The sequence below is a fragment of the Centropristis striata genome, chromosome 23 (assembly GCF_030273125.1).
Source record: "Centropristis striata isolate RG_2023a ecotype Rhode Island chromosome 23, C.striata_1.0, whole genome shotgun sequence".
In the NCBI taxonomy this organism is placed as follows: domain Eukaryota; kingdom Metazoa; phylum Chordata; class Actinopteri; order Perciformes; family Serranidae; genus Centropristis; species Centropristis striata.
The window spans coordinates 4196664-4318559 of NC_081539.1; the positions used below are offsets into that span (position 1 = coordinate 4196664).

General features: G+C 37.0%; 6 protein-coding genes across 7 annotated transcripts in view; 4 read left to right on the forward strand and 2 right to left on the reverse strand.

Moving 5' to 3' along the window:
• The window catches only part of plag1 (pleiomorphic adenoma gene 1), a 9751-nt gene extending 9199 nt beyond the window's left edge, over window positions 1–552 (forward strand). The window contains exon 3 of the mRNA XM_059326923.1: window positions 1–552. This exon is cut by the window's left edge and continues 850 nt beyond it. Within this exon, the coding sequence (XP_059182906.1) occupies window positions 1–345 (345 nt within the window). The 3' untranslated portion in view covers window positions 346–552.
• Window positions 553–12897: 12345 nt separating this feature from the next.
• Window positions 12898–14791, forward strand: mos (v-mos Moloney murine sarcoma viral oncogene homolog). The gene has a single exon (XM_059326924.1). The coding sequence runs from the start codon at window positions 13011–13013 to the stop codon at window positions 14031–14033; it is 1023 nt and encodes a 340-aa protein (XP_059182907.1). The 5' UTR covers window positions 12898–13010; the 3' UTR covers window positions 14034–14791.
• A 3551-nt stretch (window positions 14792–18342) lies between these two features.
• Window positions 18343–24813, reverse strand: LOC131961985 (CBY1-interacting BAR domain-containing protein 2-like). Its single transcript, XM_059326925.1, has 9 exons — window positions 24794–24813; window positions 22736–22970; window positions 22578–22646; window positions 22155–22256; window positions 21226–21231; window positions 21006–21110; window positions 20169–20282; window positions 19745–19957; window positions 18343–18549 (listed from the first exon to the last, which is right to left on the reverse strand). The coding sequence occupies exons 1-9, from the start codon at window positions 24811–24813 to the stop codon at window positions 18343–18345; spliced, it is 1071 nt and encodes a 356-aa protein (XP_059182908.1).
• A 4923-nt stretch (window positions 24814–29736) lies between these two features.
• frrs1b (ferric-chelate reductase 1b) lies at window positions 29737–44536 on the forward strand. The gene is made up of 15 exons (XM_059326922.1): window positions 29737–29932; window positions 30020–30177; window positions 31461–31555; window positions 32548–32680; window positions 33756–33944; window positions 35037–35135; window positions 35691–35838; window positions 36016–36129; window positions 38164–38267; window positions 38472–38558; window positions 40672–40769; window positions 40889–40947; window positions 42335–42478; window positions 43710–43774; window positions 44408–44536. The coding sequence occupies exons 1-15, from the start codon at window positions 29740–29742 to the stop codon at window positions 44498–44500; spliced, it is 1779 nt and encodes a 592-aa protein (XP_059182905.1). The 5' UTR covers window positions 29737–29739; the 3' UTR covers window positions 44501–44536.
• Window positions 44537–45017: 481 nt separating this feature from the next.
• palmdb (palmdelphin b) lies at window positions 45018–105362 on the reverse strand. 2 transcript variants are annotated; one of them, XM_059326920.1, is made up of 8 exons: window positions 105213–105362; window positions 92730–92780; window positions 89989–90069; window positions 86494–86624; window positions 83680–83794; window positions 52203–54462; window positions 51255–51346; window positions 45018–50215 (listed from the first exon to the last, which is right to left on the reverse strand). In XM_059326920.1, the coding sequence occupies exons 2-8, from the start codon at window positions 92772–92774 to the stop codon at window positions 50132–50134; spliced, it is 2808 nt and encodes a 935-aa protein (XP_059182903.1). In that variant the 5' UTR covers window positions 92775–92780; window positions 105213–105362; the 3' UTR covers window positions 45018–50131. The 2 variants fall into 2 exon arrangements, with proteins under 2 accessions (XP_059182903.1, XP_059182904.1); XM_059326921.1 differs by lacking the exons at window positions 83680–83794; window positions 86494–86624; window positions 89989–90069; window positions 92730–92780; window positions 105213–105362 and adding an exon at window positions 70774–70793.
• Window positions 105363–106698: 1336 nt separating this feature from the next.
• Window positions 106699–110019, forward strand: LOC131962209 (zinc finger BED domain-containing protein 4-like). Its single transcript, XM_059327175.1, has 3 exons — window positions 106699–107240; window positions 107880–108550; window positions 108740–110019. Exons 1-3 carry the CDS (start codon window positions 106974–106976, stop codon window positions 109824–109826), a joined length of 2025 nt encoding a protein of 674 aa, XP_059183158.1. The 5' UTR covers window positions 106699–106973; the 3' UTR covers window positions 109827–110019.
• Window positions 110020–121896: the final 11877 nt, after the last annotated feature.

The window sequence follows — 121896 nt, forward strand, 5'->3', positions numbered from 1 at the left end:
GAGGAGGCGAGCGAGGGGATGTCCTTGTCCAAAATGTCCACTCCGATGGCGTCAGCGGCAACCACAGCAGGTGACTCTCTGGCCTCGTCCTCCTCACTGATGGACTTCTCGCAACTTTTCAACTTCCTGCCAATCAACGGGCCTTCGTACAACCAGGCGGGGGGCAGCAGGGGGCCGGGCGGCGTCGCCTATCCACCCAACGAAGAGCCCACGCCTCTCGTCCAGCTGCCCCCCCAGCCTCCCGAAGGGGCCGCGGAGAGTCCGCTTCAAAGGCTGCCCCCCTCCTTTATATCCAACCTGAGCACCCCCACCACACTGCCCCGCTTCCACCAAGCTTTTCAGTGACCCAGTATGTACTGAAACACACACATACTCACACACACGTCAACTTCCTTAGTAGACACCTGTAGAACCTGATAATGTAATAAATTCCTGATAATGTAATAACCCCGATAATGTAATAAAAATCTGCACTTGAGTCCATTGAAAATGTAATAAAACCTGATAATGTAATAACTTCCCGATAATGTAATAAAGTGCATTTCCCAATAATGTAATATACTTTTTTACCAATAATGTAATAAAGTATAACATTAATGGAAGGTTTTTGATCAAATCAAAGATAGCGGCAAATCCAATATGGCCGAAAAACCCCATTGAGGATGCATTGAGCTGGGATTGGCCCAAAGGGTTCCAGTGATACCTCGTTGGTGAAAAACGGATGAACGGGTCAAAAGTTACTAAACATTCAACTTTGACCTGTTGGTGGCGCTAGAGCTCTTGAGCTAGAGTTGATACACAGTATCACCACTTGAACCCAAGTAATGGTGGTCTGCTGTTAAATTATTACAATATTGGGGAATTATTACATTATCAGGACTTGAGAAATGAAGGCTAACCTGATAATGTAATAACCTCCATTAATGTTATACTTTATTACATTATTGGTAAAAAGTGTATTACATTATCGGGAAGTTATTACATTATCAGGTTTTATTACATTTTCAATGGTCTCAAGTGCAGATTTTTATTACATTATCGGGAATTTATTACATTATCGGGTTCTACAGCACCTGAAACAAGATGCTAGTAACACACGTTTGGAGATATTAGCACTTCTCTCCGTTTGATATGACGACATGATAAGACAGCATGATGACGAGCACTGAGAGCAGAACATACGCACACGTCTACACAGCATTCGGCTTAATCCGCTTTCTCACTGCGACTGGTGGAAAAAACCTACTTTTCACCTTTTAAGCTTTTTATTGACGAGTTGGCAAATCTCCACCACCACTATTCCCTTAATGACATGTTCACATAATAGCAAAAAAAATATATACCTCTTGTGCTGTGGATATTATATAATGTCAATTCTGAATTTCTTCCTTTTCTCTTCTAACCAGCAAAAATACTTTATACTTACTACAAAATGACCTGCAGGCTACAGTAAATATACAGAAACATGTTCAATTCTAGCACAAGCAGTGCAAAAACACGCAACATACACATTAATGGAGCAAAAACTGTTCTGCCAAAATGGAAACATGGCTTCACGGTGCCAGTGAGAGCTGTGTCAGTTTAATCATGAGTGTCAATTAGTGTTTTGGGAGTAAGAACATTTTCACATAGATGAATGCTAATAGTAGGTTGATTGCAGTGACGTTTTCTTTAATTACTCCCCCAGTGCTTTAGAACCGATTGACCTTAGTAAGGAGATTTTGCGGTTATATATTGTTGTTCGTGCAGCACTTTGAACTCTGATGTCACCTGTCATCACAGTAGACCTTCGTTTTGTAGTCATTCTTATTTGTGGTAGGGACCAAAATATAGTTTTTGGATGTTTCCGCCCCCATTAACATCCATTTAATAAATCATGTACCATAAATGACAGCTCACCATTTTCCAAAGGATCCCAGATTTTGATTTTTTTTTCTATTTTCCAGGCAGTTAAAGTTTCAGTAATTTCTAACAAGTACTTAAATTTAACTTAATTTACTTGAGTCAGATAATCCATCATGTCTTCTTGGAATTTTTTTTCCAAAAACATCACTGTGATGCTTGCACCTAAATTACATAATGCAGTGAAGTTCACCTGCAGCAGTAGACCATTTAATGTTCACTATGCTGGAGGTTCTCATTCCCAGGTCAACTTTTAGTGTCTGTGTAAAACGTATCATGCTTTCAAGTCAATTCAGAAATATGTTATGTTGTTCATTTTAATGCCTGAAAGTACATTTGTTTGGAGAAATATAATGAGAACAACAAAAATAGTTGATAAGAGTTTAATTTAAGAGCTGATATCTAGACATTTTCCATGGTTTTCTTGATAATAACTAAAATCATATCAATAAAACCATGTTAAATGTCTAGATATCAGCCCTTAAATTAAACTTTTATTAGCTATTTTTGTTGTTATCATTATATTTGTCCAAACAAATGTACCTTTAGTTGTACCAGACATTAAAATGAATAAGTAGCGATAGCATTCGCTAACAAGCAAGCATGCTAAGGGTAGCCAGCTAATTGCAACTTAGGTGCTCTGCAGGAATCTGCAGTTGATTGCTTCGCAATTTAAGCTGATAAAGTGATTTGCAAAGAGACAATTCCCCAGCCAGATCAGCCCCAGGAGTCCAAATCCAAAAGGTGTGACATTATCTTAAATGTAAAAACAAAATGAGATAATCTGCTAGTCCTTTGTGACATATTGAAAAACTATACAAATATAATACATTGCGTGATAAAAAACAAAAACAAATCAACTTTTGTTTTTGTACACTGTGTCCTGAATTTGATGCATTCTGTTTTAAATTAAGTTTTACACAGAATTGCAAGTTTTTTTGAATCGGGCTAATGGCTAATGTTCTCCACACAAAACAGGTTTCTGCAATGTTAGCTAGCTAGCAATTTGGCCACATTAGAAAGCAAGCTAGCATTAGCTTAAACCACAATATCACAATATATATTTATTCCCTGTTAAGCATCGTTGAGTGCTTAGAAAAGTGCTATATAAATGCAATGTATTATTATTATATTTCATATCAGTTCATATCAAATGATTTTTTAACACCAGGGGGAGAGTGTTTTGTGGTTTCCATTGCATCCATTTTTGCTGTGGCAGCCCAGAGACGATCCTTCAGTTAGCGGCTGTAGCATCTTGAGTTCAGCCAACACAAGTGGGGATCGGGGGTTTTGATTCTGGACTGCTCTGACTCCAAGTTACTGTACCTATCATGCTAGCGGAGAAGGACCATCAGTTCATGGCTGTGTCAGAGTGGGCTAGTGGCCAGCTAGCTTGGTCTAACCTGTGTAACAGAATAGAAAGGTTGCTAATCCGGCGGGGAGTTGGGGTGGTTGGGGATCAGACTGCTGTGATTGAATGACGTTATAATCTGTTCACCCAAAGGCAATGCAAAGCAATCAATACATATAAAAAAGTTACACTTAAACTTGTATGTAGTTAAGTGACAACGAAGCTTCGTGAACCATTTGCTTTATTTTTTGACCCCACTAGATGGCGGTCTTGGCTTTAAAAAAAAAAGAAAAAGGTTCTAGCAATAGCCGTGTTTCCTTCAGGGGGAAGAGTGGCTGCTGGGAAAGTCTCAGGCCACGCCTTCTCAAAAGTCCGCTCACTCTGCGTTTCTCCATTACAAATTAGCCCCCAGAGGGATTTAGAGACTCTGGAGGTGACGTATGGTTTTCGATTGTCGCGTAATCGCTTAGCAACAGTTTCGACTGTGATCCGTGATCACATACGCGACGGATTAAACGCGAGAGACGCAACTGTGGCCGCCGTCGCTAACTGTGTACAACGTCATCAGCTGATCATAAACAAAGCAGCATGGCTAATTATGCACAGCGTCTCCGCTGATCATAAACATCGTGATCGTGAATTAACCGGCATCACTAACTGTGCACAGAGTTTCCGGTGCTTGTTGTAAACAAACAGAGATCACTAAGTGAACACCTCCTGCAGCAGCAGCACATACACACTGTACTGCTACAGAGCTAACTGTTAGCCTGTTAGCAATTTGCAGACTGGACGCTAAGGGGTTAACATCCCCTCCGGCTCTGTGATTGCAGCTGGGAGAGACTGCTGCAGGAGGACTGTGCCTCTTCCAGCGACAAATCTAGCGACTTTTTCTGGTGTTATTGGAGACTTTTGGAGACTCGTTCTTACTCAAAGAAAGAAAGAAAATTGTTCATGAAGCTTCGTTGTCACTTGACTACTTGTAAGTGTTTTTATGTGGTACCTTGTACCATTTTATTTTATGTATCATAAAAGGTCATTGAAGGTTGATATGCAAATTACAATATGTACCACCAATATCCTAACTTAAAATTCTAAATATTCAAGAGTGAAATTTGGTTTTGCCTTTAATAATGGCAAATATATAAAAGGTGTGTGCTGTTTTCTAAATATACCTGCTACTCTCTCACTCTTTTACCTTTTATTTTTTTCACCTGGGCAATTTTTTCTCATTCTGACCTAACAGTTACCATCAGTGAGATCACAAATACAATACATTTAAAGATGCAACCTGCTGCTGGGAAACAGGTTTGTTTATTTATTTTTTTGCATTATTTTCCATTATGGTTTGTGTAGAGAACTCCGAATCATAATGTAACATACAGGATACTTAGGGTCACAAACTGGTCTCTCTTTTGCTTCGTTGTGAGTTATTTTCCAGTGTTTTTCAGCTGTTACTGGATATTATTATAGGTTCATGGTTGCAGTCATTTTTTCAAACTGTTTTCAATGTAGTGCCAGCAAAGTAGGCCTGGGTATCAAGTGAAATGTTTATGTAGCTCTGAATACCAAAATGCTTTACTGAAAGCTGCCATCATCATTGACCCAGTGATTTAAATACACATTTCGAAGTTCTGAAAACTGAGGGCAGACACAACTATTATAGATACTGGCTTGCAGGCATACAGTACATAAAACATATGTAGGAAAGCAAACTGCCCTCTTCAGCCACTTTTAGTGGTTTACAGCAGCACAATATCTCTTAAGTGGACCCTTTATGGGCTGAAATATGTGCCACCAGAAACTGAATTTGAATGATTTATACTTGAATTTGAATCGCTTAGCTTGAATAATTGCATTAAAAAACTGAATTTCAATCACATAATTTGAATTGGTATTGTTCAATTTGAATCATTGCATTGAAAAACTGAATCTGAATTGTAATTTGAAATATAATTTATTAGTTTGGAACTGAACATTCAGTTCTCACAATTCAAATTCAGTTCGCAAAATTTGTTGCGCTCTGGCAACGTTACAAAAGAAAACGGATGTGCTGATTGGCTGAAGAGGCGCCATGGCAACCGGGTGGCAACAAATGTTACAAAAGAAAACGGAGGTTCTGATTGGCCGAAGAAGCGCTATGGCAACCGGGTGGCAACAAAGAAAACGAAGGTGCTGATTGGCCGAAGAGGCTCTCTGTGTATCTTTGTTGCAGAAAATTGAAATTTAATTTCGCGAACTGAATTTGAATTGTGAGAACTGAATTTTCAATTCCAAACTAATATATAATACATATATATACTCATATATTTGAAATACATTTGAAATTACAATTCAGATCCAGTTTTTCAATGCAATGATTCAAATTGAACAATACAAATTCAAATGATGTGATTCAAATTCAGGTTTTTCATGCAATTATTCAAGTTAAGCAATTAAAATTCAAATATAAATAATTCAAATTCAGTTTCTGGTGGCACATATTTCAGCCCATAACCTTTGGTGAACTGTTTATAAAAAAAAATTTCAATATCAGTATCAAAACTCTTATCTTATTGAAAAATGTCAATGAATATCCAGCCCGACAATAAAACTAAACTAAAGAATGAAAAGTCACTAAGGTGAAGTTAGCCTATGCATATTCATAAAGCAAAAATTACATATTTCATTTGTGGAACAGATATCATTTCAGACACTTGCTCCTTTTTATCCTGTCAAGAGTTATTGGACTGCACATTATATGGCAAAAAATGTGAACTTTGCAGCCTGCACCTTCACCTTTCCCTTCCACCAGAGCAGTTAGCAGATGGTTCATCCATGAAATGTTTGATGCATATATAACCCAATAGTGTTAATTTTTTACCTCACATACTCATATTGTTTTTGTGCTCTGATATTCAAAAATAATGATGAACTAGAAGTGTTAACTTTACCCTTCCTGAATGAGAGGACTGGATGAGACATGAATGGACACAATATTTTTCTGGGTTATGTGAAATGTAGAATTGAATGTGTAATGTTTCAAAGCATTTATGGAAGTTTGCTAGTTATATCTTGTGAAGGTTTGAGTTTTTACAAGAGATGTTAGCAAGCGTTTTTTTTTTGTTTTTTTGTTTTTGTTTTGTTGTAATCATAGCACTTTTTGTAAATTGAATGCCTTTATTTCCTCCAATACCTTTTTTGTTTAAAACCTTTATTACAAATGTATATATGATATATTTAGCTCTTTTAGAGAACAATAACATGTAAATACAACATAAAATGTTTTATTTTTACAGGTACAATTTTGACAGTGTTTATCCCATGAAAAAGTGTCATTTTTGCTCTACTTGCACAAGTGTTCTGTGTATCTCATTGTGGGGTCTTTTATCAAACTTCTTTGACTGTTCAGTCGCAGGTTTAGATGATAGCACAAGCAACAATGAAACTTAAATGGACAGTTTTATTACATTTTAATTAGATTTTATTGGTTGTTTAATTAGTTGTTAGAAAGACAAACAAGAATCAAGAGTTAATTTGCAAAAACAGATAAAAGCTGTTATTGGAGTAGCTTCACACCTCATTTAGAACATTAATATAGCAGTAAAAAACTAAAGATATGGTGCAGTAATGTGTCCTGAACAGAGAAGGAAGTCATGCTTCCCTCTGTGTTTGTTTCAATCTGAACTTCTCTTTTCTTTGTTGACAACAAGCAACAATAATCTGTTGTGGTTCGACCAACGTACCCAATGCGTTCTCATCCAAACTTATTGGCTACCAGTGTTTTATCACAGTGATGCACGGGAAACCCCTTTGCTTTCGGTTTTGTTACAGCAACATGCATGATGGCTTTTCAAAATAAACTTTAGGAAAGGGTTAACTGTACCCAAAACTTGATGTTCCTCACTTACACTACAGGCCAAAAGTGTGGAAGCAACTTAAATTTTCTCTTCACAACTGCTTTCTTAAAAACCAGTATGTATTCTTTTGATTTTTGGATGTGTTTACTGTATGATCAGACTTTACCTTTATTGAATTGAACCATTTTCCTCCATTGACCTTTAGGTAAACATTGATGTAACCAGACCATTGATGAATAAATGTTAGACTACTAAAGCTAAACTAAAGAAAAGAAGGGCTTAGTTTTAGAGTTGAGAAGATTTGGAAGAGTCACAACTTCAGTTCAAAAGTTAAAAAAACAAATCACAGTTTGCATTATTCACTTTAGCTCTTTGGCTTTTGAGAGTTTGGAGACAAAAATCCCAATAAATCTCACCTGTGTTCATATCTCTGACGAACTTCCACAGAAATGGCTCAAATTGAAGCAGCTGAGTAAAGAAACAAGAGTTCAGATTTATACATTAAGGAAATAAGGAAACACAAAGTCTAAGCAATAAAAACCCAAAGACCTGATAATTATAGTAAAAATGTGTTCTAATAAGTGACTCTTTATATAATAATCTTGTTTATTTTGTTGCAAAGTATAGCAATGAAACTATGATCTTTTTTGGTACAAATTTGATCTTGCTTCCAAACTTTTGACCTGTAGTGTAACTACCGGACGCATGGGATCACATTACAGTGAGCCCATGGTTGAAAAATCGCGCTAAAGTGCCTCTAGAGTGGTGAAAACGAGAGGAAGTGCCTTATTGGCTGCCCTTTACATGTGCTAAAATGATTGGGTGCCCTCTAGGGTGCCCCTTCATACAATAAATCATGATGATGTGCCTTCTCGAGCAAAAAAAATTGATAACGTGCCTTAATGAGTGCCCTTCTAGTTCCCGTCTGGTGCCTCCATGGTTGAAAAAGCGCGCTAAAGTGCCTCTAGAGTGGTGGAAACAAGAGGAAGTGCCTCATTGGCTACCCTTTACACGTGCAAAAAATGATTGGGGGCCCTTTCCTTTACTAATGATGATCATGACCGAAAAAACCTGGTTAGCTAAGGAGGTGCAGACGTTCCTCTCTTTGGTAGCCGACGAACGGGGAATGCGAAAGAGGCGTTGGTTTCCTTTTAACGTCGTTATGCTAATATGAGGTGTTTGCTCTCATTTAGCTTTCAAAGTGCACAAGATTGATGGATTTTACTTGAAAATTTACAAATTTTCTCTTGGGGTGCCATGCCCCTGGACCCCCCTACATGGTTCAGTTCGATGGTTTGTCAGTACCATAACATTCATTTTAAATGATTTTTTTTATTTTTAACTTAATGCTAATCATAATCTGAATATTTCATCATAGCTTTTTGCCAAACAGAGATATTGTTTTTGCAAATTAACTCTTCATACAGTATATTTAATAACTCCTTGTTTGACTATCACATCATTCTTAATTCTCAGTGACATTATGAAAAAATATTACTCAAGGTTTGTATTAATGGTTTTTACCTGAAATCTGTTGGATGAAAACAAATTTTCCAATCAACTTGATGTAAACTCATATGGACTGTATGTTAAAATATATGGATTAGATGACAACTGTAAAAAAAAGTAAAGAGAAGAAAAAGAAAACTCTACAGAAAGGAGATCCAGTTCGGGGATCTGGTATCAGATTAAGATCATAATTGTAAAGTAAATCTGAACTGTCCTTAACCCTTTGATGCACAACATGGGTCAAAAATGACCTGCATTCATTTCCTATATTATTTAATGCTTGCTGTGTGTTTCTGTGCTCTATCTTACTTATTTTTTGATTGAATATTCCAAGTATTCTTAAATATCTTGTTTTTGATAACAACAGATCATTATTTCCATTTTGCCTCTCATACTTTATGAAGATGAAAAGTTTTTGTATTATTACATAGCTCACTACTTGGCTAAGTAGCTTGCTAAGCTAACTACTTAGCCAAGAAGTTAGCTAAGTAGCAAGCAGTTTGCTAATTAGTTAGCTTAGCAAGCTACCGAGCCAAGAAGTTAGCTAAGTAGTTAGCTTAGCGAGCTACTTAGCTAAATACTTAGCCAAGAAGTTAGCTAAGTAGTTAGCTTAGCAAACTAATTAGCTAAAAAATGGATATGGGTATTTTTTCACCCATGTTGTGCATTAGAAGAGTAGCGACACAGCCTCTCACACTTTTTGAAGAAAAAAGTTTTTGTATTATTACATAGCTAACTATTTGGCCAAGAAGTTAGCTAAGTAACAAGCAATTTGCTAATTAGTTAGCTTAGCAAGCTACTTAGCTAAATACTTAGCCAAGAAGTTAGCTAAGTAGTTAGCTTAGCGAAGTACTTAGCTAAAAAATGGATATGGGTCATTTTTCACCCATGTTGTGCATTAGAAGAGTTGTGACACAAAAAGGGATTTTATTAAAAAAATGAATAAAGGAAAACATAAAATTAGGATGTATGATGATCAAAAACAAACTAATCGAGGAAAACTTGGAATACTGAATGATGAAAATAATTTATTGCAAAGATATAGAACATAAAACCTCATACATATCGGGTCACTTTAGACCCATGTTGTGCATCAAAGGGTTAAAAAAAACCCACAATTTCTAACCGAGCCGTGTGGCGACCAGGAGACAGAAGATGCTCTTCAGTGAGAAACACAGACCTTTGAGCAATTCATGTCAAATTTCTTCATAAGCTTCAGTGGTACCAGTGAACTTTATTGAATGTGTATGTAAGAAACACTGCAATACTGCAATATATTTTTGGTATTGGATCAAGCTGCTAACATACTTCTAAAGCTCCTTAAGGTGCTACAGACCTCTTTTCTAGTTCTTAAATGTATCGTTTGTAAAAACAAAGTATCCAGTTTAGCTGAACAGTTGGCGTATGTGCCTGGTTGTACTATAGCTACATATATTTTTATTGTACTGTGACTTTTTTTAGTCTTTTTACAGACTTGCCTGTAATATCACATGTGTCCCGCCCCACCCGTTTGTTTTGTAATATTGGGAAATTGAGTCATTGTGGGAGGTTGCTCTGACTGAAGGCAGAGATGAAGACATCAGTGCTGAAGATGAAAACATGGCTCCATGTGGCGCCGTTCAAAAAAGACCTGAGGAAGTTCAGAGACGAACTGCATTCCAGCCATGTTGGTTTTGTTATTTGTTGCACTTCAACAATGCCATCCTGTGACAATGATGGACTCATTGCTAATTCTCAATATGTTTCTTCAAATCTTCTTACAAACTACTGTCGTATTTTTTATAAATATAGGCAAAGTAATTCATATAAACACACACACGAGTAAATATATACTGTATGTATATGTTTACAGGTTGTGTAAAATAAATATTAATGCTGCAGCTTTTATCTGTTGTTTTTTTAAACATTGACATCATCCAAAGAGGCAAATTATTTATTGTCTGGCAGAATAATATGATTTGATTTACATACCTTTGCTGCTATGAGAGAGAAGAGCTGCAGTCGTCAACTCCAGTGTTTTTACACAATGTAAAGAAAGTTTAATAAATGTAAGAGATCTAACTGCAGGTCTGTTTGGTCATTCCTAGAACAAAAAATGTGTCGCTCACTGGGATTTTGTCAGTTTCTGCTTCTGTGTAATGCTAAATATACATCAGAAGACTTTGAAAAGATTCAGAAAAGACTCCTGGAAAAGTATCAGCTCACATCTAAAGACAAATGTTTAGAGTTTTTAATCTCACACTGAGATTTTAGACAGACTGTCAATCTATTTACAAGAAAAGACTTAGCATTTTTTTCATCATGTTCTTAGTAAAAACTGACTAAATGGAGGAGAAGCAGCTTTTGGCTCCAGCTGCTCTAGTGTGTGCAGTGGTTTGTGTTGAAAAAAATTAAGAAAAAGAAACAAAAAGAGAAGAAGACGCCACAAAATGCCCCTCACAAAGCTGAAAAAGGGTTTCTGTTTTTATCACATGAAAAGTTGACTATTTTAGATTAGATATAAGGAAGAATAAAGGAAAGGAACATTTAGAAATTCATTCATGTCCTATCTAATTATCCATCCATCCATTTTCCTCCGCTTATCCGGGGCTGGGTCGCGGGGGCAGCAGGTTAAGCATAATTTCTTTAATTTAATAATTATATTTATCAGCTCTGTCAGCTTTCATTTAGTTAATCAAACATTAATCATCCATTATTTATTACTTATTTATGTATACATTTATTGATACATTTTAACTGGGTCTCCTTACTGTTCTCTTTACTAAGAAACATCTAAATATATGACATCACTATATTTTTATTGAGGCATTATGGTGATGTTCCTTTCTCCTGTGGAAGTGGTTTTACTGGATGGTCTGGAACCAGTCTAGAACCGGTCTGGAACCAGTCTGGAACCAGTCTGGAACCGGTCTGGAACCAGTCTGAACCAGTCTAAACCGGGGACCTTTCCCTGCTCATCTATTGGTTGGTGGTTTTGTTCCGTCACTGAGACTTGAGATAATATCAAACATGTTGATATGATCCAAACCAAGACTAGGAACAGACTGATATGAACCAGAGCAGATTACTACCTTAAACTGAACCATGGAGATGATGGAGTGCCGTGGCTCCAGTAAAACAAAGCCTAACTACAGTAGCAAAAGGTTAAACTGAGAAAAACTGCTTTAAAGTTTTTTTGTGTGTTTTAACTGGCCAGTTAATATTACAAAGTAATGTTATATTTTAGTCTTAATATAATTTTATCTCACTTTTTTACTTAATCTCTAACTAGATAATAATTTCCCTATCAAATAAATTTATAATTTCTATTATTTTTATGTTTAAATTAGTATATATCTCCAAAGCAGACTGTGGTAAGTGCAATTACTGCTTGGTTTTGAGTTGGATTTTGTGGTTTTTATATCATTATTTCTCTGAAATAAAGCAAAATTGAAATCTAAAACTTTGTCACAAGATAAAACAGACATCAAGGAGTTCATTTTTAGTTATAACTACACTACCGGTCAAAAGTTTTAGAACATCCCAATTTTTCCAGTTTTTTATTGAAATTCAAGCAGTTCAAGTCAAATGAACAGCTTGAAAGGGTCCAAAGGTAAGTGGTGAACTGCCAGAGGTAAATAAAAAAAGGTAAGCTTAACCAAAACTGAAAAATAATGAACATTTCAGAATTATACAAGTAGGCCTTTTTCAGGGAACAAGAAATGGGTTAACAACTTAACTCTATGGAGTCTTGGGCTATTTTGTCCATTTTTAAATTATTTTCATGTCTTTTTTGGTCATTTTGTGTCTTTTAAAAGTCATTTTGTGTCTTTTTTTGGTCATTTTGTGTCTTTTAAAAGTCATTTTGTGTCTTTTTTAGTCCTTTAGTCCAACATAAAATGTGATTTTGAATCTTTTTTTTTACTTTCAAAACACTATCATGCTCAATAAAGAATTTTAAATGTTGCAAATGTGCATTCATTTCAGAGTACACTGAGACATTAAACTGCATCATTTTCAATTAAATTCAGGAAAAGTTGGTGTGTTCTAAAACTTTTGACCAGTAGTGTCAATTTAGACCATAAATGTAGCTACTGCAGTTAGACTCTGTAGGGCAGTAACAGTACACAGAAGTGTCAGTCCGTCTAGCTGCTTTATAGCAGCAATAAATGAACGCACACATAAATATTGTGCTTCACTACTACGAAATGCAGCAGTGCCTTCCCCCGCCCCCTGCTGCAGACAGGATAAACTGAGTCGAACCGGCAGGATGAACTCGTTGAACCCAAACACACATGAACTAGCTCCTCCTGCACGCTGGGCGGCGCTGTGGCTGGCTGCTGCAGGCTGTCAGCTGAAAATCTTCCTCCCTGCAGAGCAGCAATCAGTCAGCAGCAGATTTCAGGCTGCGCGCTCAGCCTCCAGCACGCACCATGCCTTCTCCGATCCCTGTTACCCGCCTGCTGCCCAAAGACATCAACCCCTTCCTGGACATCGGGACCTGCAGCAGCCCGCTGGCCAAATACTCCTTCGGCACCAGCCTGCAGGTCCCCGTCCAGCGGTTCCACGGCAAAGTCGCCAGTCGCCTCTGGTCCACTGTGATCCACTGGAAGGAACTGATCTCCGTGCAGCCTGTGGGCTCCGGAGGGTTCGGCTCCGTCTACAAGGCGGAGTATTTCGGGGAGACCGTGGCGCTTAAGAAAGTGAAAAAGTGCACCAAGAACAAGCTGGCGTCCCGGCAGAGCTTCTGGGCCGAGCTGAACGCAGGACACCTGCGCCACAGGAACATCGTGCGCGTAATCGCGGCCACCACATGCGTGCCACCTGGGTTTGGAGACGAAGGCAGCATCGGGACGATCCTGATGGAGTTTGTGGGGGACAGAAACCTGCACCAGATACTTTACGCATGTGTGGAGCCGCTTGGAGAGGACAAATGGCACAAGTACGCAACGGATATTGCGCACGGGTTGCGGTTCATTCACTCCCACAGTGTTGTGCATCTGGATATAAAACCAGCCAACGTGCTGGTGTCCAGAGAAGACGTGTGCAAGATTGCAGATTTCGGCTGCTCTCTGAAACTGGACTATAAGTGTGAATTCAGCGCCATCAGCCCCCATCTGAGCCACGTAGGCGGGACGTACACGCACCGAGCTCCGGAGCTGCTGAAAGGCGAGGAGCTGACTCCCAAAGCGGATATCTTCTCCTTCGGGATCACCTGGTGGCAGCTGATCACCAGGGAGCAGCCCTACACCGGAGACAGGCAGCACGTGCTTTACGCGGTCGTTGCGCACAACCTGCGGCCGTCCGTCCGGGACCAGGACCACCCGGTGTTCGGGTCGGAGCAGGGCCGGCAGGTCAGGACTCTGCTGGGTCGGTGCTGGAGCGGAGAGGGTCTCTGCAGACCCAGCGCCCAGGAGCTGCTGCTGCACCTGGAGCAGCTGCGCCCCCAGACATGACTTTATTCTAGCAGGAGAGCTGTGGGTTCATAAAATGGACATTTTTTTTAGAAACAATTTAGGAGATACACCCACACTGTAAAAAAAAAAAAAAAAATTCCGTTGCTTTTACAGAAAAAAAAAATGTCAGCTGTGGTTACCAGAATAATTCTGCAAAAAATACAGTACAAATGTGAACAACTTGTACATTTTACATCCTAAAACAGTAGTTAATACTTTTTTTTTTTAAGTTGTAGATTATACCATCCTTTACTGCTAATTTAACAGGATAATGCTTTTATAGTAATTATTTATGCAAAATTTACATGCAGATTTTGCTTATTGCACATTGAATACCAGTAAATTAACATTCAGTTATTATTTATTGTACACTGAATACCAGTAAAATGTACAAGTTGATCTGTAAGGTTGTTTACATTTGTACTGTATTTTTTGCAGAATTATTCTGGTAACCACAGCTGACATTTTTTTTCTGTAAAAGGAACAGATTTTTTTTTATAGTGCATGCAATATCAGCATTATTACCCTTATTATTAACTCTTTGATGCACAACATATGGACACCCCTTCTAATGCACAACAAGGGTCAAAAATGTAATTTCTCATGTTATTTCATGCTGGCTGTGTGTTTCTTTGCTCTATCTTTTTAAATCAATTTATTTTATGATTGAATAGTCCAAGTGTTATTTGAATATCTTTTTTTTTAAAATTACAACTGATCATTATATCCATTTTTTTTACTTTCATACTTTATGAAGATTAATAGTTTTTGTGTCATTACATCAAGTTTACACACAAAGTCAAAAATGACTCATTCATCCAAATTTGATTTTAAATTTAAGTGACCTAATTCTATAATAATAATAATAATAATAATAATAATATGAAATATCATTGAAAATGAATACGGGTCATTAACAACAGATCATTATATCCATTTTGCCTTTCACACTTTATGAAGAAAAAACGTTTTTGTATTATTACAAAGCTAACTACTTGGCTAAGTAGCTTGCTAAGCTAACTACTGCTAATAAGTAAATTAATAAAATTAAATAAAATAATTACTTAGCTTAGCAAGCTACTTAGCTAAATACTTGGCCAAGAAGTTAGCTAAGTAGCAAGCAATTTGCTAATTAGTTAGCTTAGCACGCTACTTAGCTAAATACTTAGCCAAGAAGTTAGCTAAGTAGCAAGCAATTTGCTAATTAGTTAGCTTAGCAAGCTACTTAGCTAAATACTTAGCCAAGAAGTTAGCTAAGTAGTTAGCTTAGCAAGCTACTTAGCCAAGAAGTTAGCTAAGTAGTTAGCTTAGCGAGCTACTTAACTAAAAATGCATATGGGTCATTTTTCAACCATGTTGTGCATTAGAAAATATTGACACAAAAAGGGATTTTATTAAAAAATTAAAGGAGAACATAAAATCAGGATGTGTGATGATCAAAAACAAGTTATTTGATTTATTTATTGCAAAGATATAATATAAAAACTCAGTCAGGTCACTTTAGACCCATGTTGTGCATCAAAGGGTTAATGCCGAATCAAGTGTAGGCTACAAACAAAAGGTGCCTTCCTATTTAAAACTATAATGTGCCTAAATAAATTAAAATTGCCAGATTACAGTATGTTTCAGGTCAGTAGGCTCACATATAAAACCAGCTTTGAAACAGGTTCCCATGGCTCTATCAATGTATTGTGTGTTGTACAGAGCATTATTATTATTATTATTATTTATGGCTCCTAATGATTAAGTATTGAGTTGTGCAGTTGTTGAGCAGGTTAAGGCCTAATTTTACTGCTAAGGAAGTCTTTAAAGTGTATGATTGTTTGATGTTTGATGTATAATTTGATGCAAAGTCCTGAAACAAAGTCTCTAAGCTGCTCCAGGTAGGCTAAACATGCTCATTTATACTCACTTTAAGTTATAAAAACAAGCCAGAGTGCACTTTGTTTTCAAATGCAGATGTACCAGTAGTGAAGCTTTTAAAACTCCATTCTAGATGATAGGTTATGGTTTAGCCTGCCCACTATTTAACTGATCATTTTAAAGTTTATTCTGTGTCTTTGGACATCTCAAACAGTTCACACTAGTTGCTGACAGTCCTATTTAGCAATAACTTGTTCAAAAATGGGACCAAAATGTGTTGTGAAGGGACTTTTTTTCTCATAATGATATTGTAATTTATTTTAACAGTGAAAGGTTTTCATTAAAATTGTTTTTATACCAATTGTTTTGCTTCTCAGTTCTTCCTCACATCATGTTTAGGCAGAAAATGTTAAGTGTTGTTAGGGCGGGGTGATATGGACCAAAAGTCATATCCTGATATATTTAGGCTGAATACCGATATATATATATATATATATATATATATATATCTATCCAGATAACATAAACATAAATACTGTATAACAAGAGGAGTAGCCTATGAAATAAAATCTTTTTCTTAAATAAATATGTTTATGAGAAAAGAACAACGAACATTATAAAAGAACTAAATACACTACATGCCAAAAGTTTGGAAGCAAGATCAAATTTGTACAAAAAAAGATCATAGTTTTATCAGGTCTTTGGGTTTTTATTGCTTAGACTTTCCTTCTTTCTTTAATGTATAAATCGGTATGCTTGTTTCTTTACTCAGCTGCTTCATTCTAACCATTTCTGTGGTAGTTTGTCAGAGATATGAACACAGGTGAGATTTATTGGGATTTTTGTCTCCAAACTCTCAAAAGCCAAAGAGCTAAAGTGAATAATACAAACTGATTTATTTTTTTACTTTTGAACTGAAGTTGTGACTCAGGGTTAAAACTCAACCCTAAAACTAAGCCCTTCTTTTATTTTGTTAACATTTATTCATCAATGGTCTGCTAACATCAATGTTTACCTAAAGGTCAATGGAGGAAAATGGTTCAATTCAATAATGGTAAATATAGCAAATATAAACTAGAGAAGCACACGTTAAATAGCACACAGTACAAAGAAAAAAACTTGCATTTGAATGAGTTACAGATACAATTTTTAAGTTTAATTAAGTTAAGACATACCAAAAATAGTCAATGTGTAAAATCAGCAAAATATCCCCTACAAAACAATGCAACATCAATAATGTTGAGCCAAAAAATTATAATAATAATGATAATGATAACAGTAATAATTTGGGAACATAGGTCCACATGGCGGAATAACAATGAATAACAACTTTCAGTATCACATAAGCAGTGGTGGGAAAAGTATTCAGATCCCTTAGCTAAGTAAAAGTACTATTACCACAGTGCAGAATTACTCCACTACTACATGTGAAAGTCTTGCATTTAAAAACTTTTTTTATATATTTAAATGATGCTTGTTTTCAGATGCCACATTTATCAACACCTGATCCTTCTTACGGTCATTTTATGAATCACACGTGAACCCTAAAGTAAGATGATTTGAACAGGAATCCGTGAAATAGCCACGGAATCACTCAAATTTCCGTGAAACTGACACGGATTTCGCTATAATGCAAGTTCTCAACTCAACTTTATTTGTAAAGCACTTTAAAACAACCACAGCTGCAACAAAGTGCTGTACATAAACAGAACAAGAGACAATAAAATAAATAAAACAGGAAATAAACACAAAATAAATAGATTCATTGCTTTTTAAAAGACAATTTAAACAACAATAAATAAAAGCAAACCATAAAACACTAAAAACAAGAGCAGAGTCTCATGCGTGGTTAAAAGCCAAGGAATAAAAATAGGTTTTAAGATGACTTTTAAAAATGTAAAAGTTAATGACAGTCATATCCCGTGGCTATTCCATGGATATTTGTTCCTATTGGTTTGTTCCAAGTCACGTGACTTTCAAGGTCCCGGCGGTCAGAACAAAAAACATGGCGGACAGTTCTCTCATTTTTAGTGAAAAAAAAAATCAATATTTTGACTTAGTTTCTGCATATAAATGGATTTTAATCACATTTCTAGCGAGAAATATATGTTTTATTTTCTAAATATTCACTCAGTGAATGTACATAATCACTTTGTATGTTGGAATAGCCACGGGATATGACTGTCATTAACTTGCATTGTAGCGAAATCCGTGTCAGTTTCACGGAAATTTGAGTGATTCCGTGGCTATTCCACGGATTTTGAGTTAAGCAAATCCGTGGTTATTTCACGGATTGCTGTGAGACCATGTTGGATGATTTATATGATCGGATCTGTGCTGGTTTCTACGTTTGATAAATGAGGGCAAATGTTTAAATCTAAGCAGACACAGCAGCGTGTACATGTAGTTGGATCTGTGTGTGTTTCTGTTTCTGTGCATTGACTTTTTACTTTTGCCATCTGTGCATCTGAGCATATTGAACAGCATAAGACTGCCTGCTGGTGTGCTGATTCCCCTCTATCTCTGAATTATAAACCTCCTCCTCTCCTTCTTCTTCTTCTTCATCCTCTTCTTCCCCTTCCAGCTCTTCCTCCTCCTCCTCCTCCTCCTCCTCCTCCTCCATGCCTCTCTGGCGTTGTAAGATGCTGCGAGACTGCAATTCAGTCAGAGTGATGGCCTGTATTAGTATATATAGACTGTATATCAACCTGGTCTCACAGGAATCTGTGAAATAGCCACGGAATCACTCAAATATCCGTGAAACTGACACGGATTTCGCTACAATGCAAGTTAATGCCAGTCATATCCCGTGGCTATTCCAACATACAAAGTGATTATGTACATTCACTGAGTGAATATTTAGAAAATAAAACATATATTTCTGGCTAGAAATGTGATCAAAATCCATTTTTATGCAGAAACAAAGTCAAAATATTGATTTTTTTTTTTCACTAAAAATGAGAGAACTGTCCGCCATGTTTTTTGTTCTGACCGCCGGGACCTTGAAAGTCACGTGACTTGGAACAAACCAATAGGAACAAATATCCATGGAATAGCCACGGGATATGACTGTCATTAACTTGCATTGTAGCGAAATCCGTGTCAGTTTCACGGAAATTTGAGTGATTCCGTGGCTATTCCACGGATTTTGAGTTAAGCGAATCCGTGGCTATTTCACGGATTCCTGTGAGACCAGGTTCCTATATATATATATTTATATACACTACCGGTCAAAAGTTTTAGAACACCCCAATTTTTCCAGTTTTTTATTGAAATTCAAGCAGTTCAAGTCAAATGAACAGCTTGAAAGGGTCCAAAGGTAAGTGGTGAACTGCCAGAGGTAAATAAAAAAAGGTAAGCTTAACCAAAACCACTGAAATATAATGTACATTTCAGAATTATACAAGTAGGCCTTTTTTCAGGGAACAAGAAGTGGGTTAACAACTTAACTCTATGGAGTCTTGGGCTATTTTGTCCATTTTTTAATTCTTTTCATGTCTTTGTAAGTCTTTTTGTGTCTTTTTTTGGTCATTTTGTGTCTTTTTTTAGTCATTTTGTGTCTTTTTTTGCCATTTTGTATCTTTTTTTAGTCCTATAGTCCAACATAAAATGTGATTTTGTGTCTTTTTTTTACTTTCAAAACACTATCATGCTCTATAAAGAATTTTAAATGTTGCAAATGTGCATTCATTTCAGAGTACACTGAGACATTAAACTGCATCATTTTCAATTAAATTATGGAAAAGTTGGTGTGTTCTAAAACTTTTGACCAGTAGTGTATGTATAGTATATTAGGACAGGAAGTCAACATTGATGAGAACGTTATAACAGGAGAGGTTGAGGCTTACCCTCCTGGTGTCTGGGTGCTGGCTCTGGCTGGGCTGCTGTCTGTGGTTGAGTCCTGTGGTGGAGGCTAGTGTTGATCGGAGGCTCTGGCCCTTTGGGGAGGCCAGAGGAGGGCTGGGGTAGCGGCCCAGGAGAGGAGAAGAGTAACTGGTGGTCAGAGGGGCGTCCAGGAGGCCCGCCAGAGAGTCAGACATCTTGATCCGCCCACTGAACAGCTATGGAGGGATAAAGTGTCATGTTTACCCAAAAGCAGGATCAATTAATCAATCAATCAGACTTTATTTGTACAGCACTTTTCATACAGGAGAAATGTAACACAAGGTGCTTCACATTAAAAAGGAGAAAGTGATAATTGCCTATTTGAAATGCACAATGTTATCAATTCATTTTTGAAGTATTATCAGTTTTCTCATTTGCATAAACTACCTCCAGATCCTTCTGCGTGTCCGTTGCCTCCAGGTTGTGGTATGTGTGTGCGTAGACCTCCAGAGCTTTAGCGTGGAAGAGCATCTCCACCGTGATGAAGTCTGTGAAAATCCTCTAACAAAAACAAAGCAATAGTTGTTGTCAGAGGGACGTTGATGCCTGACCTGCTGGAGGGTTTATACCAGGGCTGTCAAACTCAAATACACAATGGGCCAAAATGTAAAACTTGAATAAAATCGCGGGCCAACATTGAACAAATAAACCTTTTAATATATACCAAACATGTTTTGCTTTAACATTAAATATGGAACCAGCAACGCTTATAAACATACAATATATAACTAAATAGTGCAGACATGCAAAATCAAATTTCAAATAAAAAACACATCAATGTCATTCATTTATTACCGTAAATAAAAATTAAATAAAAATCGTATGCCTCTTTTCTATTCGCATCCTTCTGATTTAAATATCAAAATAAACTTTTTCAACAGGTTAATAAATTCTGCCTTTCTTTTCTCCATTTTTGGGAAGGGGTAGCTGGGAGACAGCTCTAGCTTGAGGTTGCTATGACGACTGTCACAGAGGAGCGTTTCTGGGTCCTGTCCTGATTGACGCGCCAAAACAACAGCAGGGCATTGTGGGATTTGTAGTATTAGCGATAAATGCGCTGTATAATACTGGCGGGTCAGCTTTTATAGTACTATAATAATATAATAATTTGGTATTGCCTCGCGGGCCAAATAAAATTACACTGCGGGCCAAATTTGGCCCGCGGGCCAGAGTTTGACACCCCTGGTTTATACTGAACAGTATGTGTTGAAGTGTGACACTGACTTTGATATCTTCTAGTTTCTGTCTCTGGAACTCTGTGATGGTTTCCTCCAGCTGTCTGATGCTGCGCTGGGCGTTGTTGGAAGCTCTCTGAGCATTTACTTCAGCCTGTCAGTGAACGCACCACACAGTACACAAAGCTTTACCTCACAGTGAGTATGAGCTGCCTGAAGGGTCGGTAATATGAGGATATTCAGAAGATAATCATAAAATCATACCATACCTGAGACTGAAAGGTGTTGTCAAGGAGATAATCTCAACTATAACCATGTTTAAATTGTCTTTATGAAAGTATAACTGAAAATTGCATCAAACACTTATTATATCCACATGGGTTGAATACTGTAGTTGCAATCAATAAAGTATACATGATAAAATATATTGCCATATTTCATGCAACATATTTCAAAATTCACAGTTTGATGCACAACATGGGTCTACAGTGACCTGATATGTATGAGGTTTTATGTTCTATATCTTTGCAATAAATTATTTTCATCATTCAGTATTTCAGGTTTTCCCCAATTAGTTTGTTTTTGATCATCATACATCCTAATTTTATGTTTTCCTTTATACATTTTTTAATAAAATCCCTTTTTGTGTCACTACTCTTCTAATACACAACATGGGTGAAAAATGACCCGTATCCATTTTTTAGCTAGGTAGCTCGCTAAGCTAACTACTTAGCTAACTTCTTGTCTAATTAGCTTGCTAAGCTAACTACTTAGCTAACTTCTTGTCTAATTAGCTCGCTAAGCTAACTACTTAGCTAACTTCTTGTCTAATTAGCTTGCTAAGCTAACTACTTAGCTAACTTCTTGGCTAAGTATTTAGCTAAGTAGCTTGCTAAGCTAACTAGTTAGCAAATTGCTTGCTACTTAGCTAACTTCTTGTCCAAGTAGTTAGCTTAGCAAACTACTTGGACAAGTAGTTAGCTTTGTAATAATACAAAAACTTTTCATCTTCATAAAGTATGAGAGGCTAAATGGAAATAATGATCTGTTGTTATCAAAAACAAGATATTTAAAGAATACTTGGAATATTCAATCATAAAATGAGTAAGATAGAGCACAGAAACACACAGCAGCATTAAATAACATGGGGAATGAATGTGTTGTTGTGAAAAAGGTCAAATGTCTGTATGAAGGATACAATGCTCTGTCTATCTGCTGGGTTCCTCAGTCGGATCTTCTCGAGTTTCTGCAGCTCCTTCAGTTCTCTGTTCAGATCAGTGGTGAACTTCTTCAGATCTGCCTGAATGGTAGATACACTGTCAATTCATACACAGTCCTTTTTCTATCTATCTATCTATCTATCTATCTATCTATCTATCTATCTATCTATCTATCTATCTATCTATCTATCTATCTATCTATCTATCTATCCATCCATCCATCCATCCATCCATCCATCCATCCATCCATCCATCCATCCATCTATCTATCCATCTATGTATTTGTGTAAGTTATCTCATGATCATGGTCGTCTTATATTCAGGTGAAAATGGTTATCAGCTTCTATTATTTTCTTGCAGATATATGAATATAACAGGAACACATCTGTAATCAAACTCACCCTTTTATTTTTAACTATGTCTCCGTACGCTTTGAGAGGAGAAACAACTCTCATCTCCAGTCTCTCCACCTGCACAAATAAAACATTCATCACATCGACACCCGTATCTACAGGAGACTGATGAAGAGAATAGAGAACATTCACCCAGAGTCCCTGACCTGAGCCTGTCTGTAGTCCTGCACCATGGCCAGGTCCTCAGCCAGGTTCTTCAGCCCGACCTGCAGCTCTGGGTCCTCCCTGCTGGAGAAGTCAAAGAGCTGAGCCACCAGCTGGTCGGCCTTGTCTCGGAGCTTGGCGGTCCTCCTGGTGTAGGAGGCCAGCAGGGAGCAGATCTCCCCCAGGTACTTCTCCGCATGCTTCACTGTCTGCTCCATGCTCTTCACCTGCACCTCCCTGCTGCAACACACCAAGAAGAAAATGGCAGTACACTGTAAAAAATGTCTGTAGATTTTGCGGTGAAAAACTGCTAAACCATGAGAGTAAAAGACCGTTAAATGATAAATGGGTTAATTCAGTTTCAGTAACAATGAAACACTGTAAATGTATACACTACTGGTGAAAAGTTTTAGAACACATCAACTTTTCCAGAATTTAATTGAAAATGATGCAGTTTAATGTCTCAGTGTACTCTGAAATTAATGCACATTTGCAACATTTAAAATTCTTGATGGAGCATGATAGTGTTTTGAAAGTAAAAAAAAGATTCAAAATCACATTTTATGTTGGACTAAAGGACTAAAAAAAGACACAAAATGACCAAAAAAAGACATAAAATGACAAAAAAAGACACAAAATGACAAAAAAAGACACCAAAAGACACAAAATGACCAAAAGAAGACACAAAATGACCAAAAAAAAGACACAAAATGACCAAAAAAAAGACACAAAATGACCAAAAAAGACACAAAATGACTAAAAAAAGACACAAAATGACTAAAAAAAAGACACAAAATTACCAAAAAAAGACACAAAATGACTAAAAAAAGACACAAAATGACTTACAAAGACATGAAAAGAATTAAAAAATGGACAAAATAGCCCAAGACTCCATAGAGTTAAGTTGTTAACCCATTTCTTGTTCCCTGAAAAAGGCCTACTTGTATAATTCTGAAATGTACATTATTTTCCAGTTTTGGTTAACCTTACCTTTTTTTATTTACCTCTGGCAGTTCACCACTTACCTTTGGACCCTTTCAAGCTGTTCATTTGACTTGAACTGCTTGAATTTCAATAAAAACTGGAAAAATTGGGGTGTTCTAAAACTTTTGACCAGTAGTGTATATCGGCCAAAACAGTATTTTTTTTTACATTAAAAAAACAAAAAAACATTACTCCACTGTAAAATACACTGGCAAAATATACTGTAATATTTTATGGTAAAATCTTTAATTTATGCACCATTTATATAGTATTATCTTGTCAATTATATGGCAAAACAGCGTTTCTTTTGATGGAAAAACTTGTTATTTTTTACAGTAAAATATGGAATAAAATGGCAATCTTAAATGTGAAATCAACAGTGCTAATATAATTTTACCGTAATATGTAAAAAAAAACAAAACCTGTTGTTTTTACGGTAAAAAAAATGGCAGCTGTGGTTGCCAGAACTTTACCGTAATAAATACGGTGCAACTTTTTCTAACATTACGGTAAAATTATATTAGCACTGCTGATTTCACGTTTAAGATTACCATTTTATTTCATATTTTACCGTAAAAAATAAAAAGTTTTTCCATCAAAAGAAATCCCCCAAGATTTCTGACATGCAGAGGTCAATTTATTGTTAAATTTAGGGACTAAATTATGGATAAATACCTTTTCCCATCTAGCAAAGAACTCCATCTCTATAAAATGTTTCAAAAGATGTCTAAAAGCCCATTTTACTGCTGTTTTAAAATTCTAATTCACACACAAATACACCTTTATATCATGTTCATTTTTGTTTTTTATTTCATTTTGTTATTATAACTTGTTGTTGATGTTATACATATCTTTTTTCTATTATCAGTCCATTACTTTCTTATAACCATGACATTTTAGGTGAAGCCCATCTGGGTTTTCTGCCTCTCCCTGCACTTTACATTATATGTTATCTTTGTCATTTAATGTAATTCTGACTGTGCTAATAAAATAAACCTTGGTAACATTTTGTCCAAAGCTCTCAGCTCTTGTTGTTTCTGTCTCTCTGGATAATGTGAAACATAAAAGTCTCCTACCTGGAGAGAAGGCTGTTCATGTTTGTTGTGTCGTCCTCTCTGTTGTTTGCCTCTGCTGATTCTCACCTGCACCAGGTAACAGAAGCCCGTCACCATGGAAACACCAACAACAGATGGACAGTACCGGCTGTGTTGGATGTAGGTGATGCTGTCTGCCACATGATGGCAGTAGAGGGTTATTATCACCGTTGACTGGAGCTTCAAGTGGTTCTCTTTCTTCCTATAAAGGATGATGGAAGTGTTTTGTATATATACCAGTAGTAATGGGAGCAACTAACATTTACTGTCAGTGTTCTTCCTTTCAAGCAGGAACCAATGGTTAGTGAGTAGTGAGATCCATTTATATATTTATATATGTTTACGTATTATATATCATGCTATGTATGTATGCACACCCTGCACAGGCTGAATATATGACACACTGCTATGTTGTTATTATTATTATTATTATTATTATTATTATTATTATTATTATTATTATTATTATATACATATACTATTGCTGCCATTACTATTTTTACTATATACTGTGATATACTACTATTATTAATATACTGGCCTCATTACTACTACTACTATTATTATTATTACTATTATTATTATATTATATTAATAATGTGTATGTGTGTATGTATATATATATATATATATATATATATATATATATACGTATATTATTACTATATACTGTGATATACTACTATTATTATTAATGTACCTTATAATAATAATAATAATAATAATAATTATTATTATTATTATTATATGAATACTGTGTATGTGTGTATGTATATATATATATATATGTATATTATTACTATATACTGTGATATACTACTATTATTATTATTATACTGGCCTTATTATTATTATTATATTAATAATGTGTATGTATATATATATATATATATATATATATATATATATATATATATATATATATATATATACTGGCCTTATTATTATTATTATTATTATATTAATAATGTGTGTATGTATATATATATGCATATTATTACTAAATACTGTGATATACTACTATTTTTAATATACTGGCCTTATTTTTATTATTATTATTATTATTATTATATATTATATTATATATTATATCCTATATATATACTGTACTATTATTATATACAGTCTAGTCACAATAACATTATTACCATCATATCATCATCATCTTACCTACCAACTGATCTCCTTTTAACTTCTCAAGTGTCCTTGTTCTACTCTGTGTTTTTTTTATTGTTGTTTTTATTTATTCTACCTCAATATTTGATTCTATTGTATTTTATTGTATTTAAACACCGGACTGCTGTTACAACTGAATTTCCCTTCAGGGATGAATAAAGTAATCTATCTATAAGTGATGTCCAGATGAAGCCTTGAAGCTTTTCATCCGAATGGTTAAAAAAATAAAAAAATTCTTGAGGCTTCATGAGCTCACAAACCTCCTGCTGGTCAAAACCTTTACTGTCACTACCAGGAACAGTTTAATTTTACTGTGTGTCATTCATTCATTCATTCATTCATTCATTCATTCATTCATTTAATCTGTTTTTTTATTATTTATGGGTAATGGTAAAAGTCTATTAATGTAAAAAACAACAAAAAAAATCGTGTCAGTATGATTTCAGTCACTGTTTAAATAGATCCAACAGGACATGAGATGAGTCAATATCACCATATAATAACAGGGAGGACATATTGGGCTAATTTTAGCATTTCATTTAGCATGACTGGACCTTCAGTTAGCAACATGACTCAGTTAGCAAGTGGACTGTGTACAGTTTAGCAAAATATTTCAAATTTCAGGAAGGTTTTTATATTATTTAATATTTCCCTATAACAGGGTGAACATGTTAAGCTTGATTAAGCTTAAGACACATGGAAAATGTTTGATATGATTATGAAAATAGAATATATATGATCAAAATGACTTGTTTTTTCAAATAACTTGTTGTGGAAAACAGTGGTGGTTCTACCCAGGGGCCTCCAGGGGCCCCTGCCACTGTGAAGAAGCCTTTGGCCCCTGCTGTGGCCCTGTGTCAAATTAATAATAAAATGATCAATTTATAACGATGAATGACGGAACAATTCTAACCTTTTTTCTGTTCAAACAATATCTCATTGTACACAAAAGGAACCCATAATGTGTACATTGTTTAATAGCTTAATTGTGCAATAAAAGCTTGTGTATATATATATATATAAAAAGATAATTCTCACTGTACTGCACTTTCAAAATAAAACAAAAGTAATTGTGCACAAAAATGAGAAATGTCATTGTCGTACAAAAATAGTTGTTATTATTGGTAAGTCTCATTGTTTCAATCAATGTATTTGTTTCTTCCAAATATACTTAAATTAGATTTTTAAATAACCTAAAATAAAGGGTTTGAATGGTAAATATCATCTTTGGCGTTTTTTAATGTGCCCCTCTGATTAAACACTGGCCCCTGCTTGGCCCCCACAGTAAAACTGGTCTAGAACCGCCTCTGGTGGAAAATATAACCAAGTCATTTTTTCTGAATTAGTATCATTTAACCAATGTGTGGGACATGCTGCCAAAATCATGTACATTCAATGAAAAAAAACAGTATAAAATGAAGGAAAACATATTTTAGGAGACTTTTCATTGTACTGATATGTGTGTAAATGTTTGGCCATTTATAATAAGATCTCAGAGTTTCATTGCAGTATTGCCCACCACTAGTGCTCAGTATTTATCAGAAGAGAGCACAAGTTTTATTCCATGAAAAATGAAGGCAGCAGAAGCCCCGCCCCCTTCAGACCAAACACACTTCCTGCTTTTAGTGGTAAGACAGAGACACAAACAGCACAAGGTGGAGGTAAGACAAACTGGTTCATTTACATGATTTGAACTCAGGGACAAACAATGTTTAGGTGAATAACTCTAGATAATGACTTTAAACCAGGGATTTATGACTCAATATTTCAAGAATGGATGAAAAAAAGGACGGAGTGCATTTTGTATTGTGACTAAAAAGGAAAAAACCTTAAATTTTCAAGACTTGAAAGACACAACTGCAGATATCTTTTAAAAAAATGTCTTGATTCTTGAGAGCAAATAAGAGAATATTACATTAAATAAATAAAAAGGGGGCATTAGAAGGACGAAAGAAAGATTAGTATTAAAGAAATAGATTTTGATGCATTTTTAGTTTTTTGTGTAGTGTCAGATTTAAGATTAATGGATATTTATTATATTTATATGCATGTCCACTTCTTAAAAAACACTACAAAATATTACTGATATATATTTTTTTCAACTTTTTATGGTTAAATCTTTCAATCAACTTCAGTTCTGATCAAAATCATCAGCCAAAAATTATTTATTATATGGAAAATAACTGCATTTTTGTGTTTTCTTTTCCCATTGAAAACATCAGTGACACCATGCAATCAAACTGGCATTTAAAGGGTTAAAATGGCAAAACTGTTTAAACGTTTGGTAGTTTTGAGCAGTTTTTTTTAAGTTGTCCCTAGATGTTTTTATTATTAATCTCCTCCGTTAGCTGTTTTCTTTAACGTACTTTATTACCTGTTTTTTTTTTTTTATCTACTGCTGATTTTAACGTGTCTGATTTTTCTCTTAGTCTTTTGTTTGTTTTGTTTCTGGTTTCTGTAGCACTTTGAGATTTCTTCATGAAAAGTACTTTACAAATACAATTTATTATTACTATTAAGAGAAAAAAGTAGAGAAAAATAATAAAAATCTGTAAAGTTTTTATTGCATTTTTGGGAAGTGATTTAAAAAAAACTGTTTCTCAACTCCAGTACAGGAGTTGTGAGTAAAGCTGCAGGTTACTGGTTACTTCCCAAACTCTCTTCATGAGCGGTTAGTTATCTTTACAGCCTGTTGGACTCTGTCGCTGTGTGATTATGGAGCTGACGCTGTGTCAGACTGTCTCAACACAGATAATATCAGCCAGTGAGTCAGCTGCACCCGGACTCCACATTTATCCTTCCTCTTCCTCTTTCCCTTTACTAGATCTATAATACTATGACTTTATTCCACACATAAGCCATGCTGTATACCATGGGTTTCAAACTAGCGGCCCGCGGGCCAATTGTGGCCCTCGTGATGATATTTTGTGGCCCCCACCTTGATATGAAAGTTTAATGTGAGTTTTATATGAATGGCACTTTACCGTGTTGTGTGTGGAAGGTCCCTTTAATTACTGTTTTTTGGTGATTTTGTGTCTTTTAAAAATTATTTTGTGTCGTTTTTAATAATTTTGTGTCTTTTTTGGGTCATTTTGTTTCTTTTTTTTCAGTAATTTAGTTTTTTTTGTCATTTCGTGTCATTTTGGGGTCATTTTGTGTCTTTTTTTGTGTCATTTTGTATCTTTTTTGGTCATTTTGTGTCTTTTTTTGTCATTTTGTGTCTTTTTTTGTCATTTTGTGTCTTTTTTTGGGTCATTTTGTATCTTTTTTGGTCATTGTGTGTCTTTTTTTCTGGTCATTTTGTGTCTTTTTTGGTCATTTTGTGTCTTTTTTGGGTCATTTTGTGTCTTTTTTGGTCATTTTGTGTCTTTTTTTTGTCATTTTGTGTCTTTTTTTGTCATTTTGTGTCTTTTTTTGGGTCATTTTGTGTATTTTTTGTTCATGTTGTGTCTTTTTTGTGTCATTTTTGTGTCTTGTTTTTGTTTTTGCAGCCAAACTTAGCACCTCCTGCTGGAATTTTAGGTAAATGCAGCTTAAGGCACTTCTTAGTTTGCCTCCCTGCTCAGACATATCATCAAAAAAAATTTGGCATGGAATTTCAAGCCATAACTTTAGAAGGAAGCTGATGGCAAGACTCAACGTTGCTTCATTTTTCATTTTCTTCACGTCATGAAGAAGTCATGTGCAGCTGCTTTCATGGACTCCAGAGGGTTAAATGGATTTCCTCTCTCCTCTTGCTTTAGGTACCAGCAATGTGGGGTTCATACTTCCTGCTGGCGGTGCTGACTGGGAGTGTAGACCTGGTCCTGGGGTTCAGTAATGGGAAGGTGAGTATTGCCTGTGGAGACATGGTGCCTCAGCATGGTCACCAGCCCAGACCTGAGCCTCCTCCATACAGCATCACTGTGGATACGCCCACGTTTAGTCCACATGACAACATCACAGGTAGGCTGCTCAACTGTAGTTTTAGAGTCGATGCATCGTCTCTCCTGTTGGCTGACATCTGACCTTCCTCTCATTCTCCATCCACAGTAACGTTACAAGTGGCCTCGTCCAAACACTCGTTCTTTAAAGGGTTCCTGATAGAAGCTCGGGATGCTGGGAACATGCAGCAGCACTCTGCAGCAGTTGGTGTCTTCATCCTGACGGACCCACAGGAGTCCCAGCTGCTACAGTGTAGCCACACTCAGGTAGAAAGGGCTTCTTAGTGTTTACATCAAATATCTCAACTAGCTTAGTGAGGTAGTAATGTTTTCACACGTCATGCCTCAAACTTCCTCTCTCTTATATGTCTTCTGTCTATGTTGTATAGGATCTATGTTAGAGTCATTGTGGGGGTCAAAAACTCAGTTGTATAGGTCCATGTCGACAACATCTAGTGGGTTTAGTAATGATGTTGGATGCAGAGGAAGAAGTCGTGATGTAAAATACAAAGTGACAGTGTCTGCGTAGAGAGGAGGTCTGGGTCAAACATGCACATGACTCACTATCTCTACTGGCGTCTAATCAGACTTCTGTCCTTGTCCCAGTTTACATGCAACTGATAGAATCAAATAACTGACGAGAACGTGTCCTCCTCCTCAACACTGGGTGGTGATATTCGTTGTTTCAGCAGGTTAATATGGCGCCCTTTCCGGTTGACCTCAGTTTGACACTTTGTGCCGTAGCTACTGACCGGCGATCGGCTAATGCGACCAGCTAATACTGGCTACTGCGATCGGCTAATGCGGGCGTCTAATGCGACCGGCTAAGGCAGTCGTCTAAGGCGACCGTCTAATGTGACCGGCTTATGCAACCGGCTAATTTGACCGGCTACTGCGACCGGCTAATGCGACCGGCTAATTTGACCGGCTACTGCGACCGGCTAATGCGACCGGCTAATTTGACCGGCTACTGCGACCGGCTAATGTGACCGGCTAATTTGACCGGCTACTGCGACCGGCTACTGCGACCGGCTAATTTGACCGGCTAATGCGACCGGCTAATTTGACCGGCTAATGCGACCGGCTAATTTGAACGGCTAATGTGACCGGCTAATTTGAACGGCTAATGTGACCGGCTAATGCGACCGGCTAATTTGACCGGCTAATGCGACCAGCTAATTTGACCGACTAATGCGACCAGCTAATTTGTCCGGCTAATGCTACCATTTAATGTATCCAACAGTTGCTTGTTAATTCATAACATCAACTTTGATTAACAGTTTTAGGCCTTTCATGACTGTGTCGATTGTTATTTTAAGTATAAAGAGGCGGTGAAATTGATCAAACTTTAACATACATACATATATTCATACCTACTTGATATACATGCTAAGTCTGCCAACTATATTGATCACAAACTGACAAACATGCGAGTGGTGCAAATGAGCAAAAAATAAGCTCTGACTGAAAAAATATAATGTTGCTCACTGCGGCTCAGGTTGTTCTTTGTGTCTGTGTCATTGTGAATACTTGTATTTTTTTCTTTAAAGGGATCTGGGGTGAGCCACAGAAGAAGCACAAAAAAGACTCATATTCAGGTTTTATGGCAGTCTCCTGAAAACCCTCCACAAAAAGTCCAGTTTCTGTAAGTATACGTTATACTTCAATTCAATTCCAATTTTGCACTTAAAGGGACAGTAATATTGTGATGTATACTGACCTATAGAGTATAACTGCAGTAACTACACAAAGGGTCAAACTGAGAAAAACTCCTTTAAAGTTTTTTAACTGGCCAGCCAAATGGGTTATAGGTAGGTAAGTGATATGACACTTATTTCTACATGTTTTGATTATATACGTTTTATGCTAAAAATCATGGCAATTTATTGACCTTTGACCCCAAATATGTAGGGTTTTCATTATGTCTTAGCCAGAAACATCAAAATTACAAGAAAAACAGGCCTGAAATATTTCACTCTGCGTGTAATGAATCTATATAATGTATGAGTTTCACTTTCTGAAATGACAAAATGACAAAAAATATTGAATTTTTTCATGATATTCTATTTTTTTTTAGATTTAAAGACACAAAATGACCAAAAATAGATGCAATAATGACCCAAAAAGACAGAAAATGGCCAAAAATGAAACAAAATGACCAAAAATAGATGTAAAAATGACACAAAAAGACACAAAAATGACCAAAAAAAGACATAAAATTACCAAAAGTGACACAACATAACAAAGACAATAGGTAAAATGACCAAAAAGACACATAATGACCAAAAATAGATGCAAAAATGACCAAAATCGAAACAAAAATGACCAAAAAGAGACATAAATTTACCAAAAGAGACACAAAATACCAACTGTGGACTCACATATTCAACTTTTTCCACAATATTCTAATTTTCTGAGACACTGAGTTTTGTGTTTTCATTATCTCTAAGGCAGAATCATCAAAATTACAAGGAAAACAGGCTTGAAATATTTCACTCTACGTGTAATGAATCTATATAATGTATGAGTTTCACTTTCTGAAATGATTGACAAATAATATTGAACTTTTTCATGATATTCTGATGTTTTTAGATGTACCTGTACTTCACTATGTCAATGTGTGATTTGTTGTTGCAGTGTTACAGTGGTGCATGAGTACAAAGTGTACTGGGTGAGGATTGCAGGTCCTGTGGTGTCTCTGAGAGGAGCGACTGCTGTTCCTTCAACTGTTCCTGTTAAAACCACCGAGTCCTCTGCTCTGTCCACACCGGTCAGTCAATAGAAAGACGTGCAGTTTCTCTGAAAACAAAGTTCCTCTGATGACTTATTGACACAGGAAAACACTCAAAAAGTTGACTTTATTCTCATCATTTCATCTTTTTTTCTCCATTTAGCATATTATATCTGAAGTGGAATAATAAATAGTTCAATAGAACAGCAGTTCTCAACCTTTTTGAGTCTCGACCCCCAATTTAACATCATGTTGTCTCACTGAACAGAATCTCACAGTTCAGATCAGACAAACTCAGTTGATACGACGAATTTTGGACAAATAATGAAGCAGACAACAACTAAAACATCTCTCTGACCAAAATGACCAAAAAAATACATAAAATTAAGCAAAAAAGGACTCAAATTGACCACAAAATGACAACAAATGACCACAAAAAGACACAAATTGACCAAAAAAGATACAAAATGACCAAAAAAAGACACAAAATGGCCCTAAAAAGAAACAAAATTACCAAAAAATGACAAAATTACCAAAAAATGACAAAAAAGACATAAAATGACCAAAAAAGGAAACAAAATGACAAAAAAAGACACAAAATTGACCACAAAATTATCAAAAAAGACAAAATGACCAAAAAAAGACACAAAATGACCAAAAAAGACAAAAAATGACCAAAAAAAGACACAATATGACCAAAAAAAGACACAAAATTACCAAAAAAAAGACACAAAATGACCAAAAAAGACACAAAATGACCAGAAAAGACACAAAATGACCAAAAAAAGACACAAAATGTCCAACAAAATGACCAAAAAAGACACAAAATGACCAAAAAACCCCCCCACAATGACCCAAAAAAGTCATTAAATTACCAAAAAGACTAAAACACATTAACACAGTGGAGACAAAGCAGACTTCCAAAATTATTTGGCGACCCCCAGAAATCATCTCAGGACCCCAGTTGGGGTCCAGACCCCAAGGTTGAGAATAGCTGCCATAGAAAACTGTTCTATTTAAGGGCTTTAGATTAATCAAAAATAATCAGATCATTGTCATTCCAAACAACAATTCTGTCTTGTCATGTCTAAAGTGTTTTCTTCTCCCTCCTCAGTTTAGTTCAGTGGGATGTGGCCTCAGTAAGTCCTGCCTCAGAGACCCAGTGGGATGTGATCCAGAGTCAGATCCTCACTGTTTCTTCCTCTCGTTCAGCACTGATGAAGAAGGACAGAGTGTGGTGTTTGAACATAGCGGTCCTGCTGACGGCTACTTGTCCTTTGCCCTTTCTCTGGACAAATGGATGGTGAGTTTTCTGATGAAATCTGTCCACTGTTGACACCACTGTAAACACTTCTCCAAAAGCCAGAAAGAAGTGTTTTACTTTAAAGAATATGTTGTGTTTGCTTGATATAGCAGTACCACATATACCACTGTTTTTACATATTCGAACCATAGACTGAATATAAATAATGGACGTAGTCGATGTGACATCAACCGTTGGTTTGTGGTCAGTTGGAAGCATCAACTTCAGCGTTACACTCGTCGCCATCTTGCGCCGCCATCTTGTTTCCGATACAGGAAGCATGACCATATTTGGACTGTGGAGGAGGAGAGGGATCTGATCACTGACTACAGCCTCTCTACACCTCAACCTGACTGAGAGAAGCTGCTGCTAATTCATGTTAGCATTAACTGGAGCATTAACTGGGATGTTAGTTTTGGCAAAAAAACAAAAACAAAATGTTTGTTACTGACCTCAGAAAACTGAGCAGCGACTCCTTGGAGTGTCTGTTAGTCCAACCAAACGCTGAACAAGATATTTAATGAACAAAACATTCAAATAAACTGTCATTAAGTGAAAATACAGTGAAAGGGTCAAAGTTATGAGACCAAACCGCTAAACGTCCTTTTTTATATCTATATAACGTTATATATAACTTTATTGACACGTTGCCGTGGATACGCATTGTTATGCTTCTCTCCTGATGACGGCTCGCCTTGTTAGTGACTTGTCAATCAAAGGTAGCCCCGCCCCAAATCATACGATTCTTTATCTTCTATTTTCTTCTAAATGGGGCCATAACATCAAAGATCTTCTTGAAGAAGATTTTTTACTAGTAATTGAGACCATAGTGTTGTCCTGAAATTTTTTTTTGAGTTAATAAATCAAGTGAGAAGTTTTCTCATTTTGCATTGAAATGAATGGACATAAATGTTTTTGCAGCCAAACTTAGCACCCCCTGCTGGAATTTTTGGTAGAATGCAGCTTAAGGCACCCCTCAGGAGGTTGCCGCCTGTAAACTACATATGACAGACGGTTAAAAACTGTTTTGGGAGCCAAAAAGAACGAGCTGTAATTATACAGTATGTTATATAAATGTCTGTGTTGTTCTAGGGGAACGATGACGTCTACCTGTGTGTGAATGATGGAGGCAGGGTAACCATCAGTCCTGCATCTGTCTCTGGACGAACACAACCTGAGCTGACAACAGAGGTAAACACACACTGATCAACATCAACACATGGCTGTGTGTTTTAACTGACAGTTGGTGCAAACCAAGGTTATTATAGTTAAAGAAAACTAACAAAGTAACGAAAACTAGAATTGAAAAAACATTTTCGTTTAACTGAAATAAAAATAAAAACGAGAATTAAAAAAAAAGATAACTAACTGAAACTGTGTTTTGTGGTTACAAAACTAACTAAAATTATAGTGAAAATGTCCTTCGTTTTTGTCTTTGTCAAGTTTTTTCATACGTAAACCTTTTTGGTTAATATGAAATCTATTTCATCTATCTGGAAATAAAGGAAACATTTATTGTGACCTTATTGAATCTGGCAACCAACAAATACCCCATTACAAAAAAACTAAAACTTACATTAAAACTAATCAAAACTAAACTAAAATTAAGCATTCCCCCCCCAAAAAAAACTAATTCAAACTAGCAAACTCACTCTAAAAACTCACTAAAACTAAACTTAATTAAAACTAAAACTAATGAAAAATCCAAAACCATTACAACCATGGTGCTGTCCCGTGTGTCTCCAGGAGGATCTGTGGGGTCTGGCGTGGAGGTTGGCTGACGGGGTCATCCAGTGTCGTTTCCATAGAAACATCGTCCTTCCTGAGGCGCAGGGCAGGTTCAACTTAAACCAGAGCTACTTCCTGTTTCTTGCACATGGTAGAGCTGACCAGGGTAAGACAGCAGTCACTGATGATGTATTTGCATGACAGGTTTTTAGGTCTTCTGTTGTCTTTGGCCAAGAAACATATTAATTATTTATAATTTAATAAATTTAATAATAATATAATATAATAATTTATAAATATAATAATTTATTTATTTATTTAGTCAAAGGTTTCTCCTCCACAGGTGTAATCTACAAACACCATCGCCAACCATTGATCTCCACCTATCAGAAGGTAATCACTGGACACCCAGAGGATCTACTCGGCTCCCGCTCCCCCTTGCTGATCAAACTCCATGGTTGGTTCACAAACATTTACTGATATATGGATCTATAGTCTCTGTATTTTAACCTGTTATTGTTCAAAGACCTCTTTGGTGGTTGTGGTCAGTGGATGTTTAGGGGGAGATAGCAGGTCAACAATAAATGTCATAGAAGAGGTTGACATCATCTGAAAGCTGTGAACCTGAAGATTAATTTGAGATGCAGCTCAGCACTGTGTGTCAAGTTGTTCTGGTCAAAAATATCTAATAAAAATGACTTAATGAATTAATTATTTATGTATTGAAGCCTATCATGGTGAATAAAGGGTCATAACATTTGGGGACGCTTTCTAAAGTCCAGTCCAGGTTCAACTGTGTCCCATAAGTTGTTGCAGCAATTTTTGGGTTGATACCATTTGCTACATACATTTGGTGCTCAATAATGCAATTTTATTCATATCGCGAATGGATAAAAATGGTCAGAGAACATGAACATGAAGAAAACTGGGCTCATTGAATCCACAAGAGTCTCAGCTTTCCACTGATACACTGAAACGCCTTCCTTTTACACTGAAACACCTTGTTTTTACACTAAAATATCAACATTTCGGTTGTGTGTATAAAAGCATTTCAGTTGTGTTTGTGAAAGCATTTCACTTGTAAGTGTGTGAGGTTTTTACTCTAGTGTGAATGTGTTTTGTTTTATACGTGTGTGTGTGTGTGTGTGTGTGTGTGTGTGTGTGTATGGTATATCTGAATGATGTCCCTGGTGGCCCCTCATATATCTGGCCTGGGGTTCCTAATTGTGTGAGGGTTGGTCTGGGGGACAGCCTGGTAGAGCAGAGGCTGGTTTCCAAGGAGAGGTGGGACTGAGGCAGACTGAGGCCTCCAGGTGAGCCTGATGGCTCCGTCTGACTGGAAGATCCACTGCAGGGAAAGGAAAGGAAAGTGGTGGGAGCCTGGAGAGCTCAACATGGAGGAAAAAACAGTAAAAAAATTAGGAAACAGAAACTTTCTCACAATTCTCAAACAGTACAAAAATGGGCCAGAGCTGTATCCCAAATGAGGTAATCCAGCAGAGTGTAGGTGGCTTGATTGCTGATGAGCAGCAGGAGTGCAGGTTGAGTGATACTATGTTCACCAAGTATGTGCTGCATTTTAGGCTACGTTTACATGATGACGGTCTGAACAGAAGACGCAAAAGTGGCGTCGCGTCTTCACTTTTTATTCCTCGTTTAGACGAGCGTTTTCAGGAGGAAATCTGCTGCATACGGTGACGCAAAAGTGTGTGAAATTGGATTGTATGCAGCCAGGCGGCATCACTTAAAGCCATAAGAGCATCTTTAGGCATGTGGAAGTTTTCACACCACTTATTTCCATCAGCTACTCCTTCCACAAAGTTCTCCACCATCACTAGATCTCCCAGGTCTCGTCCAAAGCCGTCTGGCTTGCCTCCAACCAATTGGTGCATCCAAAATGTGATAGAGGTAATTCCAGATCCTTCTCTGTTCACTAATACTATCTGTACATATCCTGTACATTTGGTGGAAAGACTCCTGTAAGTTTATTAGAGCTGCCAGAGCAGCTTGAAGATCCGACGCATGGGAATAATCCCACGTTTGTTTATTTTCCTGTACTGGAGCATGTATGTGACGTAAACACATACGTAATGCCAGCAGATCAGATCAGAGTTTTGTGTCTTGTCAGTGTAGACGACACGCTACGGCGGAGCAGATTTAACTTTTCCACTCTGGAGGGTGGTTTCAGATTTTTGCGTTTTTAAGCCCCAAAAACGCCGTCACGGACTAAACGAAAGGCACTTCCGATAAAATATTTTGTTGTTTTTACCCACAATCGTCCTCGTGTAAACAGGGCCTTAGTCTGCTCAAAGCAAAGTCTGGGACTTTACATCTCATTCTAGTAAAGAACTTTGTTCTCTGGTCTTGGTTTGTACTACAGTGTAGTAGTAGTGCTTCTCTGTCTCCACTTAACTCTCTTTATTAAATTAGAAAGATGTTGACCCCAAATATTCACAAACCATTTCACAGTAGCTGTGGTCTGTCCTCTCAGGTGTGTTGATGCTGACTGTGTGGATGTGGATGGTGAGCACAGCCATCTTCATCACTCGCTTCTACAAACAGTCTTTCTTGCTGGGACAAAGGCTGTGGTTTCAGGTGAGAGCACCACTATACGGGGTCTGTCAGAATGGAAATAAATCCTTACAAACATGGGATATGCTATATTAATACAATTCATATTGTCATATGATGTTCACAAAGAAGTTAAATCTGTCTGCTTGTCTTTACCTTTGATGGACCAACAGTGATCCAGTCTTCAAGTGTTTGATGAAGACTTTCTCTATCTTCTTCTCTTTGTAGCTCCATCGGACCATCATGGTCTTGGCTGTGGTCCTAACTGGTGTGGCTTTCAGCCTGCCTTTCATATACAGGAAGGGATGGAGTAAGGTAAGTGTGTGTGTGTGTGTGTGTGTGTGTGTACCACCTCCATGACCTGGCCCTTCATCCGTCTTTCTTTCTTTCTTTCTTTCTTTCCTCTTCTGAACGAGCCGCAGTTAAGAAGTCGGAGCGGCACAGTCCTCCTGCAGCAGTCTCTCCCAGCTGCAGAGCCAGAGGGGATGTTAACCCCTTAGCCTCCAGTCTTCAAATTGCTAATAGGCTAACAGTTAGCTCTGTAGCAGTAAAGTGTGTATGTGCTAACAGGCTAACAGTTAGCTCTGTAGCAGTACAGTGTGTATGTGCTAACAGGCTAACAGTTAGCTCTGTAGCAGTACAGTGTGTATGTGCTGCTGCTGCAGGAGGTGTTCACTTAGCGATCTCTGTTTGTTTACAACAAGCACCAGACACTCTGTGCATAGTAAGAGATGCCGGTTAATTCACGATCACGATGTTTATGATTATTGGAGACGCTGTGCATAATTAGCCATGCAGCTTTGTTTATGATCAGCTGCGGACGTTGCACGGCCACATTTAGGCTGGGATTGGAGAGATACAAACGTTTGATGAATCACACATGAACCCTGTTGTAAGATGATATATACGCTCAGATCTGCGCTGCTTTTTACGTTCGTTTGATAAATGAGGGCCGTAGTTGTGCTGTGCTGTTGTGCGTAGTCATACAATATCACTGTGCTAATTCGAGGCACAGTTACACTACCCAGTCCCAAGGATGGAATGACTTATATGGCAAACAGTGAAGGTAGAACAAAGTTTGTTCCTGGTGCCGTCCTTGCTGTAGTGTGTCCAGATGCAGACTGGGAAAAAAACTAGTCCCTCTTTGCAGCATTAGCAGGTAGTGCTAACTTGCTTCTCCCACTTCTGTTGCTTTTAAGTTGGCTGGCAGACATTGTCTTCTATCCTCTGGTGTCTTTCATAATTGTTGGCAAGCCACACAGCTGAGCTTGCTGCTTGCAGCAGAGCTGTTTCCTACCATGTGGGATATCCAGGAGAAAGGACAGTGGGATGATTTTTTTAACCTGGGCACCCTGCAGTGACAAAGGTTATACTGGTTATTCTAAGTAGTCTGGATAATAGATGTCAAGGAATGTTCCCTTTGTTGGAGAAAAATCTAACAATCTAACAGCTGCTCGCTTCAAACAGCACGCTACTCAACGTTTACACCAATGTGGCAAAATACAAGTGGATTGCACTTAAAACTCAGTCACTCAATTATTATAAACTGTTTTTGGCAGCTTCTGTAGATTACCTTTTGGCCATGAGTGAGAAGCTAATCTTTTCTTCAGTTGATAAAATGTTATTTCTCTTGAGGAACATTTTCCTGTCATTCAGCTTCTTTTGCTGCAAACTAACTTGGCTAACACTATAATGTTAATGTGTGTTTTTCTCAAGCGTCACTGTGTGTGTGTGTGTGTGTGTGTGAGTGACTCAGCTGTGTTAGTCACATGCTGTGCTGTGATTTAATTACAATCCTCAGTCTGACTCACCATAGAGGCCAAACTCTAAGGATCAAACCAACAGCATCTTTCTGCAGGGTTTTCCCCCGGCTGAAATACTTAATAATAAAGGTGACGGGTGTGTGTTAATTATGGAGGTCTATAGATACATCTAAAAAAATTTGAATATTGTGAAATAGTTCAATTTCTTTATGTATTGTCTCAAATATGATTTAGTTATCGTTATATCAACCCTCTGGAGTACATGAAAGCGTGTGTTTTTTTGTAATTTCTTTGTGTTTTTTATCTGTTTTTTGTAATTTCTTTGTGTTTTTTTATGTGTTTTTTGTATTTTTATTGTGTTTGTTATGTACACATAATACATATATTGTATATACATTCATTCTACAGCATATAAATTATAATAACACATATCATTTATCTATAGAAATATACTACATACATATAAATATACCATGTTACTACGGTGATATACAATTTTTAATTTTACGCCCTATTTCCAATGTAATTTGACAGTGTTTTACTGTAATTTCTACAAATGTTTTTTACAGTGCAGCAGCTTGAGTAAATGTGTTTTGCTGTTGAACTATTTAAATCACTGCAGCTCTGCTCCCTCCATATTATCTTTATTATTCCCTTCTTCACAGTGTGCAGGCTCACACCCTTACATAGGCTGCACCGTCATGGCTCTGTCTGTCATTCAGGTAATTATGGGATTTGTCAGACCAGCCCTGGAGTCCCCCAGGTAAGACCTCCAACTAGGTTTTAATAACTCCATGACTAATTCATCACTGTCTCCAATATGTGGATTTTATCATTATTTCGTCCCTTGAGAAACCAGTTCTTCTGTCTCAACGTCTGCAGGAGGATCGTCTTCAGGTGGATGCACCTCAGTACAGGCACTGTTTGCCAGATACTCGCTGGTAAGAAGGATTATCACAGTTTATGTATCACAGTATACTATTATATTTTTTTGGGAGACACTGCTTGTGATTGCTGCAGAGAATGCCCATGGTGTACAACATGGGTCTCAAACTGTATCAGTATCAAAATGACCAAAAAAGACACAAAATTACTAAAAAAAATGACATAAAATTACTAAAAAAAGACACAAAATGAACAAAATAGATACAAAATGACACAAAAAAGACACAAAATAACAGAAAAAAACAAAATTACTTAAAAAAGAAACAAAATAACAAAAAAAGACACAGAATTACCAAAAAAGACACAAAAGTATTAAAAAAGACATAAAATGACCAAAAAAAGACACAAAACGACTGAAAAAACACTAAATTACTTAAAAAAAGAGACTAAATTATTTTTTTTTAAAAGACACAAAACGACTGAAAAAAAACACTAAATTATTTAAAAAAAAAGATACAAAATGACCAAAAAAATACATAAAATTATCAAAAAAAGACACAAAATTACCAAAAATGTACTTAAAGGGACCTTCCACACACGGTAAAGTGCCATTCATTTAAAACTCACATTAAACTTTCATATCAAGGTGGGGGCCACAAAATATCATCACGAGGGCCACAATTGGCCCGCGGGCCGCGAGTTTGAGACCCATGACCTAGATACTTATAACTTGGCACCACCTCTATGTCCACCCCACAGGTATTCACTGGCTTCAAGAGATCATAGATTTCTGCTTGAACCTGCAGAAATCTATGATCATTTCCTTAGTCTTTGAGGTGTTCAGTAGGAGATAGTTCTTGTGACTCCAGTCACTGAAGGCATTTATCAGATCAGCTTTTATTCAGATTCCTGTCCATTCCTGATACACGCCACAATAGCAGTATCATCTGAGTACTTCTGGATGTGGCAGGACTCAGAGTTGTATTTGAAGTCCGCTGTGTACAGTGTGAACAGGAGTGGAGCCAGGACAGTGCCTTGTGGAGCCCCTGTGCTGCTCATTAATGTCCCAGAAACACAGTTCCCCTACTTTTTATTTGTTTTGTCAAAAAAAAAAGGCTGGTGACTTTGAAGAGAGCATAAAGAACTGTATGACAGCAAGGTAGTGCAATAAAAATCTTCTAAATATAGAATGAAATTACACTGCACAATGTATGCAATGAAGCTTCGTGAACCATTTGCTTTATTTTTTGACCCCACTAGATGGCAGTCTTGGCTTTAAAAATAAAAAGGCTCTTGCAATGGCAATTGGGGGTGTTTTCAGACTTTTGTTGAATAAAAAGCGCCATCTAGTGGACTAAGAAAATATAGAAAATGGTTCATGAAGCTTCGTTATCACTTCACTAGTGTATTCCATGATATTAACTGATCCTCTCTCCCTCCCAGTGGCTTGTGTGTTCTTGGGGACGGCCCAGCAGGCGTTGCTGATACCCAGACAACGGTCTGTTGCGTTGCTGACTGGATGGTTGCTGTGGATCGTGCTGGCAAACTTGCTGCTACTTATTCATTCCTCCAGACTTTGGAGTAGAGGTACGACAGCTAATGTTGGTGTATATGTTAGAATCAAAAATCAAGTCCAAATAAAAATGGCTGACTGCATGTATATAACTGCATTTTGGCAAAGTTTATACCATAATTTGAATTTAATTCACTTACTTTTTCCATCATCACTTTGAATATTTAATGGATGTGTTCAATGAAGACATAATATTTCATATTATAATTGTTGTGTCGTATTAGATTAAGCATGTTCTGTTTGTCTATACATGAGACTTAGATGCAAATAAGATTGTGTTTTATGATAAATTAATGCAGAAAACTAGGAAATTTCAAAGGGTTCACATGCTTTTTTCTTGCCACTGTACACTGTAAACAAAACAAACAATAACTACTCAATAAAACTGAGGCAACAGTTTGCACGCAATGTTATTTATTTATTATTATTATTATCTAACTACGTTACAAGTTGAGTTAATAACAACTTAACAGGAAGTGTAAAGTGTCAATTAAAAACGGACTGATTCTATTGTGTTGGATTCATTCAAAATTCTCTTGATTTAGAATTACATACACATAAAGATGATATTTAATGTGATCAAAATAAATAGATTCTATCTCAAACATTTTTATATTAAAGTTACTTAAACAACTGCCTCAAAATAAAGGACGCATTTATATTTAATACATTTTATCAAATATATTAGGTAAAATTAAATGACTACAGAATAATTTATTACAGTGTAGATAGTGCAGCAGTATGATCCCTGCCATGTGTTTGTCAAATACAACCATGTCACCAGCGCCCTCATCAATATACACTTTTAATTTTCTCTCCTGTTCGATGTGGATTAATTCCTGTCTGGAGTAAACCGTTGGTATGACTTGTTTGTTTCAATTAGCAGTGAGTGCTGCTGCCTGAAATGAGAAAATAAATGGTTTTGCTCCCACGCATTATGACTAAAACTAAAAAGTATTCTGTGTGTGTGTGTGTGTGTGTGTGTGTGTGTGTGTGAGTGAATGTGACAGCTAAATGGCTTGGAAATGTCACATCTCTGTACTCTATATTTTAATGATTTTATGAACTCCACCATCATTTAAAAGGGCAGCAGAGGTAAAAATGTGTTTTTTCCACTGTGCCGTGATGTACTAATGCACAGGTTCTCTGCATTACAATGTTCCTGAAATAGATTAATTAATACAAAAAATTTGTGCTGTTTGGTATGTTTGCATATCTGACTAAATATTCCATATGTATCCACAGATAACAGCAACAGTGAAGACAAAGAGAAGATTTTATTTGCCCAGTTAGAGAGAAATCATGGAGAGGTAAGACTTAACCACACTTTCTACTTTTGCTTGCTTTGTTCAATTCATTATTATTATATTATTATTATTGTTATTATATAATTATTATTATTATTATCATCATTATTGTTATTATTCATATATAATTATTATCATTATTATGATCATTATTATTATTATCATCATTATTAATATTATTATCATTATCATCATCATTATTATTATTATTATCACCATTATTATAATTATTAATATTATCATCATTATTATTATCATTATCAATATTATCATCATCATTATTACTATTATCACTATTATTATTATTATCAACATTATTATTATTATTATTATCACTATCATTATTATTAATAATATTATCATTATCATCATTATTATTAAAATTATGTTTATTATCATTATTAAAATTATTTTATTATCATTATTATTAATAATTTTATCATCATCATTGTTATTATTATTATAATGATAATTATTATTATTGTTATTAATTGTATTATTATTATTATTATTACTAACAGTATTATTATTATCATCACTATTATTATTATTATTATTATTATTATTATTAACATTATTATTATTATTATTATTATCTTACATATCTTCTTTTTATTGATTCTTATTTTGTTTCAGAGATCCATTTTCAAGAGGGTTGTGTTCGTGGTGTTCTTCGTGGGGAACACAGGGTTCCTGGCTGCATTTATAAAAGCTATTGCAAGTGTATAATTATCACAAATTATTAAATATGATAATCTCTCCTAATTCTTGTATTTAGTATATATTTCTGTTAAGAGACGTCGAGAATCAAAAATACCTCTTCACTGTTTCTGTGTTACACTAGCAAGAAACATTAGCATTACCTACAAAATACAATCTTGCACTTTACGAATACATAATAATTACATGATGGTTGTTTTTGCATACAAGCAATCTAATCAAAGGCAGAGCACGCCCATGAACACACACAAATCAAGCCAACATTCTTCATTTAGATCTTTTATTGTTGCGCTAATCTCTTCAATGTTTGCACAAGTAAATACAAAGTAAGAAGCCCCTGCATTTCCAGTCATAAAGAGCCAAAGAAGCCCCCAAAGATCCATGTCAGATACTCGTCACAGAATTTTTTACACAGCAAGCAATCTTGAGATTCGTAAGCTATAATTTAACAATGAAGCATACAAACATGACATGTAAAACAAAGCTGTTTAAGGTCAGTTGAGTCAAGAAAGTAACAAGCTCTTAACTTTTTCAGAGTAGCTGGAAATATCAAGGCTTTGTCAATAATGATAAACATCTCTTTATTAAAGTCATCAAATACCAGTGTTTATCTTTAAGAAAATCCCTTTTAAAAATATATTGTATGTGGTCATAAATTCCCAAAAAGGGAGCCAAGAAAAGTGCTTATAAGGAATACTGCCTATGGTTGCCCTGTTACTCCAAATTTGAAAGAAATGCTGAATATTAGAAAATCAAACCAGAATTTGATTTGAAGTTCATATCATAGCTTCATTGTATTTAGATGAGTGTTCATTCATAGGTCTTATGTATAAAGAAGAAAATAAAATACTGTGGAAACCTGGTTTATCATTTAGAAATTCAAAGCACTGAGATTTCACACAATGGATGTTTTACTTTCCACATAGTGTCATTGGAGCTCTAGTTTTGAGCACGGTGACAGCAACATCACAAATATACCTGTACTTATTGGATTGTCCTCTACTGTAGGTTATACAGATTAATTCAGGCTAAACTCAAATGCTTCTGTGGCCTGAAGTATCACTCAGGGAGTGACAAAACCGAAAAGGAAATGCATATTTATATTTATTCTCACTATAATCTTGACCTATGTGTATGGGCTGAAATATGTGCCACCAGAAACTGTATTTGGATTATTTATGTTTGAGTTTGAATTGCTTAACTTGATTAATTGCATGAAAAAACTGAATTTGAATCACATGATTTGAATTTGGATTGTTCAATTTGAACCATTGCATTGAAAATCTGAATCTGAATTATAATTTGAAATTGAATTTATTAATTTGTAACTGAACATTCAGTTCTCACAATTTACAATTCAGTTCAATTAGGCAGAGCAATCGAGCGCAGATACACAGAGCCCCTCTTCGGCCAATCAGCACCTCTGTTTTTTTTTGTAACATTTGTTGCCGCCTGGTTGCCATAGTACCTCTTCGGCCAATCAGCACCTCCAGTTTTTTTTGTAACATTTGTTGCCGCCCGGTTGCCATAGTGCCTCTTCGGCCAATCAGCACATCCGTATTTTTCTTTTTTTAACATTTGTTGCCACCCGGTTGCCATGGTGCCTCTTCGGCCAATCAGCACCTTCGTTTTCTTTTGTAACATTTGTTGCCACCCGGTTGCCATAGCGACTCTTTGGCCAATCAGTACCTCCGTTTTTTTTTTGTAATATTTGTTGCCACCCGGTTGCCATAGTGACTCTTCGGCCAATCAGCACCTCCCTTTTTTCTTGTAACATTTGTTGCCATCCGGTTGCCACAGTGCCTCTTTGGCCAATCAGCACCTCCGTTTTCTGCTCTTGATTGCTCTGCCTCAACTACCCGGATGTTCGTCGCAAAAAATTGAAATTTAATTTTGCGAACTGAATTTGAATTGTGAGAACTGAACGTTCAGTTCCAAACTAATATATTGAATTTTAAATTACAATTTAGATTCAGTTTTTCAATGCAATGATTCAAATAGGAAAATACAAATTCAAATTATGTGATTCAAATTCAGTTATTCAAGTTAAGCAATTCAAATTAAAATATGAATAACTCAAATTAAGTTTCTGGTCGCACATATTTCAGCCATATATGTGAGTTATGTTATGCTGTGTTGTGTTTTTTTCTGTTGTGTCGTGATGTTGGCTGAGTGAACTACATATTTTCCAGTTTGTATATATATTTGTATACTGTCTTGACTTATGCCTGTCAAGCTTACCTCTAAATATTATTTTGCAGCAAAAAAGCATAGTACGAAAATACAATTAATATACATTGAGTAATGTAGCATTTGCTTTATCAAAGACATACAATAACATCAAAATATGTTTTTTTTCAAATCTGATTTACATTTATAATGTCAAGAAAAGTTTAGCAAAGAGTGGACTCAGCGATACATTTGTCTAACATTCAGGCATCTCGGCAAAAAACAACTTTCAGTTTGCTGTCTGATAGTTTTTCATCTTAAAGGGGAAATGTTTACATTTTTTCTTAATATAATAGTCACATATTTATTTGTCCATAGTGGCCTTGAAGCTTGTCTTTATAGCATGAATGCATTGTGAAGGATGGGATTCAAATACCAAAGTCCTTCTCCGTAAAAAGGCATTCAAATGTTCAACTGAAGCTAATATGAGATCTGTGCTTCCTTAATGAATCGCAGCAGAGAAATGCTTCTGAAGTCAACAGTTGCAGGCAGATTAGCTGTTGGTTTTGTATATTAAATAATATTTGTAGTTCCTCTTACCTTAAAGTTGCACTAAAATATATTTTACAATTACCAAAGAACTTTCTATGAAGTGTGTTGTACAGAACATTTTCTTTCAGCTCATTGTTTTACTTTTCCAGCCATTTACTGCTAAATTTCATGGATTACAGCTCAGTTTTTAATACAATCACCCTGAAAATTCTCACCACCTCTCACATGTGCCTGGATTAAAAACTTGCGGACAGACCTCTCCTGCACCTGGCACACTGGCGTCCCACAGGGCTGTGTGCTAAGCCCCCTTTTGTACTGTTTCTACACACACAACTGCAGTCCGGCCCACAAAAACAACCTCACCTAATCTCAAGGGATGATGAGGCAACCTACAGAGGCACCGGATTCACAAAAATGTTCTTAAGATAAAACTTAATTGATACATTCAGGATCCTTTGCCTTCCTGCCCTGTCCACCCCTTTGTCATATTGTATGTATGTTTATGTATATGTTTGGATGGGTTGATGATCATTTTGTTGTCCCCTAAAGTTGAATCTCATCTCATCTCATTCACAAAAAGAAAAAGCTATTCTGACCAACTCCAATGAACAAAATTTGTTAAAACAATGTCTAGGGCTAAAGTAAATATTAAAGATATCAAATAAATGTCATCCAAATATGTTCAAGTAAATACATATCAAGACTTATCTTTTGTTTTCAGACATGAGAAATATGAGAAGAAATCTAAGAACTTTGTTTTCAAGAATCTCATTTGTTCTCAAGTTCTATCTTAGGAAAAAACTTAAGAAGAAAAGATAAGAATTTCTTCTTGAATACCAAATCTTCTTAACTTTTGTCTTAAGATCAAAGTTAAGAAAAAAGTGGCACTTAAAAAGTATTTTTTTTATTAAGAATGCTTTGTGAATCCGGCCCCTGGCGCTGAACACCACGAAAACCAGAAAGCATACTGGACCTCAGGAGGCACAGAACTGAATGTGAGCCAAATACATATTTCTAAAGAAGTGGAGACCAAATTAGAGCCAAAATGGTACCTTTGCTCAGTTTGTGCTGGATGTGTAAATAAAATATTTACTGCTAAAGGTTCATGGTCATGTTTTACTTATAGATTGTGGCGTCTGCTCCCAAGTGACCAAAACTAATAAATTAATGCACCAATAACTAGAAACCTTTTGTGGTATCAAAGCATACAGTAGTAATAACATAAATTAAGATATATCTGAACACTACTTAAAGTTGAAACATACTCTGCTGAAGCCTGATATTAGTTTCAGCTGAACTTTCTGATTGCAGCAACTAATAACTCTTTTGGAGCCATTATGGCATGTGAATACTGTGTTAGGATAACCATATCCTTTAAGACTATACTCCTAAATAAGGCCAATTTTAAAAAACAGATTTTTTTTTCTTCCACTGGCAGTGTTTTAAGATTCTGTGCGTCTGAATTTGACCTTTTAAACAGTTCTTCAATAGGCAAGTGCTAATTCACAGGGAAGCATGCAGTTATTGAGAATTAATGCATGACACATTAACTGATAAACCTGGGTTTGCCTCTCATTAATACCTTAACCACTTGCCACAGTTAAAAAATATAAGCATTGTTTCTTCAGAATTATGTTATTACTGTGTGTTGGCACTGTCCCTGCATATCATAATAAACATTACTTTACATTATTCTGGCAAGTAGTCGAGGTGTAGCTATCAGATCGGCTCGGGGTCTTTCCTCTGTTGATTACGTCACACAATGTGATTGGCTGTACAACGGACAGCAGTGATTGGCTGTACGTCGTGGCAACCGGCTGTAGTCATAGCAACGCTTGCCTGTGGCGAAACCAACGTTCAAGTTTTGTGTTTTTGTGTGCTTAACAGCAATAAACTGCTTTTTATTTTGACTATAAGGGTGTGTGGACTGTAAACTGTAAATGTACATAAAATATGAGAATAATTGTATTTCTGTTGGATATGTGTGTATACACACAAATACACATACAGATAAGTGAAAAATAGCTTAGAAGTAGATACATATACACACACATACATACATAAATAGTTATATTTTCACTTATGTGTGTGTATTTGGACTGGAATCAAACAGTGGCTAAAATCTAATCAACAGTGCACATATGAATAGTTCTTAACTGGTTTACTGCCTGATCATATTGCCTTTGCTCTGTTGACTTTTTATGTTCCTTATTGAAAATTGCTTATACTTCTTTGACTTATTTTTCCAATTGTTCTGTTGCTGTTTTTTTTTCTTCTTATCTTTGTCTCATCCTTCCTTTTTTTCTATTCTTGTTATTTTACCTGCCCTATATTTTAATTGCCCTATTTTTTCAAAAACTGCCTATGGATAAGTGTTGCGAATTAGCACTTGTGCTAAAACACTTAAACAATGCATCCAGTCTGTCCAATGTAATTGCTATGTCCATATCAAATAAACACTAAATAAAATAAATATACACACACACACACACACACACATACCCTATCTGTCTCTCTGTTTGTCTATTTATTTATAAGTCAAACACTACTTAGTTTGTTTGAGTCGCGTTGCTGTAGATTTTGTTTCGTGTGACATAATCAGCAGCAGACGAAGGACCCCGAGCCGTTCTGGTACCTACAGAGGCGATAGCCTGGTAAGAGCTGAAACCAGTAGCTCTCCAGATATTTGTGTTGATTCAAAGTGACGAGGACTATCCATGTAAATGGTTCTTCCAAAGTTATGTGGCCACAAACTTTCTTATTGTCTTGCTGGTTTTGCCCAAAGCATCACAGAAGCAGAGAGAGTTTCGGTTATGTCACAAGATGAAACAAACAATTGCAACACTGCAGATAATTTGAATTAGTATAACACTGACAATCGATGCCTGCATATGGCAAAAACTGCTGACTCGGTCCTCTTCAGTCGTTTTTTGTAAACTCGCCTGCCTCCCAGCGCAGAGCCATGGCACTCTTACGTCTTCCTCCCGCGTAGACGTCTGAAAACTGAGAAAGGCAGCTAATTGTTTACCTGCTTTCAAATCACTTCCTCCACCTCCTCCACTTCCACCTCCTCTCTCAGGTTATATGACTGAAGGTGGGATAAGTAAATCAGTATCAGTGTGATGGTAAGGACATGGTATCAAGAGAAACCTAGCTACGATTTGCAACATTTAGTTAGTTTTTTACTCAATACTGCCCTACAAAATCTAACTGCAGTAACTAAATTTTTGGTCGAAATTGAGTTATAACTAAAAAATGAACCCCTTCATGTCTGTTTTATCTTGTGACAAAGTTTCAGATTTCAGTTTTTACCTTTATTTCAGATAAATAATGATATAAAAATTGCAGTAACTACAAAATCCAGAAAAAAAACATTAGATTAAATTATATTAAGACTAAAATATAACATTACTTTATAATATTAAGTCTGAAATACACAAATCTTTGAATAGAGGTGTAAAACTCTAAAAATGTTTATTTTCTGATAACAAAATATGAAGCCTTAAAGAAGAAAACAACACAGTTACTGCACTCTGTTTGTGCATCACTATGAAAACCTTTTACTAGTGAAGTGACAACGAAGCTTTGTGAACCATTTTCTTTATTTTTTGACCCCACTAGATGGCGTACTTGGCTTAAAAATAAGGCTCTAGCAATGGTAATTGAGGGTGTTTTCAGCCCTTTTTTGAACAAAGATCGCCATCCAGTGGGCTCAGAAAATAAAGAAAATGGTTCAAGAAGCTTCGTTGTCACTTCACTACCTTTTATAGTAATGCAAAACCAGAGTGCAGTCATAAAAATTACGTCATCAATGCATGTAGAAATAAGCGCCATATCGTTGAACTTTAAATCATTTTTTTCTCAGTTTTACTCTTTGCGTAGTCACTGCAGTTAGGCTTTGTAGGGCAGAATCGATGCATATACATTCAAATGATAAATACTTGCAATGCTAATATGTTACATTAAAATAGAACACAAAAGTAAAACATATGTGCCATTTGAATAAGATTTTCAAAAAGGACTGTTTGGGAAAAGAGCTTACTCTGTGATCACAGGATAAAGCGGAGCGGTCCATTCTGTAGGCTGTTTTCATAGGTGACGATGGAGAGGACTTGCACTTCACTGGTACATCAACTAATGACAAAGACCAAAGATCACCATTAGCTTAAAACGGACAATTCCCAGGAAAAAACTGTTTTCTTCCCTGTTACCTGTAGAGCTGTTTTGGTGTGAGTTGGTGTTTGAGGTGTCTGCCCTCTGTTGCATAAAATGGAACTATATGGCACTTCGCTTATGGTAATCAAATTGCCAAATAATAAAAAATTTTAAAAAGTCAATAGCAATGTTGCTTTCCAGAATCATGATCCGGTTCCTCCAGTCCATCTGCAGACATACGATCAGAATGGTTCTTACATGAAACTGCTCACAACAAGACCTGTGGAAATGCTTTTTTTAAAGCTTTGAGCACCACAAATGCCATACAGTTCTATTATATGCAAGAGGAGGCAGACATCTTTACAGCTGATAGCTCTAAAGCAGGGGTCTCAAACTCAAATTACCTGGGGGCCGCTGGAGGCAGTATCAAAATGACAGAAAAAGACCTAAATTATTTTAAAAAGACACAAAACGACCAAAAAAAAGACACAAAATTACTTAAAAAAGACACAAAATGACCAAAAAAGACAAAATTATTTCAAAAAGACACAAATGACCCAAAAAAGTCACAAAATTATTTAAAAAAACAACACGGTAAAGTGCCATTCACATAAAACTCACAATAAACTTTCATATCAAAGTACCCTCTGCTCACGTCCAAATTGATAAATGCCGAGCCTTGTGTAGAAATGATCGTACGCCCACTTTACGCTCACTTTCTGTCCTACGCTTGTTTGATAAATGAGGCCCACAGAGAGGGAAAAAGTAGCAAAAGATATATGTGCAAAGAGTGTAAGTAATGCAATGTTCTAGCGTTCGTGTTTTGCTGGCGTACCTGAATTGCTCATCCCCAAAGTGTCCATGTGATTTGACAACGTCCTGCCATTATCGAACATGTCTTTGCCGTATAGATTCGCCCTCTCTTTCTTCAGCTCGTCTTCCCTCTGCTTCATCATCTTAATCTCTTCGTCCACCAGCGACATCTGGCTTCTTGAACGCAGCTTGAAAAAGGGGTTGTTCAGGAACATCTTTTCCTGGGGCTGTTCACAGGCTTTGTTGAGTGAAAACTCCGAGGCACTGCGTATAATCAGGTTGGACGTCTCCAGGATGATGACGTTGGAGCCGCCGTCCTCGGAGCACCACTTGCTGGACTGAGCTGCCTCGTTGTCTTTGCCATGTCTGGGGCTGGAGGTGAAATCATTGCTGGGGTCTAGAATGATAACGTTGTTTGCCGTAACTTCGTGTTTTAGTGGTTCCTTCGTAGGTGAGGAGGTGATAATGAACGATGGCGTCAGAGGAGTGCTTATGGATCTGGGTAAACCTCTTGATGGAGCACAATCAGTTGACTTGCCCATCCTGGAGAGGCCCCTCTCTTTCCTGAAGTTTTCCTCCCTCTCCATTGATATGCGAATCTCCCTTTCAACTGGGGTCTCCGGGTCATCGTAAGGGGACCTGTAACTGGAGTCATCCAGGCCTGAGTCCTCAGAGCAAGGGCTGAACTGAGTATGAGGATAATCACCAGCCAGATTCAAGCTCTCCAGGTCATGTGCTTTCTTGTGAATTCTTTCTATGTTGCGAACCGGTGTGTACATGAAGCTGTGGCTGCCGTGAAAGCTGGGCATCTTGGTTGTCGGCAAGACGATCTTGTTCATAGTTTGCTCCTCCATTTCCCGCCACTGTTTGCGAGCCAACTGGAAGTCCACATGCTCTGTGCTTACATTCTCACTCTTGGTCTCTTGAATCACACAGAAGTCTTTGGGTAGCATCTTGTTTGAATCGGCATTGATGTGCTTTTGGTTGGTGGCATGGTTATGATTGGCATCCCTGCCGTTTTCACCCTCATCTTCAGAGATTTTGGACAAACCGTGAAGGCCTAAAGGGTTATATTTAACCTCCTGTGGGGGGGCAGGGAAGGGACTTATATCCTCGGGTTGCTCTAGGATGTCTTCCACTACTGGAACCTCAAAACTGACCTCTTCAAAATTGTTGTTGTCTTCTTCCTCAAAGTCGTTCACCTCAACTTTCTGCACAAAGAGCTCCTGGGCACTGAGCTCAAGACTGTCCAAATATGAGTCATCATCTTCTTTATTTATAGAAGAAGAGAATATTGTTCTCCATTTTTCATCCGCCTCACCATCCGAGGAACCTCCAGCAATCTCCACTGCAAGGCACTCGTCGATGTCGTTGGGCTCCAGGTCGTGGCAGGATTCATTGGAAACATCTGACATTGCCTCTTCTCGAATGCATTGCTCTAATATGGACTCCTCCGTAATGGGTGGTTCGAACATGATGTCATGGGTTTCTGGGTCTTCCTCTGTGTCTATTGCCACATTTTTATACCCATCATCCTCAAGGATAAGCTCATTATCCTCGGCCTCAGGCTCCAGCTCAGAGTATGACTCCAACTCAGGGTACTGCTCAGGGTAATGGTCTGGTTCAAGATCTTCTTCTGGATTATTGTAGTGAGCCACCTCAAGGTCTTCCTCTTGCTCAGGGTATTGCATTATTTCAGGCTCTTGCTCTGGCTCTGGCTCAAGGATTTGCTTTGGTTCAGGGTCTTGCTCTGGCTCAGGATACTGCTCTGGCTCGGGGGTATGCTCTTGCTTAGGATCTTGGTCTTGCAAGCCCTGCTTCTTATGAAGGGCATCGTTCTCATAAACACTGTCCGCACTGGAAAGTGTGTCGGACACAGATGAGTTGATCGACTCATTCCTGTTGAGCTCTTCATGTCCCGATTCTAATACCAAAGCTTCCTTTTGATCCTGACAAGGCATTTCAGGGTTTTCAGCGCAGGTCTCAGAGCAGTCAGGCTTGTCAGGATCAATGGTACCGGTGGGCAGGTCAGTTAATAATTTGTCAAGCATCTCTTTTTCCCCCGGGAAATCTAACGCATCTGTAACTAAACAAACTTGCTCGTCATCTGCAGTAAAATCCTTCCCCTGCTCAGGTGAATCAGCCGTCGAAAGCTCCACTTCACAGTCCATTGCCACTTCAGACTGTGTTTCCATGGTGATGGAGGAGTTGTGATTTTCACTTGTGCTGCAACCTTCGTTCAGGTTTTTTCCATCTGCCTCTCTATTCTCCAAGGTTGTTTTCTGAGAAGAGAGAATAAGTAAAATAGATGTTCATTTTCCATGACAGATTATGAGTGAGATGTTATGTGCAGCATCCTAAACAGAAGTGTTACCTCACCCTGCCATTATTATGTACAGGCTCCTGAACCTTGTCTTCCTCTATTGTCACAGTATTTAGGTTTAGGTTTATTTGCACAGCTAGAGTTACATAAAATGACAAAGAAAACAAATAGTGTAAAGTGCAGGGAGAGGCAAAAAAACCCAGATTCGGCTTATTTAAAGCCTCAACCTAGAATTTCATAGTTATAAGAAAGTGATAAACTGATAATAGAAAAAACAACAACAAGTTATAGTGACAATAACAGAAAAAATGTAAAAACAAAATTTCACATTATATAAAGGTGTATTTGTGTGTGAATTAGAATTTTAAAACAGCAGTTAAATCGGCTTTTAGACATCTTTTGAAACATTTTATAGCGATGGAGATCTTTGCTAGATGGGAAAAGTTATTCCATAATTTAGTCCCCCTAAATTGAATTATAAATTTTGATTTTACAATTGACTTTTCCTAATTATTTGGGGAGGCAAATTCTAACAGATTATCGTGTAAGTCTATTATTTTGACCAAATTTTTCCAAAATTGCACATTGGAGCAATCAAGCCACATATATTCATATCTCCATTGTATATACATTTAATATGAAACAAATAGTAGAAATACTATTGTGATACACACAATTAAAAAATCTTGAATTGTCAGACTAAATATTTTATTTGTTGCAATAAGGACTTCTGTCCATACAGAACTCATCACAGTGCCTATCATCCTCATTGTCATCATAAACAACACACTGCAAACACTTTCATTGTTGTTAACCCTCTATAGTTCGGTGTTGCCCCATTTTTGGCCTGTCAAATTTCTACAATGCATGTTTTTGAGTGATGCGATACTTTAAAAAAGAGGGAAGAGTATAAGGAACCAATAGGAATGCTTTAATTTGTCACATGACCTCCAGGAGGCCATATTGAAACCAAGACTTCTCCAAAGGAAACAACAAAACAACAATTGCGCCACAAAAAAAATCACTCAAAATGTCATTTCCTGGCCCTTTCCCATCTGGAAAAATATATATTCCTACTTATAGGTGAGTAAACCTTAAGTTTTGATAGTTTCATACACTTAGACTGTTGAAGACATTAATTTCAATGGGTCGTTGGTTCAATGGTTCAATGTTTCCTACAGGCAACATTCAGACAAGAAACCAGTTAAAAAAGTTCCTTTTATAATGTTTTTAAATTTAAAATGTTATATATTGTACCCTGTTGAAGCTACTGAATCTTTTACACATGTTTATTAAATAAATGATGTTAAAATTAATTTAAAAATCTTTCTTTTTCACTTGTGCAACGTTACAATGTTGCCTACAGGTAACAAACCCGAAAAACAAACAAAAAAAATAATAATTATAACATTTATTCAGATTATGTTTATTTAGTCTATTTTAACCCATTTATACCTAAAACCCCTGGAAAAAATGCCTGTAAAACCTATGGGCGATTGTAAGATAACTCCCTAAAACCTGAAGGTTTTTTTTTAGTAATTTTATGTCCTTTTTTGGTAATTCTGTGTCTTTTTTGGGGTAATTTTGTGCCTTTTTTTGCTAATTTTGTCTTTTTTGGGGTATTTTTTCTTTTATTGGTAATTTTGTGTCTTTTTTAATACTTTTGTGTCTTTTTTAAATAATTTTGTGTCTTTTTTGGTAATTGTGTCTTTTTTTGGAATTTTCTTTTTTTGATATTATTTTCTTTTTTTGGTAATTTTGTGTCTTTTTTTGGTAATTCTGTGTCTTTTTTAATACGGTTGTGTCTTTTTTTGGTAATTCTGTGTCTTTTTTTGGTAATTTTATGTCTTTTTTTAAGACAAAAAACACTCCAAAATGTTTTTTCCTACCTGGCATCATAATGCGTACCATAGAGGGTTAATGTAATCACACCAATGTGACTCCTATTGAACAACTCTTGAAGTGCAATAAGCACAGAAAAGTTGTACATGCGCTCTGTTTCTGTGGCAGTTGTAGAAACATTTTCTCACGTATCTGCAGGGGATGGGAGTGGTGGTTCTGACGGCGATGGGGTGATTGTGTTGTGTGTTTGTGCTGTCCTGTGCTGAGTGACTGTGTCCCTAAGTAGGGTACCGTATGTGCAGAAAGGGAGAAGGCACATCAAAAGCATGCTGGATTAGTATTATATCTGTTCTTATGTAAGACTGCGTGGCTGGGTCTGCCTCCCACACACTGCTGGATGGCCCCCTGCAAGATGATTGGCTGAGTCACACAGTCCCTGTATTCACACTTGCACACACACCTATTCACAGACATTTAATTTACTATTACGTGTCACACTGACAACCATCACTGGGTACTTTCCAAAAGCTCCACTCAGCCTTTACACCTGTGTGTACAATACATCAACAATGAAATATGTTGAAATTTAGGGATTTGCAGGTGCTACTGGGTGCTATGATGAAATCAGAAAATGTGTCCTTAAATAGGGAATCTGTTATTGTTGGTAACATAAAAAAAAAAAAAAAAATCTGTTTGTAGAACACAGGCGGCAACCTCCGGGTCTGAGCAGGGAGGCAAACCAGGAAGTGTCTTAAGCTGCATTCTACCAAAAATTACAGCAGGGGGCGCTAAGTTTGGCTGCAAAAGCATTTTTGTCCATTAATTTCAATGCAAAATGAGAAAACTTCTCACTTGATTTATTACCTCAGAATTTTTCTTAGGACAACACTATGGTCTCAATCACTAGTAAAAAATCTTATTCAAGACAATTTGATGTTAATAGTGTAAATAATGGCCCCATTTAGAAGAAAATAGAAGATAAAGAATCGTATGATTTGGGGCGGGGCTACCTTTGATTGACAGGTCACTAACAAGGCGAGCCGTCATCAGGAGAGAAGCAGAACAATGCGTATCCACGGCAACGTGTCAATAAAGTTATATATAACGTTATATAGATATAAAAAAAGGACGTTTAGCGGTTTGGTCTCATAACTTTGACCCTTTCACTGTATTTTCACTTAATGACAGTTTATTTGAACGTTTTGTTCATTAAATGTCTTGTTCAGTGTTTGGTTGGACTAACAGACACTCCAAGGAGTCGCTGCTCAGTTTTCTGCAGTAAGTAACGCACAAACTTTTTTATTCAGTGTAATTATTTAAATACATTTGTTTGGTGTCACACAACAGCTGAGAATGCCCAGGTTTCAAATACGGGAGAGTTAGATTAGTGAAACTAATTTAGTTTAGACGGGAAGGAGATATCCTGGAGAGAATCAGCTGTAGAGTTAATTGCTGGAGGGGTCAGGTTTTCCTTACACTGGCCCACTGACCAGAGGCTATTTAGGGAGGAAAACAACACTCTCTCTTTTTTGTTGTTGTCTTTTAACCCTTTATAGGGCACTCCTGGGATATGACAAGAGTTTTTGCAAAATGTTTCATTTTTATATTGCAAATCAAGGTCAATTGAGTCATTATTATTATCATTATTATATTTATTCTAGTCTCTTTCCCACAGCAACCCTAAATAGACAATAACACATCATCTGCATCCATCACCACTTTATCTTTTACCTTTAAACAATTTATTATCTTTTTAGACTACTTGTTACATATGTGTGATGTCTGAATGTCTTTTCTAAAGCATCTTATATATGAGAAGCACACTTACATTTAGTTGTATACTTTTTTAATACAATGACAATAAAGGAAAAAGCTTGAATCTTGTATGATTTACTGATTGGTCAGATGCCATAGTGTCACTATCTGTGATGGAGAAATCCATGTGGTTCTATGAGCTCACGGAGAGCGAGGAGAACTGTTATAGATGTCCACTCAAGTTAACAAATATGGTTCTTTGCCTGATAAAGGGTTAAGTTTGTCCTTTTTTTATTCCTTCGTCCTGCATTTTTTTGTACTCAAGCTGCTCTAAGTGCATCGTGCAACCAGTTGGATCCTCTGAGTTCTAAAGGAACCGCTTTAGTCTGGAACTATGACATTCTGTTCTGTTTCTGGGGTCTCTGCCAAAGTTTGAACTGGAGAAAAAAACAGTCCCAGTCCATCCTCGTGTTCTGATTCCTCAAAGTCAGAGTTGAAGACGTAAACCTCAATTACCACACATCTGACTGAGTCACACCGTGGTGGTGAACCAAAGACTTCACCACTGTTGCTGACCAAAGGGAGAACGGCCAAGCTGAGTCACAACACTTTACAAAGAAATGTTGGAACTTGGCCTGCTCCACCAGACCAGATGGTGCCTCCATCCAACAGTGCAGTTAGGCCACCACCACCAGCATGTCACATTTTGCTTTCACTTGTAATCAGGGTTGGATGTTCCAGCAAAATGGTGATTAAGAAAAGTAAAGATATGTAAAGTATTCTTTTCGCTTCAACTAATCTCTTGAGGATTAGGGTTGGGGGTGTATTAACCCTCTATGGTACGGTGTTGCCCCATTTTCAGCCTGTCAAATTTCTACAATGCATGTTTTTGAGAGATGCAGTACTTTAAAAAAGAGGGAAGAGTAAAGGGAACCACTAGCAATGCTTTAATTTGTCACATGACAAATTAAAGCACCCCGTTCAGAGGGTGATTTTTATTTCCAATAGCCAGAGTAGAGTAAATGCATCATAAAAACAAATCAAGCTATTTATGTCAAACTATGGAAGGCTCTAGTACAGGGGTATCAAACTCAAATTACCTGAGGGCCACTGAAGGCAGTATCAAAATGACCAAAAAACGACACAAAATGAAAAAAAGACACAAAATGACTGAAAAAACACTAAATTACTTAAAAAGACACAAAATGACAAAAAACAACACAAAATTATTTTTTTTAAAAAGACACAAAATGACCCCAAAAAGACAAAAAATGACCAAAAAAGACAAAAAAATGACAGAAAATAAATAAATTACTTAAAAAAGAAACAAAATGACCAAAAAAAGACACAGATTCATCAAAAAAGAGACACAAAATTATTTTAAAAAGACAGAAAATGACCAAAAAAATTACACAAAACACACTAAATTATTTTTAAAAATACACAGAATTACCAAAAAAGACACAAAATTATTTTTAAAAAAGACACAAAATTATTAAAAATAGACACAAAATATTTTAAAAAGACACAAAATTATTAAAAAAGACACAAAATTATTAAAAAATGACACAAAATTACCAAAAAAAGTAATTAAAGGGACCTTCCACACCCAACACGGTAAAGTGCCATTCATATAAAACTCACATTAAACTTTCATATCAAGGTGGGGGCCACAAAATATCATCATAGAATTGGAGCCAGAATTGGCCCGCGGGCCGCGAGTTTGAGACCCCTGCTCTGGTAGAATCTAATTCACTTTGCTGCTGAGGTCATGTGCTCCTGCTGCCAAGTGTGGAGGCAGCAGCTCACCAGGCATGAGGCCTCTTTTCACTCCAAAGCTGAGAGTATTTAACAGGATAGCCACGGCTGCTGACTCCAAACATTAAATACTGCCAGCATCCGTCTATTCTCCACCAAGTTTCTAATCCGTTTGCCGTCGTCTTTCTCCAAATCTCTCTTTGGAACAGTCGCAGTAGGCACATTTCATTCATCAAGCCTACTCCTGCACAAAGAGACCAAGCAGAGTCCAATCAGAGTCCACATCAGTGTTAGAGCTGCAGCGGCAGTTGGGATAATGCTCGACTGTCCCACAAATCAATGTAATAATCTTAGTGTTACAATGATGAAACAGTACAATCATGTACCATTCACTCAAGCTGACGTGAAAGATTTACAGCAATATTTTAATGTAAAAAAACACCCATTTCAGCTGTTCATCCATTGGTTTTTGGACATTTGTTTTGAAGCCTCGACTCCTGAGAGTTTATTTTAGTTTGAAAACTAAAAAAGACATTTTTAAGTGACCAAAATGTTACAATGAAGTTTGATGACCTGAACAAATAATAGGGCGGTTCTAACACGCAGTGAACTGTGGTTGTGACCTGCCAATCATAAGGTCTATTTTATTCTAAATGGGATGGTAAATGGACCTGCACTCATATATCGTTTTTCTAGTCTCTTTGCGACCACTCAAAGCGCTTTACACTACAGACTGCGCTCATTCACCCTTTCACACATAACATTCATACTGGTGGCAGAGGCTACCCTAAACGGTGCCACCTGCCACCATTGGGAATTCATTCTCACAATGATGAACGCAGCATCAGGAGCAATTTGGGGTTCAGTATCTTGCTCAAGGATACTTCGACATGTAGGCTGCCATGGTCGGGGATCGAACCACCAACCCTCCGATCGGTGGGCAATTGGTTTTACAAAACACTCAGGACAAATGAATAAAGTCAACCATTTATTGAAAGAATCATAGCCAAATGCAATGCTCAGCGCTGGACTCTGCCAAGTGACCCCAATGGCATCACAGGACAAAGTGATTACAAAAACCCTGATGTTACACATAGCTTCTTGGATTTTGGCGAAATCCCGGACAATGGGTGGGCTCTTTAACGCAATTGGTCAATTTGTAAATGATATGCACTGGTTACCACCCATTAACCAAGCATCTGGGGATTGAACATCTCACTGATCTTTCAAACTTTATGTGTGTGTGTTGTTGTCTGCTGAAGCTTCACATCTTATCCTTTGCTCCCCCATGCATACCTTTCCCTGAACTCTGACCTCTCCTAACCGTAAATGACCAGTCCTGTCAGTGTATGACCCAGTTCAGGTCAGAATTTTAAGTCTCAGGCAACCTGAGTAACCCCGCTCCCACACGCTCTATCAACTGAACCACAGCCGCCCATATCATCATAACTTAACATCATGCTGTACTGAAGACTTGGAATGAGTGATTGAGGTACAAAATCAAGTGAGACGTGATGTCATTTGGCATCTCACTTTGACAGTCTTCTTGTAAATTCTGTGGTGGACTCTGCTAACACATCCATGTGCTCTTATTTTGAAAGGTTTAATTTTGAAGGCGGGTCTTACGCGTTCTTACCATAGTAAATACAAGAACCAGGAAAACAAGTGGAGGCTGACGAAATTGGAGTTATGGTAACAGAGTGTTTCGCTGTTGCGGTTTTTATGAAATTTTGAGTAAACCAACAATTTATTAACTTTATGCAAAAAGCTTTCAAGGTAAGTAACAATAAGCTAACTCAGTGCTCTTTGTGGAACGGATTTCAGGTGCGTATGCATGCATGCACATACGTAAATCGCCTTCAAAATAAAAGCACTACGGTTGTATTGATTTCTAATTTCAACCTAATGCCCAGGTCTGCTACTGAGGGTAATGTTACAACGTATGCTATAAAAGAGCCAAAATATAGTGCATGATTCAATGTCTCAAAGGCCTTTTTTAATATTTATCTTATCTTGAATGTATTCAGGAACAGATTTTGGCTGATAAATGAAAATTATTAAGTGGCCAAGCAAAGACCACAGTTTGACATATTTTATGTTCACTTCAAGAGACCAAGAAACTGTTGTCATCCACAACTGCACAGTTAAACGTCCTTGTTTGTCAAGTTTTCAATACACATACATGCCTACAAGGACACATGCATGCGACAGAATGAGCACCATGGTAACCATCAGCAGGCCTGGCACTTAGTGAAGCTGTCAGCTGTTCCAGCCTCCCCCTCACCCTCCCCCTCACCAGTAGACTGTTACATGTGATGGAAGCAGTGTTGTGTTCATGTTGTGTGGTGAGAGTGGTAAATACAAACAATCAGGGGCGCAAATGGGATTTTTAAACTGGAGGGGAACGAAGCTGTCAGCAAATGATTTCAACTCAATGAGTTATTTTTTCCACTCCATGCCTTAACCAAAATCTGTTTTATTTAAGCATTTTTATATGAACTGTAGTGTAAACAGCAACCAACATATTTACATAAATAAAAAGAAGTTTGTACATGAAATTCCCAGTGCAGCCAAACAAATTTACTGACTTGAAGCTGACTCAATGAAGGACCTAAAAACATCTCTCCTCCTTTCATCACCCTGAACATACTGCTGGGACATTTCTTATCTGTCAGGATTTTCTGAGACTATGATGGGGGACTCAAACAAACTCTGGGTGTCAGACAGAAATTCCAACAAGAAAACTTCCTCAGAAATGTTTTGGTGTCCCGGAGTTTTATAATACATACTTTGCAACAAGTATTCTGACTTGTTACCCCTATAATGCTATTTTGAACTGTGTAATACAGTTTTGCCAACTCCTCAGTAAGGAAAGTGTGACCATGTGCTTGTAATTGTAATGGAGAGAGGAATAACATTGTGAGAAAGACACAAAGAGAGTAAAAAACATACTAGATTTGTTTAGAACTGTATGCACTGTCTTCTGTCACAGTTTTAACCCTCCTCCTTTATCCGGCCTCAGGAGGGCAAAACTAACCCAAAGGAGACACTGACTGTAAACCACCCAGCAGCGACTTTCGTGCATGTGCATTTGCAGACTGGACCTCCTGCACTGTGCCGCTTGTGAGTCCTTTGGGACGAGGGAGTTGCCGCCGGCAGCAACCACAGCTCGTTAAGAAGAGTAAGAACGAGTCTCCAAAAGTCTCCAACAACAAAGTCGCTTTTTGAAAAATAGTCGCCAGGGGGGTCTAAAAAGTCGCTAAATATAGCAACAAAGTCATTAAGTTGGCAACACTTAATACAGTGAGGGAAATGAGTATTTGATCCGCTGCAGATTTTGTAATTTTTGCTAAAAATACACATAAATGAACGGTCTATAATTTCAATGGTAGGTTTATTTAAACAGTGAGAGACAAAATATAAATAAAAAAAATCCAGAAAATCACATTATATAAAAGTTATAAATTTATTTGCATTTGACTGAGGGAAATAAGTATTTGATCCCTACCAACCAGCAAGAATTCTGGTCCCCACAGACCGGTTATGTGCCCATGAGGCCCACAAATTAATCCTCTCACATTAAGAAAGTACTCCAAATCTCAATTTGTTACCTGTATAAAAGACACCTGTCCACAGAATCATTCAAAAGTGGAAGAAAGTGGAAGCTTCGTTGTCACTTCACTACCTCTCAGGCTTTTATTCTACTAAACTACTCTTGCTTCGCAAAAAATACTCATTACTTCAGTACTCGTTGCTTTAACAAGGACAGATCATTGCTAATCCTGACTTTGCTGGTTGCTATGGTGAAGGTGGTAAAGGTAATTTAATGGAGATCGAACCTTTGAAACCCTCTTGTTTCTTTTTAAGATTAAAGTATTTTTTATGGTCCCCAATATAAACAAATATGAATAAATGTAATAAATAAAATAAAATTGAACTCAACAATTCCATAAAGCTTATTTAGGTCAAACAACAAGAACTGAACTATGGAGAAACAACTGGTAGATACAGCTCAATTATCTTAGATGAAATTCCCTCTTAAACTAATGGGGTAAAAGCCAAACTAATGTGGTAGAAATCTGTTGAAAATGTATATGTAGTATAAACAATTAATGCATGATCTGGTATCAGGTAGTATTTCAGTTTTCATGGAAAAGGAAAAAACTCATTAGACAAGTCAGTTTAGCCTATCCGAAGCGGATGCTCTGATTGATACGATACCATTAGAATAGGAATCTGACCTCCCAAGTGTGCTCTTATATCAAAAGTGGAACATAACAGGAAATTACAGGACATTAAACTTTAGTTAACGCACGAACCTGCAAACTAAAAAGACAAGACAAGGCGTTGTCTCCTCAGAGTTGTTCTGATCATTGGAGTTGTCTTTCACCTTTGGCATCTGTATCTGTTTTTGATACCTACAATAAATCGAATCTACCTGGTCGTCAAGTGCTTTTCTTTACAGATTTTCTACGACACTAATCTATCCACTGCTGCTCTACTCAACATAGGTTAACGGTAAGCCATACCTCTGTCAGCACGTAGTAGATCATCCACGCAGAAATCATATCCAGGGAAAAACTTTCAAACAACACAACAAACTCAACACGCTACACAAACACTGCTCCTGTATCCTGCCTAGAAAGTAAAGCTAAGTTGGAGTTGTAATCGAGAGAAACCAACTATTGGTGGCCTCATGTGTGGGTGGTTGTGTTAAACATACACACACACACACACACACACACAGAAGTATTGGTAGAACTGTCATTCAGATTAAGCGGAGAGTGGAGACGAGGCTCCCTGAGGCTGTTTCCTACTGACAGACATGCAAACAATCCCAATAGGTCCCATCTTTGGCTGTTGGGAACAACAGGCAGATTTGGTTGCGTGGGATTTTCTAAATGTCGAATGATACTTAAATAAAATATGAATGTTTTGGTTTTACTCCTGTCAATCTGTTCATGATTTATTTTTCCATTATTTTTTTAAACCACACATGAAATGGAAACTGGTCTATATTTCCCCATTTCTCTTACTACCCTTCTTTTTAGAGACGGAGTACTCAGGCACCTTGCCCTGTTCTATTGACTTATATTTTATCTATCTATAAAAGCAAGAAGTGTCCGTGTGTGTGTGTGTGTGTGTGTGTCTAGTTCATATCTCTCTGTCCGTTAGTCAGACTGTCCTCAGATTTCGTATGTGTCTTGCTCATGGCACGAAGGTGTGCATCCTCGATTTTGAAGATTTTTGAATTCATTTTTCAAATATCATTATTTACGTGGGACGTGTTGCAGCATTGCACTGTTTCCGATCGGACGCCTTTTAGGGGAGCTCCGCCCCCTTTTAGGGGAGCTCCGCCCCCTTTTAGGGGAGCTCCGCCCCATTGTGTGATAGGCCTACACCTGGTCAGTAACACAATTCACTCTGGATTTACACCCTGACTCATCTAATCATTGACCAAAAAAAGACAAAAATTACTTAAAAAAAAGACACAAAATGACCAAAAAAAACCCACAAAATTATCAATAAGACACAAAATGACAGAAAAAAACTAAATTACTTAAAAAATACACAAAATGACCCAAAAAAGACACAAAATGACACAAAAAGACACAAAATGACACAAAAAGACACAAAATTACACAAAAAATACACAAAATTACAAAAAGTCACAAAATGACCAAAAAAAGACACAGAATTACCAAAAAAGACACAAAATTATTTAAGAAAGACATAAAATTACCAAAGAAAAGACAAAATTACCAAAAAAAGACACAATTACCAAAAAAGTAATTAAAGGGACATTCCACACACAACACGGTAAAGTGCCATTCATATAAAACTCACATTAAACTTTCATATCAAGGTCACGAGGGCCGCAATTGGCCCGCGGGCCACGAGTTTGAGACCCATGATGTAGGCTAAGGAGTAACAAACCTACTTATATTCAAGTAATTGTAACATCAACAACAATTGAATATCCAAAGGTAATCTGTTACATTACAGCCAAAAGTAACTGTGTTACTCAGTACCATCATTGGTTATGAAGAAGTATAAGAGGGGTTCAGAGCTTTCACAAAGTTCTCATTTGAATAGTGTTTCTTAACAGTTGAATCTGACACTTCAGTGAAACTGCTCAGCAAGAGTTTTGGAATCTCAGTGATATTTGCTGATCCTTCAGCATTCAGCACATTTTTCTCAAACTTTCCCAAAAGAACTGCTGCTCTTGCTGAAACAGAGACCCAGTGCATCCCAAGGCCTCCAGCTAAACAGAGGAATGAAGCAGAACAGTTATTGCTGTGTGGCTAAGGTTATTATAGTAGAAAAACTAGAATTGTTAACTGAAATAAAAATAAAAACAAGAGTAAAAACCATAACTAACTGAAACTGTATTGTGTGGTTACAAAACAAACTAAAATTAAGAAAAATTATAGTGAAAATGTCCTTTGTTTTCGTCTTTGTCAACTCTTTTCATACATCATCCAGTGTTTCTGTTTCTCCACCGCTGAGTGTGTGTATTCCTGCTTTGTGGGCTTCCAGGAGAAGCGCCAGTGAAATAACCATAATGAACCATTATGGCTGTAAAGAGAAACTTCTCAGCTTTCAGAAAACATTGATATTTTACTGATAGCGTAAACCGTTTAGTTATTATGGTAAAAGTGTCGCTGGTGCAACACTCAGTAAACTTTGGATGTTGTGCTTTCACTCTGTGCAAGTGAAAGTTTTCAATTCAACCATGATGTTACAAATCACATTTTTTTTTGCAGCAGCGCGTAAAAATCCAGCAGCAGAATACATGTAGGACTAACTAACACTTCTTCAGATTATATCACAACACCAAGGACAAGCACTTAAGAGAAACCTTCAACTTCCAAATGAATAAAGACAATTGCAATGAATACAGTACACATGGAATGGTCAGATTTTAACAGTGAGGTCATGGAGATGTTTCAATTCATCTTCAAGAAGTGAAGTTCATCAGTGAGTCAAATTTTCCAGGTAGACTGCTATATTGACATCTATTGGCAACATGCCGGTGACTGCATGCGTTTTGTCTGGTGTTTTTTTTCCTGTATGTTGGTGTTTTTATCAGGCGGCAACCTCCTGGTCTGAGCAGGGAGGAAAACCAGGAAGTGCCTTAAGCTGCATTCGGACGAAAATTCCAGCAGGGTGTGGCTGCAAAAGCATTTTTGTCCATTCATTATAATGCAAAATGAGAAAACTTCTCACTTGATTTATTACCTCAAAAAGAATCAAAATCTTGTCATTGTCTGACATTCAATTTTCCTGCAACATACATATATCATTAACATATATATACATATCTTTCTTTCTTTCTTTCTTTCTTACGTCTATTCTAGTTTAGCAAAAATGTATAAAATGTCGTCAAAATCTTGTCGTTGTCTGATATTCAATTTTCCTGCAACATATATATATCATTAACATATATATAACATATAGCACAAAATTGAAATTTGAAAATTTAAGCAAAACATAAGCAATTAGTGTCCTCAGTTCCTAAACTAAACCAAGTGTTGTTTATAGAAGAGGTGATGTAACACGGGGATAAACATGCTCTGTCCCAGCTTTTTTTGACACGTGTTGCAGACACTAAATACAGATTGAGAGTTTATTTACAATGTGCAAAGCTTCAGTGTGGCAGCAGTTCAGTTGGTTCGGTAAGAGAGATACAAATGTGTCAGAGGAATGCAGATGCTGTGTGTGTGTGTGTGTGTGTGTGTGTGTGTGTGTGTGTGTGTGCCTGCTCCATCCCTCCACACTCCACAATCCACATGCAATAATTGCAGCGCTCTGTGCAAGTCAGCTGCAGGCGAAGATGCAAATATAACACCGTCATCTTCTACTGTCACACCATTAACCCTCTGCAGCCACTCGGGACATTTTCAGCCATATTTGTCATTTTTCACTTTTGTTTTTGCAATAATTTTGGCTGTGATACTGCAAATGGCATGATTTTTGGAAGACGTTTTTTCTTGATATATTTTTAAATTCAAATTTCAATTTTTCTAAAGTGTCTATAATACACTGTGTAAAAATGTACTCCCCTTTCAGACCCTTAAGGCTGAAAATGTCCACTCACAAAAAAAATGCTATAAAACTTTAGAGATTCATATTTTTTTCCACTTTTTTCTGCATAAACTTCTTAAACAACTTCCGCCCTGCTCAAAACTACTAACATTCAAAGATTTTATGGATTTTAACCCTTTAAATGCCAGTTTGATTATATGATGTCACTGTTTTTCCACAGAAAAAACACAAAAATGTAATTATTTTCCATATAATAAATATTTTTGGTTGGGGCTTTTTTTTTTTTTATTATCACAGCCTTGGATATGTCAAAGATTAGCAACAAAATAGATTTTTACCACTTTATGGCCACTTGATGACAGACATGTCCACTTGCAAATAACGCTATAAAAATATTACTGATATATATATTTTTTTCAACTTTTTGGGGTCAAATCTTTCAATCAACTTTAGTCCTGATCAAAACTATCAGCCAAAAGTTATTTATTATATGGAAAACTACATCTTTGTTGTTCTTTTCAGTGACACCATGCAATCAAACTGGAATTTTGAAGGGTTAAAATGCCCAAAATGTTTAAACATTTGGTAGTTTTGAGCAGGGTGGAAGTTGTTTAAGAGGTTCATGCATCTGTAAAGTTTTTATCACGTTTTTTTGGAAGTGGACATTTTCAGCCCGAAGGGTCTGAAAGGGTAAATTAGAGTTGACGTGACTGGTGGCTCCTTTTGAATGAGGATTGGTAGATTGTAATGTCAATCATTACTCTACAAAGTGAGTCACTGGTAGACTAACTTTGGTGCAAAGTGAGCCACTTTGTAGAGTAATGATTGACATTACAATCTACCAATCCTCATCCAATCATCCAAAAGGAGCCACCAGTCAATCAAAGGTCTGGAGAAGGTGGCTATTTGCCGTTTCCATGGTTTCGTTCACCGCTGTGTAGAGACTTATAAAGTCCATACAAAGTAAAGCATATTAAGATCATAACTCATATACAACAACTTCCTTATTTACCACTAATAAGCAATAATTCTGAGGTTACTGAGGGAAAACTCTTAGTTAATGTCTTACTGGTTGTATAATAAGGCCATGCAGAATAAGGCATTAATAACTACTTAATAATGACTAATTAAGAGACAATATGTTACTTATATGCATGCTAATAAGCAACTAAAAAAATATTGTTATGTAGAGGTGTTCAGTGATGGACGCTCATCGTGCATGACAAGTTTGAGGCAGATTGGACAACGCATAGTGAAGAAGCAACTTCCTGTGTCATGGCAAATAATCAATATTCGCCATGGCACCGCAGCAACACGGCTAAACCAAAACTCCCAATCTTCATCAACAAGCATCACCAACATCTTGAGGCCTGTCTGACTGATTATGAGATGGATCTGATCAATCAGCTTAGAGTAGGACATCACAAAGAAAAACTTCTACTTCCTGTTGCCATCGAGGCTTGTTTCTTTAAGGGCGAGTGACGTCATTGAAGACGTTTAAAGCCTCGCTGGTTCAGGGAATGGTTTGAGTGTTGGCCTGATATAGGAACATATATAAAGCTCAATGGATCCCTGCAAAATTGAGTCCAAGCACAGTGGCAAAAATATTGTTTCTTAATAAAAATTAATAAAGTCATCGTCATCATCACCCCAGTATTCATCAGCTCAATCACTGTCTAATCTTTGGAAAACACAGCAACAGTTTTAACATAAACATCTCATGTCCTGTTGGATTTATTCAAACATTGTTTGAAATCATTCAGACACGTTGTATTTTTTACATTGATAGACTTTTACCATTACCCGTAAATTTAAACAAAAAAAGATTATATGAATGAATGAATGAACCAAATAAAATCAAATTAAACTGTTGTTGGCAGTGATTATTCCCATGCTGACACTGTTACAGACAGACACAAGAGACTATCACAAATAGTTTAAATGACAATAAAGATTTTGACCAGTAGGGGGCACATGAAGCCTCGAGAAATTAGCCATTTTTTTTAACCAATTGGATGAAAAGCTTCAAGGCTTCATGGAGCCATCACTACTCATCACACATGAGAAATTTGGGTCAGATTGGACGATGTTTGCTGAAGTTAGAGCAACTTTGTCAGCGAGAACACCATTTTTCGCTGCCATGCCACACCCACATACTTTAATTAAAAATGAAATCCCTAACCAGTTTTGTAATCACAAAGTTCGTAAGATGATACAGACCAAATTTGAAGTCGATCGGGTTAAAGCTGTAGGAGCAGTTTGTCACAGTACGGAGCCTGAAAACGGCCAAAAAACAGGCGATGTCGAGGCTTTGGACGCTAATAGATCAGCACATAAACAACCTCCGGGACTTAAACCCCTAATGACGATAATAATAATCATCATAATAATAATAATTATGAATAAATACATTTGTACTATAATATATCAAAACCTGGAGAAATCCAACAAAATCTGTATGGCTTGATACCACCTCGTAAGATAAAATATTTAAATTTGAATCAACCAAGCTAAGATCAAATCAGCATCTTTGGTCAAAATTGAAAATGTAATCAAAGGATTCATCACCTCCATACAAGGACGTTACAGCCTCACTGCTTGTTTTCACACCGTCTAACATGCACACGGACACACAAACACACAGAGTACTGCAGCTAGTCGATACACAGCATATTATCAAGCCAATAATTCAGCTCTGATGGAAGCTTGCAGCATCTCCCTCCACATCAATACCAAACACATGAAGGGATTTCCATTTTTGCAGCCGCAGCAAATGTGACACGAAGGAAAATCTTTGAAAACTTTTGTATGTGTGCGTGTGTGTGTGTGAGTGTGTGTATGTGTGTGTTTGTGTTAATGGACCTACCTGAAACAGTGTGGCGGGCTAATGCAGAAGGCTCTGCTCTGTTTCTGAGTGCAGCCTCAGACTGGCAGCTCTGCCTGGCTGCTGCTGCCTCTGATTGGTCGGTTGGTAGGAAGGGGGGAGGTCTGCAGGCAGCCAATACCTGAGCTCTCTCTGATAAACCCACACTGAGACACAGAGAGAGGAGCTCATCTTGTGCCCATACACTCACTCTATCCCATAGCGGGTTGATTTGAACCGGCAGCTTATTTTTTTCACTTTTGGTTATACTTAATTTATTTATGGATAAGAGACACCTTTTTAATAGCTTTTATTAAAGAAAATCCCTCTCGTGAAGGAACCTCTAAAAGATTTTATCTATATTATCCCGTTGTGCCCGTTGCGTTTTAACCCGAACCTAACCCTTTTTATCCCCTCACCTAACCCTAACCCTAACATAGATTCCTATGGGGTTTTTTTGCAACGTGCATAAGTGTCCAATTGGTGTCTATAAGTTATTACTTTTGAATGGTACCTCCCACAAACTTATACTTGGTGTCTACGTGTTCCTTATACATGAACGATTATTTTTTGTGCATTCACATAGATTAAGTTTCTGTCTGATGAAAGAAGTTGTATCAAAGCACTTCATTCATGAGATGATCATGATTTAATGCTCCATGCTAAGGTTTTACATTTTGTAGCTTGCTAAGCTAACTACTTAGCCAAGAAGTTGGCTAAGTAGTTAGCTTAGCAAGCTACTTAGCTAAAAAAATGGATATGGGTCATTTTTCACCCAAGTTGTGCATTAGAAGGGTAGTGATACAAAAAGCGATTTTACTAAAAAATGATTTAAGGAAAACATACAATTAGGATGTATGATGATCAAAAACAAACTAATTGAGGAAAACCTGGAATACTGAATGATGAAAATAAATGTATTGCAAAGATATATAACATAAAAACTCATACATATTGGGTCACTTTAGACCCATGTTGTGCATCAAAGGGTTAATAAATATTTTAGGGACCTATAAGTATAAGTTCATTAAATTGTATATTCAGTAGGCTATTTAATGTCATTCTCCTAAAAACCCAGAGTCTCCCCCATACCAGGATGGTTCGACCCAACCTGTCATATGCCACCTGGCATCACCTGTCAATCACCTGAAAACTCAAAGATGGAGTCGTGGTTGAAGCGTAGCAGCAATTCTTTTGAAAACACGGAGGGACAAGTGGCAAAGAAGGCCAAGGGCTTTATCATATTCCAAAACTCACCAAATTTGGGACAAAATTCAATCCCGTCAAAAATTTACAGATTTCATTAGTTTCAGAAATGGGCGTGGCAAAATGACAGACTAGCGCCCCCTAGAATTGAGCTCATGAAACAGGTTTGTCGTAGAGCCCTTAATAGGGCCATTATTTGAACTATTAACATCAGATTGTCTTGAAGAAGATTTTTTACTAGTGATTGAGACCATAGTTTTGTCCTAAAAAAAATTCTGACTTAATAAATCAAGTGAGAAGTTTTCTCATTTTGCATTGAAATGAATGAACACAAATGTTTTTGCAGCCAAACTTAGCGCCCCCTGCTGGAATTTGCGGTAGAATGCAGCTTAAGGCACTTCCTGGTTTGCCTCCCTGCTCAGACCAGGAGGTTGCCGCCTGGTGCTAACACTCTGTACATCTGCAATGTGATACTGACAAATATTCCATAATGGCTAAAATATGACTTGTCTTATCAAGCAAAAAAAAAAAAGATTATTCAGTGAACAAGGCACATGCATTCCTGTTGGAGGAGGAGAGCAGAAAATATTCACACAGTGGTTCAGTTCACTCTTCCTGCAAATAGATAGAGATATACACTCTGAATATTGATTTTCTTTTTCAGTGACAGTGACAATGAATGGCCCCGGCCCTGGGTTTCTTACTTTTCAGGTTTTTGTCTTACATACAAAATTGCTGTTATATAACCGTCTGAGGTGCCACCTCATTTTTTCCACCCTCCTACATGTTTTTCATAATGCCATGGTGAGACACAGTGAGGGAGAGAAAGTAACCAAGGACAAGTGTTTTACATGAGAAGGAGAACAACAACATTCTGTTCACTCAGCTGTCAGTCCTTGTCTCTGTGCAGATGGAATTCAAAGCAATTTTCTATGATAGCTTCATACAGAAGAGGCACAAACATGTATACCTATTTACACATATAAGCATTTCCATGTTTATTATTATGGGCCAGAGCACTAACAGTGGAGGACCCTGTTGAAATTGTTCCGTTTATTATTATAACGGCAAATTAATCAAGTTTTTGAGGGCTTTATCATATTCCAAAATTCACCAAACTTCCCGAAAAAAAATCCCGAAAATGTATGAATTTCATTGGTTTCAGAAATGGGCGTGGCAGAATGACCTACTAGCGCCCCCTAGAATTGAACCCCTAAAACAGGTTTGCTGTAGAGACATGAAATTTGGTACATCCATGTATCATGGGAAGACACACCAAAATGTCTCAAGAAGCCATACCCAAAAACGAACAGGAAGTCAGCCATCTTGGATCGAAAATGGGCGTTTTAGACGTTTTTTTTCGCCATTTCCATGCCGCATACTTTAACAAAGTCCTCCTACAGATTTAATCCGATCGACTTCGGACTTGTTCAGTACCATCACAAGGACTTTGACATTAAAATGTATAAAAAGCTTTGCAGACCATCACACTATGTGGGCGTGGCATGGCGGCAAAATATGGCGTTTTGGCATAAAACACAAGACTGTGTAACTTGACCATACATTGTCCAATCTGCCTCAAACTTGTCATGCATGATGATGGTCCATCACTGAACAGTTCTACATAACAATATTTCATTGAGTCCTGCCCTTTTTTATTAGCCACCGTTTGTCATAGAGACTTGCATGAGGTGTCAGTGCACTCAGCAAAGAGTCCTTGATTTACTCGCCCCTTCAACGATCGGTGCAACAATCGAATTTTCACTTTGATTCAGAGCTGTGTACTTGTTTGGTCCCAGCTTTAGATTGCTTCCCAAAAGCCTAACTGAACTGACTTTGTTGTGAATACAGTCACACGGATGTCACTTTAAATCACAGCAGTTATTTTTATTAGCAGGAAAGACATACTACAAATTGCTGTGTTGATAAACAATGTTGAAATTAACAGTCAGAAACAACACTGTTGCTATAAGTTGATGAAGAATGGAGGAATCAACAGGATGCATGTCAGTTAGTCACTTCACACAGTATACTGAGGCATGATTTACAGCTCCATTATAATGTAGCCGGTCAAGTTCTTCCGCACCAAACTAGAGAATGCATTATTCTATGGTGCACAGGGGCAGTTTCATGTTAAAGTAGGAAAGCTACAAACCCAACTTGTTGATACAATTTTGGAAGAACTCTATTTTATAAAATCATGTATGTTATTGTGTTAAGATTTCCGTTCATTCATTTGCAAATGGTTCATGAAGCTTTGTTGTCACTTCACTAGTTTGCAGTTCAAATCTGATGTTATGTATGTAAGTAGGGTCTAACTAGCCTTTAAAGGTGTCTTCTTAATGAATTATAGCGTTAAAACTATTTTTACTGGAGAACGTTTATGGCAGCAAAAAGGGACTTCATCTCTTGCAACCTAAAATATGAAATGGCTTGATACCAGTATACAAAGCATTTACACCTGCTTTATTTACCATTAATACATTTTTGCAAAACTTATACATTTGTATACACGTATAAATTATATCAGTAATTAGTAAGTGTCATATTGTATGTGTGTTTTATACGTTTTGGACGGGTTGATGGCAAATTTCGTTGTACTAGTACTTGTTACTCTGCAATGACAATAAAGGCTCCTGATTCTGATTCTGCACAACTTATAGATTTGTATACATGTATAAATTATATAATTTTAAACATTGTATATGTCCAATTGTATGCACTTTCTGCATTACTTAGGCATAAGTAAATGTCATATTGTATGTGTGTTTTATAAGTTTTGGACGGGTTGATGGCACTATCGTTGTACTAGTACTTGTTACTCTGTGCAATGACAATAAAGGCTTCTGATTCTGATTCTGACAAGAACAAGACACAGTGTGTTAAATTAAAAATCACCTAAATTTTATTCCTACATTTCTTCAAGTTCCATGTTATCTTCCTGTCGGGCAGAGCTTCATAAGTGTGTTTGCAGACTCATCCACCCTCTGTCCCTGCTGGTAGGGACTGGGCTGCCCAGACTTGTGGATGAATGTTGGCTTATGGAGCCCTACGTCATCCCAGTTTGTGTAGGTATCTTCAATAATGTCTCTGCAGTGTGTAACCTTGGCTTGGCCCACTTTGGGTTGGAAGACTTTGCTCCTGTATCCCTGTGGGTGGTATGAGAGGCACTCTTCCATGTCACTTTTTTCACCATATTGGGCATCACCATCATCGACATCATCATCGCTGTTTCCAATGATCACCAGCTCAGCCTGAATGTCGTCTTCGTCCTCATCCTCAGCATTCTCATAGCCCATGAAGATCATGGTGATGGGTTTTGATTCCAGCTCTTCTGGCAGGGTGTTGACAAGGTTCAGAGAGGTGATGCTCTCAGAATAGAAGGGCGAATGCCTGTTAAGATCACATAAGTTCTCTATCAATGCATCAGGATCATCTTCAGACTCTACACACATGTAGAAGGGCTGTATGGGCGCTGGCATCCCTTCAGACCTGGCTTTAACTGAAACAAGAGCTGCTGGGTTGGGACTGCTTGCATCCTGCATGCTGCTGGGTGGCTCTCGTGGAGTTTTGGCGCCAATGTGAGGCTGTGAAATTATCTGCCTGTCACTCTTTGGATGTCCTGGAATGTAACAGTACGGCAGCTTAGCTTCTTCTCTTCTCTTTTCTTCTCTTTGGACTTTTGAGTTGGAGTCTTGTTGGATGAGGATGGGGCTGGGGCTGGGTGTTTCACTTAGGGTCTTATTTCTTTCAAGGTCTTGGTTGCTTTGGCTTTCCCCTTTGTGTATTTGAGCTTCATTTCTTGATGAGACTGATCTCTGAAAGGGGCTGGGTGTTTTATTTGGCGTCCTGGGTGTTGAAGGCCTGCTGCCCCCTGTATAAGGTGCAGAGTAGACAGGCTGATGGTACTGCACCTCAGTGGGAATGTTCTTATCTGTGGCCTGATGCAGCAGCTCTTCTACCTCTGTGGGCGTCATCTCTCCAACTGCTCCATTGTGCATTTTGCCTCCATCTGGGTGCAGTGCATATACAGACTTGCGGCCATCATCGTAAACCTTTAACCCCCGCTCCTCTATGGTTTCTGGGGGGATGGCTGCTGTAGAGACCACTTGACTAGTGCCTGTTCTCTTATCATGCTCCACGCTAATCTCAATTGCAAATGTAGCTGTAATGAAGAAAAGACTTAGATGAAGGTCTTTCGACAAAGTCGAGAAAAAAGATATGCTTCAATATGTCACTGAACATTTCCCTGAACATTAACCCTCTATGGTACGTTGTTGCCCCATTTTTGGCCTGTCAAATTTCTACAATGCATGTTTTTGAGTGATGCAATACTTAAAAAAAAAGAGAGTAAAGGGAACGAATAGCAATGCTTTAATTTGTCACATGACCTCCAGGAGGCCATATTGAAACACTATTTTACAGACTTTTCCAAAGGAAACAGTTTTGCCATTTTGCGCAACAAAAAATCACTCAAAACATCATTTCATGGCCCTTTTCCATCTGGAAAAAAATATATTCCTACTGATAGGTGAATAAATCTTCATTTTTGATAGTTTCATACACTTAAACTGTTCAAGACATTCATTTCAATGGGTCGTTGATTCAATGGTACAATGTTTCCTACAGGCAACATTCAGACAAGAAACCGGTTAAAAAAGTTCCTTTTATTATGTTTTTAAATTTAAAATGTTATGTATTGTTCCCTGTTGAAGCTACTGAATCTTTTACACATGTTTATTAAATAAATTATGTTAAAATTCATTTTAATAACGTTCTTTTTCACTTGTGCACTGTTATGGTACAATGTTGCCTACTGACAACAAACCCCAAAAACTTCCACAGAAAAAAATAAATAAAATTTCTTCAGATTGTGTTTATTTAGTCTATTTTAAGACAAAAAAAACACTCCAAACATTTTTTTCCTAACTGGCATCATAATGCGTACCATAGAGGGTTAAAGGTAATGAGTCGTTCCATCCTTGGATCCATTACTAAATAGATTTGAAATCCTGTTCAACCTACTGTTGTATGACAAAATCATGGGTGTTAAACTGTGTATCTCTCTCATGTCTTTGTCTGTCTTGACTTTGATGAAGACAGAGCTGTGTCAACTAGTGAAGTGACAACAAAGCTTTGTTTTTGCTTTATTTTTTTACCCCACTAGATGGCGGTCTTGGGTTGAAAAAAAAAGGCTCTATCAATGGTAATTGAGGCTGTTTTCAGCCCTTTGTTGAACAAAAAACGACATCTTGTTGGCTCAGAAAATAAAGAAAATGGTTCATGAAGCTTCGTTGTCACTTCACTAGTGTCAACCACAAGTTATTTTCTGTTAGACCAGCCAGTCTTAACCTGGCAGCTATACCTAAAGAGCACAACCATAACCTGAGCCTGTGAGATTGCTTGTTAACATCTAAAATCTGTCTACAGATAATTATCCTTATTTTCAATCCCACTGTGCACTACTTGTCTTTCATTACATTTTCAGCAAGCAAATTATCTTGAGAGTTGCATGATGAATCAGAAAGCAGAATCTCTTTTTATGCATAATGCAGCAGTGGATGTCTGTACCTTTTTTGGGTTCTTGACTTCCAGGCTCATATATTGGAGGGTTTTTTGTTGATGTCAGAGAGATGAATGATGGGATATTTGGGAGTGGCAAGCAGACATCATGTTTCAGATCTGAAGAGGAAAAAGTTTACCAACAAAATCCGAGAAAACACTTTAAATGCTAGGAGAAACCATGTTTGATACAGATAAAATTCTGAAAAAGCTGGGACGAAAAAAACTTTGTGACAAATATTCAACTGAAAACTGTAAAAAGACAATATATTTTGTTTGCTTGCCTTGTTTTCGTCCCAACTTTTTGGGACCACCAAGGTGGTATATCATGGTATGGTTTATGTCCCAGTTATGTATATATACTATCACAAGATAATGAATGATGCAAATGTTGTCTTATTTAAGCCCATTTTAACAAGACAGGGAGGGATAAGGGATCAATATTGTCTTGTTCATATGGATAATCTTGTGTCTTTGTTCTAAGTACAGTGCTAGAGTCAAGACATGGTTGGTCCATGGCTAGTGTGTTTCAAATTCCTTTAATGACTTGAATTAAATCATGATGGTATTGACATTTCATTGGCCCAGGCCATTAACCTGTGTCCTGGTTGATCACAAGCAGCTGCTGCTGTAATTCTAATACCCCAGAACCCACACGGATGTTATTATCGAAATGAATGGACTAAAATGTTTTTGCAACCACCGTCAGTGGCCCCTGCTGGAATTTTCAGAAGAATGCAGCTTAAGGCACTTCCTGGTTTGCCTCCCTGCCAGCCATGAAACACGAACCGCGATACATACATAATGCGTCGTAATGGGTGGTACTGAAACTCGACCTATTCTGTCGTTTAGGTTGGAGAACTTGTTGTTTGTTCCAGTGTTCTGTCGATTTATCCTGCCTTGTCCAAAGATGCTGCCTTCTGTGTTTTCTTGTTTCCATCAGTATTAATATGTCTTTTTATATGTGTTTTGATGACAAACAAGGATGAGTGTACCATAATGATATTTATAACAATATGATATATAATATCGTCAATCAAACACTGCTCCCACGGATGGTCAGAACTGCTAAGTAGCACATCTCAACAGAACACTGGAGCTCTGCATGGTTCTGCCCACCTGCCAGAGCTTTCTGAAGCTCTGTACGCCGCAGTTGTGTGTCCTCAGCATGGAGATCTGCAGGGACCACTGGTAGACCACAATCTTTTAGTTTGAGGTTCTATTTTATGTAGGATATTACTATAATTTGTCCGACATCGTAACGACAACTGTATTAACCATGTGTTTTCTCCACTGTCTATCTTTGTGTGTCTGCTCATCTCTCTTGCTCTCTTTGTATATTATATAAGCATTTCCCATGAACAAATGGAAGTGATGAGGGGCTTTTTCTAATAAATGGCCCCAGAGCTCTGCAGCATGGCAAGTGGGTGCCAAAGGAAGCGAGCAGCACTTCCCAGAGAAAACAGAGGCAGGACAGAGGCAGTGAAGTACTCGTAATGACACCAAAAATAAAAACATTTTTTTCTTTCCCTTCATTCGGCCGAGGTACTGTGTAAAAATGCTTTCAGTAGCAGGGAAATATCTCGCATTTTATAAACGACATCCACACATTGGCAAATTCCGGGATATTCCATGTTTCCATTTTCATTACAAAATTAGGTGATTCTGTCAGTGTTTTCCACCGCCAGAGAACCAGCTTTTGGCAAGGCAAACTGGTTCTACACAGGCGGCAACCTCCTGGTCTGAGCAGGGAGGCAAACCAGGAAGTGCCTTAAGCTGCATTCTACCAAAAATTCCAGCAGGGGGCGCTAAGTTTGGCTGCATAAAGATTTCTGTCCATTCATTTCAATGCAAAATGAGAAAACTTCTCACTTGATTTATTACCTCAGATTTTTTTTTAGGACAACACTATGGTCTCAATCACTAGTAAAAAATCTTCTTCAAGACAATCTGATGTTAATAGTTCTAATAATGGCCCCATTTAGAAGAAAATAGAAGATAAAGAATCGTATGATTTGGGTCGTGGCTACCTTTGATTGACAGGTCACTGACAAGGCGAGCCGTCATCAGGAGAGAAGCAGAACAATGCGTATCCACGGCAACGTGTCAATAAAGTTATATATAACGTTATATATTTGGTCTCATAACTTTGACCATTTCACTGTATTTTCACTTAATGACAGTTTATTTGAACGTTTTGTTCATTAAATGTCTTGTTCAGCGTTTGGTTGGACTAACAGACACTCCAATACATTTTGTTTTTGTATTTTGCCAAAACTAACATCCCAGTTAATGCTCCAGTTAATGCTAACATGAATTAGCAGCGACTTCTCTCAGTCAGGTTGAGGTGTAGAGAGGCTGTAGTCAGTGGGTCAGTCAGGGTCTTTGGACACTTGCTCCCAATCTTTATGCTAAGCTAGGCTAACCACGTCTTGACTCCAGCTGCCTTCACACAGACATGAGAACATCTCACTCATCATGGTGTATTTAACAGAATGTTAAAATGTTCTTTTCATTACTATCTAGAGATATGTGGTGTTTTTTTTATTTATTTTGTGGTCATTGTAACCTTATCATTTATGTGGCCATGTTTTTCACACAATAATATTTCCAGATTGTTTTCAGGATGTGAAATTATTTTTATATGGTCCTAACCTGTTTCCATGTTTCAAGACAACTACATATTCCATTCATTATCGTGTGTGTGTGTGTGTGTGTGTGTGTGTGTATGTGTGTGTGTGTGTATGTATGTATATATATTGACAGAGAAGGAAATATATTAATAAAATACAAAAGATCAACTTGTCATTGCTGTGTCAGAATGATAAACAATAGTTAAAAGATTATTTTATCAACACTATATTAAATGTTAGCATATCAACAATAGATTATAGATTAACAATAACCTTTATTTAAACACATTTATACTGACCATTTAAACCACTAACTGTTTTTGTTAATTACTAACATTAGTCAAATTATGTCAGATCTATTACTACTGTAAGTTAATACATCATAATCTAGTTTTCACAAAAAAGAGAAGTTAAAAAAGAAACCAAAATGCTATAAAGGTGTTTACCTGCTTGGATCTCTGCGTTTAGCTCCTATATGTGAAGACAGAGTAGTTGAGAGTCAAAGTGTTGAGAGAAGCAGGAAGTCAACATCACAGCAGTATTATAGATTAATGGTGCATCAGCAGTCCATGACTATGTCACAATAAAGTCACTGTGTCTTTTTGTCTCAATGCAGGCAGCAATCAGAAAGCCAATTATGCAGATTAGTTCCTGTGTGCTGCATGCCCACCATGTGAGAAATCCATTTACCTTCCTCCTTATTCACTTAAAGCAGACTCTTGTGAACCAAAGCACACCCACACAGTCCTCGGTGAGTGCTCCTTGTTAGAAACATGCACAGATTAGAGGAAGAGGCACAGGCAGCATGGGGTGAGTAGAAAACAATGATATTTGATTTGAAAAAATATTCTAGCACTTTGTATGTTCGTTCAAAGTGCTAGAATATTTTCTCTGAGTTAAAAACCTAAAGTCTACGCCTGATAATACACATTGAACCTTGAAGAACATTGTGAACCTGAAGCTATAATGTGAGCTGTTGTGGCTATTCACATATAGCTGCAGTGATGTCACACTGGGCTTTAAACCACATGGGTTGCAGGAAACTATTATGACTATTATTTTCAGAATGCATTTATTTTTAATTTAACGAGATGCATTTATTGCACAATGTGTGATGGAACTGTTTAATTGTTTAAAAGAGCAAATGCACATCTGGAAACCAGGGACGACTTAGATCAAGACATGACAATAGTTAGTGCCACTACTGTTATACTGTGGATTTTTTCTTCTTCCTCTTCCGGACACAATTTCGTCCCGCTACTCGAGTTGCAGGACAAATTATATATCAAAACGTGCGGTTTGATCTTCCTGCGTTTTTAATATGGAGTCAATGAGGCTGTTTGATGCATGTTGGTGGCGCATCTGTGTGTCCTACGCCCAAACTATAACTCTGACAGCTTTAACAGAGGATTGTGAGTGAGAAGACAAATTTTCCTACGTTTCTATGTATAAATTATTTCTGTAGAGTGGAATTTGTGGCCTGGAGAACAGTTTTCAAATTTATTTTTTGATAAATTTTTCTCTCCCTCTACACTCTGGCGATGATGTCACACACTGTGACACGAACATTCCGTGCAATACACACCCATTATAATCTCAGAATTTCTCCAAATATGACTTACATCGCGAAAAATTCGTATTCCATAGAGAAAAGCCTTTCATCCTTTCATCCATCTCTCACAGAAACACACACACACACATGCGCATATAAGCGCGCACACTCCTCCAGATACACATGTTTCACACACACACACACACACACACACACACACACACACATTTTGAGGTTAAAGGTCATAGGTTGCTGTATAAATAAATACTTGAAAAGGAATGCTTGTTGTAGGTGTGCTCCTTGTATATTATATAGTATCATAACATTACTAGTATTAACTGTTTGAAATCTCTGAAGAATCTCATCATAGTGTACACACACCGGCAGTAGCCCCCGTGGCTCTTTCAGAATTTCCCCAGAGGAAATTTTCTAGTTATTATTATTATTATTGATGACTCACACTATTTTATATTCCAAAAATTATTGTTTGTCTCAGAATATTATAAACCACCGTGCAGTGTTTTGGCATCTGTTACGCCTTTAAACTTTGTTACTCAAACTGTCATTCCTCCACCACCACCACCAGCAGCACCAACACCAACACAGCCATACAGAAAGCCTATAGAAAGTCAACTTTTCACTCTCACATACAACCACAGGCAGGGCTGGATTGGGACAAAAAATCGGCCCTGACATTTTTGCCCTGACCGGCCCACAACAACTGATGACACACAAACTATGTTAGTGCTCTCCCAACCATGTAGACATACTAACCATATCACACTACATGAAGGCTACATAAGACAGCCCTCATCCCAGAGTATCAATCAAAACACAGGAAGTCAGAATGGACTCTTAATGTATGAATATATATAAATGCAATAACATGCAGCACAACAAAGCAAGGCCATAGGCCTGCAGGAAAATATGGAAGAACACATTAACAATACAGTGGAAACTCTGTTTATCACCTCCAAATCTATCAACAAATAATCACTCTGGCCCAGATAACAACGAATCAGCTTCACAACACCAACAGGACTGACCAACATGTAATTATGACAATCATAACTTTTTATTTCTACGGTAAAATATGGAATAAAATGGCAATCTTAAACATGATATCAACAGTGCTATTATCCTTTTACAGTACTTTTAGAAAAAGTTGCACCGTATTTATTATGGTAAAGTTCTGGCAACCACAGCTGCCGTTTTTTTTTGCGTAAAAACAACGCTGTTTTTTTAATATAATATATTTTTTAACATATATATTTGGAGTAGTGTTTGAAATATACAGCCACATGTCCTGACTCCTATTCTCACATCACTTCAGGAATCCGTAAATAGTGTTTGTTAGAGTTAAAGGATTATTATATCTCGTCATAAATCATTGTCTCAAGGTGAAAGTTGCATATTGTAGCAGAAGTAGTCAGTAGGCATTATTGTTGTTATTTAATTGATTAATTAATTTTAATTATGTATACTTTCATTATTATTATTATTATTATTATTATTATTATTATTATTATTATTATTATTATTGTGTATTATTGTTTTATTATTTATTTATTTATTTATTCCCCCCTATTTTTATTTATTTTATTTTATTTATTAATTAATATTATTTCATTTAATTTATTTATAACAATAATAATAATACTTTTTATTGTTATTATTATTATTTATTGATTAATACATTTTATTTTATTTTATTTTTTATTAACTCAAGTATTTGTTTTCCTCTGAGATGACTGTGAGGGAGGGATGGAGTTTTATGACTGTGTGTCTGTTGTTGTATTCATTGTGTATTACTTTTTGAAAAAAACTCAATAAATAAAGTTTTGAAAAAAAAAAAGACACCAGAAAAAAAAAAAGTAGTCAGTAAGCAGCACACAGCAGAGTTAGAGCCACTCAGCAAGCACAGTGTTAAAAGGCAGCCAGTTTATTTGAGCCTACCTTGATGATGTCATCAGTCGTCCTCTCGACCTCTTTTAACCGTTTCAGGACGACTTCTTCATTGGCAGAGATGTTGAGCTCCTGAGTTTCCAAGGATTCGATCTCCTTCTCTATTCTGTACAGGAGAGGAATGAACGGTGTTGATTAAAGAAACAAGCACTGAACAGCATTTTCAGCAGTTCTTAACTAACAGCAGCAGCCACACACTCGCCTCGGGGCTTTGTTTCTTTCTCACACAGGATTATGGGTAGTTTTGCTGTATTTGCTTAAAGCATTTTTCCAATATCTAGTTTCCCAGTTTAAAACATGGATTTGTAAAAATGCTCTGCTGCAAAGCGAAGAGTTGCATATCAGCTTAAGTAATGTGTAACCATGGTGTCAGTTGGGATCTGTGATCTTTCCCCCCATTTTTAACAACATATTTAGTGATTTCTATATTCTTGTTCAAATGTACATATATATATATATATATATATATAGAGAGAGAGAGAGAGAGAGAGAGAGAGAGAGAGAACTAATATAGCTCTTGAGAAGTAAGAGATGCAGCTTTTAATAGATCAAGGGTATATTGTTTTATATAAAATACATATTTATTTATCAATAAATAACGTAGTGGGCTTATATGAAACACATGAGCTTAAAGGGTACCTTCAGTATTCATTAAGCCAGACTTTGGACATATTTACTTACATTAAATGATAAAAACATTAAAAGTGGAATAAATTAATTCTCTGGACTTCAAATGAGGGATTGTTTCATTTCATGTATGGTTATCATTAATGGTTTTACTTAAACTGTGGCAGTATATATTACAAATGTGTATTATTTAAGGCCTGAGGATGCACAACAACATGTGAAGATGTTTGGATGAGTATTTCTGCACAAAACTGCCCTTTGCACCTGAACCCAATGGACACAGTGCAAAAAAAGGTGTGTTTAAAAACAAGACAAAAACACTAAATCTGAGGGAAATGATCTTGCTGTATGGACAGATAATTTACCTTGAGAAGATTTCTTAAATTAAGATTGTTAAATCTAGAAATAAGCATGTTGAACGCTTAAAATAAGAAATTAACTCTTAAAACAAGATAAATTATCTAACACTTCCAACTCTAACGTTTTTTTTTTTATCTTAGTAAGAAACAAATCATTTGCAGTGCACTATTGTTTAAAAGAGCTGTCCACTGGTTTGTGTGTGTGTGTGTGTGTGTGTGTGTGTGTGTGTGTGTGTGTGTGTACAGGGTGTAAAGCTTGCCTATGTTTGTTTAGTGTGTACAGACAGTAAGCTGGGCTAAGTACTACTGTTATGTAATGAAGGAAAACTGTCTGACACACATGCTGCTGACAGGTAGTTAAGGTGAAACAGTCTTAATCCCTCACTGCTTCCCACAGAGGACCACACACACACACACACACACACACACACAGGCACAGTGCCAGCTGCAGAGTTGTAGAAAGAAGCCTTTTAGTGAGTCGGTGCCTTGAAGCATATCATGTCCAGGGCTCTCAAACACTCCTGTATATGTGTTTTCCAGAGCATCTTAAGGCTAAGACATAAAAAATAAAACAAACATAAATTGGTTGCCGAGGCGACCATGCAAGGGGCCATCAGTGATGCTCACACAACAATCACACAGCCTTGGAACAGTTTGGGGTTCAATATATGTTTCCCAGTAATAACCTAACATTAACCCTTTGATGCACAACATATTGAGCCCCCTTTTAATGCACAACATGGGTAAAAAATGAGCCGCATTCATTCCCCATGTTATTTAATGCTGCTGTGTGTTTCTGTGCTCTATCTTTTGATATCAACTTATTTTATGATTGAATATTCCAAGTATTCTTTAAATATCTTGTTTTTGATTTAAAAAAAAACCAGATCATTACTTCCATTTTGCCTCTCATATTTTATGAAGAAGAGAAGTTTTTGTATTATTACATAGCTAACTAACTTGGCTAAGTAGCTACTTAGCCAAGAAGTTAGCTAAGTAGTTAGCTTAGCAAGCTATTAGCTAAATACTTAACCAAGAAGTTAGCTAAGTCCTTAGTTTAGCAAGCTTCTTAGCTAAAAAAATGGATATAGGTCATTTTTCACCCATGTGACACAAAAAGGCATTTTATTTAAAACTTAATAAAGGAAAATATAAAATTAGGATGTATGATGATCAAAAACAAACTAATTGAGGAAAACTACTTAGTAGTCAGCTTAGCAAGCTACTTAGCCAAGAAGTTAGCTAAGTAGTTTGCTTAGCAAGCTTCTTAGCTAAATACTTAGCCAAGAAGTTAGCTCAGTACTTAGCTTAGCAAGCTACTTAGCGAGCTACTTAGCCAACAAGTTAGGTAAGTAGTTAGCTTAGCAAGCAATTTAGCTAAAAAAATGGATATGGGTCATTTTTCACTCATGTTGTGCATTAGAAGAGTAGTGACACAAAAAGGGATTTTATCAAAAAATGAATAAAGGAAAACAAACTAATTGAGGAAAACCTGGAATACTGAATGATGAAAATAATTTATTGCAAATATATAGAACATAAAATAATAATAATATATCATTTATATATATAATATAATATTTATAATATATAATAAATATTATATATATATAATATATATATATTGGGTCACTTTGGACCCATGTTGTGCATCAAAGGGTTAATCACCTGAGGAAGTTCTTTTCCACTGGTATCACTAAGTCTTTACATGCATCAGTGCCCCAAATACATATAAATGCCTTCACCCACATGCTTTGTTAGTTCTGCCAGCTCTCTGCAGCGTGTTGTGTCCAGTGTGGGAAGTTTCCTGGTGAGTTACCTGAGGATGTTGCTCTGCAGCTGATCACTCTGCTGCTGTTCGTCCTGAGCCTGAAGCCTCATGGCCTCCTGCTCCTCCTCCGACTGCTGACTCAGCCCGTCCATCAGCCACTGCTCCCTCAGGGCTTTCTTCTGTAAATCAACCACCACAACAACAAAAAAAACACTCAGCCACTGCAGTTTAAGCTGTCAACCCCATTTAGAGTTATATTATTATTAATTATAACCCATAAGAACCCTTTAAAGAACACTTTAAATCTCCCATATTCAGCTTTATGCTTCACATTAACTCATTAAACCTCTGAAGTCCAGGAGATTTTGGTTCCAATTTGTCAACTTCCTCTGCATTCATTTCTGTCTCTGTTTAGCATCTTTCAGTCTGTCCTTACATCACATGCATGGCTCCTTTTTCTCCACACAAACTTGGCTATCAGTCAGATTTTTCATTTTATTTTAATTAACAAAGTATAAAGCTGCCAGGAACCCAAAATACAAACAAAAGACACAGGTTTCTATGGAAATGTACCTTTTTTTTTTACCATTTATACACACAAAAACAGCAGAAAAATAATAAATAATAAAACTACAAAACAGTCTATTTGCATGTAAATTAAAAATAGTAATAGTTTTCATTGTAGAAAGAAAATTTAACTTGTTCTGACCATATTTCCTGAACATATTAAAGTCACACATTTATGGAGATGTAAAGAAAAAGGCAAATTTGTGTCTCTGTAAGCAGAAAATTTGTCTAGTTTTTTTAAAAATTTAAAAATAAGAAATACAAACATAAATACCATAAACTCCCATTGTAACGTTTATGTCACATCACAGATCTTTGACATTTAGGGGTAGTGGTTTTTTTTTTAAAACATCAGAAATGTGTTCTATGTGGTCCACTTACAGAACACATCCTTTAAGGATAACTGGGTCTGGGTTCTTATGGGTTAAAAGGTGTCATGGTGGGGACCTTGACCCCCTTCTACCTCATAACCTCTCTGTCCCCCTAACGCCCCAGACCTGGTCATTCCCTACATCTCCACTAGAGGCCCTCAGAGTTCCCCAGACTGAGAATATAAGTTCAGTATGGAGTCAGAGCAGAGTCCTACAGCATGAATCATTTTATTGATTTATAAAAGTTTAAATCTTTCACCATGTTTGAGCATCTTTAAGCTGTTACATCTTCCTACATTTATCTGGGACTTTAGACTTTAGATGGATTCTCCTCTCTTGAGGATATATTTTCAGTAAGATATATATATCTTACTGTGTTATATCTGTGTGTGTGTGTGTGTGTGTGTGTGTGTGTGTGTGTGTGTGTGTGTGTGTGTGTGTGTGTGTTCTTGTACGTCCTACATAGTGAGGGTTTAGTGAGTTTGTTATAAGGGTTCAGGTTACATTAGGTTTATGTTTGAAAAAAGATAATTAATTAACTAACTGAAACTGTATTGTGTGGTTACAAAGCTAACTCAAATTATAGTGAAAATGTCTTTTGTTTTCGTCTTTGTCAGCTTTTTCCATACATAATGAAGATGGATAAAGCAAAGGAAATAAAGGCAAAATTTACTGTGATCTCTTTTAATCTCCCACCCAACAAATACCGCATTACAAAAAACTACAACTAATACAAAATTCAAAACTATTATAACCTTGCAAGGGAATTCACTATGAAAGAATGTGTGTGTGTGTGTGTGTGTGTGTGTAAGCAATTAGCAGACATTATCTAAGATATACATTTTTATAAGACTGAGAAAAATACATTTTTGTGACAATCCAAGGATACACTGTATATTGTTTTTGGGGCATTTGTTGGTATAGTTTTTTTTTTTTTTGTAGTGATTTTTGTCTCCCAAACTTTTACAGCTTCAGTGTTGTATTCTCTTGAACTTGAATATTAAGTAGCCATGTGGAACCATCCAACTTGAATATTAAGTAGCCATGTGGAACCATCCAACTTGAATATTAAGTAGCCATGTGGAACCATCCAATGTGAATATTAAGTAGCCATGTGGAACCATCCAATGTAGTTATTAAGGAGCCATGTGGAACCATCAAATGTAATTATTAAGGGGCCACGTGGAACCATCCAACATGAATATTAAGTAGCCATGTGGAACCATCCAACATGAATATTAAGTAGCCATGTGGAACCATCCAACATGAATATTAAGTAGCATGTGGAACCATCCAACATGGATATTAAGTAGCCATGTGGAACCATCCAACTTGAATATTAAGTAGCCATGTGGAACCATCTAACATAAATATTAAGTAGCCATGTGGAACCATCCAACTTGAATATTAAGTAGCCATGTGGAACCATCTAACATAAATATTAAGTAGCCATGTGGAACCATCCAATGTGAATATTATGTAGCCATGTGAAACCATCCAACATGAATATTAAGTAGCCATGTGGAACCATCCAACATAAATATTAAGTAGCCATGTGGAACCATCCAACATGAATATTAAGTAGCCATGTGGAACCATCCAACATAAATATTAAGTAGCCATGTGGAACCATCCAACATGAATATTAAGTAGCCATGTGGAACCATCCAACTTGAATATTGAGTAGCCATGTGTAACCATCCAACTTGCATATTAAGTAGCATGTGGAACCATCCAATGTGAATATTAAGTAGCCACGTGGAACCATCCAACTTAAATATTATGTAGCCATGTGGAACCATCCAATGTGAATATTAAGTAGCCATGTGGAACCATCCAATGTAATTATTAAGTAGCTATTTGGAACCATCCAACATGAATATTAAGTAGCCATGTGGAACCATCCAACATGAATATTAAGTAGCCATGTGGAACCATCCAATGTGAATATTAAGTAGCCATGTGGAACCATCCAATGTAATTATTAAGTAGCTATTTGGAACCATCCAACATGAATATTAAGTAGCCATGTGGAACCATCCAACATGAATATTATGTAGCCATATGGAACCATCCAGCTTGAATATTAAGTAGCCATGTGGAATCATTCAACTTGAATATTAAGTATAATTTTAGTAATATTAAGGATAATTTTAGTTACTGTTGACCAACTATCTCCCCCTCAGACTCCACTGTCTACCACCCCAAATTTCATATAAAATGGGGTGCAATGTAAAGGGGTTAAAGAAAAGACTGTGAAAGACGTGTCATGGTTCTGTGATCAATGAAGAGTTCAAAGGGCTGAGAATGGTTATAATTTAAAACTGGAATTGTGAGCCAGAAGAGATTTACTCCACAGCAATATAGGTGTTGAAGTCAAATAGCTGTGGATACAATAAGAACAATATTACAGTACCAGAGTACCTATATTGATGCAGAGGGACTCCAGTGTTATTAGGTAGCTCTAGCTAGTAAATTAAATCACAAAAACTTCATCCCAAAGTTCACAGTCTATGTTCACTGAGGCACATTTCACAGATTTGGTGCAGTGCCTTTTCTTCTGGATATTAGTTTTCTTGTTGTTATTACAGTTAAAAAAAAGTACCTTTATGTACTGGAGTTTTAATTTCTCCTCTTCGATCTGTCTTCTTTTCTTTGCGATGTTTTCCTGGATTCTTCTTTTGTCCTGTGGAGGAAAATCAGACATGTTTGTATTATTGTGTGCATTTTACAGCATGGAAACTATTCCACCTGTTGTCCTTTAGTGCTGACGCTTCAACCTCAAGCTGACAGCTGGACAGCCGTCAAAGGCTTAAATAGCAACACAACCTTCATGACCTGACGCTACCTGTCTGTGTATGTGTGTGTGTGTGTCTGTGTGTGTGTGCTCTTGTACTTCCTACATAGTGAGGACCGGAAAAGTTTTTAACCAACGGAGTGAGGACATTTTTGCAAAGTGAGGACATTTCGGCCGGTCCTCACTTCTTTAAAGGGTTTTTTGAGATTTCAGACTTTGTCTTATGGGTTAAAGGTTACATGATAATGATAATTAACTGAAATAGTATTGTGTGGTTACAAAACTAACTAAAATTATAGTGGAAATGTCCTTCTTGTTTGTCTTTGTCAACTTTTTTCATACATAATGAAGATGAATAAGACAAAGGAAATAAAGGCAAAATTTACTGTGACCTCTTTTAATCTCCCACCCAACAAATAGCCCATTACAAAAAACTACAACTAATAAAAACTAAACCAAAACTAAAGCATTTTAAAAATATTTATATTAAGCCAAAACTAGCAAACTCACTTAAAACTAACTGGATTTGAAAACAAAAATTCACAACAAAATGAAAACTAAAACTAATGAAAAATTCAAAACTATGATAACCTTGCTAGGGAATTCACTATTACAATGAGGGTCCTCACAAAGATAGATGTACAAGAATGTGTTTGTGTGTGTGTGTGTGGGGGGGGGGGTGGGGGGTGGGGGGTGGGGTGGGGGGGTTCTGTGGCCATCAGAAACACACACAACCACAATAACTTTCTCTGCTAATAATAAAGATAATCCCTCATAAATAAAGTCCAAGTCTTTAAATATTGCGCACATATTTACGTCAGCATCAAAACACAAGCTCTGTGTTCCTTGATGTCCCACTGTGCGGGGGCCGGGGGGGCCGGGGGTTAAATTTAGCTGGTGGATCTTGGATCAGAGTGTCACTAAGCCCCAGTGAAAGGGGATCTCCCTGATGACGTCTGCTGGTATTTATAACCCTGTCTCTGTCTGCGTCTGACAGTTAAACTCTGGCACAATGATAATTGCTCATCATGTTTGTGTTTCACTTTCAAAAACAAAGTACGAACTAAAAATTCAAAAGTCAGCAGAGTCAGCATGTATTTCATTGGTGGAATAAAAACAACTAAATAAGGGCTACATTAAACGTTTATTCATTTATTTAAATAGAAAAATCACTATAGAAAAGTTTAAAAATAAAGGCTATATCGCGAAAATAAGGACATGTGTAACAACCCTCCTGCAGTATACACAGGTAACCTCACCTAGCGGTAACCTCACCAAGTGGTAACCTCACCTAGCAATAACCTCACCTAGAGGTAACCTCACCTAGTGGTAACCTCACCTAGTGGTAACCTCACCTAGAGGTAACCTCACCTAGTGGTAACCTCACCTAGAGGTAACCTCACCTAGCGGCAACCTCACCTAGAGGTAACCTCACCTAGTGGTAACCTCACCTAGTGGTAACCTCACCTAGAGGTATCCTCACCTAGAGGTAACCTCACCTAGTGGTAACCTCACCTAGCGGCAACCTCACCTAGAGGTAACCTCACCTAGTGGTAACCTCACCTAGAGGTAACCTCACCTAGCGGCAACCTCACCTAGAGGTAACCTCACCTAGCGGCAACCTCACCTAGAGGTAACCTCACCTAGAGGTAACCTCACCTAGTTGTAACCTCACCTAGAGGCAACCTCACCTAGAGGTAACCTCACCTAGAGGTAACCTCACCTAGCAATAACCTCACCTAGAGGTAACCTCACCTAGTGGTAACCTCACCTAGCGGCAACCTCACCTAGAGGTAACCTCACCTAGAGGTAACCTCACCTAGTTGTAACCTCACCTAGAGGTAACCTCACCTAGAGGTAACCTCACCTAGAGGTAACCTCACCTAGAGGTAACCTCACCTAGCGGTAACCTCACCTAGAGGTAACCTCACCTAGCGGTAACCTCACCTAGTGGTAACCTCACCTAGAGGTAACCTCACCTAGTGGTAACCTCACCTGGCGGTAACCTCACCTAGCAACAGAAACACAGAGCTAATGGAAAAATGGCGAAGCGTCAGGGAGACGAAAATGCTGAATATCTCAAAAAGAGAAAGAGAGGCTACCATGAAAGTCACATTGAGTTCAAGCAATGGACAATGTTTTTATTTCGAACATGTGCGAGTAACACAACAAAGTAAACTCAAAAACAAACAAGTCCAATGAGAATAATCAAAACAAAAGCTATAATGTGAACGCAACATGTCTGAAAAGGAGTAGGATGAAGCATAATATGCTTATTTAAACCTACTCCTTCTCCACTACTCAATTAACACATTTTTTCCCCTAAACATACATATTTACAAAAAAATAGAAAATAAATAGAATAAATAAACAAATTGGTAATGAGAAGGGGTTGCACAGGTGACCTCTCGCCCAGGTGTTCCCTCAACCCATGTTTTGTGTTCTCATTATAGCTTAAGTTCCCGTACTTAAGCAGTAAAAGTATTTGTCACCAAAGCAGCTCCTCTTCCTCCTATATTACTACTATATTACTCCAGAAGTATTCTTACCGTGATGGCCTGGAGCCTCTCCTTCAGCAGGTCAGCCTCCTCCATGATGGCCTAAAGGACACACAGTGAATGACAGTCAATCAACTGAAGATGATGACGGGAAAATAAGAAGGCATGGCTAAATTCAAATATAATTTCAAATACTCTGGCAAAAATCTGTATTTATCAACAACGACGTAGAATAGGGAAATTATACAGCATATCAGGGCTGGACCATTGCTCAGGAACAAACTGAGGAAGAGACTGTGCGCCTTTTATGTATGTTTTTTGTATTTTTTCAGTTTTTTGTGTATTTTTATGTGTTTTTTCTGTAAGTTTTTTGTATTTTTTAAAATGTTTTTTTTTGTGTGTGTGCGGTTTTTGTATTTTTTTTGTGTGTTTTTTGTGTTTCAAAATGTTGATCCAGTGAGACAAAATGACAAAATAATATCAGGTGAGGCTGTGCTGAAAAAAATAATAATACCAGCATAGAATGATAAACATTTTTTAAGTCGTTTATACAGGAAAAATAGTCAAAACCCATGAAAATAGCCCCAAACTCCAAAGAGTTAATGTTGTAATACATTTGACACATTGTTGTTATAAGAAAAGAAACTTAATGCAACTTTTTTTTTCATCTTTATACAGTGGCACTGTAACTGGACGTGTACTTCCAGTCACATAACACATTGCTGAAGATCCACATGGTGTGAAAGTTGCAGTACAATATAACACATTGTGGATTTGTGTATAAATCAGTGTTGACAGGGAGGTAGCATGTGTGTGTCACATGTCAGATAAATGATGAATCCCAGTCGGAGGAATGGACCAATGACTGTAGGGAATGTAACATGACTGTGCTGGTATTCTGTGTTATAATGCATGACAGTATATCAGGATGAAGAGTGAAGGTTAACATGCAGCGTCTGCACATAGAGACAGAAACGTCTCACAGTGATGTTTGAACAGAGAGCACTGAGTTTACAGCCGTAAATATAACCATGCTTATTCAACACTGTCTTGTTCTGGATTACTAATAGTTTGGCTGCTACATTGACACATATACACCAAGTGACTTTTCTGTTAGAACAAGGGCCAAAAGATGCATGTTCCTGCAAATGTTTCACAATAAAAGCCTTGTTAACTCTATGGAGTCTTATAGGGCTATTTTGTCCATTTTTTTTATTCTTTTCGTGTCTTTGTAAGTCTTTTTGTGTGTTTTTTTTGGTCATTTTGTGTCTGTTGTTGTGTCTTTTTTAGTTATTTTGTGTTTGTTTTTTTGTCATTTTGTGTCTTCTGTGGGGTTTTTTGGTCATTCTGTCTTCTCATTTTGTGTCTTTTTTGGTCATTTTATGTCTTTTTTTAGTCATTTTGTGTCTTTTTTTTGCCATTTTGTGTCTTTTTTGGTCATTTTGTGTCTTTTTTAGTCATTATGTGTCTTTTTTGGTCATTTTGTGTCTTTCTTTTGTCATTTTGTGCCTTTTTTTTGTCATTTTGTGTCTTTTTTAGTCCTTGCAAATCTAACATATAAGAGGGTTCCATCCAGTTCTATCATTTTATACTAAATCTATTTGAGCTTGTCTCCAGTTTTACTTGGTATATCATCATCAAACTGAAACTGGCCTCATGGAGTTTACAGCCAGAACTTTAGAGGTAAATCTACAGTAGGGCTCCACGCTGCTTTGTTTTAACTTCATTTGTTAAGTCATGCTTTAGCGCTTTTGGAGACTCCAGAAACAAACATTAATCTCCATTAGTTAGGTGAATTATTCAGAATTCATTGCAAAACATAGAGAGTCTGATGTTTGTTTGGTACCTGATGGTGCGTTCAAGGTCTACACGAATGTCAGAATTTTAAACGTTATTCCGTGCTCCAAGTTCCAACTTTTAGTGTAAATTGAACACACCATAAGGCGGTAGGTTAGACCCACCTTCAAAATAAATCAAACACGTGTAGCTTTTCATATATATTCTATATTTATTCTCAGACTTTTAATATATATTCTCAGGTTTCAATATATATTCTCAGGTTTTGAATCCATATATATAATAATTTCCTGAACGGCATGCCATAATATGTATATATATATATGTGTGTGTGTGTGTGTGTGTGTGTGTGTATACGTACATATAAAAACTACATTTTTTACATATCTATAACTGCTCCATACTATAATCTGTTGTAACATCTGTCTTTCTTCAGATCAATCACACATGACTGCACTTTAATTTATCTTTTCTGTTATAAAACAGTTATTATCTCTTATAGAACCTCCCTAACTCCAAATACATCATCTGACTGGTTGACTGGTGGGTAAATGGCCAGCTGCTCACAATAAATGCTGTCATACAAATTCTCCATGATAAATAAGCAGTGACATGTTTATTTATGTGGTGCTAGTGTTCAAAGTAGCACCTGTTAGCCTGAACATGCAACTTATGTCACAGGGGACAAACAGGTTCATGTCCATTACAAGTAAAAGGTGGAGCTATGTTTGGTATTTTCAGCATCTCTTCCTCATGAAGCTGTCTGTCTCTTTGTCACTGCAGGGTATTTTTATAAAACAAGATGTGGGAAGTCATTTCTAAAACAAGCAGCTGCCAAACTGACTTTACAGCTGCACGTGACATGTGTCATCCTCATTTCAAAATGCTGGTTGTACAACCAATCAAAATACAAAATTTGGATGCGACTGTTTGGATGCCAGTTTCAGTTTGATGATGATATACCAAGTAAAACTGGAGACAAGCTCAAATATATTTAGTATAAAATGATAGAACTGGATGGAACCCTCTTATATGGTAGATTTGACACCTTTGTTCACATTTGACACATTTTAAATTCTTTATTGAGCATGATAGTGTTTTGAAAGTAAAAAAAACATTTTATGTTGAACTAAAGGACTAAAAAAGACACAAAATGACCAAAACAAGACACAGAATGATTAAAAAAAGACACAAAATGACTAAAAAAGACATAAAATGATTAAAAAAGACACAAAATGACTTAAAAAAAGGGACACAAAATGACTAAAATAAGACATAAAAGGACAAGAATGACAGAATGACCAAAAAAACAGAAGACACAAAATGACAAAAAAAGACACAAAATGATTTAAAAAGACACAAAATGACTAAAAAAAGACATAAAATTACCAAAAAAAGGACACAAAATGACCAAAAAAGACAGAATGACCAAATAAAACCCCACAGAAGATACAAAATGACAAAAAAAGACACAAAATGGCAAAAAAAGACGCAAAAAAAGACACGAAAAAGACATGCAAATGATTCAATAATGGACAAAATAGCCCAAGACTCCATACAGTTAATCTAAGGTCTTAACAAAAAACAGAAACAAGTTGTTTTCTTTTTTAGATGCCAACATTTTGGACACATTTCAGTCCGGTTTCAGCACTGAGTCAGAGTAATAAATGACTCAGAACAATCTCCAGACTCTAGAAATCATGCCATTTGAATTTGATAGGACCAAATCTGCTGCAAGTAAGGCCATACAGTGCCATAAAGATTAGTTTCAGTTGTGACTTATAATTGATAATATAAACAATAAATTACGTTTTTCAGATATGAAATATGTTGATTTATTTTATGAACTAAAAAAATCAAATAACTATTATACTGTGAACCTGTGGGACGGGGGAATATGTGTATATGTATATGCGTTCAAGGTCTACACTAATGTCAGAATTTTCAACGTTGTTCCGAGCTCCAAGTTCTGACTTTCAGTGTAAATTGAACACAACAAAAGGCGTTACGGTAAGAACGTGTTAGCCCCACCGTCAAAATAAAAGCAAACACATGTAGCTTTCAAAATAAGAGCACTTGGATGTGTTAGCAGAATCCACCACAGAATGTACAAGAAGACTGTCAAAATAAGACGCCTTAAATAAAATATAGAAGAAACCTTATTCTCCTTTACAATAATTCATTAAAAAATGCAATGATTAAGATGGAATAGTGACATTAGAATGTGTGAGAGGCACCAAATTTAGGCTTTTAGGACAAAAATGTTCAGGGTGATGAAAGGAGGAGAGATGTTTTTGGGTCCTGCTTCAAGTCAGTAAATTTGTTTGGCTGCACTGGGAATTTCATGTACAAACTTCTTTTTATTTATGTAAATATGTTGGTCGTTATTTATACTAAAGCTCATATAAAAATGAATAAATAAAACATATTTGGGTTAAGGCATGGAGTGGAAAAATAACTCATTGAGTTGAAATCATTTCCTGACAGCTTCGCCCCCCAGTTCAATAATCCCATCTGATCTCCTGCTGTGAACATTTGCAGACAGAACCAGTTCCAGTGTCCTTGACAGTCCACACTGTCAGTACACGTTTGTTCTAAATACCATATTGTATATTGCAGGCGCTTATATTTTTACACATTGAAGCTCAGCCCCTTCACACACCCACACACATACCGACTAAAATCAGCCTTTTACCCACACGTGGCCCGGGCACGGCAGCCATGGCACACAGGGAAGACAGTTGGTATGCATTAGTCAGCTTGGAGTCAGAAAGAACTTCCCAAAGTACAACTGTGAGGAATACAACATCATTAATACAATAATCAAATAATCACAGCTCAAAAACAGCAGTAACATCGCCTTAGGCACATATGCTTAAAACCCTCTGGAGTCTCCAAAAGCTCCAAATAATCCAGACTTCTTCATCACATCCAGACTAGAAAACAAAGCAGCGTGGAGCCCTACTGTACATTTACCTCTAAAGTTCTGGCTGTAAACTCCATGAGGCCAGTTTCAGTTTGATGATGATATACCAAGTAAAACTGGAGACAAGCTCAATATTTGAAACCTTTGTTCACATTTGCAACATTAAAAAATCTTTATTGAGCATGATAGTGTTTTGAAAGTTTAAAAAAAGATGCAAAATCACATTTTATGTTGGACTAAAAAAAGACACAAAATGACCAAAAAAAGACACAAAATGACAAAAAAAGACACAAAATGACCAAAAAAAGACAAAATGAGAAGACAGAATGAAAAAACCCACAGAAGACACAAAATGACTAAAAAAGACACAAAATAACTAAAAAAGACACAACAGACACAAAAAGACACAAAATGAGATGACAAAATGACAAAAAAAAAAACACAGAAGACACAAAATGACAAAAAAAAAGACACAAAATTACTAAAAAAGACACAAAAAAGACATGAAAAGGATTCAATAATGGACAAAGTAGCCCTATGAGGCTCCATAGAGTTAAAGGTATATATGTTGTATTCTGTCTCACTGAAGTTCTCCTGTTTTAGCTCCTGGGCTCAACAAGCCTTCTCCTCAATGTATTTTCAAAAGAGAAGGTTGCTGTCATGAAAAGCTACTTCCATAAACACATAAAGGTCTAAGTTTTAGTGGTAGATGTTAGAAAGAAGAAGGAGGCGTGACTGGAGGTCACCCTGCTGGTTAGCATGTCCACCTGTTGGCACTATGTTGTTCTGATCTCACACGGCTGAAAATAGAGACGCTGTCCTGGTCACAGCTGGACCAACCAGCACTGTGGACTCCACACAGGCTCCATGTCTGTCAGGTGACACTTGCTAATGAAAAAAAAAGCTGATGATGGGTAGAAAACCCTCAACTCTATCAATCACATCGGATTAACATTTAGTCAGGCATGCACACCTTGAAATGTGTGAAATACAGTCAAACACAACTGGATTTAGACATAGTGTGTTGTGTTTTGAGGTGTGTTCTTAGTCTAAGCTATCGTAGAAACATTTTGTTTTGTATATCGTATGGCTGTGGTGGTGGATGGGTCAAACAAATGGCAGACTTTCACCCAGGTGAAAACAAAAGTAAACCATTTTCAACCCTCTATGGTACGGTGTTGAACACACAGAAATCACACAAAATATACAAAAAACCTAGCCTAACGAACCAGCCGTTCATTTCTCCATAGAGGAGGTGTGGTTTACGATCCTCCGGAGCCGTTTATTGGGCGCTACGAATGTCTATCATAAGCGTCTGTAGGTAGCTCTTAGCCAATCAGATCAGTTATACCAGATGACGTAGTAGAGCGACAGAAATTGATGTTTACATAGCCGGACTAGCCCATCTCTACTTTGAGACTAAAATGCTCAATTCTGCTTCTGCAACGTTTTACTGCAGCATGTTCTGACTCACAGTCTGCCGGTAGTGTTGGTGTGTGTGTGTGTGTGTGTGTGTGTTGCTTGCTGCTTTGCTTCTCCAGTTCTCGCTTTCTGCAAGATTATTTATTTTTACGCTTTATCCCCCCTCATGTCATTCAGCCACACATCCACTGATTTTATGGTCAATAGACGAGCTGCTGGGGGTCTCTGGGGGCTCCGCTGTCCCCCGGCTCGTAGCCAGATCACCGTGGTTACAGCAGCTAGCGGTAGCGGGGCTAGTTGGTAGATTAGGCTTTGGCCAAATCCTGTCGCAAGCATTAAGGCTAAAACATCCTTTTTCGTGGTGAAACAGGAGTGTAAAGTCAAACGTTGTTCTTCTTTTAAAATCAACTGTCGCTCTATTTAAACTATTTTGAAACACCGTCAGCTAGATCGAAAGAGAGCTTGGCATTTGCTGCAGCCATGTTGGATCCGTTAGAAAAATATAAAACTACAAGCTTCCATCTGTCCAGTAGTACGCGTCATCGTCTTGCCGTCCCTCCCCGTTCTGTGATTGGATCCTAAAACAGGGCTAAGAAACCTCGGAGGTTCGAAATGAAATTTGAGCGCGCAAGGCAGTATGGGTATACCCAGGCTACAAAAAGACACAAAAAGACAAACAAAAAACCCCCCACAAAAAAACATAAAAACACAAAAAATACACAAAACAAAAAACACACATAAAAACGCACAAAAAACATTAAACACAAAATATTGCATTAAAAATGCATTGAAATGCTGAATGCACACTTATTATTTTTTTCATTTTGACTTACTGGATATATATTTTGAACGCAAAAAAACCCACAAAAAATACAAAAAACACACAAAAAAACCCATAAAAAACTATATAATTTTTGTCATGAAATGACAAAAAACACACAAAAACACACACAAAATGACAAAAAAACCCCACTAAAAACAGGAAAACAAAAAAAACAAAAAAACACATAAAAACGCAAAAACATTAAACACAAAAGATTGCATTAAAAATGCATTGAAATGCTGAATGCATACTGCAAAATTCAAAAAAGAATCTCTGCAAAACCTTCAGTAATATCATGTTAGACTTGGTCAAGGTGCTTTTAACCTTTGCTGAAAAAGAGCTGACGCGCTAAATGAGACATGGAAACTTCTTGAAAAGCCAAAACTTTAGAGGGAAGCTGAACGCAGCAGGACTCTCTGAGCTTTCTTGGACTCCGGAGGGTTAACAAGGTGAGAACCGTCCCTGCAGCGTGTGTCTGTGGTGTTGTGCTAATGTACATGCTAACATGCTAACAGAGGACAAAGGGAAAGCAGCCAACCTGAGCCTGTTGGTGCTGTTACAGCACTAGAACTTACAGTAAGTCCAGAGCTCTAGTTAGCTTAAAATACTGTCACTGGCATCCACAAGCTGTTTGGACAGTTTCCAAAGCAATTTGGCTCACAGACATTTTGTTGGTGTTTGTTGAATGGTCGACATAATCCACAATTAATGCCACCATCAATGGTTGTATTGTGATAAAAATGGTTTATGGGATGGTCTGAACCAGTGATGCCAGATTGGTTTGATGTTTTCCAGCACAATAAATGCTCAAAATTAGCCCAAACTAACAAAAAAAACACACCCAAAGATAATAATCTATGCAAATCAGTAAGAAAAACAATACAAACAGTTTTTGTGTCTTATCAAAATAATAAAACAAGTGTTTACAAATGTACTAGAACCATGCAATGATTTAACACCCTATAATGTAATGCTAAAATGTCCGTCCTCTGCCCTAAAAATGAAAATGATAATAATAATAACAAAGAGATATCTCAAGAAAGAAAAATAAGAGTTTTCACCTAATTTCCTTTTTGTCGTTAACATTCACACAATCTGTGTTTTTGCGTAAGATGGGCTTGTTACTTCAATAGCAACGTCTTCTGCTTAAATTGTTGGAAGTGTTCGTGCTCACTAATAAAAAAAAGACACAAAATTATTAAAAAAGACAAAAAAATGATTTAAAAAAGACAAAAAATTATTTAAAAAAAAGACAAAATTATTTAAAAAACACACAAAATGACCAAAAAAGACACAAAATTACTAAAAAAAAAGACACAATATTATTTAAAAAGGACAAAAAATTATTTAAAAAACACACAAAATGACCAAAAAAGACACAACTTTACTAAAAAAAAGACACAAAATTGCTAAAAAAAAAAAAAAAAAGACACAAAATTACTAAAAAAACAAAAAAAACAAAATTACAACAAAAAAAAGACACAAAATTATTTAAAAAAAAACACCATTTTTTTTAAAGACACAAAATAACTTTGTCACTACTTCTTCTGCCTGTAGTTGAGATTAAACCCTTCAGGTCTTCTCTCGGGGCTCTTTCCATGGTCCCTGCCAGACTTGTGTCCCAGTGACTTGACCCCAATACCTCCAGCCTGTCTGACCAGTCAGACCAGCTCCTCCTCACTCCTAATCCCTGCTCCTCCTCTTAATCTGATCTCTGATGGATTAACAGCACACAGGCAGCAGCACAAGCTTCACTAGTCTAGACCAGAGTTTATAAACACCAACGTATCAATGAGATAATGGCCCGTTCAGTGATTGACTCCATTCAGATATGTGGTTCTAATATTCCATCCTGGAAAAAAACATATATATGGATGGATGGATAGGCTTTTTTGTTATTATATAGCAAATGTGTTAACAAACACTTGACTGACTAGCAGACACATAGCAACGTCATCAGTCACGTGGTGTTGTGTTTCTGATGTCTAATACTCACTCTCCCTTTAGCTTTGGTTTAGTGCCTCAAAGCCAAAGATCATTTTCATTTTCCTGTTTGTGTACAGAATCAATAAATTGTGAGTTTAAGTGGCCTTAACCCAAATATGTTTTATTCAAACATTTTTATATGAACTGTAGTGTAAACAACAACCAACATATTTGCATAAATAATTACATTATCTGTCCAGTCTGTCAAGTCTTGTTGCACCCAGGATTTTCTGAGACTATGATTGGGGGACCTGAACAAAGTAGGGGTCCAGGAGCATGGTCCCTCTGAGAACATTTTCACCCTAAAAGCCTAAATTTGGTGCCTCTCGCACATTCTAAAGCCACTATTCCATCTTAATCATTGCATTTTTTAATGAGTTATTGTAAAGGAGAATAAGGGTTCTTATATGTTTTATTTAAGGCGTCTTATTTTGACAGTCTTCTTGTAAATTCTGTGGTGGATTCTGCTAACACATCCATGTGCTCTTATATTGAAAGCTACATGTGTTTGCTTTTATTTTGAAGGAGGGTATAACACATTCTTACATACTGCCTTATAGTGTTCAATTTACACTAAAAGTTGGAACTTTGATGGGGGGGAACCAAACAAAGTAGGAGGGTCTTGGGGCATGCCAGAGAACATTTTCACCCTAAAAGCCTAACTTTGGTGCCTCTCACACATTCTAATGCCACTATTCCATCTGAATCATTGCATATTTTAAGGAATTATTGTAAAGGAGAATAAGGGTTCTTCTATGTTTTATTTTAGGCGTCATATTTTGACAGGTTTTTTTTGTAAATTCTGTGGTGGACTCTGCTGACACACCCATGTGCTCTTATTTTGAAAGCTACATCTGTTTGCTTTTATTCTGAAGGTGGGTCTAACACGTTCTTGGATTATGCTACGGCAAACATAAATCGCTTCCTTTATTAACCCTAATAGGACACTCATTGAAATACTTGCAAATTCCAAATTTCAGCCCTAGAGAATATTGGAGGATATTACATACAGCCAGAATGTGTCTGACTGTGGAATGTGAAAAAAAACAAAAACATACGGACCCGGGGGAGGGAGGTGATATTTTGAGAAAAAAGTTTACGAGATTAAAGTGGCAAATCTATGAGGAAAAAAATATGCAGATTTATGAGATTTGCACGCAGATTTGCCACTTTAAATCTCTTAAATCTGCAGCTTTTTTTTCTTGTATATTTGCCACTTTAATCTAGTAAATTTGCTACTTTTTACTCGAAATATTACTGGAAGAAATCCATGTGGTTCTATGACCTCACAGAGAGACATGGGGACCTCTGATATCCATTGAAGTTACCAAATATAGTTCTTCGCCAGATAAAGGGTTGTAGAACCTGATAATGTAATAAATTCCCGATAATGTAATAAAAATCTGCACTTGAGTCCATTGAAAATGTAATAAAACCTGATAATGTAATAACTTCCCGATAATGTAATAAAGTGCATTTCCCAATAATGTAATAGACTTTTTACCAATAATGTAATAAAGTATAACACCAAGCACCTTTAGATCTCAAGAAGCTGTTGAATGCATTCGTTGTCATGGATACCTCGTTTGTGAAAAACGGATGAACGGGTCAAAAGTGAATAAAGATTCAACTTTGACCTGTTGGTGGCGCTAGAGCTCTGGAGCTAGAGTTGATACACAGTATCACCACTTGAACCCAAGTAATGGTGGTCTGCTGTTAAGTTATTACAATATTGGGGAATTATTACATTATCAGGACTTGAGAAATGAAGGCTAACCTGATAATGTAATAACCTCCATTAATGTTATACTTTATTACATTATTGGTAAAAAGTGTATTACATTATTGGGAAATGCTCTTTATTACATTATCGGGGAAGTTATTACATTATCAGGTTTTATTACATTTTCAATGGACTCAAGTGCAGATTTTTATTACATTATCGGGGTTATTACATTATCGGGAATTTATTACATTAGAACTGGTCTCACAGGAATCCGTGAAATAGCCACGGAATCACTCAAATTTCCATGAAACTGACACGGATTTCGCTACAATGCAAGTTAATATGCATTGTCATATCCCGTGGCTATTCCATGGATATTTGTTCCTATTGGTTTGTTCCAAGTCACGTGACTTTCAAGGTCCCGGCGGTCAGAACAAAAAACATGGCGGACAGTTCTCTCATTTTTAGTGAAAAAATCTATATTTTGACTTAGGTTCTGCATAAAAATGGTTTTTGATCACATTTCTAACGAGAAATATATGTTTTATTTTCTAAATATCCACTCAGTGAATGTACATAATCACTTTGTATGTTGGAATAGCCACGGGATATGACTGTCATTAACTTGCATTGTAGCGAAATCCGTGTCAGTTTCACGGAAATTTGAGTGATTCCGTGGCTATTCCACGGATTCCTGTGAGACCAGGTTCGATAATGTAATAACCTCCCATTAATGTTATACTTTATTACATTATTGGCAAAAAAAAAAAAGTGTATTACATTATTTGGAAATGCACTTTATTACATTATCAGGTCTTATTACATTTTCAATGGACTCCAGTGCAGATTTTTATTACATTATCGGGGTTATTACATTATCGGGAATTTATTACATTAGAACCTGGTCTCACAGGAATCCGTGGAATAGCCACGGAATCACTCAAATTTCCGTGAAACTGACACGAATTTCGCTACAATGCAAGTTAATGACACCTTCAAGGTTCCGGCGGTCTGAACAAAAAACATGTTCTCTCATTATAAGTGAAAAAAAAAAATCAATATTTTGACTTAGTTTCTGCATAAAAATGGATTTTGATCACATTTCTAGCGAGAAATAAATGTTTTATTTTTATCAGGTTCTACAAGGGTTATATAAGAAATCACAAGAATCTTAGTTCATGCTGGATGTACTTTTCTATGAAGACAACAGCAGTGACTGCAGGTCCTGACAGGTGTGACATGACTTCTCTACTTTAGGATCTCTGCCACATGTGCTGAAATGCTGAGATGACTGGGATGAGTGGGAAGGAAAAAGGGCGCTGGGAGGTGACTGGTTTTCTGCCGGCGGCCCAGAACAACAGCATGTATGTGGGCGTGAAGGAATGTGTGTCCGTGTACGTGCATTAATTACACCCAAACACATGCAATGTTCATGTTGACAGCTTGTCACTGTCAAAGATCTCCCTGGTTCGTGTGATAAATATCATTTTCCCGAAGAGCGTGAAAACATCACGAAATGTCATTATGTGCTGTTTGTGTGAGTGTGTTCATCCTGTTAGTTGAAGCCAGACCCCTGTTGGGAGGCAGAACCAGCCGACAGCTTAAAGGAATTAAAAGATTACAGAATCAAAAGACCCTCGTGGCTCATTTTAGCTCTTGTAACAAGTTACCTCTGGATAACGGACTCAGTAGAAGTGGTTGACAACACAATGGTAATCTCTATCCACGGTCGTTTCCCTGATCTGACGGGAGCTTACACTCCTTGAAAGCCCTTCGCTTCAAATCGATGCTCTACGTTAGTTTGTGTGGCAGAAGCAGAAGCAAACAGTAAGAGTGATGCAGAGATCTACTCACCAAGTGTGTGAGCTGTGTGTGTCCTCGAGCAGGTGATAGCAGAGCGAGTGGGGAAGGTAGAGAGCCCACTTTCACAGCGAATTCAACATTACTGAGCCCGAGGTTCTGTCAGGAGATTGTGTAGGCTGAGAGAGACTCTGACTGACTAGGATGACTCTCTCTCTCTCTCTCTCTCTCTCTCTCTCTCTCTCTCTCTCTCTCTCTCTTTATCTGCTTCCTGTGAGTCTGTCACAGAGCCCAACCATGTGCCTGAAATACCTCAGCCAAACAAATGCCACACAAATGTGCGCCTGCATGCATGTACAGACCTCCAAAAAATCTGTTCCCTCACTGGTAAATATGGTATATTAACCCTCTGGAGAGAGACTTCTTCATGACTTTGCAATGTAAAAATGAAGAAGCATCGAGCCCTGCTGTCAGCTTTTACAGAAGTTTCCATGTCCAATTTTTAATGCATCAATGCTGTTTCAGCAAAGGTAAATTTTTTAAAAAGAAACATCTTGACCTAGTGGAAGTTTTTGCAGGTTTTTCACATTTTGCAGTTTGCTTTCAGCATTTTTAATGCAATATTTTGGTTTTTTTGTGTTATTTTTGTCAATTTTTGTGTTTTTTTTGTGTTTTTATGGGTGGTTTTTGTAAAGAAAATGTATGTGTTTTCGGTGTGTTTTTTGTAATTTTTTGGGTGGTTTTTGTAAAGAAAATGTATGTGTTTTAAGTGTGTTTTTGTGTGTTTTGATGTGTGTTTTTTGTAATTTTTTGGGTGGTTTTTGTAAAGAAAATGTATGTGTTTTTGGTGTGTTTTTGTGTGTTTTAAGTGGGGTTTTATGTGTGTTTTTTGTCATTTTTGGGTGTTTTTTGTAAAGAAAATGTATGTGTTTTCGGTGTGTTTTAAGTGTGTTTTTATGCGTGTTTTTTGTAATTGTTTTGGGTGTTTTTTGTAAAGAAAATGTATGTTTTCGGTGTGTTTTTGTGTGTTTTAAGTGTGTTTTATGTGTGTTTTAAGTGTGTTTTAAGTGTGTTTTTTGTAATTTTTTGGGTGTTTTTGTAAAGAAAATGTATCTGTTTTCGGTGTGTTTTTGTGTGTTTTAAGTGGGTTTTTATGTGTGTTTTTTGTAATTTTTTGGGTGGTTTTGGTAAAGAAAATGTATCTGTTTTCGGTGTGTTTTTGTGTGTTTTAAGTGGGTTTTTATGTGGGGGTTTTTATTTTAAAAAATGTGATTTTTGTAATGTTGTGTGTGTGTGTTTTTGTGTGTTTTCTTGTGTTGAAAATGTTGATCCAGTAAGTCAAAATGAAAAAAATAATAATCAGGTCATATAGGTGACGTTGTGCTGAAAACCATGATATCAACATGGCAGGGTGAACACTTTTTAAGTGGTTTATACAGGCAGAATGAAAAGGAGTCAAAACCTGACAAAATAGCCCTAAACTCCAAAGGGTTAAATAATAAACATGTATAAGATAGTGCTCCAAGCAGTGTTGTTTTCGTCAACGATGACGATGACGAAATCATTTCGTTGACGCCACTTTTTTTCATGACGATAACAAGACGGTGACGAGATAAACATGGCTCTTTGATGACTAAAACATGACGAGACTTGTGTGAGTTTTCGTTGACGAGACGAGAATGGACGAAAATGTTAGCGGGTGGTCTGTCAGACGTTTAAAATGCATGACATCTCTGGTTATTGTGCCTGTCAATTAAAACCTCAAAAGTATCTGCTGCTGCATTCTGTCCTTGTTTGGGCACGCCCACCACCTGCATGCAGCGCACAACGTGCTCAGCACGTCACACTGTTTTCATTCATCACAGACAATGGACCATGATGGCGGCAGTTTCAACACAGGGGCTTGGTGGCCGCAAACGTAGAGACGACATATGGGTGTATTTTAAATATAACCCAGCAGAAAATAAAACGGAGTGTATTGTGAAGGAAGATGGTGACAAATGTGGCCACAAAGTAGGCGGAAAAAATACGACCAACCTTAAGCGGCACCTGAAGGCTCGTCACAAGGATATTTTTTCAAAGGTAAGTTACAAGTGTTGTTAACATATCTTATAGCCTACTTAACGTTACAATGTTACTCGACAATCGGCTCATGATAAATTTCATAGTAAGCTTATAAATTAGTAAGTTTTCCACATACTCCTGGCGCAAATGGGCTGCTAACTTCAGGCTAAAAATAGCTTTTGTTATGCTAACGTCAATTCGTGTTACTTTAGCAGCATGTTTAGCCATGTTTACATTCAGTCAGTGACGGCGTGGTCATCTCTTTGTGTGTTTATGTTCTGTCAGCACGTAACTTGATATGTTAAACAGGTCGAGTTACTTTTATACATAGAGTCTGCTAGCTTTAGCCCTAAAAGCAGTTGTTGTGCAGTACAGTAAAGTACAGATGCATTATAATTTGGCCGCTGCTCAGAATTAAAGATCAGAAAGCTTGAGTACAGGGTCAGTTAATAAGCTGTGTATTTTTGTTTTGCTTGTTTGATAGTTAAGACCATTCTATTTTCTTAACATGGTAGTATTTTGACTATTTTTCATAGTATTTTTAATGATATACCTACATTTGACTGTTTTGTATTCAACTGTAAACCTTTACAGGAGGTGTACGTTGTATACAGAGATAGAGTAATTGTATCCCTTCTTTGTTTTTTCCTCAACCAGATCCCAGAGACCAGCACTCCTAAAGAGAAACCTGGTGGTCCAAAAAACAACAGGGCACAGTCATCTATCCCAGCAGCCTTCGCCGCAGCATCCAAATATAAGTCAGACTCCCTGGAACAACGTGCCAAAGAACAGGCGATCGCTCTTTGGATTGGACGTACTGGTCTACCTGCTTGCACAGTTGAGGATGAAGATTTCATCCTCATGATGGAGACCTTTGATAAGAGGCTGACCATACCCAAAAGAACAAAAATAAACAACTTAGTTGACAAGATGTTTGATGATGAAAAACAAAAGTACAAAGAGAGGCTTGCCACAGCACGCAAAATAACAATTGGGCTGGACATATGGACCAAAAAAGGACTTACAGCATCATTTCTGGGAATTAGTGCATGCTTTTTTTGCACTGTGGAAAACAAAGCAAAGCACATATTGTTGAGACTTGACCAGATCACCCACCCACACACTGCAGAGTGTATAAAAACCAGTGTTGACCGATGCACAGAGGACTGGGGAATACCACAACACAAAATTCTGACAGTCATAACAGATAACGGAAGCAACATGATTGCAGCGTTCAAACCTAATGAATCGGATGCATCAGCCAGCTCCGAGGAAGAATCCTCCGAGACAAGTGACACTGAAGACTCTGAGGTGGTTGAAGACCAAAGGTAAATTATTTCAGTTTGCTGTTTATTAACAATTTCAGAATGTCAGTCACATTGAGTTACGCTAGGTTATAGTCACTTATAGCTATTGTTTATTGTATTGCATGGTGTTGTTCATGGCAATTTTACTAAATTTCCTATATTAGATTAATAAAGTGTCTTTTTCTCTTTGTTTTTGTCTTATCTATCTAGGTTTGGACACATAGACAGGACTCCCTGTGTTGTACACACACTGCAACTCGTGGTGAACATGATCCAGAAAGATGCAAGTGTCAGCCGACTGTTGGGCAAAGTTAGATCGCTTGTCAAGCTCTTCCGCAAGTCATCTGTGGCAACTGAGCGACTGCTGCAGCTGTGTCAACTAACTCTGGTCAAAGACTGCCCTACTAGATGGTCCAGCACATATCTGATGATATCACGGCTTCTGCAAATCAAGGACTCAGTAGTTCAAGTTGCAGATGGGATGAGCTGGGACTATCTACTGCCAAGTGAGTGGCAGAGGCTGACTGCTCTGAGAGATTTACTCGTCCCCTTCACTGAGCATACCCAGATGCTCCAGAGCGACACACAGTCTTTATCCCTTGTTGTGCCTGCCCTTCTGGACCTGCAGGGTCATCTGTCTGAGTTCCCCCATGCCCAGGGTTCTAGCTTCAAGGACCTAGCTTCCCTGGCAATGAAGATGAAGGCAAACATGGACAAGCGGTTCAGCTGCTTTCTTGATCACACTGACTCTAAGTTTTCACCCCTCACTGCTGCTGCATGCTTTCTCGACCCAACAGTTTCACCTGAAGCACTCCTTGAAAATGATGATGAGCAAATTACAGCGCTTCTGGAAAAAGCAGAAGAGTACATTGCTCAGTTGGTGCCACCAGTTGTACGGGAAGAGGAGGTTGAAGATGAGGAGCCAGAGGAGGAAGAAAAGGAATCAAAAGAGGGACCACAAAGAAAGCGGCCCAGATTCAAATTCTTGTCAAAAGCAAGCCGGCCATCCAGGTCTAGCTGCTCAAAGCCATGTGTCAAGGAGGAAATAAAGAAATTCAAGGAGCAGCTGTCACAGCCTACAAACGAAGAGACTGCCCTTGAATTTTGGGCTGCACAGGGAGATTCTGTTTATCCAAGCCTAAAACCTATCGCCTTAGATCTTCTGGCCATGCCAGCATCTCAAGCATTTGCTGAGAGAGTGTTTAGCATTACAGGTGACCTCACTCGTGGCCGTCGAAACAGAGCAAGAGCCATTTTAGAGCGAAGCGCTTTTCTGAAACTAAATCGAGGTCAGTAGGCTAATTTTGCTAACGGCAAGCTGTTACTGTTATTAGTACAGATACATATGTGATTGTGATATTCTGTTTGTTCTTGTTGTGAGACGGGCCCTCCTCTGATTTATATTAAACACTGCTGTTGTTTTTATTTATTGAATTTACTACATTGTTTACATTATTTACAGGGTGGTCTTATTTATTTTGTTCCAAAAACTTAAGAACATGTTTGTTTCATACATCCAAGTATGTATAACTCTCTTGTATAACTTACAGCCTACCTCACTGTACCTCAGGAATCTTTAATTATTTTATTACATTGTTTGCACAAGTTAGAGATGGAGTGGGGTTAGATGATGTCTGTTTTTACAAATAATGTTCTTCTTAATTGCACTGGCAGACAAGGCCAAGTTGAGCATATGTGTTCTTCATCCATCACTCATATTTTGGGCATGTGTTTGTTCATTGTACTTTAGCAAATTCTGAGAAATAAAGCCACAATTGCCGAAGTAGAATGTTTTTGTTTTGGGCTTTTTTGGAGTAATTAACATTGATTCCACGGTTACCACTTTCTGTGTGTAATGCACAATCCTTAGATCAGAAAGTATTTGCAGTTGGGTGGAAACCTTATATGTCTAAAACCATTCCTTTATTATTGTAATTATTGGTGAAAATAGCTGATCTGCAAAATCACAATGTGTTGAACTTATAGATCTGCTAGTATTTTCACAACTTGTGTGACACTGCCCAACCGCAATCTACAATACTTATTGACCTAAATTAATTTGTTAAAAGACTATACTTCTTTCTTTTCTTGACTAAAACTAGACTAAAACCTTTTTGATTTTTCGTCGACTAAAACTTGACTAAAACCTTTTTGACTTTTCGTCGACTAAAACTGGACTAAAACTATCACATATAGAAGTGACTAAAATTTGACTAAAACTAATAAGCATTTTAGTCCAAAAGACTAAGACTAAGACTAAATCTAAGATGGTTGTCAAAAACAACACTGGCTCCAAGATAGTGCCAATTAATATGACTGATCGTTATATCAGCTTGTGAATAATTCTCTCTTCCTGGTTAGCTGTCATGTAATCTGAGCCACCAGCTCTGTCCACAGACTTTACATTGAGATGACGTCACACACATGAATATACCCTTGGAGGCCCTTTCATTTTGCACAATACAAGAAAATAAAAGAGGGACCCACTCATAAAATCACTGCCATGCTGATAGAGCTGGGTAGATTTACAGTTTCATTGGTCTAGTCCAGTATAAAAGCTTAAACCTGGGTTGTTTTATGCAAACTGGCTGAACAGGCATTTTATTAAAAAATATTATAAAATAGAATAAGTTGCCTACATCAGTAGACAGACAACGTCACAGGGCTAATCCAATTTAACGGCCACCAAAGTATTTTTGGCAAACCGTTTTAGCATTTTAAAGTTTTTCATCTACGACAGAATGTCCCATCTGCCGATAAAATGACAAAATGGTAATCCAAAAAAACATACGAGGCCACATTTAAAAAATGTTTGTATAAATTACAGTACAGAAATAGGGCGTAAAATTAAAAATTGTATATCACCGTAGTAGACACTTTAAATTAAGGTAAATAGAAGAATAGCACAAAACGTTTACTTTTACTGTCATAAACTGTAGGAAACACATAGTTTTGCTGTAAAAATATAACATTTTCATGTAAAATTAATGGAGAAATACCATGATCTGTGAATTAATGACACAATTACCCTTATATGGGAATATTCAGTGTAAATTACAGTTTTAGCTGATATTTCCATTTAAATATAGATTAGAAAACCCACTAACTGTATTTTTTATGGTGAAGTTCCGGCAACCACAGCTGCAGGTATATTGCCGTAAATTTAACAGATTATGTTTTACAGTGAAGCTTTAATGGTACAAAAAACAGTTTTAACAGTTTAGTGTAAATTGAACACCATAAGGCGGTATGTAAGAACGCGTTAGACCCACCTTCAAAATAAAAGCAAACACATGTTGCTTTCAAAATAAGAGCATATGGATGTGTTAGCAGAATCCACCACATAATTTACAAGAAGACAGTGAAAATATGACGCCTTAAATAAAACAGATAAAACCTTATTCTCCTTTACAGTAAATTTGTTTGGCTGCACTTGGATTTTCATGTACAAACTTTTTTTTATTTATGTAAATATGTTGGTTGTTGTTTACACTACAGTTCATATAAAAATGTTTAGATAAAACATATTTTGGTTAAGGCATGGAGTGGAAAAATAACTAATTGAGTTGAAATTATTTGCTGACCCCAGTTCAAAAATCCCATCTGTGCCCCTCTCTGTGTGTGTGTGTGTGTGTGTGTGTGCGTGTGTGTGTGTGTGTGTGTGTGTGTGTGTTTTCAGCTGTCCGTGTCCATGATGGACATGAACAGACATCAGTGTTGGCATACAATTAGTGTACCACTCCTCCATATTTAACTTCAAAGAGTGTGAGCATCTATGTGGATGTCCATAGATCTGTCTGTCTGTCTGTCTGTCTGTCTGTCTGTCTGCCTGTCTGTCTGTCTGTCTGTCTGTCTGCCTGTCTGCCAACAATACAACAACAATAACAATGTAACGTTCACTATGAGCTATCAGCTCGTCAGATCTTGCAGTCATGAGTCTATCTGACACGACGTCATTGTTGGAAAATGGTAATTTATTCTTGAGTTCCTTTTTAAATACTGCTCTACCTAAAAGCTTTAATTGGAGAGGTTGCAGTTGCCATAGCAACATTACCCACTCCAAATTTGCACATGGGTGGTAGACTGTAGTCAGACCATAGAGAACGGATGCCTACCGTAGGTCGGTTTTCCAGGCAGTATTTCTGTATTTCTTCGGAACAGAACATAATAATAATTAATGCTTGGTATAAATGGGACCTTATAGACCAACTTATGTTTACAAACAACAATAATGTATTCAAAGGGCAGAGCCTAACTGATACAGTTATCAAAACATAGACTGTTTATAAATAATGAACGTAGTCACCGTGAGGTCACTCGTTGGTTTGTGGCCCGTTGGAAACATCGACATCAGCGTTACACTTGTCGCCATCTTGTTTCCGATACAGGAAGCATGACCATATTTGGACTGTGGAGGAGGAGAGGGATCTGATCACTGACTACAGCCTCTCTACACCTCAACCTGACTGAGAGAAGCTGCTGCTAATTCATGTTAGCATTAGCTGGAGCATTAACTGGGATGTTAGTTTTGGCAAAAAACAAAAACAAAATGTACGTTACTGACCTCAGGAAACTGAGCAGCGACTCCTTGGAGTGTCTGTTAGTCCAACCAAACACTGAACAAGACATTTAATGAACAAAACGTTCAAATAAACTGTCATTAAGTGAAAATACAGTGAAAGGCTCAAAGTTATGAGACCAAACTGCTAAATATCCTTTTTTCTATCGATATAACGTTATATATAACTTTATTGACACGTTGTCGTGGATACGCATTGTTCTGCTTCTCTCCTGATGACGGCTCGCCTTGTTAGTGACCTGTCAATCAAAGGTAGCCCCGCCCCAAATCATACGATTCTTTATCTTCTATTTTCTTCTAAATGGGGCCATTATTTACACTATTAACATCAGATTGTCTTGAAGAAGATTTTTTACTAGTGATTGAGACCATAGTGTTGTCCTGAAAAAAAATTCTGAGGTAATAAATCAAGTGAGAAGTTTTCTCATTTTGCATTGAAATGAATGGACAGAAATGCTTCTGCTGCCAAACTTAGCACCCCCTGACAAATGACCAAAACAAGACACGAAATGACAAAAAAAGACACAAAATGACTAAAAAAAGACACAAAATGACAAAAAAAAAAACACAAAACGACCAAAAAACCCAAAATGACCAAAATAAGACACAAAATGACTAAAACAAGACACAAAATGACAATAAAGACTAAAAAAAGACAAAAAATTACCAAAAAAGACACAAAATTACAAAAGAAGACAAAGAATGACTAAAAGAAGACACAAAATGACAAAAAAAAGACACAAAATGACTAAAAAAAGACAAAAAATGACTAAAAAAGACACAAAATGACCAAAATTGTTGCGCTAAACACACAAGACACAAATAAAATAGAGTTCCACTAGAATAAAAACCAGAGTTGATGAAAGGATCACACACAATCACAAGATCACATTTTTGTTGGTTTTTCTTTGTTTTTTTTGGTTCAAAATATTGATCCAGTAAGTCAGAATAAAAAATCAATTATTATCAGGTCATATAGGTGAAAAAATACACACCAACATGGAATTTAAACATTTTTTACGTGGTGTATTCAGGCAGGATGAAAAGGATTCAAAAATGGACAAAATAGCCCAAAAAGACTCCATAGAGTTAAAATTACTTTCAAACTGTTTACATTTCTATAATACCAAGAGTCACAGATATATGACAGAACATGATCAATACAACCTAATAATCTAAAGAAACCGACGGCGTTAAAGAGCTCAGTAACCCTACTTCACCCACATAGTCATACATTTTCATCATTCTCATTCTCATCATCAACACACCAGTATTACTCCAGCGCCGTTACACCAGCACCGCGTTTCCATGGCAACCGCTGAAGTGAAGTGGAGTGTCTTTGCTGCTCCAGTCTAAAGATAGAGCCTTTATAAACACAGCAGTTGGGCAACCCAACCACAGTGATCATTTTCAGCAAAGAAAGAGGGAAAGAGTGGCTGCAGCAGAGAATGAATGACACTGCACGTGGCATTCACTGAGAGATTATAAAAAAACATTTATTCCTGCTCCTATATAATCATCACCAACAGGGAAGTTATGTATATCAGGCAGGTTCCACCTATCCAAGTCATGTTCTACATGAGGGGATGATCTATCTCCAATCATTACCTCTCCCTGCACAGTTTGGATTGTCAATATCAAAATGGCTGCAGCATTTTTATTGCTTTATGTAGACTAGTGCAGTGCCTGTAGGAAGTATGTATTCGTATAGTGCCAGATTGTATTTTGTAGCTAATGCTAATGCCTCTTGCTAGTGTAACCTTAAATAACACAGAAACGCTATCTTTCTGTCCGTATTATGCTTAGCTGTCAGTTAATAAAGTTTTGCTTTTACTGTTTTCAATGGATCAAACTGATGCAGAAGAAAGGGCTTAAATCTTAGCTTAGCATGCTAATTGTGAGGTAGCACATTACGCAGTATGCTGCACTAAAAGTAAATTAACATGAACCCAATTAGCTGATATACTATATTGCATGCAGGTATCTCATATCAAATGATTATGGGCATTACGCTAAGCAACATGAACGTCATCCCTGAATTACATAGTAATCCAACATAAGAAGTGAATAAAGCTAAATCTCCACTTAGCATGCTAATCGCGCTACAACAACGTCTGCAACTCCATAAAACACTTACTTTTCATAAGGTACCACACCATCCAGCACATACACATTGAACATTGATATTAGCTGGAAACTATTAGAATATTATTGGAAAATTGAACCTTGTAGCCACTTTAAAACTCCTAAAGATAGGTAGGCTAAATAGACTTACAGGTGAGAAGAGTCAGGGTGGAAATCCAGAGTGAATTGTGTTACTGACCATTGCTGTGTTCCAATCCCCATACTTCCTGTACTTACTATACTTAGTTTGAGTACGCAGGGTGTTCCGATTCCGATCGCGGCGAAAAGAAGTGTACCTAAAGGACCCGGATGTTGCCCTCATAACGGTCAAAACGTTGAGTGTGGAACGATGTACACTGTACGCACTCAACGGCCGCCATCTTGTCTACGTAGCGGAAGAGGCGGAGCCAGGGAGAGCCACTCAGCTCGAAAAAACTGTTTGTAATGGCGGCCGACGACGCCGGCGCATTCTCCACATTTGCTGCATTAATGGAGCCATATTGCCGGATTGTAGAAGTAAAGATTAAACAACACAAAGGATCATTTTTTTCTCCGTTCAAAGCCAGAAGTTTTTCGCGGGTGACGAGCCGCGCCGGCTGTTGCGAGCGTCATTTCCGGTAAGTGCACCACGGAGTATTAGATTTGGAACAACACTCACCTGCTGAAATCTGCGTACTTAGTAAGTGCGGATAGTGTACTGCGTTTAAGTGTACTCATTGAAGTATTGGTATTGGAACACAGTGCAGGTGTAGGCCTATCACACAATGGGGCGGAGCTCCCCAAAAAGGCGTCCGATCGGAAACCTCCCGTCCCTAGTGCCATCTGCGCGCATGCCAGTAACCATGTGTTGGTCAATGGATTATAGGCTTTCTTGTAGTCAGTCTAGGCCAGGGGTGGGCAATTAATTTTCCAAAGGGGCCACATGACCAATACCACAAAGGTTACGGGGGCCGGACCAAAACTCTGAACTAAATTCTGCTCAGTATTAATTGAACCGCTTTATGAAATACAGTAAATTATCTGGTTTTGAGCTGCTACTGATAACAATACATGTTGTGATAAGACTGTTAATGTGGAGTAAATGAAATATATATATGTACGTTTTTTTAGGCGTTTTACAATGTTGTAATGCTTTTATTTTGAAAAGGTGCTGTCCAGTGTGAAACGGGTGCTTTAATTTTGAAAGGTAGTGACAGGAAGTAACAGGTGGAACGGTTAAATGAAAAACGAACGGTAAATAATAACGAGTGAGTAGTAATCCATATAAAGTTGATATAAAGTATGAAAAAGGCTTCTATAGTGGCTGACTGACAGGAAACAAGGTTTGGTAAAGTTTATTTTCTTCTGTCATATATATTTGTGGCTATATTTGTTGTCTTAACTATAGTAAAAGTGCTTGTTTGCTCAAGTGCTAATGCTAATGTTTGCTATTGTTTCCCACCTCGTAGCTCTTACGGTGGATTCACAAGGTGACCAAGGAATTTATTAACTTGTTAATTGTTAATTTATTAACTTTTTAGGTGTTTAATAGGTGTTTTTGACGAGGTACCTTGGTAACTCGGGTAACTTATACGTAAATCGCCTTCAAAATAAAAGCACTGCGGTTGTATTGATTTCTAATTTCTGGGTAACCTCATGCGGGCCGGACAAGGACAGCCAACGGGTCGGATGTGGCCCGCGGGCCGCCCAATGCCCAGATCTGGTCTCGGCTGTACTCAGGTTTGCCTTGTGCTTCATCAACCAGTAACGGATGCTTTGACTCTCCAGTCTTACCCATTTCCACCTGAGTTTGCTCATGTAGTGACTGGTGCTTCTTCAGGTTAGCTGCTGTGATGCCACACAGAATCTTCCATGTTGTATCTAGAGGCAGGTCATTGGCCAGGAGTTTCTAGGTTTTGTACCTTTATGAGGATCCTTCATGATCAGGATTGTTTTCCCTATTTTCCAGAGTAGACAAAGAGGAAGAGATGACTTCAGCCTGTCACATGAGCACACCACATTCTCCACTGTGTCTCTAATGAATGGAAATGTATGAAACATCTGTGCTGGCGTGTTGGGCCTAATGTAAAGCTGCATGTCTCTCTAAAGAGGTCTTCATAAAGCATCCAGCCTCCCACACACTCCCATTCTGTCCTGGAGAGGAATTATGTGTGCAGCTATAAACAACAAAGCAGAAAGTAAATGATATGAGAGATGCACACAAACACAGAAAATGACAAAAATAAAACAAATATTCTTTGAAACAAGGATACTCCATTAAAGTGTCAACATGTGAACAATAACCTTTTTGACGTTTTAGAGACTTACTATTTTCTTCTAAATGGGGCCATTATTTGAACTATTAACATCAAATTATCTTGAAGAAGATTTTTTACTGCACGCTTAAGGCACTTCCTGGTTTGCCTCCCTGCTCAGACCCGGAGGTTGCCGCCGGAGGTTGCCGCCTGGTCTTTATCCTTCACTCCTCATTATTAAAGTCGTGCAGCCAACACATTTCAAACCCTGTTTCCGGCTCTGGACTTATTATTATAATATATATATACATATGACTTGGATAATAAACAAACGGAAGTGATAGCTTTTAGTGTTCTTCACTCAGACAATGACAAATATTAATTATTATATAATAATAATATATAATATATACTATAATAATATAATATTATATTATAAAAATATTTTCCTAATGTGACTATGGTTTATTATTATTATGTTATGGTCTAAAAGAGTCCCCATGCAAACTGAGCGCCCATTTAAAGGTTCAGGGAGATACCATTCTGTAATTAGTGTCGGGGGTGAATAAATAATCTTTATTCTCTTGCTAAAACACATAGCAATTGATTGTAAAGTGTTACATAAATTAAGATGATGTGGACTGTAATTATGTGTGCTGGAATGTCTTTTGGTTTTTATATTTAATGTAAAATGAGGGCCACATTCAAAGCGTGTTTTTAAGTTTGTCTTCTTGAAGAAAAACTTTATTGTATCACCCATCAAGTCTCATAAACCTTGTGCATATAGAATAAATCTACAATCACAAGGTGACCAAAGGATGTGAAACAAGGAAATAATAATAATAATAATAATTAAGAAAAGTTAAATAAAAACGCTGTAAAGCTTTCAGATGTTTTATGTTTTAACCTTTAACAGGTTATTTGTTTTAACTTTTTTTAATTCTAATAATAATAATAATAGACGTACTGTACTGTTTGATATGGACAGATAGCTCTGTGAAGTTTGGCTTTTTGTTTAGAAATGTTGATTTATGGATATAGAATTTAGTCAAAATAATAAGTAGAACTGTGAGCAAAGACTTCTTTCATATGCAGTGAATTAAAACAACACATTTTACAAGAAGAGTTAATAATATAAGTTTGGGTGGATGTGATCAGCAACAAATCTAGACAATTTACTCCACAGATGTTTTGTATTTGGACATTTTAATATAAATGCACCAGCATTTCTCTGATCTATCCACAAAAGAAGCAACTTACATCAATGTCCTTCTTTAGTTTCTGCAAATGAGTCAGATAAAACCTGTGTATCATCTTAAAGGATTTCTTTTAGACTTTGAATGGCAGGAGGAACTTCATTTACTGTGCAATACAGCTGGGCTTTCTTCTTCTTTCTTTCTCTTTTTGCCCAAATATGATTCAACACTTTGTGTCTTCAAACTCAGCAGCCACAGTGACATCTGGTGGTTTGTGAAACATACAGCAGACATTCAGGGCCGGAGCTTAAAGCACCTCTCTTATTTATTACTGTTTTAGTCTCATAATGAAATAACATCCCAAGAAACATCAAGAAGCCTCAGTGTTCTTATTATACCTATACATACCAAAGTTATAATAGTTTTGGATTTTCATTTAGTTTTAGTTTTAATTTGTTGTGATTTTTTGTTTTCAAATTCAGTTCGTTCTAATGAGTCTTTAGAGTGAGTTTGCTAGTTTTGATTAGTTTTTATTTTTTGGAAAATACTTAGTTTCAGTTTCTTTTTTATTAGTTTTAGTTTTATTGTAATCGGGTATATATATAGTTGGGTGCCAGATTTAAAAAAGTCACAATAAATGTTTCCTTTATTTCCTTTGTCTGATCCATCTCAGCCCCAATAAGTTTATTAAGTCATAAAACCAGATAGATGAAATATATTTCATATCAACCAAAAAGGTTTATGTATGAAAAAATTGACAAAAACGAAAACGAAGGACATTTTCATTGTAGTTTCAGTTAGTTTTAGTTGCACACAATAAAGTTTCAGTTAGTTATCGTTTTTTTTAAAACCTCTCCTTTTTAAAAAAAAAAAATAGCTTTCTCTCAAAATGGAAATTGAGATTTTTGGAAAAAATGTTTTTTTATTTTATTTTATTTATTTATTATTTTTTTTCCAGATGTGTATTTGCTACATCACTGTCAATTGTAATGGGACAGAGCATTTTCATTGTATTGTCTGTATTACGTAATAAGTAATTGGATATTTGTTTTCTGTGGCCACAGTGTGTTGTTTGTTGTTTTTGTCTATGTTGGAAAATGCAATAAAAAATATTTCAAAAGAAAAAAAAAAAAATCTCTCCTTTTTATTTTTAATTCAGTTAACGAAAATGTTTTTTTCAATTCTAGTTTTATTTCGTTAGTATTTCGTTAGTTTTCGTTAACTATAATAACCTTGATACATACACAGTTAACATGAAATATATAGTTCTTAGCAGTTCACATCAGTGTCAACTATGAAAATTTAATGAGTCACAATATCAAGAACATAAAGTGTCAGTGATGTGCCCATAGAGTACCTATGATGGATGGTGTTGTTGGTCTCAGGCCTGTCTCAGATATTAGCTACATCATGTCTCGTCTCACTGTCACTTTTAGCTTCCTGCTTCCAGATCTCCCGTCACTGACTGCGGTCACATTGCTAGCCAGTTAGCATCCATCAGACAGAAATAGTTATAGTGTCATGCATTCTGTCTTGTGAACACACATGCCCTTCTGGTGAGACACTGTTACGGTATAGATTAGATTAGATTTTTGAATCCTTTTCATGTCTTTTCGTGTCTTTGTAAGTCATTTTGTGTCTTTTTTGGTCATTTGTGTCTTTTTGTGTCTTCTTCTGTGTTTTTTGGGGGTCATTGTGTCTTCTCATTTTGTGTCTTTCTTGTTCATTTTGTGTCTTTTTTAGTCATTTTGTGTCTTTTTTTAGTCATTTTGTGTCTTTTTTTGTCATTTTGCCTTTTTTTGGTAATTTTGTGTCTTTTTTTGGTAATTTTGTGTCTTTTTTGTCATTTTGTGTCTTTTTTTGTCCTTTAGTCCAACATAAAATGTGATTTTGAATCTTTTTTTAATTCTGTCTTCTCATTTTGTGTCTTTCTTGTTCATTTTGTGTCTTTTTTTGGTCATTTTGTGTCTTTTTTGTCATTTTGTGTGTTTTTTTAGTCATTTTGTGTCTTTTTTTTGTCATTTTCTGTCTTTTTTTAGTCATTTTGTGTTTTTTTTTGTCCTTTAGTCCAACATAAAATGTGATTTTGAATCTTTTTTTGACTTTCAAAACACTATCATGCTCAATAAGAATTTTAAATGTTGCAAATGTTAATAAAAGTGTCAAATATAACATATACGAGGGTTACATCCAGTTCTATCATTTTATACTAAATATATTTGAGCTTGTCTCCAGTTTTACTTGGTATATCATCATCAAACTGAAACTGGCCTCATGTTTTTTTACATCCAGAACTTTAGAGGTAAATTTACAGTAGGGCTCCACGCTGCTTTGTTTTCTAGTCTGGATGGAGCCAACAAGTCTGGATTATTTGGAGCTTTTGGACACTCCAGAGGGTTAATCAGGTGGAAATGTTATCATACATATGGTTATGTCTTTTTTTTTAGCACTGTAACATTCATAATTGATAATTCATTGACATTAAAATGTGTAACTGTAATTAATATGGTGGTGTTTACCTGGGCCATATTAAAGCTTGAGAACAGTTTAAAGTGATGGTTGGCCCAGACCTACTGCAAATACCTCAACATCTGCTGTCGTGAAAGTTTGTACCAGGCGGCAACCTCCTGGTCTGAGCAGGGAGGCAAACCAGGAAGTGCCTTAAGCTGCATTCTACTGAAAATTCCAGCAGGGGGCGCTAAGTGTGGCCGCGAAAACATTTTTGTCCATTCATTTCAATGCAAAATGAGATTATGAAATGACAAAATTACAAAATGAGACACTATGGTCTCAATCACTAGTTAAAAATCTTCTTCAAGACAATCTGATGTTAATAGTTCAAATAATGGCCTAATTTAGAAGAAAATAGAAGATAAAGAATCGTGTGATTTGGGGCGGGGCTACCTTTTAACAGATTAAACAGACTTTTTTTACACTGTGCTCTCATACAAATATGGACTCCAGGCAATAGGAACATGTGCTGTCTTCTCTCTGACAGAAATCATTCAAATACGATGATCATTTGTCAGTAAAAACAGGTCCATTGTGAATATATATCTGTCTATATAGTATGTGAGGGACCAGGTGGAATATGTTGAACCTGTTCAGTCAATAGAATAGTTAAAGGGAACACTGTGGAACAGATGGATGAAGAGAAGGACAAAGAGCGATGGATGGATGGATTGATGGATGGATGAAAGAGTAGCAGATGGATGATCTGTTCTCCAGCAGAAC

Excerpts from the sequence above, each read along its gene's own strand:
- LOC131961985 (XM_059326925.1), bottom strand. The coding sequence starts at position 24,813 with ATGAACAGCCTTCTCTCCAG. Across the intron at positions 22,971-24,793 it reads ATGAACAGCCTTCTCTCCAG|GGAGGTGCAGGTGAAGAGCA; the intron begins GTAGGAGACTTT and ends GTGTTGCAGCAG. Across the intron at positions 22,647-22,735 it reads AGGACTACAGACAGGCTCAG|GTGGAGAGACTGGAGATGAG; the intron begins GTCAGGGACTCT and ends TTATTTGTGCAG.
- LOC131962209 (XM_059327175.1), top strand. The coding sequence starts at position 106,974 with ATGCAGCGCACAACGTGCTCAGCACGTCACACTGTTTTCATTCATCAC. Across the intron at positions 107,241-107,879 it reads ACAAGGATATTTTTTCAAAG|ATCCCAGAGACCAGCACTCC; the intron begins GTAAGTTACAAG and ends TTCCTCAACCAG. Across the intron at positions 108,551-108,739 it reads GAGGTGGTTGAAGACCAAAG|GTTTGGACACATAGACAGGA; the intron begins GTAAATTATTTC and ends TTATCTATCTAG.
- palmdb (XM_059326920.1), bottom strand. The coding sequence starts at position 92,774 with ATGGAGGAGGCTGACCTGCTGAAGGAGAGGCTCCAGGCCATCACG. Across the intron at positions 86,625-89,988 it reads TAAAACTCCAGTACATAAAG|AAGAAAGCCCTGAGGGAGCA; the intron begins GTACTTTTTTTT and ends GTTGATTTACAG. Across the intron at positions 50,216-51,254 it reads CTTTATCCTGTGATCACAGA|TTTTCAGACGTCTACGCGGG; the intron begins GTAAGCTCTTTT and ends TGCCTTTCTCAG.
- mos (XM_059326924.1), top strand. The coding sequence starts at position 13,011 with ATGCCTTCTCCGATCCCTGTTACCCGCCTGCTGCCCAAAGACATCAAC.
- frrs1b (XM_059326922.1), top strand. The coding sequence starts at position 29,740 with ATGTGGGGTTCATACTTCCTGCTGGCGGTGCTGACTGGGAGTGTAGAC. Across the intron at positions 30,178-31,460 it reads TACAGTGTAGCCACACTCAG|GGATCTGGGGTGAGCCACAG; the intron begins GTAGAAAGGGCT and ends TTTTCTTTAAAG. Across the intron at positions 42,479-43,709 it reads CTCCAGACTTTGGAGTAGAG|ATAACAGCAACAGTGAAGAC; the intron begins GTACGACAGCTA and ends ATGTATCCACAG.